General features: G+C 39.3%; 7 protein-coding genes across 11 annotated transcripts; 3 read left to right on the top strand and 4 right to left on the bottom strand.

Moving 5' to 3' along the window:
• The first annotated feature begins 56,582 nt into the window (after positions 1 to 56,582).
• LOC121942603 lies at positions 56,583 to 59,795 on the top strand. Its single transcript, XM_042485857.1, has 5 exons — positions 56,583 to 56,652; positions 56,790 to 57,197; positions 58,127 to 58,264; positions 58,429 to 58,490; positions 58,658 to 59,795. The coding sequence occupies exons 1-5, from the start codon at positions 56,616 to 56,618 to the stop codon at positions 58,712 to 58,714; spliced, it is 702 nt and encodes a 233-aa protein (XP_042341791.1). The 5' UTR covers positions 56,583 to 56,615; the 3' UTR covers positions 58,715 to 59,795.
• Positions 59,796 to 63,693: 3,898 nt separating this feature from the next.
• On the bottom strand, positions 63,694 to 77,158 carry stim2a (tromal interaction molecule 2a). The gene is made up of 12 exons (XM_042485663.1): positions 76,550 to 77,158; positions 73,193 to 73,323; positions 71,474 to 71,585; positions 71,203 to 71,314; positions 70,081 to 70,196; positions 68,380 to 68,557; positions 68,115 to 68,292; positions 67,801 to 67,962; positions 67,531 to 67,631; positions 67,192 to 67,439; positions 66,651 to 66,837; positions 63,694 to 66,477 (listed from the first exon to the last, which is right to left on the bottom strand). Exons 1-12 carry the CDS (start codon positions 76,671 to 76,673, stop codon positions 64,962 to 64,964), a joined length of 3,165 nt encoding a protein of 1,054 aa, XP_042341597.1. The 5' UTR covers positions 76,674 to 77,158; the 3' UTR covers positions 63,694 to 64,961.
• A 4,502-nt stretch (positions 77,159 to 81,660) lies between these two features.
• LOC121942246 (recombining binding protein suppressor of hairless-like) lies at positions 81,661 to 88,978 on the bottom strand. Its single transcript, XM_042485392.1, has 11 exons — positions 88,882 to 88,978; positions 87,686 to 87,718; positions 87,457 to 87,552; positions 87,176 to 87,341; positions 86,202 to 86,376; positions 85,919 to 86,056; positions 85,162 to 85,274; positions 84,851 to 84,991; positions 83,618 to 83,773; positions 83,364 to 83,467; positions 81,661 to 82,416 (listed from the first exon to the last, which is right to left on the bottom strand). Exons 1-11 carry the CDS (start codon positions 88,899 to 88,901, stop codon positions 82,074 to 82,076), a joined length of 1,485 nt encoding a protein of 494 aa, XP_042341326.1. The 5' UTR covers positions 88,902 to 88,978; the 3' UTR covers positions 81,661 to 82,073.
• A 2,223-nt stretch (positions 88,979 to 91,201) lies between these two features.
• Positions 91,202 to 104,559, bottom strand: hgsnat (heparan-alpha-glucosaminide N-acetyltransferase). Of its 3 annotated transcripts, none has more exons than XM_042484865.1 (18): positions 104,356 to 104,559; positions 103,415 to 103,530; positions 102,668 to 102,801; positions 101,552 to 101,667; positions 100,519 to 100,588; positions 100,105 to 100,174; positions 99,177 to 99,280; positions 98,788 to 98,864; positions 98,663 to 98,693; positions 97,534 to 97,694; positions 97,247 to 97,362; positions 97,006 to 97,127; positions 95,944 to 96,070; positions 95,650 to 95,736; positions 95,425 to 95,502; positions 95,220 to 95,290; positions 93,711 to 93,823; positions 91,202 to 92,308 (listed from the first exon to the last, which is right to left on the bottom strand). In XM_042484865.1, the coding sequence occupies exons 1-18, from the start codon at positions 104,522 to 104,524 to the stop codon at positions 92,127 to 92,129; spliced, it is 1,944 nt and encodes a 647-aa protein (XP_042340799.1). In that variant the 5' UTR covers positions 104,525 to 104,559; the 3' UTR covers positions 91,202 to 92,126. The 3 variants fall into 3 exon arrangements, with proteins under 3 accessions (XP_042340799.1, XP_042340800.1, XP_042340801.1); XM_042484866.1 differs by having other exon boundaries at positions 103,415 to 103,527; positions 104,356 to 104,548; XM_042484867.1 differs by lacking the exon at positions 104,356 to 104,559 and adding an exon at positions 103,838 to 103,962.
• An 822-nt stretch (positions 104,560 to 105,381) lies between these two features.
• LOC121941897 (dynactin subunit 6-like) lies at positions 105,382 to 107,617 on the top strand. The gene is made up of 7 exons (XM_042484871.1): positions 105,382 to 105,466; positions 105,687 to 105,751; positions 105,888 to 105,993; positions 106,128 to 106,213; positions 106,331 to 106,378; positions 106,482 to 106,624; positions 107,281 to 107,617. The coding sequence occupies exons 1-7, from the start codon at positions 105,438 to 105,440 to the stop codon at positions 107,371 to 107,373; spliced, it is 570 nt and encodes a 189-aa protein (XP_042340805.1). The 5' UTR covers positions 105,382 to 105,437; the 3' UTR covers positions 107,374 to 107,617.
• An 886-nt stretch (positions 107,618 to 108,503) lies between these two features.
• On the bottom strand, positions 108,504 to 125,662 carry gtf2e2 (general transcription factor IIE, polypeptide 2, beta). Of its 2 annotated transcripts, none has more exons than XM_042484869.1 (8): positions 125,460 to 125,662; positions 123,379 to 123,543; positions 114,988 to 115,070; positions 114,234 to 114,341; positions 112,426 to 112,608; positions 112,137 to 112,230; positions 110,550 to 110,665; positions 108,504 to 109,272 (listed from the first exon to the last, which is right to left on the bottom strand). In XM_042484869.1, the coding sequence occupies exons 2-8, from the start codon at positions 123,536 to 123,538 to the stop codon at positions 109,153 to 109,155; spliced, it is 864 nt and encodes a 287-aa protein (XP_042340803.1). In that variant the 5' UTR covers positions 123,539 to 123,543; positions 125,460 to 125,662; the 3' UTR covers positions 108,504 to 109,152. The 2 variants fall into 2 exon arrangements, with proteins under 2 accessions (XP_042340803.1, XP_042340804.1); XM_042484870.1 differs by having other exon boundaries at positions 123,379 to 123,539.
• smim18 (small integral membrane protein 18) lies at positions 116,266 to 121,398 on the top strand. 2 transcript variants are annotated; one of them, XM_042484873.1, is made up of 2 exons: positions 116,266 to 116,678; positions 120,276 to 121,398. In XM_042484873.1, exon 2 carries the CDS (start codon positions 120,281 to 120,283, stop codon positions 120,602 to 120,604), a length of 324 nt encoding a protein of 107 aa, XP_042340807.1. In that variant the 5' UTR covers positions 116,266 to 116,678; positions 120,276 to 120,280; the 3' UTR covers positions 120,605 to 121,398. The 2 variants fall into 2 exon arrangements, with proteins under 2 accessions (XP_042340807.1, XP_042340806.1); XM_042484872.1 differs by having other exon boundaries at positions 120,254 to 121,398.
• Positions 125,663 to 144,179: the final 18,517 nt, after the last annotated feature.

Genomic DNA, 144,179 nt, shown 5'->3' with positions numbered 1-144,179 from the left:
ACGCGAACACATTGATACCGACGTGCAAACACTCTTCCTGAGGCATGATTGAGTGCCGTTGGTCTTGTTAGTACCTTGTCATCACGGGAGAATGTAGTTAATTAAAAGTGCATGTGATGTTTATTAAGATTGCTTGCAAGACATCCGCCTGCTCTTCCTCAAACCCCTTTCTTAACTTCATTAGCTAAATCCAACACTCTCAGCTCCACAAGTCGATGATTGGCTTCCCACCAGCCGCGTGTCTGCACCCTTTTTACACAACCCGGCAAAAGTTTTTTATGAAATGTTGTTATTCTGATTACTTGAAATTGTGCATGAGTGCATCTTTGTGTGGGTTTGTGTGTGTCCCTGTGAGCAGCACACAGAGGCATGGGTTTGTGCGTCTGCATGTGTAAGTGTGAAGGTCCTTTGATTGAGGATGTCAAAGGTGGCTGCCCACGCAGCAATTAGAAGTGCTGGGAGAGTGTGTGAGTGTGTATGTATGTAATGGGATTGTGGATTCTCTGAAGGAGTTTTTAATAGAGGTGCAGAGACAGATGGCATGCATTCATTATGGCATGATAGGTTAACACATCTGAAAGGTTCCTCCTATCTTTCTATCCCTCTCAATCAAACTTTCTCCAGCCTTTCTTTTGTCGCCCTGTGCTCCAACGCTCGCGGACACAAAGCCTCAGCAATCAATTCATTCAGCTAAGACACAAGACCTGCAGGAGCTGCACGGGCATTGTATCATTTTCTCTTTTACTGGAAGGAAGCTCCATAATCAGATACTCTAGTATGGTGCGTATTCAACACAAAAAACACTCCACTTCAACACAGAAATAGGTTTCAGTTCTGAATGTATTCACTGCTTTGGAGAGGGATATCGCTTGCACAAGAGGAGCTGTGTAGAAGCTCCAATGAAGTCCGAAACCATAATACCTCAATCGGAGAGTTGAAATATTAAGACTACCATTTCACCGTGAAAAAAAATAAATAAAAAATATGGAAATTCCTGAAATATGTGAGATTTGGTCCATTCCCACCAGCCCGCCCGCCCCATGTGCTCCAATTTCCTTTCAGAAGAGATTGAAAAGTCTCTTAGAGTCCTCCGTCTCATTTCTACGCCTGTCAAAGATCTCTACGGTGAAAAAAAGGAGAAGAGTGCTAAGAAGGGTGCGTATAGATCAAACACTTTATAATGTAGCCCAATGAGGCTGGGAACTCCAAACGCCATTACCGGCAATGACACGCTGCCAAATCACCATCAGAACCCCCCTGTCAGCTTTTAAGGAAATAGACTTCTTTTTTTCTTCTTTTTTGGGGGACTTTTGACAGTTAAAGGAGGTGTGCTGAAAGAAAAGGAGACTGCTGAGAAATAAAATGATGGAGAAGAGAAAAAGAGAAAATGGGAGGAGTAGGCTCTAGATAGGATGAGAAGATGAGAGGTAATTGCCTCTATTATTGAAAAGAGGGGAAAGAGGAGAAAGGGAGGGTGAGGAGGGGGGTGTAGACGTGGAGGCAAGGTATTAAAGTCACACCATCCGGCTTTAAAAGGTCACCTGTGATGTCTATGCAGATGTGTCTATTATGAACACACAGCTGTACTATAAATGCCAGGCTGAAAAGTTTTTTGCTTGCTTCAGTGGTTTCGTCACCCAACAGATTCTCTCTCGCAACTCGTCAATATCCCCGCTTGGCCAGTGGCTCTACAGGTCAAACTGACACTCTAGGAACCCTTTAAGCATGAGTTTTGGATCAGGGATGCCGCGTCAATTTCTGTTTGTTACATGCATTATGGCTTTTAAAAATAAACTTCTGTTTTCACAAGAAACTGACAGTTTCTGCTCATTAGATGCATACATTCTCTTCAAAATAAACTTAGAACATGGGTAAAACAAACTTTATTTCAAAGTTTACTTCCTTAGGTTTGGGCATGGCAAGGTTTACGCAACAAAAGTATGTGGTTAAGCTCAGGCAACAAAAGCATGTAAAGTCTTTGTTTTTTGGTTACTGGCTTTGATTTAGGAAACAAGCACAAGTGGTTAGTTTTAGGTAACAAAAGTAAATGATAATAAGGTTAGGTTACAAAAATATGTGGTTACGTTTAGACTACGGAAGTACATGACTATGCTTAGACAGATAGTGGGTGGTTAGGTTTAGGCGACAAAAGCACATGGTTGGGTTTAGGGAACAAAAGTGCGGTATTTGGTTAGTTTAGGCAATGACAGAAAAAGTTTGTTTTTGTTTACTTGATTTAGGCAGAAAATGTACATGGTCAGGTTTAGGTTTCAAACGTGTGGTTATGTTTAGAGAAAAACATGGTTTAGCTTAGACTAACTAGATATATGTCATATGAGTTACAAGACATATTGTACATCACTAGCGTAGTATGCAACAGATACAAGCACACTCTGTTCTTATTTAAATAAGTTGATTGCCTTTTGGTTTGAAATGGGAAACCAACAGCAGCCTCCCAGTTTAAAGTCCAGATTTCTTTCTTTTCCCATCCATCTCTACTCCCACCTGCTCCATGCAGACTTTCTCACTTTTTATACAACAGACACTCAAAGTGTCAAAGAATGCCGCCACCCAGCGCGTCACATATCGCCTCTAAAGGTTGCCTCTGTGCATTGCCGTCTGATGTTGACGGCCTCTTACCAAGCATCAGTATTTAAGTTAGGAGAAAAATTGGGTTGCTTCAGCCCCTCTCTGTTCTATCATGGTGTACTCGCTATTTTTACAGCGTTCACACAGTCTGTATTTGTCAGATGTGAACCTGGTGTTATTGCCCTTGTAGCCTGAAAAAAAAATGCAATTTTCTCTTTAAATGGAGAGAACAAAAGTGAAATGAGCATCGGGCTAAGAGTTGCCTCTGACCTATCTGTATCTCTCTACTCTATCGGTCTTGTATCTCTGATACTGGAATGCATAAGTGGCTAACCTGTCTTCACCTCTGTCTTGCTTGTTCAGCTCCCTCCCCTCTCCTCTCCACTCCCCTCCTTTCACTCACAAAACCCAAAGGAGGTTTATCAGCACGTCTTTTCTTTATTTTCTTATCTGTCTTCACTCTGCGCTCCCTGTTAAGATCTTCCATGTTACGGTGCTTTTTTTCCCTCTTTTTGTTCAGAGTCATCAACATTTCTCCATCACCTTTTTCTAGTTTAGCTCAAAGAATTGGCATCGCTGTCGTCATTCATCCACCTCTCCCCTCTCTCATTGGCCTTATTCCTTCATGGCTATCCCTCTCCTTTCCTGTCCTCTTTCCCATCATATTACTCTGCATTTCATTCCTCCTTACATCTCTCTTTCTCTCTGTCCACTTCACCTCACCCCATCCTCTTAAATCCCCCATTTCCTTCTTAAATCTCTCCTTTCATCACTCATTTAGTCCCGCTCAAATCCCCCCTTTTCTCCCTCTGCTTCATCTCTCCCTCCAGCTCCACTATCCCTTCCAAACTTTGCCCTGCTTTTCCTCTCTTCTTTCTTCAGCCCCCCCCCCCCCCCCCCCCCCTTTATCTTCAGTCGCTCATACCCCCTCTCCGCTTTTCTCATCACCGCTTCCATGCCTTCCCCCACCAGCTCTCCCCTCGCTCCTGTTCCTCCCTCCCCTAGCTTTCACCTGCCGCTGTGCTGCCGCTGAGGCTGTCTGTGAGATAAGCAGCCCCAGTGTAGAGCCATCAGCTTCCTGACAAGATACAGCCCCACGTGTTCAGGCATGACCCCACAGCCAGGCAGCCCATTGAACTTGTCAGAGAGAAACTGGCGGCTCAGGGCACAAGATGGCTGCTGGCGGACAATGCGCGACTCGCAGAGGGGACCGTTTAAAGTATGAATTGTTGTTTAGACACACCGGAGAGGTTTGACCTTGTCCACCTCGAGCATGCTGTCAAGAGTTGTAGACTGGATAAGGTTGAACAGGGGGCAGACAGAGAAAGTCTTGGCCAGTGACAGAAGCACAAGCACCAAACTGGGTCGTACTAACGTGTATGTACACACGGACGAGAAAGAAAAATCACAAATTATGCTCTGTAAAAGGATATGACAGATAATAGCCCACAACCAGAGATACGACAAGGCTTACGTACAAAATAATCGTGCATACGTCTGGTATGAGAAAAAGTCATCATCATTCTCGCAGCGAGCACATCCACCCATACACAGTCACTCCTGAATACCTAATCAGCCGCCCACTTACAATCACGCACACGCACATACACGAGCGCACACCACAGTCCCTGTGGGCCTGATGGCGCTGCGTTTGTCTTGTAGTAGGGCCTGTGGCTCTTACCAATTAGCAGAGCAGAAGAGAGAGATTTAAAACATGATGACACCATGGTGTTTTTTGTCCCACGGGCCACCGAGGCCCCAAAAGCACAGATCACAAGTGATCAGATCACATCAAAGTGCTAACACAGGCCAGATGACACACACACACATACTGTACTTACCTCTACAAACACACACACACACACACACACACACACACACACACACACACACTTTGGAGTAGAGTGATGCACACAGCCATTGTACACGAGCAGTTGCAAGCGCCTGCACATAAAAGATGCCTGCACACAGATGAATTGACATGAGTTGATGTAGTATAATAGATCCTTAACAATTAATATCAAACAAAACCCAGATTGCATCAAGCTGAATCTTTCCAAAGACTTTGTGTTTGAAAGGAGAGAAATCATGGAGTGCAACTTCGCCTTATGAACATAAAGTCCTTTCTTTATTTTAATCACGCTCAATGAGCAAAGGTTCTCTTTGGAGTCAAAGGTCACGATGATTGCAAACAAGAGGGAAAAAATGTAAGGCACTCCAAGTCCTGAGAATAACAAAAAGCCTTTAATATTAAATGGCTGACGTCAATGTGTTCCTGCAGAAAGCCTTTGTCACTGTGTTTATGTGAAACAAACACAGACACTTAAGTAGCACAAAAGAACTACAGGTGTAAGTAGAATTGAATTTAATGAAGCCTACACAAAACATCAGACTCTAAAGGAGCTGTGATCAACATTCAGGACATGAACATAGCAGCTAACAACTACTTGCTATGAAAGACACTGTGGAGTATTGGCGTCCTAAGCAGAGAAGGAATTCACGCTCCTTCTATTTGTCTTGTAATCCAAACTTCTCTGTTCCTTGTCATGGTAGGCCAGTCCAGCCATGTGAGCATGTTAGTGCATGTGAGTCACGATGAGTGTCCCCTTGCTAATAACTGCTGCTTTGCACCAGTTTATATGGCAGTTACTGCTGATAATGCCATCCCAACCAAGTGGCAAATGCGTAAGTGCGAAAAAGTGCAGTTCCTATAACAGCCACTAGAAGCTGGCTTCAAAACAGAGAAAATCTGCATAGACACCCATGTTACAATGCCGAAATTTACAGCAGAAATAACCATGTTTAAAGCGCAAAACAGTTTTGGTCTCTATAGCTAATTTTGACATTCAGGACAACTGTACGGGATGTTTTTTTTTGTTTTCATTTTTTATAACTCACATTCATTCAGTACCGAAGTCAGTATATTTAAGGGCAGGGCTGCTTGAGTGACTAGCTGTCTGGGAGGCAATGCCACAGTACCACAGTCTATGAGACACATCCTCCCCATCACTGCTCCATCAAATATGTCTCTCAGGATAACTTTTGGCTCCAAATAAAAACAATACAACAAGACTGCCAAAATGCGTACTTAAGGTATTATAATGGCAGTCTACAAACCAATAGGTGATGTTACTGTTGGTATGTCCATCATTTATACACTTATGTTACTTTAGGTTGACACCATTAGCGCTATTTGTGCTGTTAGCACATTTAACCACTAGCAGCTGGTTCAGCCACCTCCATGTTGAGAACTGCATGCAGACACTGAATCATAGAAATGCTCTGAATGTTGTATACAGACTCTTTAACTAAGGAGAATACTGTTTTTCCCATTTCCAACAAAAAATTGAAGTGTTTGTTTTTTAAAGCATTACCTTAGCTCAGTGCTAAAACTATTGGTCTTGAGAAGACTTTCAATAGATCTCAATCTCGTCCTGACCTGACCAATTTTTACTGGCCCTGGGATTTTAGTTCAATCAAGTTTTAGTTCAAGACCGTAACTGCAGGGATATTGCTTAATAGCCTGTACAGAAATTCATCTCTGCAATGTCTTTGGATTACTTATCAAGAAATTTCTCATGGTGCACTTACACATACACATAGTATGAATGTAAGGAATGTGGATCTTTCGATTAATTTAAGAAGTGCCTATGGTTTGCATGCTCTACATTTTAAGTATAAAATGCTGTGTAGCACTTGCATTTGTCTGGTCTTGACTTGGTCTTAACCCCTCACACTCAGGTTTTCATCATGACTTGGGTCTCAATTTAGGTGCTCTTGACTACAATACTGCCATAACCTAAACTATGTGGCTATATCTGCAAGCAACAACAAACATCCCCTATTGAAATAGTAATTTTAGCCAAGAGCATGATGTTTCCCTAACCTTAACAAAGTACTTACATTAAACTAAACCACAATCTTTGTCTAAATCTAACCAAACATCAACCATAGGATTGTGACAATAATGTTGTCCTGTCGATAGAGACGTAGATCAGAAAGCGCTACCAAGTGACATTCCAAAAGACATGGAAAAACGATGGATTTGTTGTTGACCTCAAAGGACCTTTTACTTGAACTTCAACTATGACATCATGATAGAATAAAATGCAATAGTAGGAAGAATTTAAAGATTTTTTTTTTTAAAAAAAAAAGGAAAACCACAAATACAACAACCAACAAACTGTATTCTTTTTCTCCTTCTCTGCATTGTTCCCCTATGTATTGTTTTTTTGTTGTTGTTTTCTTTGTAAAGCGTCTTTCAGTATCCAGAAAAGTACAATATAAGTTCAATGTAATATCTTTATTAATACAAATTTAATATCACTCTAAAAGGAGAGGAGTTTTTTTTATCTGAGGGATCAAAGTGTAGATCACAAAATCAGCAACCTCTGACTCAGAGGGTTCAGTTTGAAGTGACTTAGTTAGTTGGAATGTATTTATTTATTTTTTAAATGAGATCTCAAATTCAATGTCACTGAGTTTTGTAACAAGGTGAAATCATTTGTACAACCATAATCCAAGTTTTCTTTTCTTTTGTGTGTGCGAAACTCCTAAATTAGAGAAAAGCAGATGTTTTATGCTACAAGTTCTTTGAGTACTTTTTTTTGTTTTGAACATGTTTGTTCCCTCTAAATAACAAGCATGTCTCTGTGGATATTTTTTGCTATTTTAAAAGTCATTAAGAAGATGGAAGAAGCTATTTTAGTGGTAATTAAAACATAAGTGAAAAAGCCATATAGCTGATCATCATGCCATGAAGTTGAGGTTAAAGGTTGGCATAATGTTTTTGTTTTTTTCCAGAGAAACATATTCTTGTGTGTGGTCGACAGCTGTGAGCAGAGTGATTATGTAGTTCTGTTGGGGATGCACATTTTCTCAGCATCTCTGCATATTTATCCTCATGGTGTTCTGAGATTTGTTAGGAACAAAAATACAAAAAAAAAGGCAGAAATGAACACACTTTTTTTGTGCTTGTGAATGCTCAGTCACTGTGGTATCTTATATTTATTCATGAATCCGTTTTGTCTGTTCTCTCCTTATTTATGTATTTAGATTACAAGAAACTGTAGAGGTGGCTATACAGCAGGAGTTCCCAAGACTCCCTTCTGCCGACTGTCCCGAAAGCTTTGTCAACAAATATGGACTGGGAATCCATCTCGATGTCTGCCCTCGCTGTGAGCAACAGCCTGCAGGAAGACTTTAGATTTAAAGAACGAGCTCCTCTCGCTGAGTTCAAAGTGGGTGCTACAACTATGAAAGATGATTCTATTGGGAGTTAAGGCTTTGAATTAGTTTCTGTCTGTATGGCATTTAGATTGTAATAACCCCCATCTCCCGCTCGCTCTGCTTTTCACACTCTTCCCAGCTTTCATCATTGCTGCATTTCTGTCTCGTCTTTCTGTTGTGCGGTTTTGCATCTGTGTGTCCTGATGCGTTCCCAGCTTGGCCTCCGTGGAAATACCCTGCTAAAATAAAGGCTACAGCTTTACATGGTGCGTGCCTGACCTTGTAAAGAGCACCATATGTGATCAGTTCACATGTTAAAGGGGTCCTGTTGAACTTGTGAACTGCTGTGTGAGTGTTTTGTGGGTGTGCGCCGGGGATTCTGTCGTGCTTGAAGGCAAAGTGCCCTGAGGGGGTCACAGTGAAACCACTCAGAGGGAGGATAAATAACCTCTATCCTCAGTCATTACCCCTGTGTTGTCTTTCCCTATCCCGATCTCCCTGTGATTCAGGAAGGAAGGCTTTCCATTCATCTATTTTTCATGCCTCTTGTGTAGTTTTCATCTGTGAAAAGGGTGCAGTCTAAGCTCTCTGCTTTCCTCCTCTCCCCTAAATATAAGACACCCTTAATATCATCCACAACCTGCAACCCTCCATCAACTCATCTCCCCTCTCTCTGCCTCAGGAGGGGTTGATGTAAGTGTGCGAGCGTGTAGTCCGCGCATTTTTGTGTGTTAAGAGTGCGTCCGAGCGTGTGTGTCTATGCAGGAAAAACAACTCATCTCCTTACTCATCTCCTCCCGGAACAAATGCTTCCTGAGTGAATTTTGCTTTCAGAGGCGCAATCTCCCCTCCAACAATAGTGCTCCCTTTTAAAGATACCAAGAACAACACACATGCACACACACTCACATACACACACATCCACATGAAATCTTCAGAACATAAACACCAACACTGGCCTTATGCTTGCCCTAGTTAAGAGGACATGATGTTCACTGCTCCTCAACGTGTATGAGGGGGGAAAAACATCGGTGTCATGTCAAGAATGACATTAGCAGAGCAGTGGAGTAGAAGGAGGGCAAGAAATGCAGGACATTGCGTGTGTGTGTGTGTGTGTGTGTGTGTGCGTGCGTGTGTGTGTGTGTGTGTGTGTGCGTGTAGTGGTGGTGGTGGTGGGGGTGTGTGTGAGACTTTTATGGGTGAGTGAGTTTGCTGGGTGTCTCTCTTTCAATGGAGATGACCATATGTGATCTGCTTGTGTGTGTGTGTGTGTGTGTGTGTGTGTGTGTGTGTGTGTGTGTGTGTGTGTGTGTGTGTGTGTGTGTGTGTGTGTGTGTGTGTGTGTGTGTGTGTGTGTAATATACAAACTACACCTAAATGCAATTTATAATTTATTGTTTTGCTTATTCTGTCCTATAAATATAATCAAATGACTATTAATAATTTAGTTTTGTTGAGAATGAATGTGTTTAAAACAGTGGTACAATGGTAGCATAGTGGACACATGACGCATCCAAGACCATTCAGCTCTTTGTTGCACGTTTGTCCTCATCACTTCCCCCTAATAGGACACGACGTGGAATTGAAAGGGAGGATGCTGTGCACGTGTGTGTGCATTTAACGTATGGGGAGTGTAGTTATGTTTGGGATGAGATGGAGAGGATGGAAGGGTGTGGGAGACGGTGTTTCAAATATAGAAAAGTTTCAAATATAGAAAAAAAATTTATCTTTCCAATACAGAAGTAACTCCTAAACTCATGTATTTGTCCTATGCAATAACTGTATATAAAGGTGGAAACGGACAAATATGAAGTAGTTATGATGTCCACAGTACTGAGGTCCCACCATCAGACCCAGTCGTGACCACACTGATTGCCACACCATCTGTCAATTATGAAGTCAAATCCCACTTTTTAAAGCATCAAATAACTAATTAAAAGTAAACTTGTCAGAAAAATGAACATTTGAACAAGCATCAATGTGATAAGCACTACCTAAAATGACAAAAAACATTTTGGGAAAAAAAAATGATTTGACTTGTATGTTTTAGTTTTGGCCCAACTTTCATCGGCTATCATGAAGGGGGAAGGGTTTATGACCTCTATTGCGGCCAGTCAGCAGGGGGTGATAGAGGTGTTTTGGCTCCACGTTTTGGGTACTGTAATATCAATCGGACAGTCAATGGTCCTATCCTACCTCAGACCTCCTATCTGATCCTCACTTAAAGGAAAAGTGTGTAAAGGCCCAGACACACCACACAGATGTCACAGAGCTAGCGGCAATTAAAGCCCCCTGCCGCCTCACATCACGTCACCTTGTTTTGGCCAAAAAGTTGCCTTTTGTGGTGTTAGTCTAGTTCTTTTTATCTCCATCACAACTGAATGTCACTCGTGGGGTGGATAATTGATCTGTTGATACCTTCACAGCTGATCAGGTCGATGGATGAGAGAAAATATTAGCAGATTTTTGTAGGTAAAAGAGAGTTTTTTAGGCTTAGAAGAATGAACAGTTTAGTTGTGCCATTTTTTGGCACCTTTGTTATATTTTAGAACATGTTCTATGACATTCTAACTTTGGATTTAGGAAATCCCTAAGGAAAGTAAGATAAGAAAGGATTTTTTTCCCAAATTGCACTTAGAAACATGTTTCTATAAATACCAAAAATCCTAAATGTCATCCTGAACTGAGATAAGACAGGATTTCATAAGTTCCTGTTATTCTTTCCTCTATCTCTATCAACGAAGAAAGAAAAACTTTTCTAAAAAAAACAACAATAATGCAGCATCACTCAATTTCATATAGAGACGGATTTATGAATTATGTGGCATGTCTGTTTACTTTATATTCATAGTCTTGTGTTTCCTTTATATCTTTGTCTTAATGTCATTTATGTCTAATGTTCTTCGCTTTGAATTGTCTTTTTGAAAGGTACTACACAAAACAGCCCTGATTTGCCTTATATGGATATAGATGGGTGTCAAATTAAGGGGAAAATCAGCATATAATGCAGTAAATTGTCAGGCCTCCCGCAAGCTGCCAAAACCAACTTGGCAAGATGTTCCCTCATTTGATTTTGATTGCAGTGGAGAGCACTGTCTAAATGTTGCTTAAAAATCCTCCACAGGTGTTTAATTGGGTTGAGATGTGGTGACTGCGGGCGAAAGCAGATGATTCACATCTGCATTTGTTATGCTTCTCCACTCATGTATTCAGGTTGTTCCTGAAATATGTTGCGTGTTTGCTAATTGAGCCATAGGTACAGGCTGAGAGCATTTGAATCTGTACATACTGTATATTATGCAAACTGCTTTCAACCATCACAGAGTAGTGGATCCTCCTATAAGCATCATCGACAAGGTGCCACCCCCAATGTTGTTTTGTTTTTTTATCTTCTTTTTTTGGACTTTCAAAAAACCCTACCATTAGAAAAGTGAAGTGGAGTGGAGTGTATGGTAAATGGTAAATGGACCTGCACTTTGTATAGTGCTTTTTATACTCGTTAGACCACTCAAAGTGCTTTCACACTATGAGTCCCATTTACCCATTCACACACACACTTCTATACACTGCTGGTGGAGGCTACTATGCAAGGTGTCACTTTCTACTCTTATTTTCTTACCATTCATACACATTTATTCACCAATGGAACAGCCATCAGCAGCAATTTGGGGTTCAGTATTTTGCCCAAGGATACCTCGGCAGGTTAAATGGAGGAGCAGGGGATCGAAACCCCTAACCTTTTAGACGACGACTATCTCGACCACCTGAGCCACAGCATTCAGGTGAGAGAAAATTAATAAAGCAAAAGCCACATATTGTATTGCACACATATTGTTCTTCAATTGTTTGTTATTATTATTATTGCCCAACCAACATTTCTATGTGGGGCCCATGTTAGTAGTATCATGCAGCAACACAGCTGGTCAGGTTTATGCAAGAAAAAGCGAGTGGTTAGGTTTTGGGAAAAAACGTCATGGTTTTAGCTCTACATTCACACGGGAAAGTAAACACAGGTGAAAGTCTGGGATTAGGTAGACCCATCCATCTCCTCTCACACCTGCCCTACACAGATTTCAAGCATTTCAACCAAACGCCATACACCGGCATATCAGCCGGCTGCAACAGGTTACATCAGATGGTGCTATCAACTGAGAATTGCGATAGGTAGAGACTGACCAAGCCTTGGGCTCATTCACCCACTTCAAAAACCTGTTTTTTTATTTAAAAAAAAAAAAAAAAACAACATATAAATAATGTTGACTTGCGTCTTCTTCTGCCTGTGGAGTTCTGCCATTCTGCCATTGTAACTTACATTCTCGTCAAAGGTGGAATTGCAATAAATACCTGCTTAAGATACTACTAATAGCAGGCAAGAAACCAATAACAAGGAAATGGCTCAACAGGGAGCCGCCGACAGTGGGAGAGTGGACAGCCACTGTGAAAAATATACATGAAATGGAGATGATGACCTTTTCTTTAAGACTGAATCGTAGTAAAGCTGAGAGGTATTGGTCGAAATGGCTTTTGTATGTAAACAAAAAAAACAGAGTAGAATAGTTTCTCTTTTTGCTTTCCATGTGGTTCTGTTTGTCCTCTCTGTGCTGTGTCAGAAGTTTTGATGGATTTGCCTTGGAGAGACTGCCCTCCTGGCAGGTTAGGCTGCTGAACTGCCCCCCCCCAATTACTTATCTATGAATTTCTGTGGCCCTATGTACTACAAGATGCAGTACTGTTGTGTGTATATTCATCTTTTTATTTTCCTGAGACATTCCCCTTGGCGACCTGAAAGTTCTGGTTTGTTGTGTTTCTGTAAAAACCTGAAACTTTGCACTTAAAAATAAAGTATATAAAAAAAAAAGGGGGAATTGCAGCTTGACTGACAGAAATAAAGCACAATTTTTCATTCTTTCACAGCGGTAAAAACGGCAGTAAAGTTTATCTCTTTGCAACTAACGTTACTGCTGCTCTTGACAGAACAGATAAACATAAAGTTACAACATCGAATGCTCTCAGTTCCAAAAACTACAAGGACAAGTGGTGAGTAAGGCAGTGACTGACAAAGCAGGGTTTTTTTTTGCCATATTTGCATTTTTGGTAAAGTGTGCACCAATATATAGGTCTGTGGTCTGCACAAGGTTGTGGCGTGCACATCTCTTGAAGTCTGCATGTAATTGCAGAACACATATCCCCAGGTATGGACTAGTAATAAAAAACAAACAATAAAAAGAACGGATGTGCAATACAGTGCAGGTTTCTGCCTTTTAATGTTTTTTTGGGGGAGTGACTACGAGGGGAAGCTTGCCTAGGCCATCAAATGTGCTAGGTCCGGCACTGCCATCACATGCATTTCTTTGCATAATATGGTTCAGTGTGTATGAGTGTCCATGATTTAGTGGATCTAACCCGCCTTCCTGCAGAGTCGGTCTGGTCATATTGCCATTGAGCCGGGCAAGATGCCCCAAAGGTCACGCCTTGTCTCTTCTTGTCAGTGCACGCAGGTAACATCATGTAATGTATCCCTCCACTCACTATTACCCCATGGCCTGGGTTTTTGGCACAACTTCTGACCGGTGTGTGCAGCAGTGCACGGGGCCATCCTCCCTCCTAATTGAATCATCGGAGTGCAAAAACAGGCATCAGACGGATTCATGTCAGACTTGCCCCTGAGCATCCAGCTAGCCAGTCAGCCAGCCAGCTAGGCAGGCAGGCATTCTCTGGTTATGCAGAGAAAGACAAGCACAGTGTGTGTGTGGATGCATTCCGTGTGCTGAGGGGCAGGGATGTGTGTGCGAGTCCGACGCTGTGCGCGTGTGCAGGATGTGTGTGCCGTGAGGCTCCAAAGAGAGCACTCTAATTTCCGTCTCAGAGGAAAGTGTGATTGAACACAAACCCTTTCGCCGGCGGGTCGAAGCAGTCACACGCTGCAACAACACAAGAGGAGATAAAAAAGGAGAAGTCTTATTTTGTCCTTTATTTTGCCTCCACTCTGTCTTTATACTGCCCTTTCTCAGTTTTTTTTTTCTCCTCTTTCATCTTTCATTTTCTCTTTTCTAATTGAATATCTTTTAGCCTTTGCTAGTATTTTCTTTCTTTTCTATTTCCATCAATTTGCAGTTAGGTGTAAAAGTAATATAGTGCGTTGAGAGGTTAAGCAAATTTACTGTATTTCAGAATACTTTCCTGTGAGAATTTAGGCTGCTGGGCATCCTAGTGTATCTGTGTGTGTGTGTGTGTGTGTGTGTGTGTGTGTGTGTGTGTGTGTGTGTGTGTGTGTGTGTGTGTGTCTTTTTGTGTGTGTGCGTGCGTGCATGTTGTGGGGCCATCTGGCCACGGACAGACCTGACTATGGATACAATCACAACAGATTAGAATGAGGTGGAGGGGAAAGCTCCTCTTCTCTCCTTCATTTAACTCGTCCCTCCTTGTCTCCCTCGCTTCATTTAACCTGCTCCACTTCTTCGCGTTCGTGTTTTGTGTGTGTGTGTGTGTGTGTGTGTGTGTGTGTGTGTGTGTGTGTGTGTTGGTGGTGCATGCGTGCACAGCAAGCGAGCGAGCATCTCGCGTGTGCCCGGGCATCTTACTGAAATGTCACTAAGTACATTTAACTCGTATTGGTCAGTAATTGAGAACAAGTCACCTATTGGCTGCTAATGGGACGCGTTTAGCTCGTGAGGTTGTGGTTGACATCATGGCTAACCTGCTGAATGTTAATCCCCACTGGGTCGGCATGAGGCTAACCCTGATGCTAACGAGTGTGAACACTCGGCTGATTAAAAAGATTAATAAGGCTAATGGGTGAGAAACGGCGTCAGTTTAGGCTGAAGCACTGAGACAAAACAGACATGAGGGGGCACACACAAAGGGAGGCACTGATAGTGAGAGGGAGTGTGTGTGTGTGTGTGTGTGTGTGTGTGTGTGTGTGTGTGTGTGTGTGTGTGTGTGTGTGTGTGTGTGTTTGGGCTCCCCTCATCTCTTCATCTGCTCAAGTCTGTTTGGCACTCATACACCATGAGTGGCTGTGACCCCAGTTTTGGCATGCCGTGAGAATAAGCTGTATGTGTGTGTGTGTGTGTGTGTGTGTGTGTGTGTGTGTGTGTGTGTGTGTAGATGCTTGCCTGTGCTTTAACGCCATGGTCCTATAGCTCTTTGTGTGTGTGTGTGTGTGTGTGTGTGTGTGTGTGTGTGTGTGTGTGTGTGTGGTTGTGATTGTATGTGTGTTCAGAACTGGCTCTGCGTGAAAGGAGCTAAGTGGGAGTCACCCGGAGAATGATTTTGGGCAATTTGTCTCATGTGTCTGCAGCTCCACGGTGACGTAGCTGCCGCAGAGCTCTTCTGTCCTCTTCTCCGGACCGCCGGGCGGGCGGGCCATGAGGACTGAATGTGTCTCACTGACAGACCGATTCCCCGTTGTTAAAATGTGTATTCACGAGATGAGGCGTGCAGTGCACTTGAGGCGAGATGAGAAAGCGCCACAAATTGACCTTGATGGGATGTCGTGGGGAGAGGAGTGGCTTTTGGCCCTTTTCTTTATCTTTCCCCCTGGAGTAGTGCTTGGCGCCGTTATACATTCCATTCTTCAAGTTTCATTCACTCCTGCCGCTGGATATTGTAATAATGTGCCCAAATGCTTTCAGCTGTTCTTATAGAATGAATTTCCTATTCATTTCTATAGCAACACCACCTCTTAAACATTTGTAACCTTAGTTACATGAAAATATGTATATTTAAATAACAGTTCAAGTGCTATGAATGATGCTGTAATAATTAATTTAATATAAGTGTTGAAATAACATAAAATACTTTGTGTTCTGTAACCAAGTTTAATCATTTATATGCAACTAATATGCAACAGCAACTACGTTCCCAAGATAACTTAGGGGCAATTTACACGGCAACAGCTCTTGCATGAAACATGAAACTTTTGTTGTGGTTTTGGCCTTTCATTCATCCAACAACGGCATTTTGGGGGCCTGAAAATGCAAAGTTTTGAAACCAGGTTCAGGGTGTAATGTTTTGAAAATGCAACCCTCTCTGTCGTCATGTTAACTGGCAATGCGCTGATCCTGTGAGAACGGTGATGTCACTGCTGCACTTCGCGCATGCACGATGTTCTTCTATGGAGTGTCATAACAAAGTTGCATCGTCAACTACTGGCCTGGCATGCATACCAAAGTGTTTTTGGTTGATTTTGCAGATCTGTGTACACAAGGATTTTTCTCACAATTTTATCATCAGACTTTTCTGATTTTAGGGCCATTCTCATCTAAATGTGGCCTAATGCCTTTACTAAGTTCTCTCATAACATTGAAAGGAAATGTTGTGAACGAACATATTTGGTAAGTCGCATAAATGTTGAGTCATTTGTATTGAGTCTTGTGATACAATGTCCACCTCTAGTGACTACAGCATCATTAAATTCACAACTGTGCACAATATGCAATGTTGCAGCCTTGGCCCTAATTTTACCCCCAAAAAAATGCAAATAAGAGAAACAAGGAATTGTAAAGTCATGTCAACAGAAGGAAAAGAAAGAAAGAACCACACATACATTATTGTTTGGTTAAGTTAGATTGAGGTTTTTTTTTCCTAGTTATTGAGTCAACCCTTTGTATTTGATATATATATATAAACAAGAAATGGTTTCAAGTTCAGTAACTTGGAATGCCATTGCCAAACCATGCACACAAAATTCAATGACACTTACCCACCTGGGAGTTACCTCAGGTGCATCAGAATCAAGCAGCATTCTCCTCTGCTTTGTGAGCAGTAAAATTCATCCATAGAACAACCTCCGCCTCAGAGCACTTAACTGAAGCGTCTATTAAGATTGCACGGATCTCGCAAGGACAAAGAACCGTTTTCTGAAGCACAGATAGTACGTTTTTCAAGCCACCTCAGACATATTGTATGCAGACCAAAAATGCAATTGTAAGGCAAACAAAAGGAGTTGTCCATAAAGACCTGCCTCAGAATAGTGGAAGATGAAAGCACAAGTGTTACTGATGTTGCCCAGCTGTGTGTTTGGCTCCGGTTGATGAAAGATTTGTTTGGATCAAAAAGTGCTTTGCGTGCTCCCATTCCTTGAAAAACCTAGAGGTGATGTTATTCTGACTATACTTAATGAGAAAAATAACGTTGGGTCAAGTCCCGAAACTGTGCACATGATGGCATCTCCAGCAAGCAGGGGAAACAGGAGGGACATGTAGACTACAAGAACTCATAAGACATCATAAAATAGGAAATCCACTCCTTTCAAAACCAAGAAATAATAATGTCTACAGTGCATGCCAGTGCAGGCAATTGATTGATTTTAATGCTATGACCAAATCAGGAGTTCATGTATGTGTTACAATATATTGTAACACATGTGTGTGTGTGTGTGTGTGTGTGTGTGTGTGTGTGTGTGTGTGTGTGTGTGTGTGTGTGTGTGTGTGTGTGTGCATGTGTGAGAAATGTGCGTGACTTTAGCCCAGTGGATTAAAAACTGAAATCTTGTTATTGTGAGCAGTGTTTTTTTTTCCCACAGAAATGTATTCTGAAAGACGGTTGTTCCAGTGGTAAATGTTTATTGAATTTTTTTTTATTTCCAGTTTATAAGAATTGTTTTCTTGGCGATAGAGAAATGAGCAAGCTGTCTATGTATTTGTTTGGTATGTTCATTTCTGAAGTGTCTCCTAGCAGACAGAGCTGCAGGGACGAGCTGTGGGAACGTCACTATAAGTCCACACTGATGCCTAGCCGTGCCAACATATCCATTTTGCCAGGGTCTTGAGTAGAGGGGAGCTAAGTAAAACAAACTATGATGTCAGGGGATATTGAGAAGACATGTCGATTAAGAAAAGTTTCAATAGCAGCCTCTGCCATGTCTATAGCACTCGCAAATGTTGTTATTACCCCTCATTAGTTCCATCACACAGCTTGACAATGCCTTTAATCCTGCCTGTGGCGCTGATTGGCTAATCGAGTCTCCCCACGGTGCACATTGTTATTTAGTTTAACGAAACTGCTCTTTCATGTCTCGGAGTCAGGCAAATCAGTAAACCTGAACTCAGTGGAGTGGGCGGATCCAAAAGTGTGGACCCATGCAAAAAAAGGATGAGCTACATTGTTAAAAAATATAATTACGGTATTGATTAGACTTCCCTCATATTTGTTGCTGCACGTACATTGAATTTTAATTTCGAAGCAGATTGCTTTGTGATCACATGAAGACATTAGCTTGTCAAGCATCCTGTTTTTGTTGATGTTCAAAAGTTTCTTAAATCCATCAAAGATGTTTAACCTTGCTGACGCTGACGTGGGTTTTCAGTAATTAGTCAATAATGACAGAAGACATGAAAGTGTACAGACTACTAGGGTGATATATAGAATACTAATTGTTTAGAGAAAAAAAATCCACCCACATGTGATTGACTTTAATTGGGGAGGAACAACCCATTTATGGCCAGATAGTTCCGCTTCAAAGGTTTCAGTTTCTAACAAACATTTTCCCTACAGGCTGTGTCTGTCTAAACTGTGCGTTCCCTTCCTGTACCTTTCACAGAGGGAGTTCTCCTATATCTGCATTTAGTCACATTTGTTTCATCTAAAAACCACAGAACCTGCACCGTGAGGATTTTTTTCTAGTCCACCTGCTTGGCTGATCAAAAAACATCATAGCACCAGTGTGGTACTCAGTGTAACTGCTGAAAGGAGCCACCATGATGAGGAAAGATGGGATCGGTTTAGTCATTATTTACTGTACACAAGATGCTTTTCTTGTTCAGCTATGTTGCACCAAATTCAACAGCACCTGAACTACCTTTATTTTATGTTACTGAGCAAATGCAAAGTCCTCAAGATAAGCATTTACCTCCTGATCTGCTGTATAAAGGGTGACAAATCCACTTTTTTACTCTCTGAAGAAGGCAACCTTTAGAGATGTGTTCCATTGTTTGCTCCACTCACACTATGAGGGTTAATTATACCTTTTTTTTTTTGTGGAGACTGCACCTATATGAGAAACTTTAGTTTGAATCTATGCTGATTTCTAGGGGTGAAGCTTGTTATGTTGATTATATTGCATTGTAAGAGGCTCCAGCTCTCTCCCTTCAGAGCCAACAGCTCTGAAACAATCAACCAAAACTGTGTGATTAAAGCTTCAGAAATTGCAGGGGGAGGTGTTGTATTGGATTGCATTGCATCGTACAGGTGTGCATTTTTCATGGCCAACTCCTCCAGATTAAATTGCTAAATACATTGTTTGTCCATGCCCCCCACAACGATTCATGAAAGGCATCATTTTGCGACAAATCACTGTTGAAAAGTTTTATGAAAATATATCAATCTTCTGTCACAATGCAATGGATAAGGTTTTGTTCAGCCCGTTTTTATTACACCGTCATTATATATTGCTGCTTATTGCTGCTTTGTCACTGATTTTGGTACAAAATACCAAGGCACCTTTCACTACGGTATGATACACTGCCAGGGGATGTTGGTTGGTAATGCAGCTTGATGGAACCTTTCATGGTATTATGATAAACCACAGGATGGCAACTAATGCAGCAATATGATACTCAGGTGGGGTCAGTTTACAGAACCTGACATGGCCATATGATACGCCACCAGACAGCATCAGGTTAAAATGCTGCCGGTAATGAAGACAGATAAATAGCAAAGGGGTCCCTTTAGGGCAGGCAGAAGGGATCGTGGATCGGTCCAACAAACCCCAGACTTTAACCCTAAACCCGGTGTTCGCTTCAGTTGCCTAAACCTAACCCACCGTACCTTTGTAGCAAAATCCTAACCATATGCTTTTGTTTATGTTCCAGCGTTGGTTGCCATGTGCTTTTGTTGCCTAAACATAACCACCCACTTTTGTAACCTAATCCTAACCATATGGTTTTGTTGAGATCCTGGCATGACATTTTGGTTGCATCTACCCAAACTTCAACAGCAGACACAGGAGGATATCTAGAGCCTAATATTTAGATGCAGAAGTCCACTGACAAAGCAGCAATATGTGACGACTTGGGATAATAACAAGTTATTTGATCAGAGTCAGTCAGAAAAATTACTGCTAGATTAAGGAGAGGCTCATGGTTTGGGTTAAATAAGCACTTTACTAAGGTCTGGGGACTCCCAACCGCATAATTACAATAACTAACATAACTAGCATGTGATTGAAGCAAAACTTCGTCAGTTTTTCAATGGGCAGGGAGCTCTGGGCAGTCATGGCGCGGGGAAAGCCGAACACCAGTCATTTTCGCACAATGGCTGCCCACAACATAATGACACAGCAAGATTCTCCTTTAAAGTTATGGTAATTATGGTTATGAAATTATCAAAGTCCTGCTCTATTAAAAAAAAAAAAAAAACAACACTGACTGTTTGATACAAGAAACAAATACTGGTCTCCTGTTTTAAAGTCTGATGTTTGTTGGCCCATCCATCCACCACAACCCCCCTTCTTCCTTTGCTCCTGTCAAAACAGACCTTTTTCAAAGCAGACGTTTTGGCATGTCACAGCAGTGAAAAGCAAAGGTGCAATTAATAACTCAAAAAATGACTGCATTCCATTTAGGTGAGCTTGCATCAGTGTCTTGGCCATGGCTTACCGTGACACTTGATGGAAATGAGTCACTGGTAATGGAATTCCTTCACCTTTGCTTTTTCTTAGTGTGACGGGTCAAAGTGTCTGTGAAAAAGATCTATTCAAACCTGTAGTAATTTTTAAGGCATTTGATTGTGAGGGTTTCATATTTGCTTCAACTGTCATTATATTCGCACAACACTAAATGAGACAGCTAATCTATTTAAAAAAATAATAATAATAATGATATAAACAAACAAACTCATATTACTCTGCCTACTCTTCTTCCTTGTACCACGTCAAATGGCCTTACTGCATATGAACGAAAACAACCAATCACAGCCTATCACAGCTGTCACTCATGTTAATGGAGGGCTCATGAACTCATGAATCTCCCACCACAAATGTTTTCAAAGGCATATTTTAGTGTACTGTTTTGTTGTAAAATGAGAAAAGAAATGCGGCCGGTGGGCAGTGCTTGATAATTGTGGTCGACTGTTATTAACATCGCAGCCGGGTCCCAAACTTTCTTATTTTACAGCTAAACTGCACACCAAAACGTGTGATAAATAGACAGTGTAATGACAGAATCTTGATGGATAGTTGATCAGTGTTTGACAGTCTGACCCACACATTCTCATCCCAATTCATCTCATGTTGCCACTTTGCAATGGACTTCTGCATCCACATCTTACACTCTAGGTATCCTTTCTGTGTATGCTGTTGAAGTTCCAGGATGTCGCTGCTGTGATGTCAATACAAGCACACAGTGGGATTACATTGCATGTGGGTATGTTTAGGCAACAAATATGCACAGTGACCAACACTGAAATGTCAACAAACACACATGCTGACAAAATGGCCATAGTTAAGGCGAAAGAGACAAATAGGTGTAAATATATAAACAACAAAACATCACATTCAGAAGGGAAGCAAACACTGGACACTCTCACATGAAAGTCCTGTGTTTGTATGATTCATCCACCGCCCCTCCCGCCCACACAATATTACAACATCTGTCAGCATTTAATAACACAGCGAACTGTTCTGTGCCGCTGCGTTCTCAGCTGATGCTGTCCAGTATAATATAATATGTATAATATGGACACAAAAGGTAGCTTTTGGCATCAGGTTCATATGCTCAAATCACTGCAAAAGTGGCAGTATTTCACAACTTCAGAATGAGAAAGAACTATCTGACTGCACATGAACCATGTTTGACATGATTGACAGCTGTTTTAGAGACTCCTTGGGTCTGATTTGTTGTTTTCTATGCATCACTTTAAATTCTAGTGAAAGTCATTGAAGGAAGTGGGATGAGGAGGAGAGACATGATTTTTCATGTACATCATGTACATCTTGAAGAATAAAGTTAAAGTTTCAAAAAACTGTCATTTTAACGCTTCAGACATCTCAGGGATCTTGTTTTTCATTCCACCACATTGTACAGCTGCATGTTATTATGTCCAACCCTGGTATTTAGCATGTCATACTAGCACAGAATATATTTCCTTCTGTGTTTTATAGGTGTGTAATCACATACGGTATGCAAATAGGACTTACAAAATTTGATATTGCACTGACATGTGGGTATATTTGTCACATTGTGAGTCATTAAATGTGTCTCTTGATCACAAATAATTTGAGAATGGTTTCAAGCCTTTAATTGAAAAGGTTAACATTTACTGTACATATCTGCTTGTGTTCATAATATTACAATAAGTGTTGCATGTCCATGGTCTGAATTACCTGTGTATTCACAAGACAAGTGAGACAGAGAGAGCACATGTTATCACAAAGTAGAAAACACAAAGTAAAGGCTGCAATCAAGCCTGCCCCTTTTTTCTGCCATAATGCGGCGAAAATCACTGTTATTTTTTTTTAACCACCCTGAAAAACTATTTTTCTTCTCGCACAAACAAATTTTCACTCAAATACAATTAATATACACCAGTGGCCATAGGGCTGCAAATAACACCATACAGTGCTAAATGGAGATGAGCACAGTGAGTCCACATAATAGATGCACTAAACAGGCAGTTTGCCTCTGATGGCCTCAATAAACGGCCACATCGCCATCTAGTGACACTAACAGGAAACGCAAACATGAAAGCTGGCATCTGAAGTTACATTAGCAGCTGCTGTAGTGCCGGATAGTGCTGACCTTGTGTGTGTCATTGGGGATATAAACATCCATTCAGGTATTCCACACACAGACGAGGTGTAGAAACAAATGCACATATCACACACGCGCACACACAGTCCACATATCCATATGAAAGAGAGTCCAAGCACAAAGAGAGGAATGCAGCTCTTGTTCACTTAAAGACAGGTACTCAAATGGTTCCTGCAGACTTGTGTAGCATATTGACAAATGCTCTGCACATGAGGTCAGGCATATTAAACACATACCATAAAGCCAAACTAGTGCTTTAACCCTTTGAAAGCTGGAGTGATATCAATTTTCTTGCACTTCTTTCAAACACCTTTCACAATATTTAAACCTTTGAACCCTGAGCGAATTGGTGGGATTCCTTTCAAAAAAACGTGAAGAAAGGCAGTGAGCAACATGGCTAGAAATTATGCAAAAATGTCCAGGGAAAATTATATTTAGAATTTTCACAATTATATATTTACAATTATGTTACAGAATTATAATTTCAACCATTTTTTTCCAATTCTTGTTTGCCTGTATTTTTTTCATGTTTTCTTTCTCTTTTTTTATTTTTTTTTTTTACAATTTATTTTCCTTTTTGTCTTTTTCGTTAATTATTTTCAGGTACTTTTCTTTTTTACTGATATCTTGCCCATTTTTTGGGTCATTTCTTCTTTTGTTGTTCATCGTTTTCTTCCCGTATTTTTGACTGACATCAAGCCTAGTTTCCCATGTTTGAAAGGATTTAATACCTTTGCTTCTTGATGAATGCCCCATCTTACATTTACAATCAGTTAAATACATTTAGGTTTCAAAGGTCTAGTGTGTAGATTTTAAGGGCATCTACTTGCACAAGTGATTGTTACCAACATGGCCCTACTATAACCCATGTGGGTCCACTGAAGTAAACCCTCCTTTACGGGCAATTGGCGTGGGGCCATTGTGGAACCTGTGGACAATCCCATAAGGTCCATTTTTCAGCACATTTGCTACCCACATGGGCCCCACATACAAATGTTGGGTAAGAGGAACTGTTGTTCTGTGAGCTTAGACTGAGTCATTTATAGTATCTAAATACTCATAGCCAAGAATCAACAAATCAAACACCGACTCTAGATCGCCATTTACTTTTCTCACCCGCAACCATAGACCTTCTACATGCCTGGCACCACGGATGTAGAAATACACCTGGATACAGCGTTGAAGGTGGGCCTTCATTCATTGCTTTGAATTGTTCAGTGGCTCATGAAGCCCAAAAATCCATGGTCACGCATTCTGGAGCCCATAGAGCAAGCTCACAAGAGACTTACAGTGGCCAAGTGCAGCCAAGCAGCTAACTTCCACCAGTCGAACGGCTAACCTCTAACTTTGCTAACTTGAGTGAGGGTAAAACCTTTAAGCTAACTTCGAATTGTGCAGCTCTTCTAGAATTTTGAAATCTTTTCGGACGAAACAGCTCAAACCCTAATAGGGACACGAGTTATTTTCAGGGTTTGTGACATCAGTTTATTTCAAATGTCAGTTCTGTGGTAAAAAGTATTTTTGGGCCCAGTGGCATCATGTGATGGACCCACACGGTGTAATTTCACTTTTGGTTACTATAAAATTGCCTCCAAAGCCCAGCAATGTTCATGGGGGCTTGCTTGACAGAAGAAAGCAGTTTCAGTTCTGAAAATTCACTGCTAGATGCCACAAAATTCTATGATACCTTACGAAAATTCACACACAACAGTTCGTATGAGATCTAACAAATTAGCGCTCCACAAATGACATTAGGTACATAATGTAAATTTGCGTAATTAAGTTGAAGTTGCATAGGTTATATTTGGGAAAGTAAAATTTTATATAGATTTAGGAAAAGAAACAAGGTGATAATGTACCTTAAAATAACTCAAGGTCCAGACAGTTCCGAACACCAATCTCGGGGGGAAAAGTCCCTTTTTTTTTCCTTCTTTAGTCCCGTCCACACATTGGTGACATGATTGTAGTCTTATCAAATATATGGGTTGCACACAAATTACTGGCTAATGATTACTTAAAATATACATACATACATAATTCATAAATATACATACATACAGTTCATGAGAACGGCCTGTTGTTTTACATCTGAAAATATGTGCCGTCTTTAACAATACACAGACAATACCATCTTTGTTACCTCTTCATTTATAAGGAAATCCCAGAGCTCCGTCCATAATATCTCTCCTCGTATGTACTCACACCAACGATGTCAGACTACAGCTTGTGCTCTCAGGACTCCCTGCTCTTTTCTGTTCCAAAGCTACGTATAGAGACTGACAAAAGATCTCTCGTGTGGGCGGCTCCATTTTCTTAGGGTGAACTGCAAAAAGATGTAATTACAGACTAGTGAACGTAAATGCTTTTAAACATAACCTCATAGACCTTTACTAATGACTGAAATGGGCAAGTGCTTTGTTCTATCTATATTTTTTAATTAAGCTTTTAATAAGGAAATTGTGCGCTTTTAATAATATTTTTTCCCCCACTTTTCCCTATTGATCGTCTCTTTGAAAATGTAGATTTATAATATGATTGTGCTTCCATTTGGTCCAACACCCTCTCAAATAATTAACTGCAGTCTCAGGGCACCTTCCTGGTTATATAAAGGTCAAATAAAATGAATAAATAAAGGGCACAATAATAAAGCCAACATCATTACACTGACAAGACAGTCATTCAGTCAGTAATGATTTGCATGTCTCAAACAAATGTTCATACTGCCCTGAAGGCCTGAATAAAGGGTTTCCTGTGTTGGAGTTGCAAAAGCAAATGCATACTGAACACACACAAACACACACACACACACACACACACACACACACACACACACACACACACACACACACACACACACACACACACACACACACACACAGTATAGCCCATGCACAGCCTAACAAGGTGGTGGGTGACCAAGCAATTGACGTCTGACAAGTGGATGGAAACAGTTGTGGTTTCTGCAGGCCCAGGCCCCTCCCTTGATGCTGCAGAGGGGCTTGAGCTGAAAACAGCAAAGCTGAAAATCCTCTGGATAACATCTGCACCGACTCGCATAGCAACAGTACTGTGAAAATAAATGCGCGCACACTTGCAGAAACACACAGCCAGACCCAGGCGCCAAAACAGGCACTGAGAAATATAAGCAGTTTTGAAAAGCTTCCTTTCCAGCCTGCCATGCATTTTAGCTGTGTTAATTTTTCAGCCCAGTTTAGTTCATTTTAATCAGCATCATCTAATAAGACTCCAGGCGCCGCTCTGTCACACACCATTTCTGTTTACCACTCTCCTTGGACTGTAGTTCCAGTCTCAGTTTTTGGAAATGTCTGCATGATAATACTTTAATATCTTACTGTAAGTAAAGGAACAGACAAAATTCCACATATTCATATATCTTCATTTTATATTGCCGTAAGCATGATGACAAAACTGTGATCATACTGTATAGGGGCTTTTTTTAGTGTCATTAACAGCTCTGACAGGCTGTGTCAGATCTGTCCACAGAGAGAAGTGAAGACAGAGCAATATTTCCTGCTGCGATGTAGCACTTGAGGATATTAAAACAAAGTTCCTTACATAAACGTAATAAACTCCAAGATTTTGACACACTCTCTGACAAAATTGAAATGCAACATCTGCTTGGACAAAATAGTGTCAGTGCCACAGAAGCAGCACGATGTCAGTGCAATCCACAGCCCAAGAGACAACCGACACAACAACACATATTAGCTGGAATTCATCTCCTCACAGCTCACGATCTGCCTTCTCATTTATTACTCTGCTTCATGGGTATTGTTTTTTGATTAAGTTGTTTACAATTGATATCTATGATTTTGCATTGATATATGATTGTTTCTTCATTGAACCTAAATATTAATTAATTACTTATATATTGTTTTGATGTTTTGGCAACTTGTTTCTTGGAGCTTGCATGCCAATAAAGCACTTTGAATTGAATTTATTGGATTGAAGGCGTTGTATTTACATTTTGGATATAGCTTCTAGGTTTGAACTACATTCAAAAGGTCTAATTTTAAATTTGCACAAAAAAAAGGAAAACACGTTTGGTTTCGGGTTCCCAGCAGAGTGATCTGTGCATTGTGTTTTAGAGATATTCTGAGGTTAAAACTGATCCCTCTTTTTTCAATGTCCTTTATTGCAGGGAGACCAGGTGTAAGCAAAAGTCAACTGCCAAGTCAGGAAGTACGCTGCCAAGTCCACTGCTTTGGACTTGGCAGCTTTGGTTTCCTGGTTCATAAAAGATATCTATGAAAATATTTTGGTATGTTTTCATGTCTATAACAGAATTGTTGATAGAACTGCAAAATATTGACAGTGTGAATCTATTTACCCAGTTGTCTATTGTGTTAACACAGAGCCTCATTAAAGGCATTTGTGTCTGGAGCGTGGCCAATAGTGTCATCTGTGCGTCCCAGTTTCGTGAGGCCTCAATGTTATGTCAGCAGACATATTTGAATCAAATGTGGATCACTGGATCAGAGTCTGCACTCTAATGGGGGTGTGGATTTAGAATTTAGTCAATCAAAAACAATTTTGGGAGGAAGGGAAGAAGGTGATCTGAATCCATACTCGCAGTGCAACACATGCTGCATCTCTATTGGCTGTTTATATACTAAGTGTTTTTGACATTTTTTTTTTTTTGGGGGGGGGGGGGGTTTGTGGTTTATGGTTTATGTTCACTGGCAGTGTTTTCTATGAAGTCTTAAAGGTGCAGTATGTGGTTCAGTATGTGGTTCACACCGATGCATGTCAGACCGAACCACCATCCCAGCACACTGGTAAGTGTGGTATGTTGTGACATATTGCCACTTTGTAGTGGACTTCTGCGTCTACATACTTTGCTCTAGGTATCCCTCCTGTCGGCTCTTTATATACCAGGATGCCGCTACAATGATGTCAACACAAGCACATGGTGGGATTATACTGCACTATGTTTGGGCAACAACAGCAAATGGCAACCAACGCTGGGATGACAGCAAATGCACATGCTGCCAAGGATGGTTAGGACCGGCCAAAGGAGGCACATGTTGAGGCGTAAAGAACCCCATCATATTCAGATGGGAATTGAACACCAGACTCCTGCATAAAAGTTTGGGGTTGGATGGACCAATCCACAGCCCCTCCCACCGGTCCTTTAAGGTCTTTCATGTTCATTATATTTACCAGCAGCGTTCCAACCTGACACTGTCCAACGGCATATCATGCGGCCGCAACAAGTCACCTCTGACGGCGATTCTCAACTGACACCAACCATCCACATATTAAACTGCCATGACAGGTGCTGTCTGGCCATCCGGGTGTGCAATGACATGTCATAACAGTGTGAAGAGTTCTGTCTGGCTGTGTTCTCAATTGACGACGTCCAGTGGCATATCATGCAGATGTGACAGATTCTGTCTGGCCATGTTTCCAACTGACACTGACCGTCCACTTATTATGCTACCACCGCAGTTGACGTCCAGCCATCTGGCCGTCAGGCCATCCGGCAGTGTGGTGCGGCTGTCCAGTACCATTCGGACGCAAAAGGGTGTTTTTGGCATTTGAAACTTACACCTAGACCAGTGCGAAAGTGGCAAAATACGATGACTTTGGAATGAGGAAAGACTATTCATGATGATGGGATGGCACCAATTAGATTTTAGGATTGGCTCAATTCCAGTACACACCCCTGCTCTAACCTGGAATTTTTCCACTCAAACTTCCGATTGAAGGTTAAAGCTTCAGGCAAAAGTTTGTCATTGTGGATGTTTCATTGAAAAATGGATTTGGTCCTTCCAGAGAAATAATTGTTACATCTTCAAAATTAATTTCAGAAGTGGAGTTAAAATCAATAATTAATTATTTCTGAAGCACCGTGTTTACCATTTGTGCTTAGCTAAATAGAGGAGGGAGGGGGAGCAGATCAAGTGTCTGAGATCGAGAAAGTGTCACAGTTTGTCAAACTGTGGCAGCAAGCTGACCTGGAAAAAAGTTAAAAGATTGAAATTTAAAAATAACTGACACCAAACCTGTGAGTCACACCCAACGGCTTATATCTGGTAAGTATTGTGCGTAAAAACAGCAATAAAAAACAACAAATAAAAAACAGTGCACTAGTAGCTGTACAGTATCACACCGTGAACTGTATACATCAATTCCAGCATGTGATTGCACATACAGTTCACAAGCAGCCGCTGTATCAGTGCATTACACTATGCTCCAGTGAAAAGACAAGTGCATTCAGTTACCACCATGAAACTTTGACACTTCATTGTTTCAGGCGTCTCACCTCGTCAAGCAGATATCCTCTGAAGTGATATGTGCTATCAGACATTGTGAAAGTGTAAAACAAACGTATTTTTCATACCATAGAGGGACAAAAATAATATTTGTCACTGAAATGATCCGTGATGTCATTTTTCTTGGAAGGAAAAAGTCTCTGTTAAAGAGGTTGTGGTTGTGGCAAATGTGCATTTAAGTTATTTTTTGGAACAGCCCATATACTACACGTTGTTTATTATAATTTATGTGTTATATAGCAATCAAGGAGGGCACATGTAACGTGAGATTACCACATGTCTATACAAAAACAGAATACAACCACAGAGGAAAATGTTCCGCTTGACTGGCCAATCACAATTTATACTTCCTTCAATGGAAAAATCTGGGTAGGGCATAACTGTGTGTATGATCTGTTTCGCTACCTTTTATCTCTCGGCCATCATCACACATGGGCGGTCTGCACATTCCTCTGCTCATGCTCTTAGGTAAGTGCTGTAATAAACATTTTTGGATGGTTTGATTGCAATTGCTGGGATTCATTTGCAGAATGAGACACATTTGCTTTTACACTGTTGTTGTGTTGAGCAGGTACTTTTAAGACTTTGAACATTTATCATTTTTCAATTGCGTTTATATTATAGGAGCTGTGTCTTGCAGTCATGATTCAGATTCTGAATCAGTGTTGGAGGTGACGGTCAGACCAGGAGACAACATCACTCTCTACTGTGACTGCAAACTATCAATTAAAGCATTCATAGTGTGGCACAGGAACTGCTCTCATGAGAACCAGCCATCTCTTGTCCTTAGATCAAGAACCCCCTCGGGGTCTCTCAGCAAAAATAATGATCCTCTAAAGATTTTCCCTCGTTTTCAATTTGTGAGAAACTATTCTTCTGAATCCTATGACCTGCTGATCATGAACATCACTGATTCTGAGGAAGGTCTCTACTACTGTGGAACTGAACAGACCAAGGTGGAAGAAGAGGAACACATTTATCAAAGAAGTATTTATATACATGGCAAGATCAAAACAAGGATCATATTTAGTAAGTATGCCGGTCTAGAAATATCTGTGCGGTTTCAGTAAATGTATCATTTGACTAAATGAACATCATACAGTTGAAAAATCTCATGAAATCTACAATACAACAGCACACATACACATTATCCTTTGTATTTGTTGTATGTGTGTGAAGATAATGTGCATTGAAAACCTTAAATCTGTTGTGAGATAGTGTCTAATGCTTTTTACAAATAATTCTTTCCAAATCTGAGACTGAATGTATTTGAAGTGTTATAAGTCTTCCTTAAATGCGCACCCAAAATTTTCCTTATTCATGTTTATTCAAACTACGTTTTTGAATGATTTTATCAGGAAATCTTAGAAACCCAGATCAAACGGGGTTAAAGGTTGCACATAATGATGGAAGGAGCTGAAAATCTGATAAGTCAAAGACATTATTCAAATAAGAATGGAAATTTCTTTTACGGCAATTCTGAAATGGGGCCAAAGTTGAACAAAGTCTGCAAATCAAGTAGTCGACACTGAGCATGGGGCTTGGCAGAGCAAAAAGTAATGCAAATACATTTCTGCACAATAAAAAAATTTACAGATTTTTTCTTTTTCTTGAGGTTCTTGAAAAACTATAACACTCATACATGCATACATGTAAAACTTAGTTCAGGCGAGTGGCAAACAAACATGTTTTCATGATCACGTTTTGGTGACTGTTTAATGAAGCTAATCGACACAACTTTTTTTAGATTCAGACTCCAGTGAGCCTCCACACCATGAGACCATGTGTTGGACGCTGCTGTTCTCTCTGTGTCCAGCTTGTGCTGTGTTCTCCTCTCTCCTCTCCTCTCTTCTGGTTTATCTCCTCTGTCAGAAAAAAGGTAATATACTGATTCTCTCACTGTTTCTGCAAAATTTTGGGGTGTATTATGCTGTAGTGATGTTATATTGATTTTTGCAGCCAAAGAACCTCGAGTTGATCAGCAAAGACATCACATGAGACCAAATCAGGTAGGTGTATCTGTAGAACACAATGAACAGTGTCTTTTTGGTATTTGGTACATGCTCATGATTCTAAACAACAAATGTTACATTTTAGGATGAAGATGTGTGTTATGCTACAGTGGAAATTCGTCAGGCTTCACAGAGACCAAAGAAGAAGAAAACTCCAAGTTCTGACTTCAGCACCTATTCTGCAATCAATACTTCTAGGACGTAAAGAGCCAAAAACAACAGAAGAAACATAATTATTTGTGTAGAGTTGATTAATGATGAATATTATAATTTATTTGCAGGGATAGACATAGCTTATTCTGTTATTCATCTTCCACATTTAAAGCTGAGCATCTTCATCTATGATGATATGCAGGTGAAATTTTGTGTGCATAAAATACTTTCTTTGGGGTTGTTATTTTTTTTTGTGCATTTTTTGAAAGTACGGTGGAAAGCGATGATGTTTTCCAAAAGTGGAAACTAAACTCAATTTTGAATTTCCTTTCAAGGCTTACAATAAATAAACAAATATAATACTAAAAATCCCAAGATGCAGTGCCTGTTTGTTGTTGTTGATTACAATTCAGCTTCAGATTCCTTTTTTTTGATTGAAATCGATCTGTAACATTTCATAACGACTGTGACGGCATCTTGTCTGTATCAAGATTGCTGTTTTCAAGCAATTTCCTGTTTTTATCTCAAGTTGGCCATCAGCCCCGACCCTTCTCCCGCAGAGTTTGATGCAACTCCAGGTATTTGTCGTGTTGGAGCTCTGTCTGCTACAGAAAATAAAACTCAACAATAATAATCTTGTTTTAAGGGCATGTCACGCAAAAGCCAAGATGGCTACGGTTTAACACAGTTTTCAAGAAGTTACTAGACAACGCAGAGGTGACAGTGAACTCAACCTCGAGCACATCATGTAGCACCTTGCAATCAGTCAGGCTCACAGGAAACTCAGAGGGACAAACAGTCCGTCTTATGGCCGCAGAGCTCAACGTGCAGACAGACTGAAGCTGCAGATTAGTGTAAGGCTCCACTGTCCACAGTTCACTGTGCATGCTGAGAGAAAGACACAAACACAAACCAGCAATGACAGAAAAGCTTCCGGTCTCATAGTGGATTATTATACATTATTGTGCCTATATAAATGACCAGATCAAGTATTTGCTTATTTTAGAATATTTTGTATTTGGGAGCACTTAAACACAGAGATAAAGGTGGGGGAATTCTGACGTTGCATTATATGAGCAGGTAGCCACAACAGCTCCAGGTGAAACTCTCCTGACCTCTAGTGGAAATGTTAAGAAATAAAAAGACCAAAAACAACACTTGATAGGGTGTCTGTCCCAAAAAGACCAAGCAAGATCACAATGTGCCATCATGATTAAAAGTTGATTCACTATAGCTACTGCAACTTGATTTCTTGATAACAGCATTCTTCTCAATGGACGATGCCCCACTCCTTCAAATGCAATGAAGGTAATGTTTCATCCATCTATCTTTTGTAACTGCTTATCATCTTAAGGGGTCAGTGTGTGGGATTTAGGGGAACGTATTGTATGTGGAAAATATTACCATAAGTATGTTTTCTCTATACCCAACTGATAATAAGAATAATTTTGTGTCTACTACCATAAATTGAGGCATCTATATCTACATATGGAGCGGGTCCTCATCTACGGAGATCGCCATGTTTCTACAGCAGCCTGAAACTGTCAAACCAAAAACTGGCTCTAAGTAGGGCCATTTGCATTTTCTTGTTGGTCACCATAGTTGGCAGTACCTCCACAATAAGCGCGTCTGAAAAACACTCATTTTTTTAAAAAGTGGAACTGCCTTTTTATATGTTTTTTCCCATTTCAAATCACAGCATCTTTTTATTTTGGAGAAGAAAAGAACTTCCGGTCAATCGAGCACCCCGTCAAAACCTCCTGCAATTCAGGATCTAAAGTGATCACAGAAAAGGGGGCTAGCACACATTAGCAGGGGCTGGACAAGCGGCCCATGTTCGACATGCCAAACATAGCAAAAGAAACACTTATTTATTAACTACTTCATTCAGTGTGTCTTAATCACCTGATGGGATTGTTTTTTTTTTTTTAAGGGGAAGAGATCTTTGCAGGTAATTCAGCAGTAAAAACCAATGACAATGAATACCGAAGGAATTCTAACCAGAAGTTTCAGCTGGCTGCGATCTGCAATCCTTACCACTAGATGTCACTAAATCCCCTAAAGTCTGACACACTCTGCAGGGGGCTAGAGCCAGCCCAGCTGACAATGAGCGAGAGGCGGGTTACACCCTGAACACCTCGACTATCACAAGGCTAATACGGACAACCAATCATATTCACATTCACACCAGGCACACCTAAGCGCAAATTTGGCGATGCAGTTGCAGCTATTGCAACTTCATGCTTGTTTTACTAAATATTTGATTTTATTTCACTTTACTATCAAAGCAAATTCTGATGGCGGCGTGCACAGATGCAGCTGCTATGCTCTCCCTGAAGTAACCACTGACTGTGCAATTGCTATTTATTTACTGCTGTTACAAGTTGAGTTTATATGTATGAGTTATTGGGTCAATCATTTTATCATTTCATTTTTATTTATTCCCTTTGCACCACTGAGAGGAATGGCACTTAAATGTTGATGTACAGCTGTTCAATGACAATAAAGGCATTCTATTCTATTCTGAAACTTGTTCTTTGTCCCCGGACGTCAACTGTTTCACGTAAATACAAAACAACATTTAACCAAACAACAAAACCATACTAAAACCCCTACAAATGACATCAGACATTACAAAAGTGGATGCAGTGTTCGACCCAGGTACACTGAGTCTACTTAGAACTCATACTCTGATTTAATAGGTCTACAGGTTGATGAACAAAAAAATCCCTTAACATGTTTAGTTGAGCCTGTGGGACTCGAAATCTTCCGTGCGATGGCAAAGCTGATATTCTTGCAATACCATAAGTGAGAGGGATTGGATATAATATGACCTGCCCAACACATTATATTATTAATGTCATGCAGACCTTTGCAAACCATGTCTCCACTGACATAGCAGAGGGAATTAATGACATACACTTAATCAGTTACAACAATTCAGCTGTTTTTAATTGGTTTAGATTGTTTTGGACTATCCACGCAGGTGTCCATTATAGATTTGCATAAAACTTAAGTGACATAAATATTTGAAATGTTAAAACAATTGCCAGATGACTTTGTTTCCATTGAGTGATTTTATGCAACTTCTCTCATGATGTTGCAACTGCTGCATCGTGCCCGAGGGAGCCAGTTCCTACCGACACTCTTCGTTGTATATTATGTGACCTATATAAACTGAAAGTGTTTCCATTGCTGTTTTGCAAAATATGGCATTTTTTAAAATCACTTGAAATACCACCTTATGCGAGCGTAAAACCTTTTTTGAGATAAATGGTAGTTTTCTCAAAATTGACGTGTTTCCATTAGGCATATTTTATACTCCCAATTCAAATTTGCGCAATTTGAGGGTTAATGGAAACAACCTACTGTTAGTGCGAAAACCACAGTATATATATGAATCATTCATGGGAAAACATATGTACTATGACTGAATTCTTTCCTTTATTCTTTCATTTTTCACAAAGTGTGAGGTGTTTTATTTTCTCTAACCATTTAAAAGACAATTTGAACAGTGATCAGATGTACACATTTATCTCCAGACAAAAACCTGTTTGTTATTGTTGATTACATTTGATCTTCAGGTTCACATTTTTGATTGAAATCGATCTGTAACATTTCATAATGGTTGCGATGATTGCAGCTCTGTAACAAGACACTGAAGCTGTTTTCAGACAATTTCCTGTTGTTATCTCAAGTTAGCCACCATCCCCCGTCTACCCCTCAGCAGTGGCCTGAAGTAAGCTTTACAGGAAACCCACAGTGACAAACAGCCCGTCATACCACTGCAGAGCTCAACATGCACACAGACTGAAACTACACATTAGCGGCCTGTTGGCCTGTTCAAGGTGTTGTTAGAACTGTGTTCAGTTTAGGAAAATGTTACAGCAAAAGTGCTCATGTGACAGGTAACTTCATGGCTCATTGGGAACAATGGTTACTTGTTGAGTTAGATGTTATTTAGCCATGTTTAACTACATTCAGGCCAAAGCTCTGCAGACACCTCAGCCACAGCAAAAGTACAGTTTATTTTGGAATCTACGTCACATCAGTGACCACATCCTAACTTTGTGAGATGAAATGAGGTCTTCGCTGGCTGCACAGTGCATGAATGTGATTTGCTCGCAGACAGATGCACAGTGTGGTTTCATACAAAGATACCACGGTCAGTGAGGTTATATTCTAGATATGCTGTTCATGAACATTCTCATATCTAAATAACATCTTGTGGCATCTATTGGATGGAAGTTTTTTGAATATCGCTACATATTTTATAAATGTATGTCATCTGTCACTGTCAATATTTGATATCTTAGATAGGCACCTACTGTACATCATTATCCAGTCCATGTACTTCTAGTATTTATTTCTTTGCAATATTTGTGTAGTTTACAACTCACAGAACATTTATATATGTTTTATTTTCATAGTTTGTCTACACTCTGCCAACCTAGTCCCTATAGGACCAAGTGCCAAAGCTGAGGTGACAGGTCGTTTTAAGTCGCTGTCCCCCTCACTATGGAAATCTCCACTAAAACCACATAAAAATTCCTCAAACCTGTCTGCATATGTAAAGGCCCTAAAAATCCACCTCTTCAGACTCACCTTCCCCATCTCACTGACCCTCACCCCCCACCACCACCCTTATGTTTTTATTCCTGAGTGGACTCAATTCAGTTTAAATCTTTCACTGTATTTTGTTGATTATAGAAAAGAATTGACTGCTTTGTTTTGTTTTGCTTCTTTGGATTTACATTTCGCTATGTAAATCGCCTTTGGGGACTCTGAAAAGCACTTTATAAATCTGATGTTATATATACATGTATATATATCTTGTCCCTTGTTATCCTTAGCTAGTCAAATCCCTTGTATGTGTTCAAATACTTGGTCAAAAAGTGATTCTAACAGATAATTAAATAAAATATATTTTTTAACTTATTCTGATATCCATATTTACTCAGACTTTTTAATCCAGTACTCATACTCATATACAATTTAGAAAAACTTGCAGTGAAGTTTTGTATATTGGAGCACATATGTACAAACATCTGAGAGAGAGAGAGAGAGAGAGAGAGAGAGAGAGAGAGAGAGAGAGAGAGAGAGAGAGAGAGGAGATGCTGATTGTGAACAGTGAACCACATCTCCTGCAGGTGAAACTCTCCTGCCCTCTAGTGGAGATATTCAGGAGTAAACCAAAAAAGACCAATGAAAATTTGGACTGAGAGCTGTCCAAATTGAATTACACATTACTATATCTCGGCATCACTTTTGCTACAGATGCAGTGAAACCCAAACCCCTGATGAAGCAAAGATCAAGGGCCAAAAAGATTCTGAAGGCCTTGACTGTAGCACTGTCTTTGTCTGGATTTACTATGCATACCAAGTACTTCACTTTGCATTTCTACTCTGAGAAATCATTTTGCATTTCTATACAGAGAAATCACAGGGGCCACGTTCCTGGTAAGCAGCGACAAAACAATCTGATTTGTGCCACAGCCAACATGAGCATGTGTTATCAATACTGAGGTTCATTCCAACAGAGGAAATGCAGTACAATTTGCAGCCTTAACAAACACTAGTACAACAACATCACTCTGAGGCACACCACTGAGCTACGTATATCCAAAACAACAATAAATTCAATTTGGACATTTGTAGCCTTTCAGTGCATTAATTACGAATAAACAAACAACCGCCCTCAGTGCAGCCTTACTAGAATTAAGCAGAAAAGAGGAGAAAACTCAGACAATTTAACAGAAGTGACCAACAATAAACAAAAACAAGCTCTTCACACCACGGCGGCTGCAACAAACATTGTTTAACCACTCAAATTAGATCACATGACAATTTACAATAGAATAAACCATCACCAAGGCAGCAGAGAGGTCATGCAAGCCTGACTGAAGTTTTAAGTTCCAAAGTAAATGTAGAATTCAAAGCTGGAGGATCCATCATGTTAGCATTCAGTGTCTGTCATGAGATTTAGAGCAGGTGGACTCAAATGCAGGAGATGGCAGACAACTGGAACTCAAACAGATAACTCTTTAATCCAGGTCGGCGCAGGGAAAAAGCAAAGACGAAAGTCACGTGACCAAAACAAGGATCCAACAAAGGTTGAACTGAGAACCAGGACTAAAACCAAACTAGACTGACAAGGGAATAAAGTGCAGGTGGACAGAAAATAGCAAAACTAAGCAAGGGCTAACAAGGTTAATACAAGGCAGGTGTGTAAATGAAATCCCACAACCAAGAAAACACAATCGTCTCAATAATAAGCCAACCAAGTGAAAACAAAGACAGACTAATGAAGGCATCTTAGGAGAGCCATAAACAGACACTTAGTCCAGTTTGCCCAAAAGTCTGACAGAATCAGGACACAGCAGACTGTGACAGTCTGTGCATTCCACGATCCATACTACCATACTATATAGTATTGCAGAAAAAATACACAGTATGTCACAATACATAGCATGTCAAATGCAGTATGCCAAAAATACCAGGCTGTTCTACCACATCCAGTTTGATTTTGCAATATGCAACCATGCCTTTCTTACCCACAATCCTCTGCACAGTAACAAATACCTCACATCTTGACAGTCGATTGACAGCTGACAAAAGCTGCAGTGACAGATGACGGCACTTTAAAGTGACTGATGACCAGTGGAGTAGTAATATTAGGAATATAAATTGTTTATGAGAACAAGATAACCATAGATTATCAACAACAGAAAATTAAGATATAAATGACAGAACAACAACAACAACAACAGTTGTAGGTTAATTCAATGCATATAAAATGCTACATTGCAAAGGAAAAACAGCAAAGCTCTCCTTGTTGATCTTTGTCTCTGCCAAGTTTGGCTCATGGCGATTTGTCTTATCTCCATGGTAACGGATACATGAGCAAGAGAGTCAAAGTCCAGGGTGCAGCCTTATGAAGAAGTAGTATGTCCCATTTGTGCATACTGCCTGCAAAAGTATATACTTTGTAAGAGCAGCTACAGTGTCTACTAAAAGAAAAAAGAATCAGTACAAAATACAAAAAACGCACCCAGGTCCTAAGCTAGTCACAGAACGCACCAGCTGCTCACGTCATCTAAGGAGTGTTTAATATGGTCCACTTAGCATGCTTACAGTGTGGTGCATTAAGTCAATTTATAATGTCCTTAATACTTTTTTTTTTTGAATTAATTCTTTGATACAGCCTTATAAAAAACCCAGCGTTTACCCATAATTTTGCCATGCTTAGTCCCATGGCTCTTTGTGCAGTTTCTGTATTTTTCACACATTTTGGTCATACACAATTGATAAAGGAACCTACCAGAATTAGTGAACACAGTCAAACTGGTCTGAAGTAAGCTGTGGTGTCGCTGTGTATGGAATGAGTGATCCTTTTTTTCTAACATACTGTGCAATGAAAGTTAAGGGATTCCAGTTAACTGTCACAATGCTATTAAAAGTGTAACTCTCAGAATGATACTTAACATACATCCACAAAACATGTTTTTTGGGGCTGGGATCGTATGCCGAGATCACTGCAAAAGTGAAAGTATGTGACGACTTCCGAAGGAAAATGGGCTAGGTCTGAAGTAACCGAAAAAATCTTCAAAAAGAGTGGTTGGAATAGTGTCAGAACTAGAGGAAGGGCACATTTGGGAGACAACAATTGTAAGTTCTTTCAATGGGATTAGACTAACGTAGCTCAAAAGAGAAACGCAGTCCACCGTCAAACCTTGGAGCACAGGAAGGCAAGAATTTAAATCCTACATCAGTGACCTTATCCACAAAGAATGATAGGACCATTTCACAGTTACCACTTGAAAGGACTGGTACATGTATAGGAGCAACATTCACAAATTGGTCTATTGTGCTTAACAAAGCTCAAGAGAGTTCTCACCTTTTTCACTTTCTTGTTCATGTGGAGAAAACAAACCTCAAATTAAGTGGTTTTCCACTTTCGCTCTACTTTTCTGCCCTCTCTTTCAAGACGCAGCATGCCATTGTTCATCAAATCAACCACTGATATGTGAGGTTAAGTTGTCAGCCAACTAGATACTGAGAGTGCAAGAAGAGGTTGGGAAATCGATGGATTAAGTGTCAGCATTAAAAAACATTAGAAAATGCACATTACAGTTATTTTTCTTAAGACATCTTAGACTATTCATCTGTTTTTGTAAATGGATAAATGTTTTCAGAATTGACTTGTTGTTAAAGGCTTTTATGCAGTGATTTTACTGGTCCGGCACACTTGCAATCAAATTGGGTTGAATGTGGACCATGAACTAACTTGTACACGTGACACCCATGAGAACTTAAGTTAGTGTCACACCAATAGCCAACAACCACAAAAAAAGATGTTCCATTCAATGAGCCAATCACAATGTACATTTTCTTTTAATGGAAAAGTCTTTGCAGGTCATGACATTCGTCAGTACGACCTGTTTCATTGTCTTTCAACACCAGGTCATCATCACACATGGACGGCTGCGTATTTTTATTATTATTATTATTATTATGTTATGCTCATGGCTAAGTTTTTTTTAATAATCTTATTGAGGACAAACATATTTTATTGATTCTTTTGTGTTAATAAATACATATATTCTTAGCATTGTTGTGGGAGCCGTAACCTAAATTTGATGTGGTGTAAAAAACACTTCTGCACTTACATTTTCAGTTTCTTTCTGTGTTTTTTTTTTCTTTTTTTCAGTTGTTTCCTGGCGTTATGATATGATATCTGGATCAATGATGGAGGTGACAGCCAGATCAGAGAACAACATCATTCACTTTTGTGACTGCAAATTACACATAGTACATTATTATACATTCTACATAGTGTGGTACATGAACAGGTCTCGTGAGAACCAGCCTTCTCTTGTCCTTAAATTAAATCACGGTTCATTGATGGTCACCACTAACGATGATAATCTCTGGAAGGTTTTCCCTTGTTTTAAATTTGTGACAAACTCCTCTGCATCCTATGACCTGCTGATCATGAACATCACTGATTCTGATGAGGGGCTCTACTACTGTGGAACTGAGCAGACCAAGGTGGATGATAAAGAATACCCTTCTTCTAGAAGTATTTACAGATATGGCAACATCCCAACAAGGATCATAGTCAGTAAGTGTGCTGATCTGAATTGTCTTTAAGGCTTGAAATATCCATGTGGTCTCAGTAAATATATCATCTGACAACACTATATAGCATGAAAATGTGCCCAGATATTGTGCACTTATAGCAATAATCAAAAAGATGAACCATGATGAAGTATACCATACAACAGCACACATAAAACTTATTCCGAATGCAATGACAATGTGCATCAACAACCCACAACCTTCTATAAATTAGTTTATAATGCTTTTTATTAATAATTCTTCCCAAATCTATGACTGCATGCAATGCTGTAAGTCATCCATTAATGTGCATCCAGATTTTCTTTATGCATTATTATAAAGTATATTAAGTATTTAGTGTATATTCTTTGTAGTACAAGTATGTTTTCATCGTAAGCTTTTGGATGATTTCATGTTTGAAATCTGAGAGAATAGGTATAGGATTAAAGGTTTCACCTATTGATGGAATAGGCTGAAAGTCTGATAAACCAAAGACATATTAAACCAAGAATGGATATTTCTTTAAAGGCAGTTCATTACCGTTTTTTTGTTAATGTGATTGCAACATAACAATTTGAAAACATAATGTACATATGGTCTGTAGAAACATAAAACGCCAATTCTTTTTCTGGCAGTTTGGTTGAAACTTCGACTGAAATTTATAATTTGAATTCAATGGTGTATTTGAATTCAGTAGTGTTTTTATTGTTGAGGTTTTTGTTCCTTGGGTTATGTAACAGCTATTACACTTATACCCACTAACATGTTTTCAATTTGACGTTTTGGTGACCTCGGAGTTTAATGAAGCTAATTGACAGAGCTTTTTTTAGATTCAGACTCCAGTGAGCCTCCACACCATGAGACTCCACCAGACTGTGGTGTGTGTTGGACGCTGCTGTTCTCTCTGTGTCCAGCTTGTGCTGTGTTCTCCTCTCTCCTCTCCTCTCTTCTGGTTTATCTCCTCTGTCAGAAAAAAGGTAATATACTGTTTGTCTCACTTTTCAAGCTCAACTTGTTGATATTAGGGTGCGCCATGCTGTAATGATGTTGCATTGATTTTTGCAGCTAAATAACCTCCAGATGATCAGCAAAGGCCCCAAACAAGACTGGATCAGGTAGGTGTAGCTGTAGAATATAATAAATAGTGGCATTTATTCCATACACAATCACAATTCTAGACAACAAATGTCCAATTTTAGGATGAAGATGTGTGTTACACTGCAGTGGAAATCCATCAGGCACCACAGAGAGCAAGGAAGAAGAAAACTTAAAGTTCTGACTTCAGCACCTATTCTGCCATCAATACTGCTATGTAAAGAGATGAATACAAACAAACATACATTTTAAGCTGAGCAACAGTCATAGTTATCTGCGACTGATATGTATGAAATATTCTAAGCATGAAACACAGTTGTTTTGTTGTTGTCCATTTGTTTGTTTTTTGAGGGTGAAAAGCATGATGTTTCCTTGAAGATGATACTAAATTCTATTTCTAATTTCCTTACGCAGCTTGTAAATGGAAAATAAAAACTTCCCTGTCTGTAGATCATGGTGTTCTTCTTTGCAAAGCTCTCAATGTTCAACTTCTCTTATCTTTGTAAATTTATGCAGTCATATCTGAAAAAATCAAAATAAAACACTGTAATCAGGACTTAGCTGTGATATAGATGTACCTCAAGGATCATCTCTGGGGCCCCTCCAGTTAACCTTTGACATCTTCCTACCGTATGTCATTAGTCTGACATTCAAATGCATGCCGATGACACCGTCATTTATGTACATGCAATAACCGATCAACAAGCTGCACCTAAGCTCACGGCAGTGATGGCCTTTGTCACACAGAAGCTTAATAACTCTCATATTCACTTAAATATAGGCCTTAAGAAAACAGTTTCTATATTCTTCACTAAGATGTCAAAAATAATCTTACACCTGATATTTATGTCACAGGCAAAAAGCTGACAGTGGTACCTGATTTCAAATATCTTGGTATAACATTTTACTCTCATCTGACATTTAAAAAAAGAAACACAAATTAAGATGATAACAAATGTAGTTAAGTTTAAATGTCAAATTTCCACCATATTAGAAACTGTCTAGCTACTAATGCAGCCACGCTATATGTCAGTTCCATTATCATGTTACATTTGTCACATAGTTTGACTATCTTGGCACAAGCCTCCTGTGCAACACTCAAACTTGTGCAGTCAGTATACCGCCAGACTCTTTGAGGTGCTAAACAGAAAGCCAAACAGCCATCAAATCGTACTTTACTGGGATGGAACTATCATATCAAATTAACGTAACTTGTTATTCTTTATGATTCTCCATGGCTTGCCCCCCACGTGTGTAACTACGTTCAAAATCTGAAGTGAGCTTTGATTTTACGATTTCTGTATTATTGTCCCTGTTTATACATTTTTTAGGTGCTGTTAAATGTGCTGCTTTATGTACAGTATGGCTGTACCTGTTTAAATGTGTATTGTGTGTTTTTTGTAGTTGTAATCACACCTATTCAGGGACTAAAAACTATAGTTTTTGGGAACATACAGTTGTATGCAGTTCAACATGAGAAAAGACTGAAGCTGAAGACTAGTGGCCTGCTGCAGGTGTTGTTAGAGTTAAATTTTAATTCAGAAATGGTTTCAGTTTATTGTAAAAACTACAAACAAAATTTTAAAGAAATCACTCACATGGCAGTCGTTCAGTTACATGTTATTTAGGTTTGTCTAACTAATATGAGGCTAAAGCTCTGCAGCCTCTTCAGCTACATTTAGAAATACATTTTATTTCTGAATCTACACTCACCGGCCACTTTATTAGGCACACCTGTCCAACTGCTCGTGAACGCAAATTTCTAATCAGCCAATCACATGGCAGTAACTCAATGCATTTAGGCATGTAGACATGGTCAGGACGATCTGCTGCAGTTCAAACCGAGCATCAGAATGGGGAAGAAAGGTGATTTAAGTGACTTTGAACGTGGCATGGTTGTTGGTGGTAGACGGGCTGGTCTGAGTATTTCAGAAACTGCTGATCTACTGGGATTTTCACGCACAACCATCTCTAGGGTTTACAGAGAATGGTCCAAAAAAGAGAAAATATCCAGTGAGCGGCAGTTCTGTGGGCGAAAATGCCTTGTTGATGCCAGAGGTCAGAGGAGAATGGCCAGACTGGTTCGAGCTGATAGAAAGGCAACAGTAACTCAAATAACCACTCGTTACAACCAAGGTTTGCAGAAGAGCATCTCTGAACGCACAACACGTTGAACCTTGAGGCAGGTGGGCTACAGCCGCAGAAGACCACACCAGGTGCCACTCCTGTCAGCTAAGAACAGGACTTTGGCCCCCTTAGTACCAATTGAGTATCGTTGCAACGCCACAGCCTACCTGAGTATTGTTGCTGACCATGTCCATCCCTTTATGACCACAGTGTACCCATCTTCTGATGGCTACTTCCAGCAGGATAACACACCATGTCATAAAGCTCGAATCATCTCAGACTGGTTTCTTGAACATGACAACGAGTTCACTGTACTCAAATGGCCTCCACAGTCACCAGATCTCAATCCAATAGAGCACCTTTGGGATGTGGTGTGCAGCCGACAAATCAACTGCGTGATGCTATCATGTCAATATGGACCAAACTCTCTGAGGACTGTTTCCAGTACCTTGTTGAATCTATGCCACGAAGGATTAAGGCAGTTCTGAAGGCCAAAGGAGGTCCAACCCGGTACAAGCAAGGTGTACCTAATAAAGTGGCCGGTGAGTGTATATCTGCATCTACATCATTTCGAGATCAAAGACATCTGCTCTGGTTGCTCTTAGCGTGCTTCATGTAGATATCTAGGGTTATGTAGGGTTAATCTCAAGATATGCTGTTCTTCTCATCTTGATAACACCTTGTGGTATTTTTATTATAAAATACTGTTCCATATCTTTTGGAACAAATCATCTGCTGCTGTTAATATTTCAGTCATGGATATGAGTATACATGCAAAGGCTGTACATAACATTATTTGTATAGGTTACAACTTATAGAACACTTGATTTGTATATGCAGGTTTTATTCCTGGGTAAAAGGACTGGTGAAGGTGGAGGAACAGTGTTAATACATCAGTTATTTGTGCCAAACAAAGCTCTAGTTTGTTTGTTTGTTTTGTTTTTTAACTTCAAATATATAAGTAGTTCTCACCTTGTTCACTTTCTTGTTAAAGGATAAAAGCATTTCCTTCAAGTGGAGATGATAAACCTCTAATTAGGGGTATCCCACCCACACTCCACTCTTTCCAAGTTGTCACATATCACCACTTGGTGGTGTGACAGTGGACTTCTGCATCTACATGTTACACTCTTGGTATCCCTCTGTGCCTGCTGTTGGCATTTCAGGATGCTGCTATTTTGATGTCAAAACATGCACATGGTGGGTTATGCTGGTTAAGTTTAGGCAATAAAAGCACATGGCACCAAAAGCACATGGCAACCAGCACTGAGACACCAACAAACGGTTAGGTTTAGCCAAAAGAGGAAAAAAAAAAACCATTACATTCAGGTGGGAAGTGAACACCGGAATTCCGCATGAAAGTCAGGGGTTTGCTGAACCCATCCTCCTTCCCTCACGCCCGCTCTATAGGGACCTTTGAGCTACTTATATTATGTCATTACGCACCATTTCAACCTGATTATGTCCAGTCAGTATGACACGGAGAAAACAGGTTTCGTCTGGCCGCCTTTTCCACTGACCTGGATGTCCGCATATCATGCTGCTGCAGCAGGTGCCATCCAGCCATCCGGTAACTCATAATAACTTTGCCAACAGCTCTGTCCGGCATTATATTCAGCTGATAACTTCAGCAGTGTACAGCAGTGTATCATACAGACACAAAAGCTGGCTTCTGGCGTGGGAATCTTACGCCAAAGGCACAGCAAATGTGGCGTCATTTGACGCCTCTCAGATAAGAACAAGCTCAAAAGCCATATTCTACTAATATCTGCAAAGACAGAGGTGAAGCTGTCAGCCAAGTAATAGCTTAGAGTGCAAGAAGAGGTGGGGGTTTGATGGATTGACTGTCGGCATTTACAAACAGTCATTATTTTAAAGTATATTTTAGATTTTAGTTTGGTGTGGTGCACCAATTACAATAAGCAGTAGACTGGCTGACTGTAGAAAAACGGAAGCATATCTTTTAAATATTTTTTCTTAAGATGCCCCAGGCTGTGTAGAATCCTTTTTAATGGATGAATGTCTTCAAAATGTACCTGTTGCTAAAGGTTAATGTGCAGTGGTTTTACTGGTCTCGGAAACTTGAGCACCCCTGAGACCTTCCCTTAGCTTCACCAACAGAATACAACCACAGAAGAAGATGTTCCATTCAGTGAGCAAATCATAACGTACATTTCCTTTAATGGAAAAGTCTCTGCAGATCATGACATCCGGCAGTAAGACCTGCTTCAGTGTATTTCAACACCAGGTCATCATCACACATGGACGGGCTGCGTATTTTTACCGTTACGCTCATGGGTACGTTTTTTTAGTAAACTTATTGAGGACTAACGTATTTTATTGTATTTTGATACTGAAAACATGCCTATATTCATAGCATTTTTGTCCTGAACAGTGAGTGGCATTTGGTGTGATGTGAAACACTCATCACATCAATTTATTGATTGATTCTTTTTTATTTTCTAGTTGCATCCTGCTGCTACAATTGGATCTCTGGATTAATGATGGAGGTGACGGTCAGACCAGGGGACAACATCACTCTCTACTGTGACTGCAAATTAACAACTGGAGAACTGATAGTGTGGTACAGAAACTGCTCTCATGAGAACCAGCCTTCTCTTGTCCTTAAATTAGAACGTGGTTCTTTAAAGATCACCCATGATGCTTATGATCTACTGAAGATTTTACCTCCTTTTCAATTTGTGAGAAACTATTCCTCTGCATCCTATGACCTGCTGATCATGAACATCACTGATTCTGATGAGGGGCTCTACTACTGTGGAACTGAAAAAGTCAAGGTGGAGGAAAAGAAATACATTACACACAGAAATATTTACAGATATGGCAACATCACAACAAGGATCATAGTCAGTAAGTATCCCAGTCTGAGTGTCTTAGTGTCTAAAACATCTATGTGGTTTCAGTGAATTTGTCATTTGACTGCATAAGCATCATGCTGTAAGAAAATGTGTCCAGATATTGTGCAGTCATATTAATGATCACAAAGGTGAAGTCTACCGTCCAGCAGCACACATAAACATGAAACATATACTGTATATGAGGATTATGAGCATCAACAATCAGCACTCTATTGTCAAATAGTATATAATGGTTTTTATGCATAATTCCTTCCAAATCTGAAATCTCATGTACCAGAAGTATTAAAAGTCATCCATAAATGTGTACCCAAGATTTTCTTTATGCATTTTTATGCACATCAGTTTTTTTGGATGATATTACCTTTGAGACAGCAAGATCAAACAGGGTTAAAGGATGCAGAATGATGAAAGGAGCTCAAAAACTACTATTAACTATTTAACAAGAGACTCAATTCAAGTGAGAATGGATATTTCTCTGAAGGCAATTCTGAAATGGGGCAAAAGTTTTGGGATTTTTTTTTGCTTTATCAAAACTCCCGAGCTCGGTCACTGACAGAAATGTTGGCATTGCACATTTCTGTAAATTTCAAAGATAGAACTTTTGCACATTTCATATGTCTCACATTAACTTTTATAAGGTAATGTAGTATGAAGGTTGACTTTGTTATATGAAAGAGGAGTGGATAGTGAGGGTACCTGCCAGCTGCAGCGACAGACCACTGTTTGTAACCACTGAACAACAAAACTGGCTGTTTTTTTAGGGAGTCATTGCTGTGTTTACCGCTGCTTTTTAGCAACCCAAATGGAGGTGTTTTTAGCAACCTGTTGCTGTTTTTCCATTAGATAGTGCCACGGAAAGCATTGCTTTTTCACTAAGACATTGCTTCATTTCCTGCTAAGATTGCAGCATGAGAAGTGTTTGTTTTTTTACTGAGATGTTGCTGCTTTTAAAGTGGAGACTGTTCCCCAAAAACCCAGATATTTCACACCAAAATGTGATTTTTTTTTGGCCCAAACATAACCACACATTATCCACAGGGTTGTTGAAGTGTAAAGTTTCAGTGTATCTGCTATAAAATTATGTGCACATGTAACCATATACATGTATACATGGTTTGTTCTACTGACATCAAAATTTAATGAAGCTAATCGACGACTTTGTTTTAGATTCGGACTCCAGTGAACCTCATGTCCATGAGACTCCCCCAGACTGTGGTATGTGTTGGACGCTGCTGTTCTCTCTGTGTCCAGCTTGTGCAGTCCTCTCCTCTCTCCTCTCCTCTCTTCTGGTTTATCACCTCTGTCACAAAAAAGGTAACTACTGTATATACTGCACTGTACTATGTCACGGTTTAAGCTCAATGTTAAGGTGTACCATTCTGTAGTGATGTTGTATTGATTTCTGCAGCTAAAGAAACTCCAGCTGATCAGCAAAGAGATCAAACGAGACTGAATGAGGTAGGTCTAACTGCAAGATGTAATGAAGAGTGGCATTAAGCCTGTGAACAATCACAACACTAAACAACTGTTACATTTTAGGATGAAGATGTGTGTTATGCTGCAGTGGAAATCCGTCAGGCCTCACACAGACCAAAGAAGAGGAACACCCAGAGTTCTGACTTCAGCACCTATTCTGCCATCAATACTTCTAGGATGTAGAGAGCCAAAGAAATGATGACTGCCACTGTCACTTATCCTTCACATGTAAAGCTAAGCAGTTGTTATGTTGTTTTGTTACTACAGACCAAGCCAAAGCGCTGCAGCTCTGTAGAAGTATATTACAGTTTATTTCAGAATGTACGTCCTATCAGTGACCACATCCTAACCTTGTGAGATCAGATGAGGTTTTCTCTGGCTGCACAGTGCATGAATGTTATTTGCTCACAGACAGATGCACAGTGTGGTTTCATGCACAGATACCACGGTCAGTGGGGTTGTACTAAAATAAGCTGTTCATCTATGCCCTCCTATCTGAATAACATCTTGTGGCATTGTTGGATTGATGAATATTATATATTGTTACTTACTTTTTCAATATGTGCATATCATCTGTCACTGTCAATATTCAAAAACAATGAGCTGAGAGATTCTATGAGCTGATGATGATTGCAAACCTTATGGACCAGATGATATTGAGCTGTAGAAAGTCTCACTGTGTACCAAACTGTTCACTTTCATATGAAAATACATGATGCTTTTGGTTCAAAGCACAGAAATAAACCACATTTCATTTCTCATTCAGACACAATGTACATAAATGATAAACATACGTCTCTTCTAATGTCTTACAGGGGAAAAAACAGTCTCTCTTATTAACTTATTAACTCTAATTAGACATTTCTGTCTTTGTTGATTTGTTTTTCACTCATAATTACACTTTCAGTTTTACACTTTTTAAACAAACAAGTAAAAGAAAATGCCTGAATAAAGCCAAAAATCAATGTGGCTATATGCTGCCAGGACCCCCTCTTTATGTGGTCTGAGCTATCGGATCTCAAGACGCATTGAGGACACATTTGTTGCATTCACACCTGTAGCTAGAACTGTCCACAAGAGATCCCAGTCACCCAGGATTCACATTAATATCAGGTGTAAACAGGGTTGATGAATTCACAAGTTTAAGACTTACTTCGCTGGTTTCTGGCTTTGAGAGCAGCTCATGCTTACAAATATTGCTTAAAATTTCCTAGGCTTGGGCACCCAGTGCCTCAGTGGATAGAGCGAGCACCCCATGTATAGAGGCTGTGTCCTCGCTGCAGCGGCCACGGGTTTCACTCCGGCGTCGGCCCTTTGCTGCATGTCATCCCCTCTCTCTCTCTCTCCCCCTTTCACACTTGTGCTGTCCTATCAATTGAAAGCAAAAACGCCCAAAAAAACAGATTTAAAAAAAATAAATAATGTCCTAGGCCATGGAAATGACTTATAGGAATAGTTTAACTATAGGAATAATAAATTTCGGTGGTGTTCCTTTTTAAGGAGAAGAGGTTTACCAGAGGGTCTAAAATGGGATAAAGACAGTATATCAGTATTTTATCTTAATATTTACAGCCGCTGTGCCATTGTCCAAAAAAATGTTCAAACCAACATTAGGTCTGCTTCAGTGAGTAGTTTAATTTAATGAACCTGTTTAATCTTTCCATTAAAACCATCACTTAGTGTCACACCAATAGAAGACAACCACAAAAAAAATGTTCCATTCAACTGGCCAATCACATCATACATTTCCTTTGATGGTAAAGTGTGTAAGTTGTGCTATCCGGTAGTGAGACTTGTTTCATTGTCTTTCAACAGCAGGTCATCGTCAACCATGGGTGGGCTGCGTAGTTTTCTGGTCATTCTCCTAGGTAATTTTAGTAAACTAATTGAGGATGAAGATATTTTATTGGTTATACTTGCATTTAACCTGCATTTAGTTTATTTTGAAATACTGTCATCACATTTCAGCTTGCTTCTTTGAATGTTTTTATGTTCCAGGAGTTGTTTCCTGCGGTCATGATCGGAGCTCTGCACCAGCTTTGGAGGTGACGGTCAGAGCAAGAGAGAACATCACTCTCTACTGTGACTGCAAATTAACAACTGGAGAACTGATAGTGTGGTACAGAAACTGCTCTCATGAGAACCAGCCTTCTCTTGTCCTCAAACTAAATCATGAAACATGGAGACAATCCACTTTCGCTGCAAATGTTCTGAATCCCCTTCCTGGTTTCCACTTTGTGAGAAACTATTCTTCTGACTCTTATGACCTGCTGATCATGAACATCACCAGTTCTGATGAGGGGCTCTACTACTGTGGAACTGAACAGAGACTATGGGAGAATAAAGAGCAAATTACTTCCAGATCTGTTCACCGATATGGCATCATGGCAACAAGGATCATATTCAGTAAGTATTCTGGTCTGAACTGTCTTTGTTTATTAGTTGAACTACATTACCATAAGTATGTGGAAACCCAAGTATTACACCCATCTATGATATCAAACAAATGATTCCCACACTATGGGAATAACTGTTAAAACAGCCTTTACTCTTTTGGGAAGTCTTTCAACAACATTTTGACACAGCAGCTCAAACAGCAATGGAAATGCAGTACCAGTACAAAACCCAAATGTCATGTACACTTGAACCGTTAACTGACACAACCTTGTGTTTATTCCAGACTCCAGCGAGCCTTACTGCCCGATTATTACAGCAGACTGTGGTGTGTGCTGGATGCTGCTGTTCTCTCTGTGTCCAGCCTTTGCTGTTCTCCCCTCTGTGCTCTCCTCTCTCCTGGTTTATCTCTACTGTCAGAAAACAGGTACTTGCTGTATTTGCCTTTTTTATGTCACCCAGTCCTTCATTCTTCACTTCAATGTATTACTTTGCTGACCAGAATATTCTATGTTTCTGTTCTTATACTGTAGTGTAATGATGATTTATTTATGTCTGCAGCTACAGGACCTAAAGTTGATATGAAAAGATGTGACACCAGACGCCAAACAAGAGTAAATAAGGTAATTTCTAGTAGTATGTTGTAGAATTCTTCCAATGTCTAGATCCTTTCATGGCAGACATTTTGAATAGTCAAAATAAAAGTGTAGCAAAAGCTTACTGGCATGCCAAAATGTACAGTAATTGAGTTGTTGTGGGTGTTTAAAGTAACATCTGTGCTTTACTTTAATAAAGCTTTGACCATGGGAAATAGTTGTTTTCATTTGTTAGTTTGCGCTCACAGGACAGATCATACACTTAACTTGCGCAATAAAAGGGATTAATATTGGAGTGACACTTAAGGTCGCCTAGTACTCTGTGTGCATCCTGCAGCAGCCCGGGATTTGATACCAACCTGTGGCCCTTTGCTGCATGTCATCCTCCTGCTCTCTGCCACCTTTCCTGTCCTCTAGCTTTCTCTAGCTTTCTGATAATAAAGGCCAAAAGCCCAAAAAATACTCTTTAAGAAGGTATTTAATTTTGCATCATAGTATTGCATAATTCATGCTAACACGTGTCGCTATGTATGTCAAATTGTAGGATGAGGATGTTTGTTACGTTGCAGTGAAAATACACGAGACATCACAGATGCCAAAGAAGAAGAAAGCCCAGAGTTCAGACTTCACCACCTATTCTGCAATCAATACTTGCAGGATATAAAAGGTCTAGCAATTTTGAAATTAATTTATTAGGGCTGATATTTCTGTAATTTAGTTTACTTTGCAAACATACATTATGAAAACCTGTGTGAAATATTATTATCATTATAGTTTTCAATTATTATTATTATTTCTTATGTTTAAAATGTGGTTACAATTTTGGATATTTATTTACATATTTTCCAATATACCACATATACTACTCTATATTTTATTTTTTGTTTTAACTTGTGTATGACTCAGCTGAGTTAATGACACATTTTAGGTCACTGTAACAGGTTGTGTTACGCTGGCTTCACCCTGGAACAAGGACATCTTAAGTTCTGCTTATCAAGCAAACATGTTTTTATGGTATCACGATCACATGATTTTAAAGAATGGGTACAAATCAGGAAGATAGAATCAAATGTCTGTTTTGACTGGTATGTGAAAAAGGAGCAGCCCCTATGAGAAGTTATACTACTATCCGTCAAATGTCCAACTCAGGTCTATGATTAAAGATCTTTACATTCCTTATGACTACGCCTCAGAGAAGTTTCATTTTGAGTTTTAAAGTACTGATCATAAGCTTGTATATAACAGCAAAAGAACCATTACACAACACAGTAAACAGCTTTATGTTGACATAATAGTGTTTTGAAGTTGTTTCAGCTCATACAGACTGTGGATGTGTGAACATAATTGATTTCCCAAAGAACAGCCAATGTGACGCATCATTTTAAATATTGCCGCTGCAAAGAATTGTGGGACAGAATTACCTCCTTTCCTTTGATAAAGGATGGTCCAGTGTATCCTATGCAAAAGGCAATTATGAAAGAAGCATTGAAGAACCTTTCCTTAATATAAGGAGAATTCGACTAGATGTTATCATGGCAGCCACTCAGAAACTTCTGGGTCATTTCACTCAGTTAGGAACCTTGCCAAGCAAAACCATAACCAATGTATCTCCCCTCAATGACTCTAGCACTCATGACATCACACAATATAACTACACTTTAAACTGACTCCACTAGTAAGTTACAGCACAATAAAGTGAGACAGTGAAGTTCATCTAAACCACATTCAGTCGCCCATGTGATCAACCCACAGGAAACCCACAGAGAAAAACTGCCCCTCATGCAGGCGGACTGACTTTGCAGAAGGTTTCATTGCATGGCTTCACTGTGTTCAAATAGCACCCTCTTAGCACAGAGCTAAGAGGATTTTAGGAAGAGCTTAGAGCTAAATAGAAAAAGCGATACAGTCTCGACATTTACATCATATTGAAGAGTTTCTGATTTCACAGTGAAGAAAGAGTTATCCCAGCACCATGGACATGACAAGATAAACTCTCAAGTTGTGAACCATTGTATTACTTGTACTTTCCATCAATGCCGATCAAAGCCGGAGCCGATAAATACCCCTGACTACTGCTAAGTCATTTGATGCGGGTGTGAATGTTGATTATTTAGGAGCTTTAGGTTGGCAACACTGTACACCAAAACTGAAAGTCCACGTACTTGACACAGATGCAACCCCTGTATCTTACCTCACCTTCCATGTGTACTAAACACTGAAGAAACAGAAGGAAAGGAAGGAAACAGAAACAGAAAGGAAACAGAAAGACAACCTAAACTACAGAACCAAATCTCAGCCAAGATCTGGTATGCACCTTGCTCTACCTTTGCTTGTTTTTGCTGACCTCCAGAAGTTTAAATTCTCGCCTTGCTAGAATCATGTATCATCACATCACTGTTGAGTGTGGTTACGAACGGTCCAGCGCTATGAAGCACCCCTTACATGAACAAATTGGTACTCATAAGTCCTTTATTCCTTCTGCTATCAGCCTGCTAAATGTTGACAGTAGTCTTTTTAAATGATGATGTTTTATTTTTGCAGTCACATGGTTGGTTTATTATTTGGTGTGTTTTCTTCACATGGTTGGGAGGCCAATACATACATTCTATGAATGTATTTGACTGATGTGCAATGCATCAGAACGTCTTTTTAATTCACCGCCTTATGTATTGAGGCATGTACATTTCGTATTTCCAATCTTTATAATTTATAATCATCAATCAATAATTTATTCTGCCCAGTCCTTGTGTGGGTCAGTATGCTTGGGACCATAATAGATGCCAGTGTGTATCTGGCCCATGTGTTGATCTCTCTAATGTACTACTATTACTGCTGAGTGCTGCTTGTTCTTGTCTGTGAGTTTGTGTTTGGTTTGGATAGATTATGAAACTGAATTGCCCTTTTGGGATAAATAAAGTTGTCTGAAGTCTGAAAGCACATTTCTGACCACATCCTTCAGTGATGCTGGGTGTGGTTTGAGGTCCAACTGAAACTTTCAACTAGAGTGCAGTGAAATACTACTTTTCAGCCCACCATTCACTGACTCTTTAAACACCAGACACAACAATGGTTTCCACAGACAGAAGCGCAGCTGCATTGTGTCTAACCTCTGCATGGCTGAAATGGGGAACTTCAGTGATGCATGTAGCCATTGGTTTCATTTTGGATGGCATTTGAGTCAAAAATATCAGATTCATATCATAGTACGTCAGAGACGACAGACTGGCTTTTCATAGACTGAGCAATGCACACTACAGAGGACAGAAGCCTTGATACCGCAGCTACAGGAAAACCACTTGCAGCTATCGGTATTAACTCAAGGCCTCTCATCACCCAAGAGAACACAAACAGCGGTTATCAGAGCCATTCACCACAGGGCCAAGAGCATGTCTACAAGCACTGAGGCGAATGAGAAACAGCACAAACGCAAGCTCTTAAAGCCTGCGGCTACCCAAAATTAGCACAACACTGAGATAAGAGCTTGTCGACCATCATGACTGTTCACACAAACATATGCCAAGCAAAGTAATACACACAGTCCAACACAGAATGAATTGAATAGACCTATACATCAGGTTGGGAAGATGAGACAACTGCTGAGCAAGAGCGTGGCCCAATGCAGGAGGGCCAGCTCCTCAGATCAATACTCACCAGTCTACACCTAAAGGACAAGAGTCATTCCCTTGAGGACAGAATGTATTCATACCTATTGGATAGTGAACAATTGTGGTTTGAAAGAGGAGTGGACGGTATCTTTATCAATCTGGAACAAAGGTTTTCCAACTAAGTGTATAGTGTTTAATAGAAGCTTTCCATCACAGCCAATATGAAAATGATGCATGGGGACATTTGACTCACAGCTGAATCAAAAAAAAGCAAAGACAAAAGAAATTTGTTAACATACCATTGTGTTCTTTTGTGAATGGTTTGTCCACACTTTATAAAAACACATTGCACAGAATTACAGGAAATTATTTTAACTGCTTTGAACTGTGGAAATGTGGTTGTTGTTATTGATTACAATTTGTGGCAGATTCTTTGTTTGTCTGTCTTGGTTGTCATTAAATGTCTTGTTTTCAAGCAATTTCCCGTTGTTTATTTGAAGTTTTCTGCCATATACAGTTTCATGTGTCAGTTGTATCGAGGCTAAAGAGTTCTAGCCTCAAAGTAATAAGGGTGTTCTATATGACACAAATAAGCCATAGCATACATTTTTATGCCATACAGCTTAGCATTAATATATATTCTTTTGTATTTGTTTCCCATATATTCAAAAATCAGCTGTTAACAGCAACGTCTTTTAGAAAAGCCAAAGGACAGATAAAAAGGGTGGAGACATGCTGAAGGTGTAAGCTTTGAGAAATCAAACTCACTAGCTCCTATTAAATCTGCCCTGACCTCTAGTGGAGTTGATAAGTAAAAACCCAAAAATACTATAAGAAAATGTTTTGACCCCAAGCTATCCCCAATAATCAAAAATAAATAATATTGTGCTATATTAAATTTCAATTCAGTCATTATGACTTTGTATCGGCCTGTAATTCAATGTGAGAGAAAGCCACATCCTTGGTGCAACAAATGACAAAGCCAGAGGACTTTTGGAGGTACTCACTCAGCACAAGTGATGGAATTTAAGTATTAAGTTTAATGGACTGGATTTTGGAAATTGTCAGCTAAACAAATAGAAACCAAAGGTTTATTTTTGATTTAACAATCCACAAAAAAATATTTTTTTTGCCAATTTTTTGCTTTTTTTTGTAATAGTTAGTCATGCTAGTGACAAGGCTCATAATGTCAGTCTGTCAGTTAGTCCACTACTTTGACTGAAATATCTCAACAACTATAACATTCATGGTGCCCTAAGGATGAGCCCTAATAACTTGGTGATTCCCTGACTGTTCCTTCAACACCACCAGCAAGTGTTTTTGACTTTTACTGAAATAGTTTATCAGTGTCAGTGTCAATGTCAAGTTTGTTTATATAGCACATATTAAACAACCGTAGTTGACCAAAGTGCTTATTTTAGCTGTGAGGTAGCTATTAAATGCCATGGAATTCAGTACAGATACAGTACCTATGGTGTCTTGAGGGTGGATTTTTATAACTTTAGTGATTTTATAACTTTTCTCAACATTTGGTTAAAATTTGTAGTTTTGCAAGAAATTGTTTCTGTACTATTGGATGGACTGCCATCATAGGCAGATAATGAAACAATGGGCCCCACAGATATATAAAAGGTCCCTCCATCTCTCCTACAGAGGGACAAGACACACAGACTTTGTGGTGCTTTCGCATCTCTGTTGTTGTTTTGTATCTTTGTAGTTGTTAGGCATCTTTTTGTGTGTCTTTTTGGTGTTGTTATTTTTGTCTCTTTGGTTCATTTAGGAGACTTGGGGGGTTATTTTGTATAATTTTTTAGTTGATTTTGTCAGGAAGGATGAAATAGAACTGGCTGCATAGTAACAATAACTTTCCGTTCGTTTAAATTCTAATAACGACAGTTATACAGTGGACTCTCTATTTAAAGTCTTTGGTCAGATTCTAAGACTACAAGGTGACACTCTGTACTGTATGAAACATGGATTTTATCCCATACTATTGTCTAATTGGAGGTTTGTCTACTTCTGCGAAATATGCATTAGAAACTCTGTGTCTTAAATAACCCTGACCTAGTATGTCCGTCAAAGGCACTACTGCAAGTATTGTGAAATATATCTATGAAGATGTCAACACCTCCAGAGCTCAGGGAGGAAACATGTAAACCACATAACATGACGCCATAGAAAAAAAACACAAAAGAAAATGTTCCACTTGACTGGCCGTTCAGCACGTTCATGCTTCCTTTCAGAGAAAAGTGCGCAGATTGCATCTGTGCAACTCTAGGCCATCGTCACACATGGACGGACTGCACATTTTTCTGCTCATGCTCTTAGGTAACAATTCTGATGACAAATTCGGATGATTTAATCAAACTTGTTATTATCTGTTTTGAGAATAATTTCCACATTCTCGTTGTCATTGTGTTGAGCAGGAACCCGCACCTGCTGTAATCTACTCTGTTGTATTCCAGGAGCTGTTTCTTGCACACATGATTCAGATTCTGGATCAGTGTTGGAGGTGACGGTCAGACCAGGAGACAACGTGGCTCTCTACTGTGACTGCCAATTAGTAGTTGGATTTCAAATAGTGTGGTACAGGAAGTGCTCTCATGAGAACCAGCCACCTCTGGCTCTTAAAATAATGAAGAACTCATTCATGACCATCATGGATGGCGATGACCCGCTAAGAATTTTACCTCGTTTTCATTTTGTGAGAAACTATTCTTCTGAATCCTATGACCTGACGATTATGAACATCACCCATTCGGATGAGGGCCTCTACTACTGTGGACTTGGGCGGAACATGTTGGATGATAGCGAATACATTGCATACAAATCTGTTAACAGAGATGGAAAAAGCACAACAAGGATCCTCGTCAGTAAGCATTTAGGCCTGACTTCTCTTTCTATGTTAATCTTCAGAATGCAATTGATTTAATATTTGACTAATCACGACTACACTGTACAAACTGTGCATTTTTTCTTTAATTCAAAAGTTTGTGAGTGATGGTGATGTTAAGTCCAGTGTACAAAATTGCTCATACTGTATGAGGAAAAGGGCCATAGCATGATAAACATGTTTTAAAGTTGAATCCATAGTTATGCAGGCACTATTCTTAAATTAAATACATGAAGTTACAAGAGATTCCTAACAATGTCAAAGAGACCTCTTGGCTTTGGAGAGTGTTTTTTTTTAAAGTGCAGCAATTTATCTTTGTATGAATTCTCAGTTTTTATGCATTCGAGCCTCCAACAGCAAAGACCAGAGGCATTATGCTTTCAGTGGTCTGTTCCATACCTAGCAATGCGATATCTCAAGAGCACCTTGAGGGAATTTCTTCAAATTTGGCACAAATATCCACTCGGAGTCAATGGTGAACAGGTTAGATTTTAGTGGTCATAGGTCAAAGGTCAATGTCACTGTCACTGTGACCTCCTCTGTCTCATTCTTTTGAACACAATAGAACAGCTCAAGGGGATTTCTACAAATTTAGCACAAATGTTTACTTTTACTAGAGAATAAACTCATAGGATTTTAAAGGTCAAAGATGTGGCCTGCTGCCAACATAAAATCACTCACCAATGATTCATGTTTTAACTAGAGATACTATTTTTATATTGGATAAACTTTAGGATGGAACTGAGCTGGAAAACAACTGTTAGTGAGGACTAAGATGAACGTAAAGCATTTTATTATCATACTGGTGATGCAGATTTTTTTTGTTTTACTGGCTGCAGAATTAAGGCAAACCAAAAAAAAAAAACAAGTAAAACTGCAATCCACATTTGTTTTTATTTATTTTACCAGATTCCAGCCCTGACTCCAGTGGGTACATCTACAACCCTGTGTTTGTTGAGCACTGGATGACGGTGTTTGCACCAGCCTTCACTATTCTCTCCTCTTTCGTCTCCTTTATTTTGGTTTATTGCTTCTGTCAGAAAACAGGTACCTACTGTTATCTCACAATTTTCTCTAGTTTTATTTCAAAACAAATGATCTTAACACTGTTATTTAAACAATTAGGGAACCTGCCATTATTGTACATCACCATATTTGCAAAGGTGTAGGTGGGTGCTACTTTGTAGTAATGCTGAATTCATTTTTTGCAGATAAAGAGCCTCAAATTCTCCAGAAAGGACTAGACACCAGGGGACTGACAAGATGGGATCAGGTAATTAACAGCAGGAATTTAGGAATTCCAACACAAGTCTTTATCTCACACTTTTAGCAGCTATCTCGTAGTCTTTGTCTTACTGTACTGCAGTCACAAATCTCAAGATATTTCTGCACAACAACTGAAGCTACATAATAAATAGCCAATGTCAATTTGTCTCCCAGGATGAAGATGTGTATTTGACACGAGTTGTGTTCTGGGCTACGGATGGACAAACATAAACAGTACAAGCACAACTGTTTTTATGCAAGCAGAGACTGAGACAGAGAATAGAATGAAATGAGTTTAAATCCAAAAGGTTCAAATTAAGGGTCCACAGTTTGAGATGTCATTTCTGCTTGTTTTTGCAGCCCTGTCGCCAGGAGAAAATGTTAGCACTGTATGTTTTTGTAAACCCTGGATATGTTACATTTGTACATGTTTACAGTGTACAGTGTATGTTTACATACACTGCATTAAAAAGATGGACAACATGATACCCCCTGAGAAGTGAAGCCAAAACATTTCGATCATCCCCGGTGACTGGCCGCATCATAGGTCATAAAGCTCCGCCCCCTCCATGTTAGCAGATTGGACATGGGCCAAATTAAAAACTCAAAGTACACATCAAAAAAATATTTCCTAAAGATGGTCTCTTTCATCTGAGGTAGCTCCTAAAACCCTGATGTACGTTCAGCGGCGTAAGTTAGTAACGTCAGGTTATTTTGATGAAGTACACATGCACACACAATTATGTGTATATATACAGTACCAGCCATGTGTTGGATTTTACAGTAGGTATGTTTTACCTCGGCTATTGTATTTGCAGAATACAGAGGTCAAAGAGAAAGTGACCAGAAGCATGGATGGTGCTGTGACAGTCAAAGTTCACAATCGTGAGAACAAGCACCTGAGAGCAGAGCAGCTGAATATTTCACTGTGAATATTTCACTCCACTGCTGAGATGACTGTGGACTTTTTCTGGCATTTTTAATACAACAACATCACGACAACTGCACTTCACGACATAAAGACATGAGATTTTAGAAAATAAGAGAGATGAAAGCTACAATACTTATGACCAAACAAAACAATGCCCCGAAAAAAACAGCAGCACGCCCACTGTTTACCCACAAAAGTACACACACACACAATGAAACAGGTGCTCAGCGGCAACCTGACTCCCAAAATGTAACAACCTTTAAAACAGGGCACGGCGGCCCGACAGATACCCCAAATCCGCTTGAAAAGACATTGAATGGTTCTGTCTCTGACTGGTTAGGCCTGCAACCGTAAACATGTAAATGGTCATCTGCTATGTTAGGAATATCTACCAGCCCAGCTAGCAATTTTTGGTTCTAAAAACATTCTGAGAATGTACAATGCAATGATTGAGTAATGTTTTCAACAGCAAGTTCTCTTAAGTTCCTTGAATGTTCTTTTTAAAGTTATGGTAGTATTCTCTATAAACATTTTAAAAAATGTTTACATTTCACATTACATTATATTTTCCTTTCTTTAAAAAAAAAAAAAAGCTTCTGTAATCTCAGGCCTCAATAACAAGTTCTGAATGTTGCTTTGAAAATGTTCTTCCTTTGTTCTCAGGTAACATTGTGGGAACATTTTATAAAATAGCTTTTTATGATCTATTACCTGTCAGCATCACCAAAACATCCTCAGAATGTTGCAGTTGTAACATTAGCCCAGGTCTTAGTCATTGTTTGAAATGTTAAAAGGTTATTTAAACATTAGATTAAAAGGTTTTCTTGAAACAGAATTGAAACTTGACATTAGTCAGTGTTGTGAAAACGTTCCCCTCCAGCTGGGTCGGCTATTAGATAGCTTTCCATAATAATTCATAGGCTAGCAATCCACCTAGTATTGACATTAATTTATTAGCAGCCCTTCGACTAAGCCTACATATTATTTGTATGCCTTGTCTTAAAATTTACATTTAAGGGAACAGCTAAACGTTACACTTGCATCGTTTATTAGTTAATAGTAATATGCCGCAAATGATTATACTTTTTGCTTTTTAATTTAATGATTTTTTTTTTTTACTCCGCCGACGCAAATAGGTCCACAACTTCTGGAAGTAATAGCTGTTGTCTTATAACACAAACTTTTTCATGCCTACTGGCGTGCCACTCTGTGATAGTTAGGTCTACGTGTTATGCGTGTTTCCAGTGAAATAGGAGTCTGTTAACTGTGGCAGACTTGTTGTATGTCGTGTGTCTCTTTTGAATTGCCTCACCTGCTCATTAACTGCAGTCTCCGCCATCTGTCGCTGCCTCACCCAGCTGAGGAAACAGTGGCTCCTGTTGCCAATGAAGGGAAAGAGTAGGTCAGCCTTACAGTTCCCTGTTGGGCGAACAGCCGTCAAACACCTCCTGCCGTGTTTTAAAGGGTCCTCCTCTCCGCGCATGTTCCTAACATAGTTGTGCGGAGTCTTGAAGCACCCCGTGGGGTTAGCAAGCTAGCTAAACTGAGGCAGCTAAGCTAAAAACAACAGCACGGCTAACGGCTCCACAAATCCGCAGAAAAGCCCTCACAGCAGGCTGATGAATGTTGATGAACGCCGCTGCCACCATTGTAACCCAGCGTCCTGGGTTCGCCTAACTGGACAACTAATAAAACAACAAACGGGACACGGCGAGATAGCTCCAACAGCAACCACCTTTAAGTTTCCTTGAAATTCCCACACATTCTTGAGTCCGAAAAGAGTACAAGTCCCCCGTCCACTACCTCCATTCCTGCCATAGGGCAACTCCTGAGGGACGCACGAGAGGCCTCCAGAACAATTAGACAACTACCGACCGCTAATGTAGGCCTAATTACCAGCTTTGAACAGCTGTAAAGCGGACTGATACATGAAGAGTTAAAAGTCTCACGGGCGTTGTATTGAATATCAGCAGTAATTAAAAGCGCTTTGCAGTAAGGGAATGCCTCTCGACCAATCAAATTGCTTGGTCGGAACTAGTGCACTAGAATAAACAGCTGGTAAATATAAATAACTGTTGTATGATGAGCAACAGCATACACTTTTAAATGATGCAGTGTAAGAGATGACTCTGACAGCTGCCGTCAAAGGGGCTGGTTGATGGTGCCAAGCTACAGACCACTGTTTGAGACAAACAACAAGCTGGTTAGTTTATAGCAATTCATCACTGTGTCCTCCAGCCACCTCTCTTTTTTAAGTGATGATTGTTTGTTTGTTTTTTTTTTACTGAGACATCACTACATTCTCAGTCAGGATCGTGCTGCCACAACCAGGTATTTTAGGCCAAAATGTGACCTATCTATAACAGAGTTAGCAAGCATATGATTTGGGGCCAATATTTTTTCATTCGCTTCTGTTGTTTCTAAATTACACAGCATGGATGGTTAAAGCACAGTTTATTCTGTGTTTATTCTCATAACATCTTGGTACAAAACATCCATGCAGTTCTAGCCAGCATATCGTCAGTGTTACACTTAAATTGGTCCCCGTAACAGCAAACTTGTATGAACAACAATCATGTTACAATAATTGTTAGTCTGACTGGATTTGAGTCTATGTACAACAGTAACAGTAATTTCAAGCAATGAGATGAGAGCATGCTGCTGTGTGGTCACATTTATTTTTTTAATAAATGAGAGCAGCACAGTTTCTGAACAACAGCACAAAGACCCACAGCATGTCAGTAGGAAAAAATTTGTTGACTCTTAATTATTTTGTCCCACAACCAACACTGGAAAGAATGATGCGTGTGAATGCCTTACTAACTGTTGGTGAAATCTGGTATCAGATCATTTGCTGCGTCTATTGTGAATTGATTGCTAAAACTGTGTTGTTAGTTTTAAAAAAAGCTACAAGACAATACAAGGTGCACAATGAAGTTAACCTCAACCACATTATGTAGTCCATGTGACCAGTGAAGTTTTACAGGAAACCCACAGTAACAAACAGCCCCTCATACACCTGCAGAGCTTAACATGCAGACAGACTGAAGCTGCATATCAGCTGCCTGCTGAAAGTGTTGGTAAATCAGTAAATTGCGTCTTAGATACTGAGAGCACAGATTGCTGCTGCCATTTTTCACAAGTTGCAGTTAAAGATCTTTTTTCATGCACTCATTAGATGTATTTCTTTCAATATGTGGTCACAGATTTTCACAGAATTCAAGTTTTTTTTTTCTCAAGATAATCCATCCACCACACTGGTGTGCCATATCAAGATGCTGATTAAACGTCATCAGTATGACACAGGTGTGGCCTTTCATTATCACAATGAAAGGCCACTCTAAAATGCAAGGTCTGATCACACAAAACAATGCCCCAGAAAGAAAGATTAAACAGATTTAATAATTAATTTATCTCTGTGTCGCTAAAACTTTTAAATAGTGCCAGATATTGGAAAAAAAAGAGTAAGGGATTTTTGGGGGTAGAGCAATTTTTCTTTGTTTTTATAATCATTGCTGATGTGTTTTAGAAGCCTGTGTTTTCTTTTGTATGTATGTACCTTTGTATGTATTTTTTTTTGTATGTGGAATATTGTCTTTATGGCTGCAACATAACAGACACATTTCCCACTCTGTGACACAATAAAGGTACCCTGGGATCTTAAATCAGTTCACTGGAATTAAAAAAAAAATGTTTTGGATTGTTGACCACACTTCTGACCTCTAGTGGAGATAATGAGTGAAAATAAATAAATAGATAAATGAAAAGAATTTTAAAAAGAGGCTACCAGAAGAGATTTTGCCCTGAGTTGTTCTCAACAGTTTTTTTCTGTCACTCATTTGGCGAAGTGTGCTAAATATTTAATTGTCATTTGAATGTATTGTATCATGCTGACAATAATAATAAACCCATTCTGTCAATGTTTAGGTTCTTTATTGTAGAACAGTGCACAATATTTCCAATGTTCACCTCTTTGTTTATTCCCTCTATCATCACTTATTAATAAATCATCAGATAAGCCTATGACATATTACATTCACATTACAGTTATCCAAGACAAGAAAGGGGAACAAGATTTATATATTCCTCAGACTTGAAGTGAACAAAAAAAAATCCAATGAGCAACTAACTTTCAAATCAATTAAAACTAATTTCTGATTTTTTAAAATTCAAATAAACCCACCTCCCTGTAAACAAGAAAATAAACATAAATAAAATAAACAATTTAAGCATTCAAAATATGCATGTAAATGCATTCATTAAAAAAAACCCACAGTGAGCAAGCAAACTATTCATAGGTCTTTATCAAATAAAAGCAACATTTTCAGCATTAAGTTAACATTTTCAATTCAGATCTGGGTTGTCCCCGGCCAATCCACAGGATCAGCATCAAGACAGATGCTTTTTAAAGTGGGTCAGTATTGGCTATGTTAAGGTTGATCCTTTTCCAAAAAGCAAACAATAAATTAAAAGTCGTCAGCAATTTTAATTATGGCCAATGTGCATCAGGGACCAATGCAATAATTTAAAAAAAAAAAACTCATTTTGTATTTAGTTCAGCGATATTTGCAGGGGAACCACACCTTGAAAGTGCAGATGTTGACTGAAAATGGCATTTGAACCTAACTACAAAAAAGTAACAACAACAAACAAACAACAAAACTGAGGCTGTCTAAACCTTGTCAAAGGCTTCCTGCACAAACAGTTTAGCACTAACACATCTCTTTCCGTTTGTATAACATTATTGGACGATCTATACAAAATATAATTCAAAAGCAATAAAAGGATTTATTTTTTGTTATAAAATGTATTATTCATTGCTGTAGACATATACAGCTGTCAAACATATTTAAGACCCCTGGTAATTTGTTCCTAAGTAAATCCTGAGTAGCAATAAATAGTAAAGACTAAAAAAGCAACAATCAAATGTGAAGAGATAAACATCCTTAGACATTATTTATTAAAAGTCTATATCTAAAAAGAATTATCTGCTTTATCAAGACTGTAACATTGGCATTTAATATTCTGGTAATCAAACCATTCTTAAACTGTCATCAAATACTGATTCAAACATTGCTAAATCTGGATTGATGCATGGAAATATGTTACACTATATTTTTCAAACTTAGATGCTCCGATTTCAAATGAATTATAAGAACGTGTAGAAAAACCAAACAGATATAGAATCCAGCTTTCATAATGACATCACTAAATAAAACAAAATGTTTGCATGGAAACAGAAGCATCCATTTTCTAATGCAGTAAATGCCTTAAATTGAGGTTTAAATTGAATTCAAGCATTGCCTCTGTTACACAGAAGAGCAGCATCAGTTTAAACATCATTTAATCTTTCAACTATAGGCAAAGCCTCAAAAAAATGCATCTAAAATCATATATGGTGTGAACCATATGTCTACATAAGACTTAATAAGAGAAAAGAAAAAAGCTTTCCTAGCAATAAATCTTCAATGAGATTGTGAAACTCCAATTTCTAATTCAATAAAATGTTAACAAATAGAAAAAAAGAAAAACTTTTTAAGCTGATCGTCAGAGTTTCTGAAGACCACTTTGAGGCTTTTCTGGAGATGTCTCATTTTTCTTTTTAAAAAGATTTTTTAACCTTAAGGATTTTTTGTTCTTTTCCTTATGCTTGTTCTTCTCATCTCCAGTCTCAGAGGGTAATGCAGGAGATGGGATGGAAGCCCTTGGTGGTGGCACTGGTGGCTCTGTCTCTGTTAGCAGTCTGCCCTGAGGCAGGTTGGGTGTTGAAGAAGAGAGGCTGGTTGGGGTAATGGCCATGGAGTTGCAGGACTTCTCAAGGATCCCATCATACACAAGCTGGCTCAGCGGGCCAGTGGAAAGGTCTGATGACGACTTCCATGGTACCTGGGAGGTTATCATAAGGTCTGGCTGTCCAATTCGACCTGTAGATGAACTTGATTCGGATGCTCCCAGCTCCTCCCTCAGTATTGATTGTTTAGGTATTTCCATTGGAACATCAACTCTATCCCTGGAGATTTTTCCTGTGGGAGTGTCTATGAAAGAGTCAGTGTCATCTCTTGGCACTATTGGTATCCTCCTTCTGAGAGAACCAGAAGACAACTCATGCTCTTCTCTCATTATCCTCCTACTTGTTGATGGTTCTAAACCATACTCTTGCTTCTCTGGAGAGGACGAGGCATCCATAAGTGCTTCAAATTTCTCTCTGGGTAGCATCTTTATGGAAGCAGTATCTGAACAATACTCCAGCTCATCTTTAGATATCTTTCTTGGTGGTGTTCTAGCTGCATCAACCATTTTGTCCTTTGCTGAAGCCCTCACAGAGGAATCAAGCTGGAATTCTCCTTTATTCCGTGGAAGCATTCTAGAGCCACTGTCAAAGGACGTTCCCAATGAATCTCTTGCAAACTTTCTGGATACTGAGTTATATGGACGTTCAACATCATCTCGTATCATCTTTCTTGAGGCACTGTCAATTGAAGCCCCCATCATATCTTTTGATATTTTCCTATATGCCACATCTGTTGTCTCCTCTAATTCATTCCAAAGAACCTTTCTTACATCCAGAGATATATCGCTTCTTTCTCTGTATACATTCCTCAAAGCAGTGTTCATCAAATCACCTTTTGTATCTCTCTCTACTTTCCTGATTGGAAATTCCGCTTCCAACTCATTAGAAAGCTCCTTTCTAACTTCAACATCCATGGGAACTTCACTCCTGTCTCTGGATATCTTCCTTGATGTAGCTTCAATCAAAGACTCATCTTTGGATATCTTCAAAGAAGGGGTTTCTGAAGAAGTATCCAACGCTGTGTCTTTTGCCATCTTTTTGCTGGAAACATCTAATGAAGCTTCAAGCTCTTCTAAAGACACTTTACGAACTGGAGATTCAACAACTGCTTCCACTTCTTTACTCAGAGGCTTTGTAATGGAGCCGTCTGAAAGCAGCTCAGTTTCATCATGACAGAGCTTTTGAGAAGTGTCAACAGTGGGACTAGGGAACATTTTGCTGTGAGGAGGTGAAGCCATATATTCTGAGTCTGAGTACGTCTCTTGTGAGTCTCTATTAGTGGGAGAAAAATGAAAAAGAATAAGTTAAAGAAAGGACAGGGGGAGGGGGAATAAAAAATTAAGCAAAGATTGTATCAACACAAGTGTTGCTGATACACAGTGGTGTAGAATGAGCAGTGTGTAAAAACAAATTAGCCTCCAAAAGTTATGGACAAGAAGACGTACTGTTTCTTTAGAGTTTTCAGGAAGAGCCCCTCTTCTTCACAAGGATATGGGGCTCGGATGGGGATAAGAAGATCTGGATCTGGGGAGATCATGGCAGCCGGTGGCTGAGTGATCACACCGTGACGACGTGACCGACATACGGTGGATCCCTGTGTCCGAGGAGAGCGCTTCAGTGTTGGAACTGGAACTGGAGGAAGGCCAAGATGAACCAGTCAGTGAAACTGATCCATAACAGAAGACAGCTGCGTAGCAATGAATATGTACTGACCTCAAAGCACGATTTATTCACACATCTTTGTAAACCCAGTGGCTAACAGGACAATAAATTCACACAATTTAACACTGACTACTAGCTCATAACTATCTGCAAACCATGCTACTTGGGAGGTTCATTCACAGGGTTCCTGTTTGTCATTTGTCTCACTAAACACGTTTGCTGAATTTGCAGCTTTGCCCTTCACCGTCACCTGATCTGAAGACTTTGTGGAAACTAATAATTATCCAAATAAAATATCAAAAAGTCATCATTCCTGTTATTTACCTTGCATCTGTGGTAAGATTGGAGACTCCTCTAACAGATCCTCTATAGATCCATGGATGGAGCTATGGCATGAACAAGATGGCTGGGACACTCTGGACAACCCCAGGGGAACTGAGTCTGAGTAGAGCTGAGCAGTGAGGTTTGATAGACCAGGGTTCCTAATGATGGGGAAGCCACAGATGCGCTCAATCTGCTGCCAGCGATGGAGGCGTTCCCGTAGACAGGCTGTTACTTCAGACAAGGCGTTCCTATGGGAGGTACAAAGACCTTTGTAACCTATGTTCTGCATTTATTGTTATAGACACAAACAAAACTTGCACTGGTACTTGTGTGACTTACTTTGCCTCCAGGATTTTGTGGTCAACTTGGTCTAGAGAGGAGCTGTGGGCGACATGGAGAGTCCCAAATACAGAACTCCTTTTTTTCTTGATTCTCTCTGCCTGCAAGGGAGTACAAGTGAAGGTAAATTGATAGGTATGTAGTTAAGTTTTAAAGAATTCTAAAAATGTAGATGTCCTTTACATATTTTGCATACACTTGTGTACATATCTCGTGCAGTTACTAAGAGCCGTGGGTTTTTCATGTGCGTCCCCGTTTTTCATGTGTTACCTCTTCCTTGGCGGTGGCAAGCTGTAGTTCTGCACTCTGCTTCTTGACATTATAGTACTGGACCTCTACCTCATGTGTCAATTGCAACCACAGCTGGAGACCCTCTGAGGCAGTCCAGCTAGCCATCATGTCCTTCTCCGCCTGCTTCAATGCTCCACGGACCTGAGGGGATGGCATCAGGCAATTGTCAAAGATTAGTACGTAAAAGAATTCTTTAAAACTGCAGTTAAGCCTACATTCTCTCCATCAAATCATTTCAACTATAACAAAAATGATAAGCATCTGGTGCAGCAGTTCTTTAGCTATGTTTCTACCTGCACTAGCTCTTCCTCCGCATATCGGAGGCGGCTGAGCTCGCTGACAGCTCCCTGCCTTAGCTCTTGCAGGCGGTAAGCCTCCTCCTGCGCCCCCATGATCTCATCCCTCATCTTCTCCTCCAGGCTCTGTTTCTCCTCTGCGACATTGCGTTTTTCTTCCTGTGCTCGCTCCAGTCTGAGAAAGCAAATTTTTTTTAGTGCAATCAAGCAAAACAAAGTCGATTCAGAAATGTTCACTAGACATTGATAGGGGAATACTCACTGTTCCTGCAGATCTATGAGGCTCTGTTCAGCCCTCTGCAGACTTTCTAAATCTTTCATCATCCTGGCTATGTGAAGTTTGCTGGCTTTGTTCTGGGCCTGGGCGAACCAGCAGCCTCCAACTCCCATTACCACTGACACAATAAGCAGCAGGTCCTTCATGTAGTTATGAGGGGGGCCTATGGTGGAATGGATGGTTGGTTTATGATAATTAGTGATGAACGTATCATAATCGCATCACAGGCGATGGGATAGTAAAGACTTGAGTGACACATTAAGTTAACAGCATGGAGAAAACCAATCATACCCTTAAAGATACTGCTAAACTAACAACTTTAATATTTCCATGGACACGTTTTAGTCCTCTGAAGCTGTAGTTGGTATATTTTATGAAAATATGTTTTTTGTCATATTTTTGAAACTTTACAATATCCTGACAGAAAAAGACAAATAATCTGTGAAAAAATAACAGCCCTCCTCCTCCTGCTAATGCTTCTAATTGCATTTGCAAGAATCCTCCACGCCTGAATGGAAACAGCTGATCAGGGCCTACACAGCTGTCAATCATGTCAATTACTGCTTTGAACTGCGGTCAAACTGCCAAACTAGGCAGCTTTGATCAAATATAAACCAAGACTTTGTTACGGCATTGTCTTTTTCTTCCTTAGGTATTTTAAGAATCATATTTCAGCGTTGTGTTTAGCTGTATAGGGCAAAATTTGACTGATGGGCAGTGCTTGGTTTTGTTTGACTGCTTACAACATGGTAGCCATGTCAAAAACTCACATTTTACAGCTAAACAGTACACTAAAACACGTTTCTGGAAACATTTGGGGCAAGAAAATGGCAATGGCAGTCCATAAGCAGTGACTGGCAGATGTGTTAGACTCTTTGGCTTTGATGGGTTGGTTTTTTATTCATAGTGGATTCTTGCATATGCCAACAGGAGCAGGAGACAGAGAAACATGATTTTTTTTCTCCTGTACAACTTTTGGGATATAGTTACACTCTCAGCAAATATGAAAAAAATATGTTTTTATAAAGTTGCTAACTGTAGATTTGAAACCCCTGCTCACAAATCCACACAGGTGTTTTCACTTTGTGTGCCTGGTTAAACGTCCCCTCAAGACTGCGTTTATGCAGTAGAAAAACCACAGCTGCTCCTAATGACGTTAACGATGGCTGTGTTCTATTCAAATGTCTCAGTTAGCCATGACGGTGTGACAGTGAGCCAGCATGCACAACACCAGGAACCAAAAGCCAAAGCAGTTAAATGGAATTCCCCACCACTGATTTTATTACTTTCACCTGTGCTTTTCCTACTGTGACACATACCAGTGTGCTTGTTGAGTACCATCACTCCCCTCTGCCATTGTGACTCCAAGGTGACAGCTGAGACAAAACCACTAACATTTTTTTTTTAATTTGGTAACATTTAAGTTGCCAGTTGATTAGCAAATTTAAGCAAAATTTGTGGACTGACTGTTCCATTAGTTCTTCCATTCCATCCATTTTTTTAACGGAAGAATTAAGAAATTACCAGAGCTTTCTTAGAGAATTAGTACAATAGAAGCATGACAGTAATTGTCTTTAAACACTGTAAAAGTCTGAGGAAACTGCAGAGTCGGTATGCAAGCTAAAGAGGCAAATAGGCTAAAGAGCCATAAGAGTAGGGAGAGGGAACTGTGTGAGGACTTCTTACGTGTAGGCGGTCCAAACAGGACAACATCCAGGGCTTTGATGTTTAGCTTCTGTTTGTCTCTCTGGTCCTGAACCCTCAGATGGCCACTCAGGAATGAAGGCTCATTGGCTGCAATCCTGCATACAGATGTCAGAGTTCAGTGTGTTATATTATGACTCTTGACAACTCTTTTTACAGTAACTTGCTTGGACAACAGTGCGCTGGAAACTGCTGCTGTGTCTGAAATTGGATACTTCTGTACTTACGCTGCTATTTTGAGTGCATTAGTGTATTGACACTGAGAAGTATGGCAAAATGTAGTGTACCTGAGTACCGGGATGGTGTGCTCAAAATGGTTAAAAAGTTGTGTGGAACATTGGACACTTGGATACAAAAGTATTTTTCACTACCAAGATAATCATACCATTGTCCAATGAAATTCATCAGTTTGTGTTAATTTGGGTTAATTATTAAATAATAATGCAAACGATATTGTAAATGCTGATGTGGATTATGAGATGATAAGCCCCGTGGGCACAGATATGCAAATGACCTCACCAACTCCCTCTACAGAGGAGCAATACATGAAGACTTTGCAGTAGTTTTGCCTCTTAATTAATTATTGTCTTGTGTGTCTTTATGCATCTTTTTGTGGTTTTGTATCTGTTTGCTGTGGGTTTGTGTCTCTTTGTGGTCTTTTGGGGGGATCATTTTGTGTCTCTTTGCATATCTTTGAGGGGGTTTGATTCTGTTTTGGTCATTTTTGTCCCTTTGTATACCTTTTGTATCTACTTGTGGTCATTTTGTGTCTCTTCCGGGGATCATTTGGTTTCTGTTTGTAGACATTATGTGTATCTTTGAGATCACTTTGTGTCTTTTCTGGTCGTTTTTGTCTCTGTAGTCATTTTGTGTCTCTTTGAGGTGATTTTGTCCCTTTTTTTCTTTGTATACATTTTGTTTGTTTGTTTGTTTGTTTATAGTCATTTTGTGTCTCTTTTAGGTCATTTGGAGTCAGTTTGTACTCATTTGTGTCTTTGCACACTGCTCAAATATGTTCATAGTGTATGCACTGTACTATGTATAAGTATCCAGTTTGAGACACAGCATCTAGCTGACTATGGCGTTGTCATTGATTATCCTCACCTGGGGAGTGTGTTTCCATTGACCTTAAAGTCCTTAAAGTTCCTCTCATACTGGGGCAACTCAACAAATTCCTTCAGCCAGCGAAGCACATCATCTTGAGTCCAATTATGCACTGAGAAGAGTAACAAGGAAAGATGAAAAAATAAGACAAAAAAAAGTAAAGCTGTATACAAATTCTCTCTCTCTCTCTTTTTCTCTCTCTCTCTCTCTCTCACACACACACACACACACACACACGCACACACACACACACACACACACACACACACACCTTCAGATGACTTCCAGCCCCTCCAGAGCTCCTCAACTGTGATGTGTTGGTCCTCTCTGTGCAGGTGGCTGTGTTTGTTGGTCTGCTGCTGCTTCATGTCCTCAATGATAAACTGCAAAGAATGTGAAAATAAGGCTTTTTTTTCAGGTGCAACTTTACAGAGCAAAGTTAGGGGTTCACCAAACACATATCTTTTACTAAGAACAACCTCCTCTGTCCAAAATAAGTTAGTTGAGTATTGCAGTGCTTTATGGACTTGGATTTCAATCTAGGAATAAGGAGTGGGTGTTTGGAGACTGTTTTTATTTAGAATGCATGCAAGAAGTATTGCGTGTATTGCAAACTCAAGTGTGTGTGCGTGCGCGTGCTGTCTTGGAATGTGTCCTTGGCTGTAAATGGAGGCTTCATATGATGGCGAGAGGAATGTTGGGGCTGTGGTCTGATGAGCCCACCCCGCACCCCCCTCCCTGGCCTCTCCATGGTAACGGCAACCCGAGCCCCTGGATACTGTATCGCTAAACTGCATTCTGGAGGGCAAAGGCATTCTAGAATTCTCATTTTACTACCAAAGTCACATATAACTAGAGACTCACATTCTCCTTGGACAAAATATTCATTCTTGACAACATTTTCATCATCTACGCAAAAAACAAAATCACCAAGTTGCACATGTGTACAAACAAACTTTTACATGCAGTGAATATGTATTTAAACACACATACTAAGTCATATGCAGAGATCATCTGTTTACATGACTGAATGAAAAATATGCCTTGTTTTTGGCACTATGTTGTGTTGAAAAAAGGTGCAATTTGTAGAGAAAGGAGTGCAAACTATGGGAAAAAAGGTGCAATTTGTAGAGAAAGGAGTGCAAATTATGGGAAAAAAGGTGCAATTTGTGGAGGAAAAATGGCAAATTGTGGGTGACAAGGTGCAATTTGTGGGTAAAGGGTGAAATTTTAAGAGAAAAAGTACAATATGTGGGAGGGAACGGTGCAATTTGTTAAGAAAGGTGTGCAGTTTGTGGAGAAAAAGGGTTTGAAAGGAAATTGGTACAAATTCTTGAGAAAAAAGTGTACTATTTGAGGGGGAAGAAGATGTAATTTTGGGGGGAAAAGGTGCAATTTGTGGAAAACAAGGTTCAATTTGAAGGGGAAAAAGGTGCAATTTGTGAAAAAAAGAGGTGCAATTTAATATGGGTCTGCAAAAGGCAACAAATAAATGCATCAACCTTTCCTTTACAACATCATTTTGGAAAATGTATAAGTTTATTTCACCATGAACATGTTTTTTTTCATGCAATTCAGAAATCGAAATAACTGAAGTTTGATCAACTTGAAAGATATTATTTGCAGAATGTATTACACCACTAAGGAAAGCAGTGTGTCTTTCAAATTTGTGTGCGACATCTATAACAAACTGGGTGAAGACAAAAAAAAGCAGGAGTCAGGAAACATTAAGAAGATTTATACTGTTAAGTGTGACCATGAAGGTCACAAGTGTTGCAGTATTCTATTAGTGCAAACCAATTTTGTCACAGAGCCAAAAGCAAAGTTATACCGTTGCTATCCTTGAAGTAGCATTTGACTCTCCCAGCAGCCAGGCCACCTGTTGTTGTACTGCTTTATCCTGTCTGTCTCTTGCAAGAACATACATGTACAGGGATTCATAACAGCTAAGGAACTGGGGTAAACATTTCGCAAAGAGAGAGCTTTGTACCTCCACACTCTCCTCCACCTCGATCCCTCCATCTTGGTCATCGTCCATCATCTGATGGATGCTCCGCAGGGCTTCCAGGCTGTAGCGATCCGCCTCGCTGATACATGGTGGATACACCACCATACAGGGGTCTAAGTCAGGAAAGCAAAGACATTTAAAAAATGATTATTTCACTAAACTCTTGAGATATAAAGACAGATCAACTAATATTCTCAGTACTGAGTGACTGATTAATTTAACTTGAATGCACAATGAATCATTCCGCTTTGTATGAGCAATTAAGATGAAGCATGCAGATTTACTTATTCATTCTTCTTTACTACTGTGCATCAGAGAAGTCTCGTCATCGAGATTTTAACAATAAAAAAGAAATCTACATAAGTCATTGTCCATAATTCCTCTTAAAACACAAAGATTGAGCCAGCCATTATTTATTGCATGTTTATCAAAAATTTAATTATGCAGTGTCTCCTGTTAGGCTAGTGGTTAAGACTTGTGCAATATGGAAGGGCACATAGAGACGTCAGTGTCACCACTGGGATTCTGGAGAGGGACATTACAATTACTCTGCTCCTTCAAATTAAAGCTGTGTGTTTTGTCTTTTTTTCAAGGAAAAAGGGCAACCAGCCTAACTGAAGAACAAGTTATAAAATGTGTAGATACATAACATATAAAAACAGGATTGTTGTAGAATTCAAAATGTATACCAATACCAGTAATACCAGTGTATACCAGTATTAGTCGGTGCACGTCAGATAGTAACATTAACTGTGAAATAAGAAATCAAAGTATATCAGTACGGGATTTCTTAACTCTCATATTGTAATAGTTTTGAACTAGCCTATATACTCCAATAGCATAATAGAATTCCTGAAATTCAGCTATGGCTTTTTGGCTTTAGTATGCCAACATAAGATTTTCAGGGGCCCCATGTGGCCACCCATATGAAAAAATTCTGGAGGCTCCACTGTGCACAACTCATGTTGTTAATTTGAAGAATTGAAGCATTAATAATAGCACGCAGATGCTACTGAACCCAAAGTTTTGTGTATTGCTGTTTGCATAAAAGCCTGTAGGTCATGGCTAGTAAAGCAGACTGCTACAGTTTGAACCACTGTGAACTGGCAACACATATTGCCAGTGACAACACAATAAAGTATGTTTGATTTAACCAAAACAGCTTCAACTGTTTTTAGCCATGAGTTTAAGGCTCAGTCCTTAACTCCAGCACAAAATTAGACAATGTGTTCCTGATGCACTGTACTTGGTCGCATTCTCTAGAGGATTCTCTAGAAAATTGGTCATAGCCAAAACAACTGTTGTAATTAGACTTCAAGTCGTACAGTGTGTTCAGGGCTTATGGGAACTCTAATACAGGAGAAGATGACAAACAGCGTTGCCGCCATACTGAGTCAGAGCCCATTTTTGTCTCTGTGACTGTGTCTTGATGCTCAAAGGAACGTAGGGGTCAAAGGTCTTCTAGTTAGACCCTCTATCAAAACCAGCAGCAGTAACATTAGCCGCTCTTTGCCCAGAATGCAAGGAAGAATAGAGCTATGGGGAAATAAAACTGACGTCTCGAGGAGGAAAAAAAAACTGTGTTCTCGAGTTAATCTCAGAACATTTCTGCAAAACATTGGCAGCAATGGTAGAAATAATAGAATCTTTTTCATATGGTGCAATCCCTTCTGCCCGTGTTCACTGCAAAGGTTTCTAAAGATGCAAAAACCCAAACTGAACATTAGGGGAGAGAATGGCTCAAAATGATCAGTTGTTAAGGACAGATGTGGGACGCTCTTTTCAAGATTATTAAATGGCATGTCGATGAATAATTAAAATTCTTGTCAATCTGGCATTTCACTTGAAATTCTCAGGATTTAAAGATGGGGACCTTTGAGGGTAACTACTTCTGTCAATGAAATGCACTTCTGCTCATTCCCACAGAGATATATACCAAAGTACTGAGCAAAGACATTGATCCATGGTTGTTGATGAAACTTGCATTTCTCAACAGTGAGGAGACCTCTTAGCTGAGTGGGCTATCACATATCAATGGTGTATGCAAAGCCTTCTGAAAAGAGAGTGTGTGTTATCTGTGTCCCTGTAGGACCTCCAGATGACCTGAGTTTAACTCACCAACAAATACTGGAAAAGTGTAGGAGAGTGCTTTCCCAAATGTCTTTTTGGCAGCATTTTTAAGCTTCGCAAAGATTAAAAGAACAAATTCTACCAACAGGTGTTCAGACAATGTGAGCTGTTCTCTCAAACTGAGCTGTCTGTGGAACAATCGCTACTGCTTTAAAGTGAAGCAGCTCACTCTATCGTTTAGAGTTACTTAAATGAACATGGCCTTAAAAAATGTTATCTGGTCAAATCAAAAAAAGAAACAAACAATTAATGCGTTCCAAAACACAAAAAAGGGATTTTTAAAAAAAATATATTTTATGTGCATGTTAATCTTGAGGAAAAAGGTTAAATATCTTGTGGGAACAAGGTATTATCCTGTGCTCACACGTTATTCATCTTATCAGGGAACAAATTATTACCTTGTGGGACAAAATATTATCTTGAGCACACATGTTAATTATCTTGTGGGAACTTATTATCATGTGCACAAGCTAATTATCTTGTGGGAACAATTATTTTGTGGGAACAAGTAATTAGTCTGTGCACACAAATTAATTATCTCAGGGGAACAAGTTATTATCTGCGCACATGTTAATTATATTATGGGAACATGTTAATTATTTTGTGGGACAAGATATCATCTTGAGCTCACAAGTTAATTATTTTGTGGGGTTATTAGTCTGTGCACACAAATTAATTATTATCAAGGAACAATTTAATATCTTGTATGCACATGTAAATGTTTTTGTGGGAACCAATAATTGACTTGTGCACACATGTGAATTACTTTGAGGGAACAAGTTCATTATGTTATACGAAAGTACTGATTATATTACGGGAATAAGTTAGCCTATTATCTTGTGTGCATGAAATAAAAATGAAAGATAAATTGTTTCCACAAGATAAGAACGTATTCACCAAAGATAATTCATTTGTGGCCAAAAGAAAAAAAGTAAAAATGAAAAATAACCTTTTGGAATTTGGGGGGCTCAATATAAATCAATGTAAAATATAAAGATTGTAGTTTTTTATCATTAAATGTATAGCAAACGGTCTGTCATCATCAGTAGTGACATGTGCAAACCAGATTTATGTCCTACCTATAAATAATTGTCCAGTTATTTGCAATGACAGGGCAGATCTGAATACAATGCAAAGACATTATCCAGCACAAGGCTAGAGAAACGATGTCAAACTTCCCTATCGGATGCAGTTCCTCCTGAGTTATACCTGTTGGGTCGAAACCCGCGCTCCCACTGTGGAAAGTGAATCCGTGGAGGTCCCCGGCGCCTTGCGCGGCCGCAAAGAGCGCGGCGGGGAAAACGAGGAGCAACAGAGGGGCCAGAGGCAGCATTTCAGATGGTATATAATCTCACTCAAAATATAGTATTAATTGCAAAAAAAAAAAAAAAAAAAAATCAAAAACACACAGAGTTATCCAAATAAAAGAGGGCTGTGCGTAAAAATACTCCAAAAATGGGTAATGGTATTCCAGTAAAAACAACAACAACAACAACAAAACGGACAGATAATGCGTTTATAAATCCATTCGTGGCCTAAAACAGAGTTTGGATAAACAAGTCCCGAGGCTCAGCCATCATTAATAACATCCAGGGTCAAAAAAAAAGATCTCACCAACTGTTTTTTAAGGGCGCGTGAAAACCCCTTTTTCCCCCTTTTTAAAAAATGTGCAAAGTACCCCAATAATCTCACTCAGGATGCACACAGCCCCTCTGCTCCTCGTGTGCAGTTGGAGTCCGCTTCGGTCTCTTTATGAGGCAGATAGTCGTACTTGGCCAGTTCTTCCCTGTCACCCCTTTCCCAAAAGAGACGTCGAGATGTGACGTCCTTACGCGGCACTGACTGCCTCTCCCCTCGTTCCACCTTTTCTCCGTCTCTCCCTCTCTCTCTCCCTTTCTCTCTCTCTAGCAACAGGGCCCCTGACACTTTATTATGTTTCCTAACAACCCCCAAACCTAGCACACACAAGGGTGTAGCACTGATCCAGTGACCTCAATTTGCAGTTTTTGGATAAGCCAAAAGAACCAGTTAGAATGCATCATACTGATGCGTAAAACCAACAGAAAAGTCCCATTAATCGATTTTTACCAGCCTTTCTGCTTTTTTAGCTTCACCTATGGGTGCAGGATCAATTAAAGCTCCTTAGACCTCCATATGGGAAGTGAGATCAAGACTATCATGCCAGGAGTAGTGAGTCATATGTCACGGCCGGGCTGTCTGGGTCTGACAGTCGTGATTCCTTGTTTGCAGATCTCCGAGCTATGTGAATTGACTTTGTCAATGTTTGCACACCTGTTCACGAGATCTCTAATAGTGTCTATATGTGGCTTGCGACTTATTCATCACGTTCAGGTGCACACAGTATATCTCTGAAAATTGTTGTTTGAAATGTCTAAGGGACACAAACAGACCACATGCACGCACACTCAGACAGTAACAAAGTGTCAGGTTTCATTCCAGCTATTCAGCTCCCTGTTTAAAAATAGTGAGGCAGCTTTGACCTCTACCCTGTGGAGCATGCCCAAGTGGCACATGTCCAATAAGACCTCTGGAGGATCTGAGTATAGAGTATATAATGCATTTTACATGATTCCATTGATGCTGATGAGAGAAAGGATGATAAAAACAAACAAAAAGACTGAAATACTCCACAACAACCGTGACAGTAATGACATGTGACATTCAACTTCAGCATTTTATTCATGACCTTTCATGGCAGATTGATTTACTTATGACAGAGTAATACAGGAGGATAAGGAGATGTCATACAGAAAAGAGCAGTGGCAAACAAAAGGAAGGATATGAGTAAAGAAACAAGAGCAGTGGAAATGCTCGTGAAGCTGCCAATGTGATGACGACATTGAGGTTGATTTCCCATGTTCCCTCACAGTACACCAAATGACAGTGCTAACTTCTATCACAGTGGGCCTTGTTTATAGTAGGCAGGTTTCCATTAACCCTCAATTTGGAAAAATTGAAATTGCCAGTACAATGCACGCCAAATTGGAAACACTTCAATTTTGAAAAAAAAAAAAGCCTACATGTGGGTAGTCCGATACATCGATATTTTGGTGAAGATTCTCAGTCAACCAGCTAAGTGCTATATCATACGCAAGTGAGCTTGCTTGAGTTTCTTGAAGATATTTCACCTCTCGTCTGGGAGGCTTCTTCAGTTTAAAATAACTGAATAACTGAACTAAAGAAGCGTCGCCAGTGAAAGCTGAAACATATCTTTAGTGTACTGAATGACAACTCAAAACCGTAGGCCTACAGTTCAAGATAAACTTTTCAAACGGCGTGATGTGACTGTTCTCTTGTTACTGTGATGCTGCTAAAACTGAGCTAAGTAAGCTATAACTATAACTATTAACTATACACAAACACCACATGTGAAGATCACAAGATAGCAGCCTTATTTTGACCGGCTGTTTTTTTTGCTCTGCTGTCAGTTATGAGTTGCCTTTATTTATAACTGATGACTGTAAATTGCGGTTGTATGGACACAACAGTAGAATGACATTTAAAGGACAAAATGCTGCCCCCCTGTTCGGCAGGACTTACATACTGTACCTTAAAGCAAAGTACTGACACCAAATTGATATAAAACCTCAAATCAAGACACGATGCATCAAACTGTATTCTGAGAGCATAAAAAACAAAAATAATGGAGACTGAACTGTTCAGGAGGTACCACAAAACTGCACCATTGCCAGAAAATAAATTGTTGGAATTGTACATTTCTGGAACCTAAAAACACGTTGCATTTGCACGTTTCATACGCATCATATTAATGTTTCTAAAGTGATGTAATATATACGCCGACTGTCATCTTAAGGTGGCACTCTGTCTCCAAGGGATCCAGAGTTTTTACTTAATATTTTTTTTTTCCTAGTTTATCTTCCTCTTTTTTTCTGTAAATAATGTAAAATTGTAGATATTTGATTTTGAGTATGTGGGTGTATACATATACATTAATTTAATTAGAGTATGAGTCAAATTACATTAATAGGGAAGCCGGTTAATTAAAAAATGACTTATGGAGAAGAGGCGGCATTAAATAAGTTTGTATTTCTTCTCACTCCTTTTCAAATATGTTAGCCAAGTCATCATTTCTTTTGCCTCCTGTTTTTATTTTTTTTACATGTTTGAAATAAATCAAATCAAATGAAAAGAAGGGGGGAGATTTTGGATGGCATGACACCTTGGTGAGACACCTGCCAAGCTGCAGACAGACAAACAAAACTAGGTGCTTTTTAGCAAAGTCACTGATGTTTCCAGGGGCTTTTTACGAACCAAAAGTGGGTGTTTTTTTGTGCAACTGACTGTTTTGTCCAGCAGGGATAGTGCCACGAAAAGGTACCTTTTCTTTCTTTTTTTTTCTTTTAACCAAGACTTTACAGCATTTCCAGTTGGGATTTTGCCCACAAATCAGGTTTATTATAAGCCAAACATCCTTTCCTAACATAGCACTGCACCGCAGCTGAATGAATGATCAGCTCGATATTAAGCGACTTCAGGAGTTCATAACGACTTGATCATTTGAATCTGCTGTGTTGAAGCAGGGAGAGATCTAAAACATGCAGGACAAGTGGTACTTGAGAGATCTGAGATACGCCGCGCTACATAATAATAGGCAAATGTAACAAATCAATGATTTGCAGACGTGTACAATGCCAACACTGTTGTGGTGATTGGTTTGCAAAAAAAGAGTTATCTGACTATCATTATAATTTCTCATCTGTGCAACCATAAACCTACTTCTTAGGCACGCTGAAAACACATACACACATTAAGCGATTCACATCATTGTCACGAAAACTGTCAGTCAGCTGGCCAACACGTTTACTTGAAACTCAATCCTGAAGCATGATACACAGAACAAACAAAAAGATAGAAATGAAGATAATTTGTGAGAAATATTAAGCAAACACTATGGGTAGTGGTTTTCAAGGCAATGATATAATTTCTGACTATTTAGTTAGTCAACATTTTTAGGTTAAACCTGCTGAACAAGGCCGACAGAGGCAGAACAAACCGTAACATCGCATGAGAACCGTAGCACCACCATAGCTGATTGTATTCAAATGAGTTCACCGTGTTTGCAGACATATTTGATGGATTCAGTAAGGCTCAGTTGCAGTGCCACACTGCTGCACTTACATGTATGTGGACTGTGAGGTCACTGCTATACAGGCTACAGTTGTTAAAGCTCTTCTTCCAAAACATAAACACAAAAGTAAACTAAAGGCCTCTCAAAAATTACTGTGCCATGTGCACAGATTGAATAAAAGGATATTAGTCTGACCCTCCTTCTATGCTTCTTGGTTTAGTGGTAATTAACATAAACTGTCATTTGTTTTAAAGGCTTCAACACTGTGGTAGAATGGTAAAGAGACTGATTAGATTTAGGTTTAAGCACTCTGGTACAAAAGAAAAAGCACTTATTACAAAAAACACAGGCCTTGGTCTCCCAAAATACATTGGTAGTGTATTAGAAATGATCCTAAACACACTACACTCATCAAAAATCTTTGATATAAAAAATTGTTGAGAGTATAAGGGACTTACCGGTTAAGCTCAGTGACCTAGAAGACTGAGACAAAACTCAAAAAGGAGTCAACAAACATGACAAATTCTATTTGGTAACAAAGGTGAACTTACTATGCAGTATCATACAAAAAAAAAAGTCAAAATGTACCTCGGCAAAAGTTTATAAAATATAATATGAATAAAATAATATAATAATATTCCTTGGTCCGTAAAAACTATGTTACTCTTACAACATTTTTTTTTCCCTTGCACACATCAGATGCTTTTCAGTAAAAGACGATCTCAGTAGAAAGAGAGCATCGTGAGAACGGCTTCCAAACCCACAGGAGAATAAAAAAAATGCCTCTTGTTGAATCAGGCTGCTGTGAGCATTAGATGGCAGATTTGTCTTCAACAATGTTATGATCCTTTGAGTGGACATGTCCACAACAAACCAGGAGAGGGAGCCAAAGAGTCTTCTGTTCTCCACAGTATTCTCTGTAACCCTTTAAACTCTGCAAATTAGATTTCTTTCAAAAACACGGGAAGAAGGCGATGAGCAACTTCAGCTGGAACTACCCAAACAATTTAAAGAAATTAAGAAAAAGGGAAAAAAAAGAAAATTACCTGAAAATAAAAAACAATAAAGTAAAAAAAGAAAATTACCTGAAAATAAAAAACAATAAAGTAAAAAAAGAAAACTAAATTAAAATAAATGACTTAAAAATAGCTAAAATGATAACTTAATAAATTATCATTGATCATAGATAATAAAATGAATTCTGTGAGATCGTTTCAAATATGTAATTGTGATAGTTATAAACATAGTTCTCTGGAAAAAAATTCCAAGCTTTTATAGAAATAATTTTCTAAATCTACTCATTTCCAGCGATTTGCAGGACATTACAAGTTGCTCATTGGCAATTTTCCCCAAGTTTTCAAACAAATCCAAAGCAATGTGCTGACATTTGTGAAAGGCATCTGAATGCAGCACATGAAAAGTGCTGTTGAGCCAGGTTTTAAAGGGTTAACCCCCCCCCCCCTTACGTCCTTTAGCATTCCCGATGATCACATTCGCTCTCTGATGAAGACTTCCAGAGTCTGTGTGCGATTCTTCACAGGTCCATGAGCCTCTTTGGCTCAAAAGTACATGCACACGTTTTCTCACTCAGTCCCACAAAGCGCACATATCAAATAAGTATCACTATGACTGCACCGACATGGTTGATGCCCCTGACGACATGCCCGAGTCACTGCTATTGTACGCACTGTGGCTGTCCCCGAGCCCGCCCAACGACGATGACGGTGAGGATGAAGATGCTGGTGATGACGAAGACGTGCTATGTGTCCGCAAAATGGCCCCAGCGGCACTGCAGTGGGGTCGGGGCCCCGGTTCAGGGGTGTAGGTGAAGGTGAGGGCGGTGGCGTAGATGACTCCATCGTTGCGGACCAGCGTGACGGGGACCTGAACCGGCTGTCTCACCCAGCGCCAGCCCTCCCTGAAGGCAGAAATGTCCGGCACCACGCACAGGATGCTCTCTCCACATCTGAGTGGACGGACGGATGATTTTTAAGTATTTGAGCCATCACACACTCACACCAGGCCCTGTTCTAGCCTGCTTTGAATGAGAGCTGAGAGATGCTGGCGGGCAATATGAGTTGTTCTTTAGGCTTGTACGCTAATCTGTTTCATGTTTTTATCCAAAGCTGTTTAAGAAACAATCTCAATTTTGTGCCCTTTTACGCACTATGACAGTGATAATCAATGTGCAGCCCACGGGCCAAATCTGCCCCCCCCAACACGGTGCCAGGTGGCTCCCCCAACCATTTTCTAAATGACAATAAAAATAAAGTTATTCACAATGGGAATTGTTTTGTACTTTTAGTATGTATATAAGGTGCTACAGTGCATAAAACAGCATCAAAATAGAGCTTGTTTATAAAAAAAAGTGACAGTGGAGGATCCCCAAAATCCGATCGAGGTCCCAACTAAAACCCTAATGTCCTAAAATCCTAGAAATATACTAAAATCCTAGAAATGTCTTAAAAGCCAAGGAATTTCCTAAAATCTTAGAAATGTCTTCAAATCTGAGGAATGTCCTGAAATCTGAGAAATGTCCTAAAATCCTAGGAATGTCCTAAAATCCTAAAAATGTCCTAAAACACTAGAAATGTCTTGAAACCCAAGAACTGTCCTAAAATCCTGGAAATGTCCTAAAATCCTAGGAATGTCATAAATCCTAGAAATGTCCTAAAATTCTACAAACGTCCTAAATCCTACAAATGTCCTAACATTCTAGTCCTAAAATGTCCTAAAATCCAAACACGTATACAAGTTGCTTCAGTGACAATAACTGCTAAAAGTGAGTTTTTTTGGAGCTGAAGATGCCTATGTTTAGCATTAGTGGGGCAAGTGGAGCATCTGGGGGAGCACTGCCCCCCCGTGCTCATGCCTAGAAGCGGCCTCAACTCACACACAGATTTAAACACTCACCTGTACATGGTGTCGGCCTCCACATCTCCAAACCAAACTCTGAGGTTAGGGGTGAAGTTCTGTCCCGTCAGCTCCAACATTGCCACGTCTCCTCCACCATTTAACTTGAAAAAGACACACACACAAAAAAGTTTTTTTAAAAACATCCAACAAGCTGAGTAACAAAAGAGGAAGCTGGTAACCAGAGTGGCACTCATGTTTGCTGATAAAACACATAACACGCATGTTTTCAACAGAAAAGGCTGCATGCATACCTGCAGACTTTCCACCACAGGGACAGGTGTGACCGGTGTGGGGACGGGGCCCATACCCTCATAAAAGGTGTACTCTGCCTTGTCAGTGCTGATGATAGTCCAGGAAGCCCCGTCGTTAACAATCTCCTTGTTAGTCTCTTTGGAGCACTGCGTGGCCTTGAGAAGATACAAAAAAAACCACAACAACATAAAATAAATTTTACTTCCCACTTTTATATCTAAAAAGGGGAAAAACACACTTGAGCAAGATATCATAGTGTCAGACAGAGCTTGGCAAAGACAAAGATTAGAGAGGGAAATAAGACTCTTCTCTCGCACTGGAATGCTCATTAAAACAAATGGGTAGACCTCTCCTGTGGGTACTTATTTCACACAAATACCTGCTGCAGGAAGACAGGTCAAAATTCTGCTGTCTACAGGCAGAAACAGCAGCACCATCCCAGCTCACAAAAAACACCACGACAGAAAGATCACAGAGGTAACATACTACGAGTTTGTAAGCTCTTACTTACCAGGAACAATTTCTCTATTTCTGCAAAACTAAATTTCATAAAATAAGTTACATTTTAAGCCTTTGTAACTAGAGCATATTGGCTTGATATCTTTCAAAAACATGAGAAGAACAACACAAGAAATGACCCAAAAATTAGCAAAGAAAATTACCTGAAAATTTATATCTTTAAAAAGCACAAAAAAAGAAAGTTAAAAAAACAAAACAAAACAAGGAAATGACCTGGAAATTCTTAAAAATATAATAATTCTGTAACATCACTATAATTATGTAATAATGATAATTATTTTTTCCCTTGCTTTCAAGGGAAAGCTGCTCTGTCTGTGCCCAGAGTGTGATACAATGCATAACAGCACAGCATATATATTCAAACAATGCTCATGAGGAACAGTCCAGATCCAAAAATAGATGATTGGTTCGTGTCAGCAAGATGTTTTGATCGTCACGGCCTGCCACAAATAAATGAATGTGCGGGAAACCATCTGTATCACTAATGAACAATTATTGAAAAGGCAATACAGAAAACGGACAGAAATACATGCTTTAATTTTGAGACTTTATAGGAAAGCTCAGATTTAAGAAATAAGATTCTATTTCCTATAAATATATATATCTTAATGAGTACTTTTTTCAACACAAAAAACTGGAACTGAGACTTTACAAGAGCCACGTTTAAGAAGCAAGATTAAAATCAAACAAAAAAAGTGTGTGTGATTGAGCACCTGAAACTGGATAATCCTCTCCTGTGAGAGACAGAGATACATTCTGTCTGTGTCTTTTAGGTAGAAGGCACACTTGTGAAGCTGGGACACTGGATCGTCTGCATCCATTAATGCTGTCTGCTTGTCCACTTTGCGAATGATCTGAGGAATTAAAGCACACACGCCCATCATAAACACACAGAAACAAATAATGTACAAAAACAAAGGTGTACAGTTACAGACACACCTAGGTGTACACCAATGTTTTGACTACTCACTCCCTCACAAACAACACACAACTGACATATGAAGCGACACAGACACATGCGTACCAGTCTGGGCAGGGCCATGCCAGTAACAGAACAGACCAATTTGACCGTTTGTCCATAGTGAATGTAGCCGTCTCTCACAGCAAACTCCTCTCCTTCAGACTCCTCATCGTCCACTAAACAAAACGACACAGAACACAAACATCACATAAATGCCGATAACGTCCTCTCTACCTTAACCCTTTGAAACCTGGCTCGACATCATTTTTCTTGTGCTGCATTGGTTTGCTTTGTTTTGAAAACATATGGGATAAAGAGTAATGAGCAACTTGAAACTGCAAATTGCAAGAAATTGGTAGCTTTGGAAAATAATTTTTTTTGAAAGATAGGGGAAAATATAGAAAGAAAACTATATTTATCACTACTGTCATTATATATTTAAAATTATTTTACAAAATTATCATTATTATTATTATTATTATTATTAAGCACTTTTTTCCAAGGCATTTACTTTTTTTGTTGTTTATGTTTTTTCGGCAGATTTTTAGGTATTTTTGTGCTTTTTACTTTTGTCTTTCTTTCTTTTTGCTAATTTTTAGGCCATTTTTTCATAAGGTGCTTAATGCCCTTTTCCCCATGTTTTTGAAAGAAATCAAGCCAATTTGTTCAGGTTTCAAAGGGTTAAAGTAGAGGCTCACAGTCAGTGTAAACAGACATGAAAAAAGGACAAACATCAATAAAAATGAATGAAATGACCAAAGAGAACAAAATTAAAATAGAGGGAAGGATTTTTTTTAATGAAACAGGAATAGGGACTTACAGAGGTGAATGTAGAAAGCTCCCCACTGTTGGGAGCTGGCAAGAAAGTTCCCCCCCTCCACATGAAGATACCGGGTACTGACCGTCTGGGAACGCAGGCGGTTAAATAACGCTACCTTAGTCCCTGAAGCGATACACACTGGGGAGGAAGAAAAAGAAAGGAAGAGAGATAAGTGTCAATGTGTGGTGAAACCTTACAGCTGTCTTTGCATCAATGTGTGTGTGTGTGTGTGTGTGTGTGTGTGTGTGTGTGTGTGCGTGTGTTGACACATCCTGTGACTCACAATCTGCATTTTTCAGGGACTGTTTCTTTTTGGAGGGCTTGGAGATGACCTTGATCCTCTTGCTGAGGAAGACTCCTATGTTGGCGCTGTTCCCGTACAACATCTTCACAGACAGCATGAAGTGTTTCCTTTTGTCCGAGTCGCTGATATACAGAGTCTTCGCTGTGCAGAAATGCTAATACAAGGAAAAAACACAGGTTAGGGGGTTTTGTGTATGTGTGCAGTTTTGTTAGTCCCCCTTTCACTTCCCTCTTGTCTCCTTCTGAGAGTTCATTCACCTTATTACAGGCAACCCAATCGCTCTGCAGACAACATGCGCTTTTCAAAATCACGCTTTAAAGAATATTACACCTTAATATGGTTTTCTACTTTTATTAAGTATGTTTTTTAACTAACATCAGTTCTATTCATAAATATCAAATATTCATTCATATTCAGAATATTAACCCTTTAAATGCCAGGTTTTTGTCATAAATTAATTATTTAATCATTTTGGAAATAGCATGCAGTTTCTCCATATGCCAAATATGGTAAAAATGATGTCTTCAGGAAAAAAAATAGTAAAAATTACAAATTCCAAGGCGAAAGCCCAGAATGACACCCAGAAATAATACAATGCATGTTTTTATGCTTTGATGGCTGTGGGATCAAAAATGTCAGTTTGAATGGGTTTCAATGGCACATTATTTGCACTTGTCTGAATGTAACAATTTAGTTTCCACAGTGTATTTTAGACTTATTGTAGCAGCTGAGCTGGATTAAACAAAAATACATAATCTTTCCAAAATGTATGCCCTATGTATGAACACAGCAAAAATGCTAAAAAAAAAAGAATGAAAAGCACATAAAACATGTTCCTATGGGTTAATAAAACCAAAGAAAATGCAAAACAAGTACTTTGTCGATTGCTAGAATGAGGGAATTATGAGCAGAGCGTGTGTTATTACTGTGTTGTTGTTTTTATGCCTACCAACCTTTCCCTCCAGATTGAGCTGCTGCATCTCCTGCTCACTGTTGCCTATCCCAATGAACGCACACGGCTGGGCCTCTTGCTCTGTGCAACCCTCCTTCTCCATATTCTCCAACTTCTTCTTCCAGCCACTGCCCAGCAGGTACACACATGGTGGAGGGCAAAAAAATCTAATGGACACAAGCAAAGGTTAAAAAACATTCAGTGAAGCTTTGAACGGCAGTGATTTCTCCATCAAACACACACAAACTCAAAGTATGCCGTGTTTAACAGTCCCGCACGAACCTTTTTTCATTGCCATATGACTTCTGTGCAACCTTTGCATGCAGTATGAGCACTGTTTGATCATCTTTGTCCTTCAAGTAATTCCTCATAGCCTCCCTGAAATGAAGACAAAAAAACATGCAGTGCTGACTGAACAAATTGTTCTCTACTGTAATCAAGTCCACCTCTACACTGATTTCAATGTGTTGAGTTGTTTGCACTGTAAAGTGGTGCCTGTGTGTATCTCTACCTTGTCAAACGCTGAGGTCGCTCGCCAAACTTCCTGCAAAACAAAAACAAGAGGGTGCGAGGCGTTTAAATGTGGTTTTAGTGCTGCAGAGATAAAAAACAAGCTTGACTGAAAGTGGGTGACCATGTGCACAATCTCAGTGACATCTGTAGTGCAGGAGCCCTTAGTATTACACTGTGTTAAGAATTCAGATAAAAGTGTAAGACTACATCATACATCGTAAAAGTTTTGCTTCTCTTTCTAGGCTTCTAGTATATATAATATACAGAGGACTGAACAGGAAACTGATTTTACTATTCTAGTGGGCTACCAAAGGTTTTCCTTTGTATTTGCAGTGTTAATTATTTATATAATTAAAAATCAATACCGTGCATCCATGCATTGATACAATTAAGCAATGCAAAATAAAACAATATATAAAATGCGATACCCCCCCGACCCCCAACTGGAATCACAAATATTATTTCTTGAGCCTGCCTGAGTGACTGGGGCTCCCTACACCATTAATACCCATATTCCTCAGTTTCTGGCTGATAGATGGTGTTTTTTAAGACAACATGCCTTCCAAACCAACTTGCCAGTTTGGGTGTTTTGAGAATATTTAAAATAAATATGCAACGAATGTCCTTCCCTGATCCAAAAAAAAATCAAAAACAAAACTCCCTTCCCAGAGCTTAAAAAAATTATTTAAAAGAACTGAAGTGATTCCCGCATTTTGCACAACCCCCGCCCCACTCCCATAAATACCGAACAGTCCCTTAACTTATCTAGAAGTGAAATAGTAACAATGTAGCAGTCTGCGTAGTTTGTTAAGATATTAACGTTACATTGTTGCTCTTCTCATTTTGTTGAATCAGAAAATAAATAGACACAGTCAGGAGAAGTAGCCTAGTTAATTCAAAATGCAAAACTGTTGGCTGACAAAAAGTTTTTGTAACAGTTTGAAACAGAGTCAATATCGTCATACGACAACTCCAATGGCAGAGAAACCAGACGATACAACGAAGAATAGTTGAGCACAACTGACCCCTCAGAAAGCCACAAAGTAGCTCTGTGTGGGGTGAGCTTACTGGGGCAAAGCCAACACTCATAACAGCCAAAAACGTCACCCAAAAACACTATTAACTGGCAACGGTTTACCACAAGAAAAAAAACTTTTTTCTAAATATCAATATGCTTTGAATTTCAGCACTTACCCCGTAACAACGGGCGCCATCTTCCAAATAACTCTCCCCCCTTGGAAAAAAAAAAGTCCAACAATCGCGAGATCCCTCCCCCGGCCCCCTCACCAAAGCCAACGGCACAACAGAAGAAGCAGACTGGAAGGAAAAGCAGGGGGAGAGAGAAGGGGGAGGTGTGACGGAGGAGAGGGGTGAGAGCAGGGGGCGGGAGTGGCGACGGGCAGAGGGCAGACGCCACAACAACAGGCGTGGGAAAGTTACAAAGTCGCGCGAGAACGCAAAAACTCTCACAATAGACACGAACGTAGACGGACCGATTGTATCGCGAGACGAATAGACACTCTCACAACTTAGCTTTTTTTTTTTCACAAGGCACCCACACTGTAACTCGATTCCCACGCCTTATTGAGCAATAAAGCGAACTACACCTCTCTACGCTGCAGAGCTGGAAACACAGCTTGAAGATTAATAAGTGTTACATGAATTGTAACACTTGGATCTATATGTTCTTATATAAATGCTTCACACGGCCTTTACCAGTTTTGTAGTTATTATTAGAGAAATATGCCCTTTGCTTTGATCCTTTAAAACCTGAGCAAACTGGCTTGATTTCTTAAAAAAACAAACAAACATGTGCAATTACCTGAAAAAAACAACAAAAAAATAAGTAAATAACTTTAAGGAAGTGCTAATTTTTGTAATATAATTTTAAACCTATAATTAATATAATTACAAACGTGTTTTTCTGTCAATTTCATTACTTTTTCTATAATATGTAATAATCCCTGAAGCTAATTTTCAGATTGTCTTCCTGTCACCTTTTACTATCTTATTATTTTTTTTTGCAGTTTGTGGGAAACTTCTTGCCAAGTCGCTCATTGTGTTTATTCATGTATTTTTGAAAGATATCAAACCAATTTTCTCTCATGCTTCAGAGGTTCACACTTGAGTTTTGGGTTTTTACCAGAACACATTCACATACTTTTATGTTCAAAATACACATTATTCATATACAGTCTGCAAGTATATCTGTATTCACCCACTTTGTATTTCCTGTCGTGTGTTGGAATGATTTGCAGCCCATTTTCAGGCTCACACTTGAGTTTTGGGTTTTTACCAGAACACATTCACATACTTTTATGTTCAAAATACACATTATTCATATACAGTCTGCAAGTATATCTGTATTCACCCCCTTCTAAAACATCCTGTTTTTTTCATAGACTGCAAATCATTCCAACACACGACAGGAAATACAAAGTGACCCATTTTTAATATTTAGGTTTAACCAGAAACAATGACCATTTTCAAAAATTCATACATTATTCCTGTGGTCCAAGTCCAAAAATATTAGTAAACATGAACAACTCTCCTAAAACCAAAAGCTTAAGTGCTAAAACTCAAATTTGTGTTGTCATAGGGTATGAGGTCTGGAGCTGCATCATAAAAAATGAATTAAATTGACAATAAACACTGACAGCAGCCAGGATAATGTTCTAAGTACATGGGTACATTGTCTGTTTCAGAACTGATAAAAACTACATTAAAGCTAATTTATAGTCATTAGCAACCTATAGTTGTGACATCACAAATTCACAGAAATCCTGACAGCATGTTGAAAGGCACAGTTTCTGAATATGGGCTGTGTGGGTTCATCTGTGAATTGAGTATTTTGATATTTTCACAGTATTTATATGGCACCTATTCCTCCTTTATATCAATAGTATATGGAAATCTGACTTTTCACAATATGGAACCTTTAAAGGTCTTAAAGGCTCATCAGAAAGAACATCACAATCAAACTCACCTTAAACTCAAGCAGAAATAATATTTTGGAATATGTTTTATTACATAAACTTATTTGCAAATGGTGAATATAAAAAATAAATGTATAAAACTTGATGGGGAAGAATGGATTACATCACCTTAGACAGTACTAGATGAACAGTTATTGCAATCTCTCTCTGTTATCTCTCACAGCATTCAGATATTCCACATTTTGAACATGATTTTGTAAAATGTGTTAATAAAAGCAAAAATTATATCAACTGCCAACTGATAAGAGGACATATTTATACATTATTATGGGGTAATGGCAATAACTTTATGATGAGAAATGACAACATTAAATATACATTTCTAAATCTCATAGTGAAACTACTGCACATGGGCAACAAAGAGTGTGATTGCTTTCTATGTGGACATGAAACATTTGACAAAATGTGAAAAATGGCAACTCGAAAATCTTTTGGCCAGAGGGCGATTATTTCTGCAAATGCCAACATAAAAGTGGGCACATGTAACATAAAAAAGTCAGTTCTGTTTTTTGAATACCTGATCAAAGAGATGAACTCATACCCATGCATGCATCTGCATGAGCCAAAATGCAAAGCAAGCAACCTCCAGTGGGTTTCCATAGTGATCTGACATGCCCTTCTTTACTTCCCCTCAGCAACTGGTAACATGCAGCAACAAACGTCACACCACTGGACACTTGTTGAGTGAGGGAGAAGAGGACTGCAAATGGAAAACACTGACCACTGAGTAACTATTAACTCCATATGCTTAACTTTCATATTTTAAAACCTATAACCTTTTTAAACCTATTTTCCCCTTGTTTGGATTTCATTTCCATCCTCCACTGTGCAGTGGATATTACGAGAGATCACAAAACATTCTAGGTAGCCCTTGCTCGTGAGGGTACATAATTTAACATCTCCCTCTGCTCCTGTCAGTCTCACTCCACCCACTTCAGTTTTCAGAGTAACGCAACAGTACTTGAGATGGCAGCAGGGATTCTCCCAAGGGGAAGTCAACAGGGGCTGGTTAAACCGCTAACTCAACGCCCTGCTTGTGTAGTCTGTGGTACAATATGAGGAATGAAAACCAGCATCTACAACACAGTCAAATAGCAGATTAACAACGTCAGTCTGCAGTCCTCAAATTCTCTTGCTGTTCTTGGACAACTTGTTCCTGAGTCAGTTCAGATATTTGGCAGGGGTCAGCTGCTTCATATCAGAGGATCTTTGGAAAAAACAGAGTCTTTGTATGGTCCTTTAAAGTAGTGACTGAAAATTAAAAAAGAAATTAAAAGAGAAAAAAATGTGCTGTTTGATAGAAGAACCCCACATATCTTCAGAGACAGAAAACCAACGTAGATGATTTTTTCCAAATGTTCTTCAGTTTTAACAGCAATTCTAATGTAAACAATTTCCTCTGGTATTGCTGTCCCAATGTCCTGTCATTTAGGAGCTCCGCTTCTAAATTTTCCAGAAAATCTTCTTTCTGTAGAGCAAGTAAGAGATGAGCACCCAGCAGGAAGTAGCCACGAGGTTCTGGGTGAGGTGCTCTGCGTGGGATTGGCTGTTGGCCATGCGCCAACGGAAGGGGAAGTAGTTCTCGAACACTTCATGGCCCACGTACACCAGGATGGAGTTCATACCTAATGGCACGCACACAAGGAAGAGTGAAAAGTGAATTTAAAATGAGTTTCTCTGTGCCCTTATAGTCAGAAGTGAGACACATTAGTGATTGTGTAGAATTAATAATCAGTACTAATATTAGCTACATCTCAACTAATACTTAACCTCAATATTCATATCAAAATAAATGAAGACACCTGAATAGTGCGAGTAATGGAAGGTTGAATTAAAGTTAAGAACAGTAAGTCAAGTGTCATATCATCAAGCTCAATAGATACAGTCGGGGGGGTTAGGGGTAGTTACAGTTAGGGAGCGTGGTGTAGGTACATATGAGACACTAGTACATTTATGAAGGATATGATTAATTATACTTATATTATCAGAACCTAAAGCCAATTGCACTACATTGTCATATACTAGCATGTTATAGTGAGTTCCATGCATGTTCTGAGACAGTATAGCAGCACTAACATTACTTAACACCAATTAGCATATGTTTTGACAATGTGCTGTAACGTTATCGTGTAGGGATTTGCAACCTCTTGAGGTCCTTGGAGGCTCACAAGTTTCTTACCCAAGTTTGGATAAAGCATTATATGCTTTTTTATTTTACCAGCAACAGCCCCGAAATAGCAATCTTCAAATTCCATTTAAATAAACAGTAATTCAACTGTGCATGGAGGCAGCTTATCTCCACATATAACTTGGTGAATTAAGGGTTTATTTCAACCATATTATAGCATTTTTATATATATATTTTTTCATAAATAGAATTTTTGATTGTTAAAACAGAGGGAAGGTGAACCAAGACGATTTCCCTGAGTTATATTTTGCTCCTGTCTTATTTGAATTACTCAAATTTTAGGATGATAAATTGACTGTTTTTTTAAAATGAAGTCTAGTGGGATTGGTCACAATATTGAGGTTTTCTCATTAAACAAAAATGTATTTACCCTTTAACAAAAAGGTCTATCCCTGAAGGGACCCTTTCAATAATCTTGTTAAACACTTAGAATAACATTCTGAGCCTGTCAGTGGCACTGAATAAATATCAGAAAGTGTGTCCTAAGCTGTTGTCCCTTTAGCCTCTGCAGATCTGCCCAGGTGTGCTGCATCACCTGCCAAGGTGCACTGCACCAGGCGGTAGAGGGACGTGCTTTAAAAACCTCTATTTAAAAACACTTGGGAAAACAGGGGTCAAAGTTTAAAATCTGGATTTTTACGTTTATTTGGCGCACAGAAAGCCACACAGCAATTCTTCCGCATGGTTGCGAATGCTTTGTTTTTCTCCCTTAGTGTAAAAGAATGTGACATTTGTTGGCATCCCCATAAAAAATCTACTGTATCTATGTTTAAAATGCTTATTGTTAAATTCTCGTGTTGATTCTGTGTGTACATCGTACAATACAGTTCAGTGCTCACCAGGGTAGTAGAAAGGTGCTCCAGACCACCACTTCTTCACATCCACTGTGTAGTAAACCAGCACTAGCAGCACGTATGCAAAACAGGCCAGTGTTGTCACATAGGACAGAGACCTAGAAGTGACATGATCAAACACATGCAGCAATGTTAGACATCCTACTGCAAATATTTATCAAGGATATCCCTGTGGGGTTGGGGATCTTTCATTTGTTTGAAGATTTTCTGTTTTCTCTTCTTGCATAACTTCAACATAAGACAACAGCACTATAAAATCCCTTTTATATGCAGCGGTTTGTGCTGCAGGTTAACAACTTCTGACTGTGCAGATGACTCACTGGCATGCATGGGTGATCACTTTGGCCTAGTTGCACTCTTCATTTTCTGGTAAAAAATGTTTTTTTTAGGATGAGGGAGGTAGCTGACTAGGAAGGAAACATAAATGTTGAAACCTGCTAAGAACTGAAATTTTGTGAGTTGTATTTAAGTATGACGTTGGAGAGGGAGTCCATATAGCATGTTTTTAAAACAGGAAAAAAGGGACTACAAAATTTGTCTGCTAAATTGTCATTGGCCCACCAAACCATAAACTAAAGCAGGCACAAGGAAAATATGTTACTCACCAGAACAAGTAAAAATATCAGAGACACAATAAAGTCCTGCAGCACTAAAGTAATACACCACATTTACACTAATACACCTTTATTTTGAAACTTCTTACACACCAGTGTTTTAGCACCATGTCAGAATTAAACTCCATTCATACCAACATGTCTGGAAACACATATCATATGACTTTTTACTTGTATTAGGCATGCACATGCTTATGTTAACAGAAATGTTTGTCTACTCTGTAGTTAGTTGCTTAGTTAAGAAAAAAAATACTATGGAGACGGCAAAAAGTAAGGGCAGAGATTTCTTTGCTTGGACCGACAAGGAAGTGGATCTGTTCATAAAAGTAGCACATGAGTATGAAGTGGTCATAAGATAAAAAGCTACTGCAAAGAAAATATGGCGACATATGAGAGTGGTATCGTCTGGAAGCAGACCTAGTTATGCAGACCTAGCTGTAATGTTTTGGCTTGACATGTTGTGACTGTTGAAATTCAGTCAGGAAGCAAGTGTGAGTCTCTGCAACACCGTTTTCAAACATCTCTGTTATCCCCCATCCAGACCAAGCCCGGGAACTGAAACAGGGTCAGAAGCACTTGCAAGGGTCTACATTTTCAGGGTTCCAAAATGCTAGATTAGTGTGAACGCTGGGCATAGATGTAAAAAAAAGTAATGCATGTTAAAAAGAAAATGTATTAGTGTGAATGTGTGAAAACGACCATCGAAACAAAGATATCAGATTTACACTACAATAATAAAAGCTGGAGACTTCTCTCGTAACCTTTTAGACTGCTGATTCCCTGCACTGACTTCCTCAAACATTCAGTCAACAGATAAAAAAAAGGAATTACTGAGCAAAACCACTTCTTCCATGTGAGAGTGCGTAAAAGCAAACTTTACCACAGGTTCTTGTTCACAGGAATGAAGCCCTGGTCTGTGGAGCACTTGGTCAGAACTGCTGAGATGACTCCCTGTGTGTTACAAGAGACTTTTTTTTATTCACTCAGGAAAGAAAAGTATCAGTGTTCTTGAAACTTGCAATGAATTGACACATGTGCACATATATTAAAGCATAAGATGTGACACAATAAGTCAACGTACTCACCAATAAGAGACCCCATATTAGACACCTTGACATTATACTTGTGGGGAGATCTCTGTAGTGTAAGATTATTTTTCCTGCCTGAGGACGATTAAAAATACAATAAAAACATTAAAATTTGATTCCATTCTGTTGTTCCTGTTAGCTATTTATTACTGACACCATAAATATGAATACAAGCAAGAAGCAAAAAAGTAAGAGAGAACCAAACAAATACACAACACAAACCTGCAATCCCAGAAAAGCCATGAGGATGGAGTTGATGCTGCCTAGAACACCTTCTGGATCGTACGGCATACGAGTTGCATAAATGACCTTTGTTCAAATGGAAACAGAAGTGGATTTTTGTAAATCAGTTTCGCCTTGCATCACAGGTAATGTCAGAATGTTTCGTGATAGAGTTTGTGTACGGGCCTTTCAGAAAGTGACCTGATATGTAAGCCCAAGCTCAACATCCCAAGTTATAAAAAGACTAAATATGTCTTCTCTTGGTATATTTGGGTTGTTTTGCTGATCACTAACCCGTGATGAAGGATTCTGGTAGATGTGGCTCTCTCCGAGCAGCCATCGGTCAATGTAACCGGCAGCACCACCGGTGCAGTTAGCATACAGGCCAAAGTCCCCGATTCCACCGGGACCCAGGTAGCCTCTGTGCAGAAGAGTCAGGGTAAATTAGTGTTTTCAAAGAGGGTATTGAGAGAAAGGTTAGGATTTCAAAATAAACACAGAAGTAAGGATAACATTTTGAAGGGGCAGGTCACCCCTTAATGTTTACATCTTGCGCTGTCATGACCCTGAGCAGCTCATTCATGAGTAGATGCAGTCTTTCTTCTGCACAGTGATATGGTTGGCAGGTGTAGTTTGGTTAAAAAAGAAAACACCTACAAAGATCTTCCTACAAGCTCTGTGAATTATCTTGAATCACAGGGTCATTATTTCTGGAAAGTTTTTCAAATGTATTTTTAGGTGCTTTGAGCACCACAAGCCGAGTGCAAACTAGTTCCATTATATTGGAAACAAAAAGACAAAAAGACAGACATCACTAAAGCTGATGTGTACAACACTCGGTAACTCACTTCAAATCAACATAGATTGATAAAAGCACTTCAAGTAAGAGGGAAAATGATCTGTTTTTAATTTAGGTATGAACTGTCCCTTTAAGGGTTTATTATCATTTAAACAGGTCTCTCTTGAGATGAGACCCTGTGTCTCAGTGGGATTACCTGTACAAATTAATGTTACATTTAAAAAAAAAATCTGATTTAAATCTTGATTCTGCTCCTTTTCTTTTTTTGTTCATTATTTTATCGATTCCTTTATGATACACTGTTTGCTTTGTAGCTGGCTGTGAAATGCTCTGAATATATTTCAACGACAGAAAATATCAGAGAATTTTGAATCAGCATGACCTGATAATCGGATGTGTAAAATGCAAAGGGAGTTCACCCTTTGCATTTTACACAAACACTGCAAAACACCAAAGACGCAAATACTTTTCAGAAGTGGAAAATCTTGACCTTTTTCTGGGCATTTCTCTTTTTACATGGATATAAAAGTACAAACAAGCTGCTTTGTTTTACTCACGTTGGGCAATCTGGAACAGGAAGAAGGAAAGTGAGGCATAGCCAGACAAGTTCTAAGAGAAGCACAAACAGCCAGGCTGGCCAGTACAGCAAGATGTCGAGGCAAGGGGACCACCAAGCATCCTAGAGAACACGGACACAACCCAATCTATATTTATATTCTTCCTAAAAATACATAACCATAAATGCTGACCACTAAAAAGAAAGTTGAAGAATGAGGGTAAATTGAAAATGTCACTGACCGTTGGAAGGATGTCAAGATTCCCTCTCGCCACCAACAGATCCAGACAGGATACAGCTAAGTATGACCAGGCCAGGCGCTGCAGCACACCAGGGATCCTCAAATTGTCCCAAGTCACTGTGGAGCAGACGAGGATTGAGTGTGACCACACATGCAGGCCGAAACACACAAGCAAACAAAGAAAGGAAGAAATGAGTCATTGTTTGGGAACAGTATCAAAGAACACAAAGTATTAATCATCTAAATGGTTTCCAATATTACAGTGAACATCAAGGAAGTTATATTTACACGGCCCCTGGCAGTAGTTTGGGTTGATGATGAAGACGCCGATGATGAAGAGCTGCAGGCTCCTCCACAAGACTTTCCTCAGCAGTGAGCGGCGGGTGGAGCCCGCGCGGAGCAGGGAGTTGATTGACAGCGCGATGGATGTGCCCATTATAAACACAAACCTGGGGAAGGAGAGAAACACTAATAGCCTTTTTACACACTCATGTGCTGGTTTGGCTTAGTTTGGTTTGATTTGGCATGTCAGCCAAGCACGGCAGGGATCTGCATTTGCATTAACACAGGGGAATCACGGTATCATGGTATACCAGGGTATTTAGAAATTCCAAAGAAATCACAGCAACTCCAGTACGGCTGAAAGCGGACATGAAACACACATGCTAGTTTCAGAGGGAGAAGGGTGCCCATCGGGGGTTGGCTAAGGTTAGCGAGACATCACCGCTACCTGTTTGGTCATGGTCAGGTGCCCTTTTGGCCTTACACCAGAGATGGTCCATCTCTGGCTCTGCTCAGCACGTTAACCCTTTGAAACCTGGATGGACATCTCTTTTCTTGTGCTGCATTCAGATGCATCTCACAAGTATTAAACGAAGCAAGTACCAAGTAAAGTAAATATATGTAAAATATAAAAAAGTAAATACGAACCTTGAGCAACTTGGGCAAGAAATGTCTCATAAATGGCAAGAAATAAGTAAATTTAGAAAATTCTATATATCTATTATTATCAGAATTACATATTTAAAAATATTTTACAGATTTTAGAATTTTACATTTTTACATTACAGTTTTTTGTTGTTTTGGTTTATTTCAGGGGTTTTATGTTTGTTTGGGGTGGGGGGTGGGGGGTTGTTCATTTTCAGGTAATTTTCTTGTATTTTTTTTTTTTACTAATTTCTCAATAATTTCTGGGTAATTTCATCTTAAGTTGCTCATTGCCTTCGTCCCATGTTTTTGAAAGGAATCAAAACCAGTTTGCCCAGGTTTAAAAGAGTTTAAACTGCAAATCGGCGCAGCATGTTTGACTGGGCAGAGCCAAAAGTGCTGGTGGAATAGGCTCATCACTGTGAGAAAATGGGTCACAAAGAGGAGTAAGGTGATAATGACGTAAGTTTTAAATTCCAATGAAGCTTACCAAGGAAAGACTAGATCTGCGACAGTGAGGCCTGTAAAGAGACAAAACGGAAAACACAGGCTTTAAAATCAACTACAACAACAAGGCAGGTTACAAAGGTGTGTGGAGAAGCAGCTGAGGCTCACCGTTCCAGCTTTCATGTCTGAAGAACCAGTATCGTCCCCCTCCGTAGTTCACAAACACCATAATGACTAAGGAGATCCTGGAAATAGAGAAAAAAAACTAAGATCGTACCAAACAAGACAAAGTTACATGGACAAATATGCTTCAAAGGATGCATCAAACAGCTAAATGGTTCACTTAATGAAGAAAAATCCCTCGAAACAACTTCAAGGGCACCAGATCCATGTTAATATCAGCCAGGGCTCATTAATGAGTCATAACTCCAGTGTCAGCTGCCAAAATGCCACACTGCAGTGAGAATCATATGATAGCATGTAACGACAGATCAGGCAATTCAGTAAATATCTTTCTTTAAGGAAGCTGAGCTGCAGGGGTGACGTGACGTCCGTACCCTCTGAATGTGTCCAGAGATCGCAGCCTCTTGCTGGGGCTGGGAGGAGGAGGGAGGATGTTGTCAGCAGCTAGTGACACCGTCCTGCCAGGGGAGCCCAGTTCCTGAAAGATGAAAGTTAGATATCAGCACAGTTCGATTGGAAGCATACACGCTTCATGAGTTACACATCGTGGTTAACACAATTCCCTTCAAGATTTGACAAACATGACTTTTTGTAAAGCTAGACACATACAGCCAGTGACAGATTTTATTTTTGTTTAAAAGTCCATTTAAAATCTCTTAAAACTCTGCACTATAACCTTTAGTGTTAAAGGGACAATTCATATTCACCGTTTATTCAAATTCATATTTTTCCTTCTGATCTGTAGCACTATGTATCAGTCTAGATTGTTTTGGTATGAGTTGCAGAATATTGGAGCTCACAACAAGATCTGTTGATTATCTTGAATAACTACGTCATGATCTCTGAAAATATGTTACTACTGAGTTATTCAAATTTTTTTTATTTTGTTTTTTTTTTTTTGGGGGGGGGGGGCACTTTGGGCACCGCAAGCTGAGTGCCAGTTCCATAATATTGGAGAGAAGGCAGACATCTCTACAGCTGATATCTCCAACACTCAGCAACTCGCACCAAAACTATCTAGACTGATAGAGAGCACTACAAGTAAGAGGGGAAAAAATGTAGTTTTGATTTTGGGGTGACACATCCTGCCTAACAAATTTAGTTGAGTTATAAAAAAAAAAACAAAAGAACAAACATTTTCTTTGTGTTGCATTTCTTCAGAGATTTCAGAAGAGCTTTTTCATGCAAATATAAACCACAAAGATATTTGGTTTCTCATTTTAGTAATAGTATCATCTTGGCTAAATAAGAACCTGCTATATAGGCTGTAGTTGGAAGAATATTCTCTACGCAAACACTCACAGTGTTGATGAGCCTCTCTGTCTCCATGGTGCCGCTGATTCTGAAGAGGATACCCTTCACTACATCGAGCCTGTACAAGAAGCAATCAACCAGTTTAGGAGTAATTCTGTAAAACACACAAGCTCGCAGTTCACACTCAAGACACAAGAATACAGCAGCAGGGGCTCTCTGTACCTGGCAGTAATCTTACAGAGTGATGTTCATGCCAAAGCACTGCAACAAATATCTCAACAAAACAATCTAGATCTAATGAAATGGTAATTTAATACATTATATATATATTATATGTACAACAGCTTAGAGTTTGTTTGTTTATATACACATGATGACTACGTAGATTTTCTAATCAATATGTAACTCATCACAGCTCTGCTTAGGTATTAAGTGAACAAATAGAGAACATATTTGCCTTACCCTAATATAGTTGCTCCAATGGCGGACGCCAACGCCATTCCAGAAAAGATGAGAAAAGCAACCAAGATCGCTGTGTGGAGAAATAGTGGAACAATATTTCAGTGTTACATGTTGTTTGTGCAGCATGGTTAGCATTGATATAGCATCAAAAGTGCCTGACAAAGGCTAACTGCCAAACTACAGTTTTGGTTAAAATTAACTTATGACTGAAATTAGACCTTTGGATATCTTATTCCGTCTTGTGACAAAATAATTTTGCCACAAGACGGAACAGAAAGGTTCACTTTTAGGACCAGGGAAATTTTAATTTTCTGGTTCAATCTTGTTCTGTTCTATTAAAACGAGTGTGTAAAATTGACAAACCAATATCCTGGGCGTACCACAGCAAAAGTATAGTTACTGTGCTCTGCCTTGGTTTCACAGAGATTTTGGATTCTATCGAGCAGAGAGTGAATTATGGTGTACGGTGAAACTGAGACTGAGGATGATGCAAACGACAAAATAATCAGTTACAAAGATGATGATGATGTCAAGAAATCCTAATTTAGGTCAAACCCGATGAAGTAAATATATTACAACAAAATAATACCTGAGAAATACTTAAGCTACTACTTTTAAAACAGCCCCCTGTAAATGAAACAAATACAAATGGAATCTGGTAAGAAAAGCAAACATTTTTCCTCATACTGACAAAGATGAGACACTTAAAACTGTAGTTACTGCACTTTGCCTTTGCATCACATATATAGTAGTTGAAGGTAATACATAAAGGTACAGTAGTAGTACTTTTTGGCATCATAGATCAAATAATTCATTGTGGGTTTCAGGCATAAAAATTACTGCATGAAAACCTATTTAATAGTTACAATGCTACTGTCTTTACCTATAATTCATATGGCTGGACAAAAACTTTGACACTATTTTTCTCAGTTTCAGTTTTAGCGCAGTTACTGTGGTTAGTCTTTGTAGGGCAGATAGCACTTGATACGTGTCCATGTCATACATGCTTATGAATTATGGGTCTGAGACTCACGTATGTAGCTGTTTACAGGGCCTGCGTCTGTCACTATGGAGCAGTTGACCACTGAGGAGTTCAGATTTTTCACCCACAGAGAGTAGTTCCCGTGCTCCCCAAAGTGGAATGGAACCCTGAAATTAAAAATGACATGCTATACAAGACAGCAAACCACTCAGACAGTCAAACCACATGGTCATTCAATTGATCTTTCAATCTATATGTGTATATAGGGCTGTGGGATATGAAACAAAAAAGGAATATAATTTGGCTACATCGTGATACATGACATACATTCCAATATTTTGAAATCTCCTCTACACTACTGTAGTGTATTAAAATATAAAATTATTAATTGAACTACATTTTATATAAAGCTAAAGTGAATGCTGTCATACACTGAAGTTAAATAAATCTTGTTATAATTAAATAAAACAAAACAGAAGCTCTGGTGCTTTTATTTTGAAGCACCGAGCTCATCTCGGGCTGGAAATGTTGATATTTTGGTTGTGGAGTTGATGTTTCCAGTCATAGTTAGATGTTAGCAGTGTACAGAAGATTAAACAGAAGATTAAACTGTGACAGCAGCACCTTTAAAAGTGGGGATTTACTCACTGTGAACTGGAAAAAACTTGCAGCTTACTGGGTCATGTATAAATAGCATGTGCAAGTTAATAAAATGTGCCAGAAATTTTGCTATCTATTAAATTTTGTCTAAATGCTTTTGTAAAAATGTACTATTGTAACATCGTTGATGGTTAGGTTATGAGTATTATTTTCAGGGTGTGCTAGAGCATCTAAACAGTGGAGTGGAGCTGTAAAGGATCTGTGAAGAACCTCAACTCTTCTATTCATTTATTCTTTCGGTGTATTATCATGTCCACGAAAGTGTACTGCAATATAAAATTATACCTTTAAACCCTAGAGGATTTTCAATCCCACAAAAAATGTTTATTTAGGTGAATATAAAAGTAAGAAATGTATTTGTAAAAAATGTTTGGGTCTGTTTATTGAAGCTATAAGAGACAGTTGTCACTGGTTGATAGAATAAGACTTCCCAAACAATATACAGCACTTTCTTAAAAATTCCCAATTTTTCCATTTGTAAAAACCTGTCTATGTCCCTAAACTTACGTGCAGAGCTCCAGGATGTCAGTGCTGTTGAGCTGTAGAGTGATTTCATGCTGTGTGCTCACAACAAAGTTTGCTGAACTGGGTTGACCAGGACTGGATCCTGCAGGTACATCACCTAACCTCTGATACAAACACTAGCACACAAAAAAACAAGAGATCCAGTCACCATCACCATCTGAAACATGTAATAATAATAATAATAATAATAATAAGAAGAAGAAAAGCAGGAACTCAGGGAAAAATAGAGTAAACATCAACAAGCGTGCCAAACAGAGAAATGCCAAGAAAAGTCAAACTACAAGGCAAGAACAAAATGCAAACGTAAAACGTAAACAATAATAATAAGAAATAAAAGTAACCAAATAAAAGTAATAAAAGTGATAAAACAGGAAGATCTCGAAAGGCAGTTATAGTGCTAAATTAATTACTTTCTTGAAAATTTAAGAATTAAAACAATACAAGAAAAAAATTATATAAGAAGACATCACATCAGTGGGGATAAAAAAAAGAAGATAAAGACAGCTGAATAAGAGATAGATCATCAAGTACATAAATTAAAACATGAAAAGATGATAAGAACAGATAAATTGAGTAAGAGCGGCAAAATAAATAGAGGAAGAGAGACAGTAAATACATAAATCAAGGTGAAATCACATAATAGCCAAAAGGTGAGTTTTACGAAATGGTTTATTCAAAAGATGTCACTGATTCTGCATAGCCACAGAATCAACTGGTGTGTGAGCCCACCTGATGGCATCGCTGTGACACCCAGGACACCACCACCCCAGTGTCCAGCTCATTGTTGACTGTCAGAATTGCCTCATCCATCTTCAGGTCTATGTGCTTTACAGGAGGGGAGCCTGCTGGAGTGAGAAATAGCAGCTCATTTTGTGCAGATCAAATCCATGTAAACACGCAGCATACAGTGCAGCTGACCACACCCAACCGTGAAGCCACTATTCACTATACAGATCATTATTTACATAATCAGACACAAACTGTGTTGACTATTGTACGGTTTAGAAGCAACGATACGTGCGTCAAATAATCCCTGCTTTCCCTGACTCCATGTTGACCCACATATTGCACAAGTCAGACACATCAGACAGTGAAGGCGTCGCTTTTTTAATGCTTTCAGATACGCTACAGTTGTGAAACTACCGCTCTTACCTCAAACATAGGGTTCACTGCTATCGTTATAGCCGAGTATAGATAGATGTGTAGCCAGAGGGGGAAAACTACCCTATTTCACTGAAGCTACAGTCAGCTAAGGTTGCTGCCTCGAAGTGAAGGCATGTGAGAGGGCTGAAGTTATGACTGCAGAGCCCCGTGGTCACATGCTGTATTAATCCGTAAACTACCCCCAGGAGGGAAGTTTAAACCACTGGAGCTCGTGCTTTGACTGTTAACTGTTTCTTTTAGTTAGTGCTGTTTTGCGCTAATTTACAGTTAGCCGCGAGATAACTGATTTTATGACCTAATAGGCAAATAATTTAACGACATTATCTAACGCGACAAACCGTCACTCGTTTATTGAAAGCCTTCACTGCTTCACTGCAATCAAGTTAAATATTAAAAGGCGTAAAACTGAAATAAACATTCAGTTATTAGCTACAGCTAACTAGCTAGCCACGAAGTACTACCTGCCACTCTCCAGTTTGGATATGTCAACAGTCCTGGATACTTACAGGCAGATATTTCGGCTGTCAGCGGTACAACGCAAACCGCTACGACCAAAGCACAGGCGGCGAGGGGAAACATGTATTTCTCACGTTGTGTCATGTCTTTTTTGCTTGCCTGTTTTACCCCTGCGACTGAAGATGTGTCTTTTGACTTTTTCAGCTTCCTTTTTGCCATGGCAGCAGCGGACACCACTTCCGACCCTTCCTTGTTTTCACATTGTAGTGGGAGCGACGAGGGCCAAAGTACATTATCGACGCCAGTGTTACCTGTTTGTCTTGTCGCCCTCAGCGCGTCACTGTCCAACTATGGCTCCAAGCCATAGACTGTATATAAAGCCCCATTTTCATCTTTTTATCTTTCTTATATGCGTTAAATCCACAGCAGCAGCTGGAGCAATTTGCGGAAATGTTGTATTTCCATGTTTATTTTTATTTTTTCGAGAAAACATGTTTATAAAACCTACATAAATAGATAGATATACTTTATTGATCTCAAAACTGAGAAACTGGGAAGTAACAGCGCCATACAGTAAGAACAAAGAGAATAAAGAGCAAACAATATTAATAGAATATAAAAGGAATACGCTTAAAAAACTAAAAATCAAGAGACTATACATATATACAATATGTATGTACATGATGGTTCTGGTGGAATTTCAAACAAATGCAAAATATGACCAAATAAAAAAAATCATTAATTCCCCAGTGCTTAAAAATATCTGACGTGCCTCCCTGGTTTTACACCGCCCAGTCCCCAACTCACTGGAGTACTGAGGTCCTAAAAGGGGATGCACTGTATCTGTTGCTATGGTAACGTGATACATCCATGATTTCAATCCATAAATTGAATAGTTTGCATCTGTATTTCAAAGTGGCTTTTCCTGATAATTTTTAAAGACGAGGAAAGTTTTTCAAATGAGCTTAACTTTTGCCAACTTCTTTATTTAACCTGATAAATATCACGTTATATCAGGAGAGCCATCTTTTGGCTTGTCGACTGACGCATGCGCATACCATGTGACGGCAAGGATTCCGAATCGATCATCGAGTGAATCGAGGGCGCCTCCCTTCGGACTTCAGCTATCACAATGGCAGATAAACAAAACGCTCAGAAAAGGTAAAAATAACGATAGTCCATTAATGACCTTTATTCGCTTTGCGAAATTGCTATAATAAGTAAAATTGGGACTAAATAGCAGCAATAAAACAACCATTCAGACAGTTTACACGACTAGAGCAATTCCTAGCTAGCAACATAATGTTAGCTAACATTGTCACCGGGTTTTTTTTTGTCTCATGTCCTCAATTAATGTTTTACTTTTCTTTTTTTTTTGCAGTGTGAAAATAGCCGCTGGAGCCGTAGTGTGTGTAGAAAGTGAAATAAGAGGAGATGTAACCATAGGTAAGACGTTTAGCTTCGTTTCTCTTACAAGTGCTGACTGGACAAAACTTGCATTTCTTTCATTTAAATTCGGATTAGACTCTCAACTAATGCTCCTGATTGAAATTAAAATTTTAAATTCTCTGTGTTTCTTAAGGTCCCAGGACGGTCGTGCACCCTAAAGCTCGCATTATCGCAGAAGCAGGACCCATCGTGATTGGAGAAGGCAATTTAATCGAGGAGCAAGCATTGATTATTAACGGGTAATTTAAGATAACTTGTAGTTACATGTTAGTCGTGCAAAATGTGTATTCTTTGCACAATTCTTGTATCTATGTTTTGAAATCGTCCATACCTGCATCATAATAATTTCATGTTTGTTTGATCTACCTCACAGTTACCCAGAAAACATCACACCTGAGTCTGAGGTGGAACCAAAGACGATGATCATCGGCATGAACAATGTATTTGAAGTTGGCTGTGGTATCCTTTTGACTTACCTGATCAGTCTTATCCTGTAGATCAAGTTATTTCATATTGTAACCATTTTATGAATCATTGTCATCAAAATTAAATTTTGCCTTAACTGACAACCAATAGTATCACAAGCCCTGAAAATTGGGGACAACAACGTGATTGAATCTAAAGGTTTGTTTGGCTTTGATTGTGTGGACAACTTGCAGCTGCACAGTAGGCACTCAGATCATTTATTTCCCTCGCTGTATGAAATACCCTCTGTTTTGTTTTCTAGCTGACGTTGGTAGAAATGTGATCCTCACCAGCGGCTGTATCATTGGAGCCTTCTGTCAGGTCAACACCTGCGAGGTCATACCTGAGAACACGGTCATCTACGGCTCTGGGTGTATGAGGCGGGTTCAGACGGAGAGACCGCAGGTACCACAGCTTTACAGTACATTTTGTTCTTGAAGGTGGAGCATTTAAATACAGGATGTCTTGGGTGAGACTGTTGGAGAGGTGCTGATTTAACAGAGCTCTGACAGGTCATTTTAAGAAATTTGCAACCAATTAATGTATTTAAAAAATAGGTTCAACAAAATGTGCACCCCGAAATAAACACATTTTTTAATATTTGCTGAGTTGGTGATATTTAAATATTGCTCTTTCAGTCAAAATGCTGCACATTGTTCCTCTCGTGCACAATCGGAAATTGAAGCTCAAACATGCAAGGCCCTGTTTTAATGGCCCTCTGCTTACTTAAAAAAAGAGTGTACAGTAACACTCACGCTGCAGGTTGCTTTAAGACTTTGCACATTACTGCATAAATCAGCATTCAAGGAAGAACAGCGGGACTCTGGGCACCATAAGTTAAACAAACTGTACCATAAGTTGTTACTGCATTGCGGCTTCTACTCTCCATTGGGTATTTTTCCCCATTGTCTACTTAACTTGTTCAGGCAAACGCTATAAATCATAGTATGTCAGATCTACTGTGGTCTTAAATAAAAAAGTGACACAGTTTGAAAGCATTATGAAACACACAGCTTATGTCCTCAGCTTATTATTCTGTTTCTGTTTTGTCATGTTTACAGCCCCAGACTCTGCAGCTTGACTTTCTGATGAAGATTCTGCCAAACTACCACCATCTGAAGAAAACTGTTAAAGTTGGCCACAGTGCAAGCTAAAGTATAGCTTTAAGCTTCTGCTTCTTAGGTTGGATTGTAAATGGCTAGCAAACCCATATTTATATAGATCTTTCTAGAAGAAAGCATGAATGTATATATAATATGTACCTAGCTTCAGCTACAGTTCTTTTTCTCACTAATTGCTAAATATTTTCTACTCTGACAGCTGATTAAGCTTTTCATCTTTATCTTGCTGTGCTGATGTGCCCTTTTCTATGATTAATTAAATAACCTCAAAACTGCTGATGGTGTGCACTGTATACTTTATGATCACAGTGGTTAACCAGAATTTCATCAGTAACAAACCCCTTTTTCTGGAGGGAATCGCTGAAACGAAGAATTGCGGCACCGTTTACCATGAAAAAACACAAGTAAATGCTTCTAGACACAACCAATCAGGAATCTGATCTAAAACCGGAGAGAAATTTACAATATTGGCAACCAAGCTTACATGTTTCCCTGACTTTAGCGTGTGGCTACATTTAGCAGTGCAGGCTTCAGGAGCAAATGACGAAAGAAATCTGCCATACTATGACCCCTTCAGGTTTTTTCCACCTTTTGGAAATGTTAACCTCCCCCCTCATTGTAAGATATACATATACATATATATAAAAGACATAAAATGTGGAAAAGTATAATAGGTCCCTTTTAACTCTTTGAAACCTGGAGTGACATCATTTTCATGTATTTAAACCTTTTACTTTTGTGCAAATTGGCTCTGTTTCTTTTAAAAACATGGGGAAAGAGGCAATTGGCGAATTGTTAAGAAATGTTCCACAAATTGCAAGATATTAGTGGATTTAGAGAAATACAAAAAAACAAAAGCTTGGAAAAAAGAAAAATGTTAGGGAAAATTATTATAACTATACATTTATTTAAACACTTTTCCCAGGTCATTTCCTTGATTTGTTTTTTGTTTGGGTTTTATTTTTACTTCTATTTTCTTTTTTTGTGAATTTTTAAGGTCATTTCTTCTAAAGTTTGTTTTGTGGTTCTTTCCATGTTTTTAAAAAAATTAAGGCAATTTTCTCAGTTTTCAAAGGGTTAACATAAGCATTTAAAAAGGTACCAAACAGATCTAATAGGATTGTTGTCACTGCAGTGCGTGTACATATAGTCACAAGGCCGTATCCTGTAACAGTGTAATTTATTAAAATAAGTTCCAAAAAAGTTTTTAACCACTATGTTATGGTGGTGAAAAGTAAAAGACTTTTAAATACTTAGAAAGTCCACGAGAAGTAATGTCCGAGATGTTTCATGCTGGATGAGAGACCTCACTGTGATGCACTGCACAACCCTAGCCTGTCGTCCGCTACTCCTGTTACAAGGATTGATCAGATAAGATGCTGCCCTTTAAAAGAAAAGCGTCCACACACACCTCTCTGTGAAATACTACATATGAAGAAAAACGTATTTACACACTTCAACCTCATTTACATTTTAACAGTACGACTGCAGCATCCCCTTAAGGATGGTGGTTTTGGTAAAAAGGGCATTCAGGGTCCTTAAATGGTCTCAGTACCTCTTTCCTCCAGTGTCCTTCAGTTATCACTGATCAGTAAACTAATGAAAAAGGATTCCACAACACAGTTGCTATTACAAGACCGCTGATCACTGAGAGGAGTGCAAAGAAAGGGAAAGAAGCTAGTTTTGAAATAGCACGACAGCCATGGAAAAGTCAGTGTTGTAGTGTGGCCAGGGTCTCCGTCTGCAGCCGGGTCTGATTTACAGATTCTCCATCACTCCTCCGAGGCCGAGAAGCAGCCGGGGGAAAGGAGCTCACTTCTTCACAGGAACGCCGTCTGAGTAGTCCTCCAGCACGCCTGCCAAATGGTTGTTGTGGGTCTTGAAGTGTCTCTTCCTCTGCCCGCCTTGCTTCTTCCGCTTTTGAACGGGTAACTGCAGGGAGCACACAGACACAATCAGCACCGCCGCTCTAAGATGCTTGATTAACAACATGCAAATGTCAACATTCAGTGTTACGTTGAAGCTTTTATTTCGAGTGAAATAAATGAGGGGAAAGTATAATTAACCCTTAGGGCCCGTTTTAATATTACACACACTCAGATCGCTCTGTGAACAAAATGCGCTTTTCAAAATCAAGTTTTAAAAAATATTTGACATCAATATTATTTTCTACTTTCCCTGACTTATTTTTATAACCAGCATCAGTACAAATCATAAAGATCAAATATTCATTAATTTTCAGAATTTTAGCCTTTTAAATGTTAGGCTTTTGTCATGATGTCACTATGTTTTCAGATGAAAAACAATAATTCTTATTATTTTCAACCTATTACACACTCCATAGATTATTATTTTTTGATTATCAGACTGGGATATGTCAATGATTAGCAGCAATATTGATTTTTATACATTATTGTTTATTGCACATTGTCAAAAACACTTACACTGCTCTGCACACAAATGTGCTTTTCAAAATCAAGCTTTAAAAAATGTTACACATTAATATTATTTTCTTCTTTCATTGAGTTTATTATTTTAAGTAACATTGGTCCAAATCATTAATATCAAGTATTCATTTAATTTTTTCAACTCTTCAAATGCCAGGTTTTTGTCATGATGTTTTTAGATTAAAAAAACATCACAAAAATATATTTTCAATATACACTATGCTAAGTAGATTTTTTTTTTTTTGATAATGACAGCCTGGGATTTGTTAATGATTTGCAGCAACATTGATTGTGATAGTGCACCTAGTGGAAATAGCATGTATTTTCTCCATATGCCAAATATGGTAATAAAATTATGTCATAAGGTAGAAAATAATAAAAATTCTAATTTCCAAGGCAAAAGCCCAGAATGACACCTAACAATAATAAAATGCATGTTTTTATGCTTTGATGGGGGATCAAAAACTGCAGTTTGAATGGGTTTCAAAGGCACATTATTTGCACTAAACAGTCTGAATGTAACAATTTCCGTTACAATAGTTTCCAAAGTGTATTTTAGACTTATTGTAGGAGCTGAAATTCCAAGATTAAACAAAAACACACAACCTTGCCAAAATGTTTGCCATATGCATGAACAAAGCCAAAATTATTTTAAAAAAATAAGAATAACAAACCCGTAAATTGTACCAAACAGTCCCAAAGGGTCAAATGTGGGAAGTCGGAATGAAAATTAAGCAGATGAGAGACTGGGGGGACACTGACCACTTTCTTTGGTCCTGTTTCTTGCATGGAGGAGATGCCTTGTTTCTTCAGGTACTCCTCAATCTTCTCTTCATCCATGGAATCAACTGGAACACTCCTCCATAATTTCTGAAATTCTGCAATTGATGAACAAGTTTTTGAGTTGAAAACACACTGACAGTACAGCTGGACTTCAGCAATATTACACTTGAGGGTGTGCTTTGCGTTAGTGATGCTTATAGACCGGCCACATTAATGTTGTGCCAATAACGACAGTAAAGCGCCCCCTTGAATGTAATATGCAATATAAAACAGTTATCGACAAAATCAAAGATATAATGAAAATATATTCATATTGTGGGGTATTTCACTCTTAAAATGAAAAGCATTTTTTGCAAGCCATACCTGGGTTTCAATGGAAATGCAACGGATCTGAGTAATAACTGAAAAATTATCAGTTACACATAAATACCCCCCCCACACACACACACACCCACACACACACACACACACACACACAGACTCAAATGTAATGTGACCTCGTTTACTACTCCAGCAAAAAGGCTGCCCCTTAGTAACAACCTGGCAACAGGGACGATTTTTGATGAGCAAACTTGAGCTAATGTTAATGCTTTATAGAGGCTGTGGGATTTTCCAAACTTAATGCTAACGAAAAACTGCCTTACTAGCTCAGTCTTGTTTTTACAAGAAATTTAGCTACTATATCCGTGCTACCCATATTTAAGATATACCGCTGTGTCTCTGACTCACAGGCACATTTCCAATGACAAGTAACCCCAGAATATTGTAAAATCCAAAAGTCAAAACTGATTGAAAAAAGAGAGATGCAATCAGTTCCAAAATTCATGTTTTTATCAAACAAGATATTGTGCTTCAGTCCATATTTATTGGCGTTTAGCCTTTCAAAAACAACATTTTTCGGTCGCAACACTGTTTGCACTCCTGCTTCCTGCACACAAACTAAGATATCTGCAAAACAATCAATTTGTATTGAAATTGTGGCCCTCTGGTTTTTGATTTGATTACATAATACATGTCTAGCTGATCAATCAGATTGCCTACTTGTTGTATAACCTCAAATATTTCATGATTGTGACCAAACGTACAAAAACACAAACCAAACTAAGCACGAGATTGGATGAAATGGACAAAATAAACACTGAAGTATGCTATCAACTCAAATCTTTGTCTATAAGAGGCTAAAGAGCCAACGTTTGGTGTATACCAAATGATAAGTTATTTATTATAAAACCTACAGCTGAAAAAATCTGGACAGAAGGCGGGTTTCCATTAACCCTCCAATTGCGTGAATTGGAATTGCGACTATAAAATTCGCCTAAAAAACACGTCAGTTAAAAAAAACAACTCTGATTTATTGTAAAAAGTTTTACACTTGCATAAGGTGGATCCACAATTTCTTTGTAAAATCATGGGATATCACCTCCCAGAAATCCTGTGACCGCTCCCACGTATAATGGGGCTTGCTCAATGATCTGTAATGGAAACTCACCTAGAGACGTAAGAGAGAGAGAGAGAGACAGAGCGAGTCATATCACAGTTGACTTGACAAAGCTGACTTATGCTCACCTTCATCTACCACAAACTGGCAGTGCTTGTCATTGTAGAACAGAATCTTCTTCTTATCTGGTTTTGTCACAAAGATGATTTGATCCCCCAATGCCTGTGAACACATAAGAGCTCATATTTTTGGTAATATGTGGTTGTTGTTTATCTTCAGTGTTCACTCATCATATAAAAGTTTAACAAACAATTGTGTATTCCTTCTGTAGGTGAACATTACGCACAGTGTGCATTAGGCAGCATCTAGGTAGCAGACATACCTGCTTTAGCATGGATGACATTGATTATGTGTTACCTTGATGGCCTTGGCTGAGTTGGGCAGCCCTTCCTCGACGTCATCCAGCAGCACTCCTCCCAGGCCCAGCTGGTCGTGTTTGTCCAGCAGCCTCAGTAAGGCTTTCTTGTCCTTCAGGTTGTACTTGGGTTTGAAGCCGTACATCCCATCCCGGACGTCAATTTTTGGGTTGTTGACCAAGGCCTGAGATTATTAAGAAGTGAAGTGGGTAGGTTAAGCAGTGGACCAGCTGGAAGATGTGAATACATATTTTAACAATTTTGTTGAACAAGTACGTTAATTTTTAATAATTTGCAAACGTTAAATAGTAATTTAGGCAATTTTGAACATGGACCCTATTTTCCCATGTTTTTGTGTCTAAGAACCTAAAAATCCCTCTTGGCTCATCTGTTCACTGTGCCAACAATCACCAAATTGGGTGTTATTTTTAAATAGATCACGTGAAAATATGCGAAAATTTCAAACACACTTAAATTACTGCTTTTTTAAACGGAGTCTGGTGGGTTTGGTGTTGCAAACCCAACTGGTTAAACAAGAAGGATCTTACCCTTTATCAAAAAGGTATATCTTGTAGGGATCTTTTCCATAATGTTGTCAGACAATTAACATAACAATCTGAGCCTGTCAGTGGCAAAAACAAGCACTTTCAGTGAATATAACTGACTGCATAAAAAAATGCCCTGAGTGGTTACACTGCAACTGATTTTGCTGCTACCAGCAGTAATCTCTCATGCTAAATACTGAATCCGTTTCAAAAATTGTTGCTCCCACTAGTCAGTTAAGTCCATTTTGCACTGCCTCTTCAAGGCAGGAATATTGCGCTGTTATGCGACGTCACCATTCTGTATATATGGTACAATCGCGGAATGGGAGGACAGAGTTGTCTCGCCTTTAGGCCACTACGAGAGGTAGTAACAGCACAGAAACAATGTCTGTATAAACAGGACAGCCAGCAGGACGGGATCATGGGCAGGATGGGTGTGACGTTTTGATGGCATGTTACGTGTGCGCGACCCACCTTGGAGATTTAAAAAGCAGCTAGTAGCAGTTAGCAGCTAACTCAAAGAAGAACAGCAGCTGTAAATGTCCGCAAATTGGCTGGCAAATTATCCTCTGAGCAGAAGACGAGATCAGCTGCCATATAACAGAAACAGTGAAGGATTGTTATTGCCATGTTATTAGGCCATTGCTATTGTTTGTGCTGCCGACATGTATGCTTAATGGCACACTAGATGCCAATACTGTTGTTTAAAACATAACACCTGTCATGCTTCTTTTGCTTCCACAATGCCGGCATGCTGTCTATTATCACACACTGGAATGGAATGTTGTGCAATAAATATAATATAATATAATACAGAATATAATAATATTCTGTGTAAAAAATGCAAAGGAGGCATACAGAACAGACTTCATGGTGGCCGTATAGTGCAACCTCTGTGTAAAATGGGCACAAAAACATAAGAAAATAGCGTACAAGTTGAAAAATACAGAAGTTACCCTTTAATAATTAATACTTTTTTTGCATAATTTCTTTAAAAATGACGAAGATCAATACTAAGTGTTTTGTGTTCACCTTCCAAAACCTGCACTCTTTAAGATGATTTACAGCTGGATGAGCTCTAATTTTTCAGTATCTTCAACATGGGATTGAATGCTGTATAGTGTGTACTATTAGCATCATCACCTAGCTTCTGCTCAGTGGGTGGCTACCTTCTTTTGCAACATACAGGATGTTGTAGTTGTGGCCATCAGCAGCCTACAGATGACTTTGAGGAAAAGTAAGGTAGTAAGAGACACAAACACACCTCAGTCATGAGCCACTGTTTCTGTTTCATGCTGATGTCAAGAAGTTTGGTCTCATCCAGAATCTCGTCTAGGGTCAGGAAGTGTGTATCACCATTCTGATGCCTCGTCTGTGAGTGAAGAACAGAAAAGCACATGGATGTAAAGAAAACACACATTTACAGTAAACAAAGTATAAATATTCCTGAGCTCTTATTTCAAAATGTAAGCAATTCAAAGCTCCCACCTTGACAGGGTTTTAGCCAAATGTCTACAGTGATTTTACGCCTTACATCCAACTGTCAGGGTATTTTACACAGTTTTAAACTGTGTATTCAACAGATGGCACCAAAAATGCACACATTCAAAGAAAATCTGTCAACTTGAGAGTGAGTTCTGGAGCGAGCGATGACTCAGACAGCTTGTGTGACAGGGCCTGGCTGCCTCTTTGCAGAGTCCCAGCATGACAAACAAGCTCTTAACATACCATAAGAAAGACTGGGGACCAAATGTTATGCAGTGAACACGACTGACTCACTGGGCTTACACAACACACAAGTCAAGCTTTTGATGGAGATGACGACATGTTTAAAATCTAGCAATTAAGTGGACGCCGCTGTGAGAGCTTAAAATAAATTTGAAAAGGAACAATGTCCAGAATGCTGCATCACGTCATTGTCTCACACAGTGCTCACTTGCAGAGGCAAAAATCATTAACAAGACAAATACAATCACCATTAAATTACAAGTGTTCCTTAAATGTCCCCGGAGGATTACCTTCATATAATTGACTATCTTGGCTAGGCAGCCAAACTTGTACCCAGAACTCGTCTTGATGTTAAAGTTGCCATTACTCGACTCTGTGGAGACAAAAAAGACAGAAAAGTTTAGCAAAAATATTTAAATGTATTTTTTTGTTTAGGCTGACACCAGTGAACTATATGGGCAGACAGAGAAGGCAAAAATGTTTGTGGTAAAACTGTTTAAAATAATAAAATGCAGAGCATATTTGTGGGCACATGTTTTTTCTCAACAGCGAGGTGGCTGAGCTCGATGCTAGCAGCTAACAATGCTAACTCCATAAACAGTGCTGCAGCAACAGTGCTGACAAAGCTAACTGTGTGAACGGGAAGCCAGAGAGTGGAGGCTACGCTCAACAGCTGTATGAGCACAGTGCAAAGTGATGCCAAAGTCAGTGGGATTCACACTTGCACTAACATGTATGCGCACCGGACTAGCTTCCCACAACAAACCACAATCTGGCCGAGATAACAACACACACACACACACACACACACACACACACACACACACACACACACACACACACCACACACACACACACACACACACACACACACACACACACACACACAGAGCATGACTTTATTCTCTGTTCAGGACGCCATTACGCCACAATATCTTTACAAAGCAAATAGTGGTTTGCTGCTATATCAATACAGAACTCTTATATCATGATTTGCACACAAGCTTGTGTTTTTTTAACAAAAACTAAATTACATCATTTCATTTCTCATTTCAATTCTGAAGTAGTCAAAAATACTTAAATTAAGCACCTTATCTGTGTAAAACATGGCATCAACCCAAAAACTGAAACTCATGAGACATGATTGATTACTGGAATGGCCATCATATACTTAAATTTTAAAGCTCTAAGCCCATTTACATTTAAAAATTTAAAATCTGAATAGGCGCCTAACCAAAACACAATGTTTATTACAGATTTTTGACTAGAGCAACTTGACACACTGTGCTGAGCTGAGTTCCAAATTGATCTTCAGGTTACCAGCTTGTACCATTTCTATGGGGCATATTGCAGTTGACCTGAAATGTCCCCCTAAGATCCCCTGCTCCCCCTATGGAAGACATGAATGGTCTATGGTACGGAATCGGGGGAGTAGAAAAGGTTAATGTAACAAAAAAATACTGTTAGGAATTGTATATGAGAGTAATCTGATGAGAATGATTTGAAGTGCAGCCAGCTGGTCCGACTCTCTGCTGGAGTCCAACATTGCTGCTCCCCCCTTGAGACTGTCTGAGGTCTGGACCCAGCACTCGCCAATCAAAGCTGAAAGCAGACACTGAATCATGAATGATTCATGGTGTGGGCGGGAGATTCTGCTGTTGAGAGCTGCACTGTGGGCAGGACACTGAAATTGTGACAGGCCGCTGAACGAATGGTGCAGAGGCAGGGCTAACAGAAAAGAGCCAATGATGGAGAGGAGCCCCGTGCCGTTCAGCCGAGACATGAAGAGCTGCAAGGAGTGGCGGAGGGAGCGAGCGAGTGCACGAGGCTGAGAGTGCGCGAGAGTGCTGGGCAGGAAAACAGGTCTTGGAGTGAACGCGGAGGAGGGAGAGAGAGGAAGACGGAGCGATAGGTGGAGCACCGAAGACAGGAGAGTGCATCTGTTGACTTGCATCTTCTAAAGACTGAGCCAAACACACAGGTGAGGCTGCATTATTTTTATATAGAATGGCATCATCAGCATAATATGTGCGTGTTGGACATCAACAGATCATAACAATCCACAGTGTGATTTTAAGTTATGGCTCTCACTGTGTAGCTATGAGGGTTTTTGGAGTGTAATCCAGCATCCACAGGCTAAATCATACATTTTTAAATGCACCAGATCTATTTATGCAGCCAAATCCTTCTGCAATAGAGAAATCTAAAATTGCAAATCACCATACCGAACCACTGTATTTATATTTAGAAAATGTAAATCACACTATAATAACAACTAAGCTAAGAGCTTTAGGTGGCAATTGCAATATTTAGGCCAAGACTGAGCAAACACGCAATGGATTAAATAAACATGGATTTGTCCGTCTGCACTCTTCCCACTAGAATACCAAACATCAGAAACTCTGTGTTTTTTTTTAGTTCTGGATGTGCACTTATAAGCATCCTGTCTGTGTTTGAGGAGGTGCATGACTCGGTGCAAACTGCAGCTCTTAAGACAAATCAATGAGGGACTGACAGCTGTGAGGAGCCAGCCAGGGGCATTAGGAGTGTGTTTAGTGAGAGGCAGCTGCTGTGTAGCCACCGAGAGCAATATATGTTTCTACAACACCTTTAAGAGCCTGGCTGGGGTGGGGCTCATTTTGGGGTCAGATAACAGATGCTGTAGGGAGCCAATCTGTTACTGTACATGTGACTGCTCTGACAAAAGAGAGGAGCAGAGAGACCATGGGGAGGAGGAGGAGGGGGCCGATACCAGGCGAGACAAATTAGTACAAAAAAAAAAGGTTGTTGTCATGGAAATGAAGTTGATATTATGAGCTGCGATAAGAGGATGAGGAGAGGTTGCAGAGTTAAGTTTCATCAACCGAGAGGAAAATACCACAAAACGCTTACCACATTCTGTCCACACTGTAAACAGATGTACTTAAGTCTGCTCCCATTAACCAATTACAAACCCACAACACATGTAGTTAACTGTCTGTGACTTCTTCATGTCACTATTTTCCTCCCTCACCCCGACTCAGCTTCAATCATACTGTCAAAGAGTTTTGGCCCTTGGGTGATTTCCTGTAGTGAAAATCTCTTGAAACACAATGAGTTCTATCATGTTACAGCATCAAGTTACACGGAAAACCAAATTACCACCACACAGGAGGCCTTCTTCTGTCTCTTAAGTGCACTTAAACACAGTCTCACATTCACAGGTCATACTTTACAGGCCAGAAACACGGAATGTATATAAAAATGGATGACAAATCTCCACTTTCTCCTACTTTACAATAATGAAGCCAAAATATCCTAAATATAGCTGCTGCCATCTTGCTCTGGTGACGTCTGTCTGTAGTGATCTCCAGCATACAGAGATCCCGCCTATAAACTTATCGGACCAATTGATGTGAGCACCTTGACTGGCACACACAGTTGTCAATCACAAAGTTTGGACACTGTGTAAAGCGTAAATAAAAACAGAATGCAATGATCTGTAAATTCTTTTGGACCTATATTCAACTGAACATAATACAGAAATAAGATTTTCAATGTTCAAACTGCTAAACTCTGTTTATTGCAAACACAAGTTAATGCCTGCAACACCTTCCAAGAAAGTTGAGACAGTTTACCACTGTATTTCATCTCCTTTTCTTTTAACAACACTCTTAACCGTTTGCAAACTGAGGACACTTATTGTTGAAATGAAAGTGAAATTTTACCATTCTTGCTTGACATACGACTTCAGTTAGAGGTCTCTGTCGTTGTATTTAGGACTTCATAATGGGCCACACATTTTCAATTTGAGACAGTTCTGGATTGCAGGCAGGCCAGTCTAGTACCTGCACACCATGAATCCATGCAACTGCAACATGTGCAGAATGTGTTTTGGTATTGTTTTGCTGAAATAAGCAGAGAGGTCCCTAAAAAAGACACTGTATGAATGGCAGCATGTGTCGCTCCAAAACCTGTATGCGCCTTGTAGCATTTACAGTGCCCTCAAAGATGTGTTTTCTTATCATAAAAACAAACTACCTGAACATACAGCAGATTGATAAGAACTATCTAAAGTGGTAGAAACAATATTTGGGAAAAAGATATTTGTAGATAGTATTTTGAAGTGTACTTTGATCTTTTAGTTTGTCCCTTGTTGCATCTGCCAACATGGAGGGAATGGGGTTTATAATGTTTTGTAGATGTTATAGATGTTTTGACTTCAATTTGGGGGGTCTGTCATGGCATCCATCTTTAAAAAAAAGTCTATGGGTAGAACAATAAGGATTGCCTGGATTACCCAAAGCAAATAAAAGTCAAATCAGGCTGGTAAATTTTGTCCACAGCTAATAATAGAAGTAGCGAAGGAGTGAACCATGTAGCTTCCTTCTCATTTCTGTACTGATTGGGCTCTCACAAAAAAATGGAAGCAAGTAAAGAAAAAATGTATAGCTCATGCACAAGCGAGTATTTCAATAATCCTGGTAACAGGAGTTTAGTTGAATGGAATTAGCAGATGTGGGCAAAATAAAGATTAAACATGAGCACTGAATTTGATATGACAACCGCTAATAAATAAAGCAATTTGTATCAGGGTCAGTAAAAATCTAATTGATTTCTGCCCCATTTGCCCCACTGGGCAAGTAAAAAAAGCAAACATCGACTCCTGCTCTAAGGCACAGCAAATCTATCCTGCATAGATAAAAGAGTGTGCTTTTACACACACAAAAAAAAGTCCAGCTGCAGTAAGAAGACTGTAGCGGAAAAAACTGTAACCGTACAGGATTAGCCTAGTGTAAGGAGCAGCACTTATGTCCCTCTTCTTCAATTCTGCGGTTCACTCAAGTAATCTGGGTCAGCTTCTTTGGTCTCACTATGTGATATAAAAAAAAAAAAATGTCTGTGGTTGCGTGTGTGCATATGTGTGTTTGGAGCATGTGTGTGCACATGTGTGAATGTGTGTGTGTGTGGGCAGAGATACTGGCACACTGTCCTCTGAGGATTTTAAAATGGTAGGCTGAAAATGTGAAAGGATAGCTGAGAAGAGACGAAATGGCCTGACGGTGCACATACTGCAGAACATCTTTTAACTTCATTACTAGATTGCAGATCCTTGACTTGGACATTCGTGTCAGGTGTTACGGCCAAAGACTTGCAAACAAAAGCGAAGATGCCACATTCCCCCTGTGCTGCCATCCTTTTGAACCAAGCTTTTAAGTCTATTTTTGTTCAGAGCAGATGGCCTCAGTTGGGTTTATGCTCTTTTGCAATATTACTTTTTGCTCTAATAACACACTGTCTTCTCGTTTAACTTACAATTATTGCTCCAGTGAGACTGGGTCCCTGTCAAATAGTGCATTAGCTGTGTAAAAGTGATAATGAGTTTCAAGCACATGATCTGTAGATTTATTTTTTTTAAACGTACTCCTACCACTTTAATTTTTTAATCACTCTCTCACCATGGAAACAAGTATTTTATAACCACTGTTCTCTAATTTGGTCTTGCTGTCACCACCTCGCAGCAAAAACACAGAACCACACACTGTCACAGACTTTAACAATGTGCCTTTCTCCCAGTTTTTTCGTCTCTTCAAACCAGAAATCATGGCCAACGTCACTGCCGCTATACACCCAAGCAATCTCCCGAGGCACCCAGAGGCCGTCCCGCTCTCCCATGTCTCCATGCAGGTCCAGGAGGTCTACCCTTTCCACGATGGCTGGAACGTGGCCTGCTTCATCATCCTCCTGCTCTTTATCCTCACCGTCGTGTCTCTGGCTGCCTTGGCCGTGCTTTACGAGCTGCTGGACTGTGGATGCTGTGCCAAAGGGAAGACGCATCACCAGCTACAGGAGGAGGGGCCGGGGAGCTGCGGCAAGCTCATGACCAGCATTTGCAAGGAGTCGGAATCTCGTACGGAGGTTGTATAGGAGCAGAACGATTTAAGAAATGGAAGAGTAGGAATTTGGGTTTCAGTTCTAAACTGGGTTGACCTGAGCGCTGACCGAGTTAGAAAAGAACTTCTAAAAAGCACCCGATAATGGTTCAATTGCTCGCGGTTGAGAGGATGCGGAGGGAAGAAACCAGATAAGGCAGCAGGACTATGTAAAAAAAGGAAGGGGGGCGGTTTGTCACTGATTTGGAGTTAGCTTTTCATTTCAGTTAGGAGAAAATCTTCACATATCTACATTCACCATCACTTAACACACAGGGCTGACCCTGAGAGCCATATTTCACACCAGAGACACTACCAGAAGAAAGACAGAGCACTTCAGTAGTCCAATCAGAATAAGAGGACTAGAAATAGTACTAGTGTGGCCATGAAAAACACAACTAAGACCCAATATCAGCTAGTTTAAAAAAAAAAGTATTTTTCTGCCCTGTGAGTACTGCACGCACCCATGAGCTGGCTGCAAATGAGCTTCAATGAGATGTGGTATAAAGTTGTATTCAGACAGAAAATGCTGTCCAAATCTAAAGACTGCAACATCCCAGTTTCCCAACAGGACCTGATGGACATCAAACAAATGAAGGAGCTTTGTTGGACAACACCGTTGCTTTGAATAAAGCCTGTGTTTCTGTGTTCTTTGGTAAATTGTATACCAGTGTTGTTGACATGTTTAGCATTGTAACATAATCTCATGACACTTGGTGGCTGCACAGTGATGTAATTTATCATGTCATTTTGAGCACAATGTATAGGCCTAACCCCAAAATGCCTAATAAATTGTCACTGAATTATGGACCAGCCTTTCTTTTCTGCTAAGAGAACACAAATATCAAGGGAAAGTGTTGCAGGATTATTAAGGTTGGCCTAAATTGTGGCTGCTGGGTAATTAAAGAAATGAACATGTGTTTGGTTGTTGTTAATACTTTGCAAACTTTCACTTCAGTTTTCCTTTACCAATTAATTTTCAAAATCTCGTCATAATATTTTACCCCATTTCCATTTTTTGGTTAGATGCTGGACATAAGGTTTGTAGTTAACACTAGCATAACACTTTAAAATTCCTTTGCTTTATTTTTATGACTAATTAACTTAAAACGTGTTCAGAAATTTGGTTATTATGTTCATATACTTTAGAATTTCTTTTAGATTATGTGGAAAACTTGGTTGGAACAAATCATCATGTATGGTTATCAACTTAAAAAGTTGTTTTTTACATCATTTATTAGGAATTTTCTGTTACCATAATTATGAACACAGGTCTTGATTACCAGTAAAAAATTTAATTGGTCCAACAGATGTCTCCACATTATTTAAAAGGAACTTTAAAGGTTATATACTTAATTACCATAATTATGAACACAGTTGATTCCTCATAAAATTATGTTACTGCAACTAACTTTTTCACATACTTTTAAATGAATTTTAACGTGTTGTGAGACTTTTAAGTTTTGTTCCATGACATAACATACATCAGTAAAGGCTTTTATTTTGCTAACAAGTGGAAACATAAAACTATGAACCATCATCATGCTGAACACAGCTTTACAGCCTCGTTGTGGTGGCAACGTTAGTCATGTGATTGTGGTACAGTTGGTTTATATCCTAATTTTAGCTTTTTACTTCCGATGATTGCATTTACGTTTGTTATTATCATAGTTACAGTTACCTACTCATGCTAGAGTAGGTACATTTATTAAACAAGCACAGTTTCTATTTCTGTACTCACTTATATGTGTGATTCAAACACAGCAGTGATCACTCTGCAGCGTTGGCTCTAATTAACGCACAAATGCATACCTCAGGTCTTTAGTGACCTGGGACTACACAACACAGTCACTCATTTAATTCCATTAACTTCTCAACTCCCTGGTAGTCCTTAACCTTTTTGTTTTTAACAATGTTCTCTCAATGTTCTCTTTTTTTCTTCCAAAATTTTTTTTTTCTCTTTTAAGTTTTTAGGGTCTCTCTCTAGATACAATAAGAGTGTTACATGTTTCATTCACATTAACTGGATGCAAGCGATAGCGGGTAATGTTGTGTTTAATCGCTTTGGCCTCACGATGCTGTCTCACTGTTAAATGCTAAAATACCAACTATTATAACAATCACACTGTCGGTGGTCTCTAAATTTGCTGCTCTGAGAAAATGAGTCCTAACCATATGGCATAAACATCTGCACCCCCACTGCTGTGTGAAGGAAATAAGGCCCCATTTGTTAAAACCCAATTCTGACACGTTTTCTTAGTTTACTAACATACAAAACGGTGATACATCCAAACAACACAATGTCTGTTTTGTAATATAAAATTAGATTTTTTTAAGCTCCTCTCAGTGTGATCTGATCATTTAGAGAGGTATGCAAGGGAGAGAGATCTCTCCCAAATAACAGCTGGTCAGAAGAATGAAACTGATACATTATTTTGGAGGAGCTACTCCCATTTTGAATAACATAAGTCAAAAGGGGTGGCTTGTACAGGGGCTCTTATGTTTGAGCTTGCTCTTAAAACTACAACCGCTAACTGCTGATATTGCCTTGGCCACTGTAGTTATATTAAAAGGCAATATCAGCTCTAAAAATGTGAATTGGTGCATCTTTACTCACACTTACAAGCACAGTGATGGGCACCAGGATCATGTGTTATCCATGTCAGCAGCACTATGCCTCCATCCCTACACAAGTCACTTTTAACACAAGGACAAAGCCATTTACTGTTGCATGCAAACACGTCAGGAATTACTGTCACAGTCACTTACCAGCGCTGTGTTTGGACCCAGAGGAACTCTCTTTGTCAGCCTTGGGCTTCTTCTTCTTGTGTGACCCAGAGTCGGAGGCAGCTGGTCTCTTCTCTACAGCCGGAGTGGACAGAGCTCTTTTCTTGAACAGCTCCCTCTCCCTCAGTAGAGCTGGATCCATCCTGGCTGACATAACACAAAATATGTCAGGATTTTAATAAGACAGACAAAGCAAGTGATCCATCAGAAATGACGGACTCTCTTCAAGCTGAGCCTTGACGTTAAGGTGGACAATTTATATCAACCTGGACTATAGAGAGCATCCTGTGTGGAAGAATCCCCACCTGGGACACAGCTCCAAGCAGGAGCTGGCTCTTACAAGAACCATCAGGACCACCCTCCCTAACCTGCAGAACATTAACATTAAACGATGCAGAACAAGAGCCAAGAGGACCAGGGCCACAGAGAGGACGAGGGAGAGTTTCTTTCCTCAGGCTGTACGACTGCTGAATGAGACTTAAGTGCCCCCTCACACAAACTAACACACATTTTTCTTCACATTGCATGTTTGAATTGTTTGCACTATTGTATATTACCTATTGTCTTGGTTTTAATTGGAACAGGTACATAACAGGAGCCGCGCAATTGTGTTTTTGTGTGGGCTGATACCGATACGATTTTAGTAGTTAATGAGACCAATAACCAATATTTAGAACCGATATGCATTTACAATAAAAATGCAAATCTTTCTGTCAATATTTAGAATATAAAAAACTCCCAAACAAAACTTTGTTTACATACCTCCATCAAATGTTCAATCAAAACTGTAACTTTCAACATCATATACAGAAAGATCCCTGCAATATCTTTTTTTATAAAGTCAAGTGAAAATTTAAATAAAAAATGAATAAATAAAAATAGTTCCCGAAGGTTTTACAAAGTAAAAGTTCCTATCATGCTGACACTTTCTTTGCACTTCTTAATTAATTCACTTTTATCAATGATCATTAAAATAAAATGCTGATACAGATAATCAACAAAATGCCAAATATTGGTTCCAATAATTGGCCAGGTCACTAATCTGTCGACCCCTAGTACATAAGCATTTTACTGCGCATTGTACTTGTATGCACACTTGTTTCAGAATTTGCAACATCTTCCATTATTTTCCATGTGCTATTGGTGCGTCTTGTTTTTTTTTTTTTAAATACTATTTATATTGTTCTTTTGCTTTATTTATCTTGCTGTTACAATGCAAATCTCCCCATTATGGGACTAATAAAGGATTATCTTGTCTTATCTCATCTTAAGCACAATAAAAACCTAAATAATAAAGGTTCGTACAGTTGGAAATGAACTTTTTTGTCCACCTGCCACTGCGGCGAGCAGATTCCAAAATCTACCAGCCACTCAACAGATCACTATTGTTTTTGTGGCAGGTAAATGAAGCAAATCTAGCAGCCAATTGCACATTTTACTAACATTTGGCTGGTGGCTGGTGGACAAAGAACTTTTTTTTTTTTTTTTTTTATAAAACAGGAGCATCTGACAGCCAATGAACCTAAGTTAGGCCTTTTAGGGGCACTATTGGTCAGAGGCTCCTGGACATTTTTCCTGTTTTAAAAATGCAGCCTTGACTGTAAAGATGTGATTTCCATGGCTGAGCTTTACCTTGATACCACGGTTGTAACTGTTTCCAGAAAACAGCAGCTAAACTGGGAAGAAATGTTATATGAACACGAATGTTTACCGGTCTTGCACCAACAAACGAGCCATAGAGAGGAAGAGGAACCCAGGTAAGGTCCCCAAAATGCAGCTTAACAGCTAAATTAGCAACCATTAGCATTTATTAGCTAGTTCATTTGCCAACCGGGTTAACGAACAAGTAACGTTGACAAGTTAGTCGGCTTTATTGTCAGTTAGCCCGGCGTTGCTGATTTATTGTAATAATGTAAAATAACAAAAGAGCCATAGCGTTGTCTACTCCATCAAACGTTAATCTATGATTTGAATATGTGGACAGAAAAAAAGCCAAACGTAACCACGCAGTCTGACACTTGGTTTGTTAGTTAGCCGTTAGCTTGTTCTCTTGCTGAGCATACCTGGCACTTTGTTCCTGCTCTCAGAGAAAGTGACGGTTTAGTCCAGGAGGACTGTCTAATTTCGGAGGATATCGAAGGGAGAAATGCTTCCTTTCGCAGTTCGCAGCTTTAACTTCTTCTTGCAACGAGAAGTTAACGTAAACTAACTAACTTCATACACAAAACATCTCGTTTTTTTCTCATGCTGCACTTCCGTTTCTCGTTCGATTTGTCGGGCATCGACAGCGAATCCTTGGATAACGTCATCACGTACGTATAATTCACAATTCAACAGAAAATAATAATAATATGGGAATTATATGAATCTTATACCAGTAGCCAATATTAGGGCAGTAAAAGCTATTTCTTGGACACAAAATATTAAAAAACAACAACATATGATCATATAAACTTCACCAATCGATTGTAAATGAATGGTAATGGTAAGAACCATTGGAAATATAATATGAAAAGGGAGGCATATTTTGAAGGAGCTCAGCACAGTTTCATGCGTTTTTGGTTCGTGGTTGATTATCACATCTCAGGAAATAGTCCGCACAAACCCTGGTTATTTCCAGGGAAAAGCACAAGGGCGCCACTTGGTGGTTTATTTGTACTACTACCGGAATTAGTGTCAATAGGCCTACAAGTACTGTATTTGAGTTTTAGAATTGACGTTTTCTTACCCCTTAAACGTTATATTGAAAACTTAGAAATGAAAATGAAGCACAGGCTAGGTTTTGATACTAAGTTACATCTCTGGCTTCCAAGAATAATCAGAAAAGATACTGTATATCTATACTATACTATACTAAAAAACATGACAGCAGCAATGCAGAACTTCATCATCTAAAGAGACAGTGTGCAAGATTTAGGGGGATTCAGTGGCATCTAGTGGTGAGGATTACATATTGCAAGATGAAACTTCTGGTTAGAATTCATTGTTAGTGTTCATTGTTCAGGATGTTGTTTGTTTGTTTGTTGTTTTTTTTTTTTTTACCATGAACCAAATAATCCATGGAGGTCTCCTCCTCTTCACAGCAAATGGACCCTGTGATTTAAACTGGTTATGGAAAGCACTCATTTGAAATCAGTGTTTCTCCAATGTTGTTTGACATGTCGGTGATGGGCCAGTAGCCTAGCACCTACTAATGTTTGCTTAACTTCTTTTTCTGATAACTTAAGATTTTTGGAGATTTTTAGTGGGAGCCAATATATCTGCAGAGGTCTCCTCCTCTCTAAAACGAACAGACTCTGTGATTTAAACTGGAAAAAACACTGAATAAGAAGTCTTCTCTTAAAAAAAAAAAAATCTGTGTTTTTCTAGCGGTGCAACATGGTGATCTTGCTAGATGAGGAACCATTCCCTGTGTAGATATAAATCTTCTAATGTTAAGAGTTTTTTTTAGGTGATTCTGCACTAAAGAAAACATAATTATTATTTTATATTCCATTTCTTACAATAGCCTATATCCCCCTGAATCCTACACACTGGACCTTTATCTGTGTTCATCCAAATATAGTAGAAAATATAAAATCCGCAGTTTTATTTTCTTCGTAGGCATTAATGTATGGATGCAAACCCTACAGGAGGTCAGATGTGAGACCTTTTGCTCTCCTACAGTGTATGCTGTATGTATTCTGTATGCTCATTGCTGTCCTCTGGCATTCTCTCAAAGAAATATAGTTCACTCCCTAAAGGAATTGACTATTATTATGTGATGTGCCTATAGTGCAACTTTGGCCGCGGCTGGGGCTATAATCTATTCTGCACATTGATCAATAAATATGATTCAGCTTTACTTGTCACTACTTGCTGCAGTCAGAGATGAGCCATATGGGAGGCTGGAGTTGGGGAAAGTTTAAAAAGGCCATAATGTCTGTCTGCACCACAGAGACGGCTCTTAGGAAACTGAGTCCATCAGTTCATCCAACTGGAGCTGGACTTTGCTGACTGAAGAGGGAAGGCAACCCCACCACTGGGTAATCAAGTGAGAGGAGAGGTGAGATAAGGCCGCAATATAACCGGGTCACCAAGGCAAATAGAGAGCTAAGCAGCCCGGAGCAGCGGAGCGTGGAATATAAGATACAGTGGAGCTGGACCGTGGCGCTCAGCTGAAACTATACGAGGGGCAATAGAGGGCATTTTCCCCAAATGAGTTATCAAGCCCTGCACATGCATAAGCTTTCACGCGTAGATTAATTGGCAAGGGATTTAACATAAAAGATGCTGCCTCATGTTATTCAGGCATTATGCAGGGACCTGTTTCCATGTGAAAGCTTCTTAGATATTAACATAAAGAAGCATTTTTTTTCCCACAGCTTTCTTTGTTGGTGCCATTGGCTTAATGTAAGAGGGTTTTCTTTGTGGAATCAATAGTTTTCTGAGGTGAGGTGCATCAAACCTTTGTTCAGTGGTATTTCTGCGTTGGAGCAGTAGGGGTGGCCAGATGAGGAAGCTGCTAATCTGAGGCAGGAATTTGATTATGCTGTTGAAGTATATAGTATAGCTAGTTAATGTAGAAATAGTAAAAGTAGAAATTAGTAAAATGTACAAATAATTAACTTTGAAAAATCGAAAAAAGCGTAAAAGGTGTAATAAATTTGTCACATAATTTAAAAAAAATCTCTGATTATATAAGGAGTTCTTCCCCATCTTTATTTTCCCTAGACATTTTTCCCCATTTAAAATGTTTTTTTCTTCTAAATCTATTAATTTCTTGTGGTTTGTGTGTGTGAAAATGATAAATTCCACAAAAATCTTTTTTTTAATGGTTTATATCTATACACATGATAAGTGTTTTATTGTTCTTAAAACAGGCTGGTTGTTCTTTTCCTCAAAGACAGAAATATACAGCCTTAATTTGATGAACTACATTGATTGTAAGGAATGAAAACACGCCTGCTTGAGTTTAAATAATGGATGTAGCTATTGTGGAATCACCCACTGGTTTGTGGACTCCTGTTTTGAAGCCTGGAGTTTAGCATTTTGGTTGCCATCTTAGTCTTTTGGAGCCAGAAGTGACAATATTCGTACAAGAGGTTGGAGCTGTGGAGCAGTGAGGGGTGAATCTGACTCACAGACTGCAATGACACATTTCAGTCTGTCACTCAATCAGCCCTGCCCTTAAATATGCATAACTTTGAGCCTTAATAAAATGTAAATGGCTGTCCTGCAGCTGTCCAGGTGTCCTGCCACTGTCCAGGTGTCCTGCCACTGTCCAGGTGTCCTGCAGCTGTCCAGGTGTCCTACATCACCTAACAAGGTGCATTGCTTGACGAGGTGCAGCTGGCCTGAGAAGGAGCTGATTCAGAGCTCCTGTTCCAGCAGCAGAAAAGAGAGGCATGTGGTGCTGAGATTAGTTGTCTTGTTTGCATATTTTGTTAATAAATCCCATGGATTTGATTGTTTTAAAGGTGTCTTAAGTGATTATTTTGGGTCAGTGGCGGAGTGTTTACCTCAAACAGCTGCAAATGAGTGGGGCGCAACAGAGACTAAAATCATTTTGTACCAGACTGCGAACATGTTTATTTCTGCTGTTAAATTGAACATTTCAACATGAGTGTGTGTGGGGATGTACTCTTTTGGAGCCTGCCTCTAGTGGCAGTTGTACAGGTTGGCCATGGTGTCAGCAAGTCGGTGGTCTGTCACATAAGGCTGTCTGTCACATTAAAGCTTCTGAAAACTTTGCGTCATATTTTAAATACATCTCTTTTACATTTCATTGAGTTTGTCACTCAAAACTCAGCTTCTCTATTTTTTTTGTTGTTGTTCTTTGTGTATTTTCTGTTTTATTTTTTCTATTCTCATACTGCTTTACCAAATCAATAAATAGATGTTTAAACTTTTTTTTAAAACCTAATTTCTGATTGATATGGGGAAGAGTGTGACATCACTCTTCCCAAATGAGCTCCACCAATTGCAAACCACTGAGAAAACATAGAAAAAGTGAAATAATCGTAAATTGTTTGAGTTCATGAAGGAACTCATTTCTGCTTGCAAAAAAAAAAAATCTCAAAGAGAAAAATGATTTTCAGGGCATTTTTAGAAATCTGAAGTACACTCTACAATTGCAAATAACTGGCATACCTACATATCTTACCAGTTGGTCAGCAATCTGCTAGTCTATAAACACACAAGTTTACCTGGGCTTTTGAGGACTTTATTTTGACATAATCAAGGACATTTCCTTTATAATTTGATGCAGAAAAGGCAAGAAATTGTTCAGAAAATGAATCATAAAGCAGGAAACTAAGTGTTTGATGCTATAATTTACTTGGAAGGACGACCAAACTATATGTTTCATATTTTGAAACAAAACCTGCGCACTTGCCATGAAGTATGGTGTGTAATTCAGAAAAAAGCAAAATAACAAATCACTCTGCTGAGAAAACACAATTTTTGATGGTAATGGTCACTCTAGCTGGTTTATCCATTGAAGTTCCTGTAAAACTGAAACCACATCAGTGTCCTTGAGTGTGGAGGAATAACAGTGTCAAGATGGGGAAGTATGAAAAGCAAAGGGCAGCATGGCCAGCTGGTGACCCACCCCGCTAAACCATCAAAGACCAGCAAGAACTGGGTCAGGACCATCTTTAGCCATATTCAGCCAGCTAAAACCAGCCAAAAGCAGCAGCAGCAAAAACTAATTTTTAGCTTTTTTTTCAGCAGGGCATTATTTTAAAAATGGTTTCTTGTCAGTCACACTTGCAGAAGCAAAATGTAGCACATAAATTGTATTATTAGCTACTCCATAGGGAGATGGGAATTTGAATAGAAGCATGTTTGCATATTTGTCCACATTAGTTGGATATTCTGGTCTAAACTCATCTTATCAGATGTCCTCCATCTGTTCATGTGCTTTCATATCAAAAGCTTGTGTCAATAATAATAAAAATAAAAAAATAATAAAAAATCAGCATGACCTCTGGTGTTTTGTGTGTGTGGGTGAGTGGACACAAGTCCTTGGTTGGAGCGTATTATTCCAAAATTTATGCTCAGCCCTCAGATAATAAATATTGCAACAAACTCTTTATGTGCAGGTACAGAGCAGGACATAAAAACAGACTGGCCCAACTTTCAGATGCTTGCGCGGATCATAGAACAAATTAGCATCTCCAAAACTCCCAATTAATGATTCAGCAGGCCAGTCAAAGAAGTGAGCCCACATGAATGATTAAATATGTGCTAACCTAATTTAGGGGCCTAATCCATAATGAATGAATTACACTGTTTAGTCATAGCAGAGAGAGAATGGAAAAGGGAAGGAGAAGATTTAGACATCAGAGAATAGCGAGACTTGTGAAGTGACAAACATGAATTATTCTGCTCCGGACGGCTCGGCCTCGACGATACTTGAGCTGCAGTCACTTTCAAGCCACAACCACCTGGGTGAGTCGAGGTGTAACCGCAGCCAATTACTGTCACTGTGGAGGGAACTGAATTAGATTCATTTTAGGAATTCAGTTTATTAATCTACAGAGGTTTATTGTTGTTTTTCACAGCTAAAATTGTGAGGGACGGTCATTTATTAGCTGGTGTGTGCAAGAGGAATGAGAAGGAGTTGGTGTATCATATACTACAGTAACAGAGAGAGCGAGAGAGTCAGCACTGTAATCTAGAGGTGAGGAGTAATATCAAAGACAAGGGACGAGTGAAATCCTGCAGCTGCAGCCAACCAGTGCAAATCCCTGTGGAGGAGAAAATCTCAAAGTGACAGCTTTCAATTACAACAGTATGAGGAAACGTGTGTGTGTGTGTGTGTGTGTGTGTGTGTGTGTGTGTGTGTGTACACGCTACCTGTCAGCACTTCTGGGCTTCACTGACAGTTCGGTGTCACAGCTTCTGAATTGAAAGTACCTCATGTACACACAAGACAGTCCACCTGTGCACTCACACACACATGCACACACACACACACGCAAGCATGCACACACTAGCACGTACACACACACACACACACACACACACACACACACACTGTTTCCCTTTCCTCTCCCTTTGCTTTCTCTCGGTCTTGTTCTCACATTTGTCTGCGCTGTATTCTCAGGTGTCTGGGTTGAACTGCTGTTGGACCTAAAACCAAAGAAAGCAGAGGCAGGTACAGCACACTGGAACTCGGTGTACTCCTGTGTGTTGTGTGTAGGTGGATGTAATCTATGCCCAGGAGTGTTTAAGAGTATGTCATGGACATAGGTTTTGCAGCTTTTACTATAGTTAAGTAATGCAAATGCTACAAGGTAACAAAATGTGAGCGAGAGGGACTAAGCTGCATTCATTTATTTGTTAGTTTATTCAACAGGGACACAATGAATAGGCCTATTGTTCAACAGAAAAAAAGAGATGCAACAGATGTACAGGGCATCTAGCTGAAGCTATATTTGCAGCGTCTACGTAGCCTTGTGAGCTCAATATTCTGTTTTGCTCTGCAAATCAGTCTGGATTCTCTGTTGCCCCCAACACTTTCCAGAAATTAAAATCCAAATAGGGACTGTGGTTGACAATGTAAGCAGCCAATCAGGGACTGAGTAGTTGATGACGTAACATACAGGCTACTGCATGCAAAATTGTAACAGTAATCTTGCAGCAACTAGCCTAACTCTAACGTTAGACTTAAACACAGTGATAATTGAAGTTTTTGCAGAAATAGTCAATAACAACAGTAAAACAAGAACAAAAGGATGCAATTGCCATTTATGAAATATGCTGGCAATGCTGGTGTAACGCGAAAACTTCACGGGGATTGTTGTCAACAAGGTACACTTCATATACAAGTGGTAAATATAAATAAATTGTATTTTTTTGACTATTACTGTCAGATAGAAAATATATTTGTGTAGTAGAGGAGCAGATGCAAATGCTAATGTCAGGATTTGACTGAAGACGTTGGCCTGTTGATGCAAGTTCTCCCGCTCACTAAAAATGTTTGGGGTCCAGACTGATACAGACAATGTTGAAACACAATGTTGAACTCACATTAGCAGGATGGTTTCACCAGGCTAGCATCTACAGCCATATCATCCCCGAAACCATGGGCATTTATCAGCTGCTATTATACTCTTCACTCTTCTGGCTGCAGGCTTTCCACAAGATTTTGGCACCTGGCTGTGAGGATTTGTTTCAATTCAGCAACAAGAGCATCAGTGAAGTCAGGCAGTGATGTTGGGTGATAAAGCCCGGCTCGTATTTGGTGTTTTACTTCATCTCAAAGGTGTCAGACCACTCAGGTTCTTCTCCTCCCAACTGTGATAATCATTTTGTTATGGACCTAACTGTGTGAAAAGTTGGCACTGTCATGTTGAAAAAGGAAGGAGCACACAGAGACACACACCTTTGCTACAAAATTGGAACAAACTATTGTCAAAAATGTCTATTGTGTCTCATATAATATTTTCTAAATACTGGGTCTTCAGCAGGGGGTGTGCTAACCCAAAGGGGCCCTTAGAGTTACAGCAGGGTAGCCGCCAAATTACTGCTTGATAATTTCATTAAAGTGTTAAGTGTTTTGTTTTTTCGAATTTGTTTTTCGAAAAATGCATCCAAAAACACACATGAACATGAATTCATCATATTATTAGCAAAGATAAACCGGCTTATTCATAAAACCTATTAATTTAAACTAAAGTAGACCACATTAAAGTAGTGTTTCACTGCTTGAAAGGTGGACTTCTAATAAAACTAGGCCGTCTGTGCAATGAAATTGGTGCTACATAACCAGAGAAAACAGAAAATGCACTGTGGCAATCACATTTGCTCAAGAAAAGAAAACTTTGTAGAAAACCTACAACTACCAGAATGCACTGCGCTGCACAAGACCAACAAATGCTAGGGAGTGGTTAGATGGAGGGAAGTTCATCCACACATACTACCCACATTGTTTTGAGACAAAGCTGTTAGAAAATTGGTCATGTTACCCTTTCATGATAGGCTAACTGTTAACCATTGAACACTGTGTTATCATTAATGCTAAGTCACTTTGCAGCACCTTTTTTTTTCAATGTGCAGCACCTACCCATAAGTGAAATATATTGGCAATTAGCTGTGTGAGCATATTCAGCACATTTTCATTCCAAGTCATCACATATTGCCGCTCTGCAGTGGACTTCTGCATCCACCTATCTAGGTGTCTATGTATCCTTTTGCGTCTGCTGTTGACATTCTGGAATACTGCTACCATGTTGTCAACAAATGCACGTGGAGGAATTACAATACAGGCACATGGCTCCCAACACTTGGATGTCAGAAAACACACATGCTGGCACAGGTAATTAGAATAAGGAGAAGGAGGCACTTGCTAAGGTGTAGAAAAAAAACATCACATTCAGACGGGACACGAACATCTGACTCTTATGTAAAAGTCCAGGGTTTGTTGGACCCATTCACCACCCTTGCGCTCCTTATATTTCATCGTTACCATCAGAGGTTCAACCTAATGCCGCTCTGCCACTTTCCATGCAGACGCAACAGGTTCCATCCAGCTGTATTATCAAGTGACGCCACCAGTGTGTATCATATGGATGTGGTAGGTGGTGTCCAGAGGTCCCCTTGGGAATAATAACACAGCAAACAAATTCTGCCACACTCTCACCTGATGCCGTCTAGTAGCATTTCATGTGTACCCTAAAGGTGGTTTTTGGCACTGCGATCTTATGCCACAAGCACTCTCTAAGCGGCAATATTTTAGGAGTTGGTGTAGAAGTAGGCGTGAGAACGGGCTGGATTATCTCAAGTGCAACTCCATTTTATGCAATATATGTAGGAAGGGGTCCCTGCTCTTCTTCTCTTTCCGCTAAGAGGTCCTTGAACTGAAAAATGGTTAAGACCCCTGGTCGTTGTATAATTAAAGCTCAAACCATTGAAAAGAACACAATGGTATGTGTCTTCATACTTTTGGCCACATGGTGTTTATTTTATTATGTTTAGCAAAACAGTTACTCTTGCTTATTTACATTAAGTGTTGGTATTAAAGTTGATTGAAGGTGCTATGTATTTTGTGAAAAATAATTATTATTAATCAGTGGTAATTAAAGATAATTTTTCAGTGACGCCTTGTAGTAGCAAACATTTTTACCTTGGAGAAAAGTGCTTGAGCAAATACTCCTTTACTGCAATGAGATAATTTTGAGTTATTTAGAGAGGAATATAATTCCAGTGACCACAAGGTGGCAGTAGGACAGCGTTATTTCCTGCTGCAGCCTGCCGAGTGACTCATCGAACCAGAGGAGCTGCAGCCTCTCAGACAGACAGAGAAGATGAAAAACAGCCAAACCTGCTGTATTGACCCCAGTCTCGAGCTGTAGCTCATCTGCTAACCTCCCTGAATGAAAAGCACACCGTGGTTGCAGAAGCATCCGGATTTCCTTGTTAAAAATAAATAGAGAAGATCATGGGACAAAGCATCTCTAATGGAGGAGGCGTAGAGGTCTGACATGCTGTCACGCTCAAAACCAGGCCAGCAGTATGTGGCTTTGTTCAGACACTTTCTAGCGTGCCCTTTCCTCAAACCTTGCATCAGAAAAATCAATGATCTGATTTTGACTGACTGCTGAGGAATGCGCTGGTCAAACCAGGCAATCCTTTGCTAAATCTGACAATTTAAAAGATGGAAGAGACGCCTCTTAAGGATTTTGAACAAGCTCACTTGCTGTGAGGTGGCTGGTGAGGCATCGTTATGTAAGACAGCACAGACACTCAAGGATGGGGCAGAGTTTTGTTGCTGAGGCAGTTTTCAACTATTCTGTACTTTGTAGCAGAAATAATGTCCCAGAATGAGTCTTATCGGCTTGTGAATGTGAGATGGCAAACAGCAAAAATGCATTATTCTGCTGTTTATGTAACTAGAGAAGGGGGATATTCATGAATATACAGCAAGGGTTAAAGGCTCTTCCTCCCTTTTCACTGTTTTCCTCTGAAACACATGCACACATGTTTATGTTACCATACTGGTGAGGACCTGACATCAGTGACTATATTAATTTCCAGTCTCATTCTCTGATGTCAGCCTTCATCAGTAAATGCCAAACAATAACTCTCAACCTATTCATGCGTGTCCGTGTGCATCTGTGCGTTGCTGCCCAGTCAGCAGCAGAAAATGTTTGCATTGTTCCATTCCTCTAAAGCAAGAATATGTTACATTTGTACTTTTCATCCAAAGCATGTTCATTTTTCTAAAATGGCATAGTATATGAGCTGATTTTGTCAGTGTGAGGTGGAGGGGATGGTGGATGGCTTGAAACATAAGACAGATGCCAAGCTGTAGTTAACTGTTCAAGGCCAACAAACAACACCAGTTGTTTTTATTCACCCTTTCCTGTGTTTTCACCGATCTTTGTGGCACCAAACCTGGGTGTTTTTTTCACGGATTGTGGAGTTTCCCAGCAGTATTTTTCACCAATCTTTCACCGAATTTTCACAGTTTTTTGTTGCACCAAACCTGGGTTTCTTTTCACTGACACATCATGGTGTTTCCCAGCAGCATTCGAACATCCAAACCTTGGTGTTTTCCCCTACTCTTGCACAGCATCCTCACCGGTGTTTTTTACCGACATATTACAGAGTTTTCCAGCAGCATTTAAGCCACAGAACCTTGATGTTTTTAGCTTACCATGTTTAAAGAATGTCTGAACATCAGATCCTTGGTGTTTTTACCCATCCCTCATCATGTTTCCCAGCGGTACTTGAGACACCGTACCTTAGTTTGACCTGTATTTGTTGCACCATACTTGGGTGTTTTTAACCAGCACACTGCAACCTTTCCAACCAGCGTTTAAGCCACCAAACCTGGGTGTTTTTCACTGGCACATCAAATGCAGTGTTTTTCACCCACACATCCCTGCTTTTCCACCGGCATTGGACTCACCAAACCTAGTGTTTTCCTCCCACACACTGCAACATCTCACATTGGCATTTTAGCCACAAAACCTGGATGTTTTTCACTGACACATTGCAGCATTTCCCAGTAGTGTTTGATCCATGGAACCTGGGTGTTTTTTACTTACTTGTAAACTTACTTACTGCTTTTCCAGCAGCTTTTTTTGCAAGTGAAACTGGTTTTTCCCCAACACAGCATAACATAACCCAGTGGCTTTTGTGTTCCCAAACTTGGGCCTTCTTCTGTATCTTTGTTTGTTTTAAATCCTTTTTTGGGCTTTTTATGCCTTTAGCGTGAAAGGGGGAGAGGCAGAGAGAAGGGATGACCTGCAGCTAAGGGCCGTGGGCTGAAATTGAACCTACTGCCACTGTGGCAAGGTAATAGCCTTTGTACATGGTGCGCCCACTCTACCAGTTGAGCTACTGGGCGCCCCAACTTGGGTGAGTTTACTGAAACATTATGGCATTCTCCAGCTGTGTTTCAGTCATAAAACGTAGGTGTTGTTCACCACCCCATCCTTGCTTTTGCAGAAACATACAATACAAACATTTTTTTCTGGTGACTGGGTTGTGTGTGCTGCTGCCAGATGCTGTATGTGTTAGTGTGCTGTGCGCTTGCGTGGGTGGCACCCAAGCACTACATGACAACCAGGTGAGACGAGTGTGTGCTGTCCAAAACCTGCAGGGGCAAGCTAATCCCGGTTCCTGATGTTAATCTGAGTATTGAGCTTCTGTACGGGTGGGCCATGCTGACACCTGATGGTTTGGAGGTCAAAGCTGTATGTGTGTGTGAGTGAATGATGCTCCTCTTGCCCTTTCCAAATGTCACAGAAGGGCCAGCTCCTGAGGAGCAGGCCCGTAATGTGGGCCCACACATTATATCTGTGTGTGTGTGTGTCATGATAATCTCCACTATTAAGCCCTTCAAACGCATCATTTCTTCTGATGTTTGTGTGTGCGTGCAGACAAGAAAGTGTGCACATTTGTTAGTGTGCGCAGTCTGTTTGTAACTTTCCGTTCTGCATCCCATTCTCTATTCTCTTATTGCATCTTTAATAATAGCCATCCGCAGTACAGTGCAGTTCACAAAAAAGTCTTCAAAACAACATCTGCTTACCACAAAATTTCAAAATGGATTTTTATATATTTTTTCCCAAGTGTTTTATAGTTAAGTCTTGATTTATATTCATGAACAACTCTCCTAAAGTTAGAAATAAGAAAGTCACAGCACTGTGCTGTCAGGCTTTCAAGTGTCACTTTCTTAAGTGAATGGAGGCCCACTTCTACTAATGCTGCCGTGTTACACTAACTAGATTTTTTAAGGAGTTGTGAAGCAGAAGTGGCCCTGCTATGAAAAATAATTGGTTCACACATGTATAAAAACAGTGCAGAATTCAACATGAACAATCCACCAGCCTGGCTCCGCTTCATGAATCCCCATTCACTCATATTTATTCTTACCCATGTGACTAATGTGGGTGAAAACAAAAACGAGCGCTCCGTGGTGCTGGATCCAGGCTAGCATTGTCCGCCTACAGTCTGTCACCAGTCGGTCCTAATCTATTCCTCACGGCATGAAAAACAATTAGCAGAGCCACAGTGTTTGCTTCAGAATTGTTGACCATCATTCCCAAAGAGATACAGAAAACGTATGTGTCAAGCAATGCTTTATGATGCTAATGTTTGTTTTGTTTTTTTTCATGGGGACTTTTCAGCAGCACATCATTTTTGCCAGCTGGGAGTGTGCAAAAACATAAGACAATGAACAACTGCAAACAGGCGATCTTTGATGTATTCCTTCTCTGCTCTTTTCACTGCTTGCGCCTCATTTTCAATTTCTTCCCTTGCTTTTTTTTTTTTTTTTTTGGTTTCTACACTTGAGATTGGGTTGTTTGTGTTAAAAACACTGATTAAGTTGTCCAGAATTACAGCTACATTACAAGATTAGTTTTCCCTCCCGTCACCACTCCAAAGTACAATTTATACTGCATTTTAACCAGAATAAAACAACAATTTAAGCTGCAAAGCACATCAAACTACATGTCTGCTGTTATGAAGCACCTGGGGTGTGTTTCTAAGCTTTAATTCTCAAAAACATTCTGGAAAAACAATTCAAATGCATTCATATTTCATTAGTACATTCTGATAAAAAGGTGCATATTTACAGCTTTTAGAGTCAAACTCGGCAGGGGTCCTGGGACTGGTGTTGGTGGTGATGGTAGGGGGTCGCACAAATAAAGCCAAAGTGCAGTCTATAAAGCAGTTTCTATGACAATCATAACGCGACGGGTTGTCTTACTCATGGGCAGAACCCATAATGATGGTGTCTGAATTCTGCAAAATACTGTCATTATTAGAGCAACAAACTCCCAACACAGTGCAACTGCTGCATTACTATTAGAAGGCACCACAACTTTTAGGTTTACCAAAGGATAAAATGATGTTTCATCATTAAAGAAACAGATACGGCACTAATGTATTATATGTAAGCTAAAAGCAGTGCAACTTTAAAGAAATGTTGGAATACATCTCTCACTAGTATTTCTTCAAAATATGGGGTGGTTAGAGGATAAGGCTTGTTTTTATTCTTCACTAACTGCACAAATAGACCAAAACTAGCAATGAATTGATCGTACTAAGAAGTGTGCCTTTGTAGCTAAAACCTGATACACTGTATATTACTCCTCCGCGGCCTACCACAATTAAAACATCTGCCACCTGCCCGTCACATATCGTATTTTCATTCTTGCAGTTGGATATTTATTTGGAGCCCTATTGGAATATAGATACCGTAGGGTTATTTATTGCACAAGACTCTCAGAGCATAGACACAGCAGTAGAACATCTGGCGCATTAAAAGTAACACTTAACAGTACATTGCACTAGGTCTAAAAGTTTGCAGCAGCCAGTCCTTTTTCATCCATTAATCTGATCAGCTCTGATCAGCTTTGTCAGCGCTGCCCTCACAGAGCCATAAAAACAACAGAAAAGATAAAAATGAAAACAAACAAAAATGTCATCAGCTACAGCCATACATAGATTCTAATTCTGTGGTAAACACTGATCTCATAGGGACACTTGGAAGGAACAAAGCAAACCTAAATGTTTTTTAGAAGCACTGCTAGCGACACACTAAACTGCACTGTTGCACTTGGTGATGTTCCTTTTTGATGAACATAGGCAGAGTAATTATTTTGACCCAATCCTACATACATAGACCTGCTGTAAGTTGTCCCGAACAAATATAGTCAAAAAACAGATGCTGTAGTAAAAAAAAAAAAAAATACATTTGTGACCCGTGTTTAAAAATGTACTTCTTCGGCAGAGACTATGTCTCCTAGAAATACCATAAATGTAGAATTCATTTGCAACAAAATGTTTAGGAGTAAACTTAAGACTAGCTGGATGCTGCTTTCTTGTAATATAATATGGAAATGTTACACCCCACCACCAACCCTAAAACCACCGCCGTAACACTTGCCCAAATTGCAGACTAGACAGAGCTGCATAATATAAGGCAAGATGTGTCAGACAAACTAGCTGGCTCATTCTCATTTCGAATTTGTCAAATACGACTGCTTTAGCAGTGCTTTCAGAGTAAGATCCAGAGGACAAAAGCCACCCTTTGCGTTTTCATGATATGCCACTGGATGGTGTCAGCTGAGAATGTGGCCAAACAAAACCATTTGCGGTGTTACTATGCGCAGGTGGAGGGCACCAGCTACAGTAGCATGACACATGGATGGCCGACATCAGTTATGAACGCATCCAGACAGAAACTGTCGTGTCTGCATGATATGCCACTGAACAGTGTCAGATTGAAATGCAGCGGGTAACAATGTAATATAAGGAGCACGTATGTGCGTATAAGGTGAACTTGAGGAGAAGTGAATGGATCCAACCAACACCAGATTATTATGTGGGAGTCAATTTACTTCCTGTCTGAATGTGATGTTTTTTTTACTACACTTTACCATTTGCCTCCTTCCCCTAATCCTATCCATCCATGCCAGCATTTGTTGACTTTCCAGCATTGGTGCATGTGCTTTTGTTGTGTAAACATAACCACAGGCAGCGTAGTCCCACCATGTACTTGTGTTGACATGATGGTAGCGACATCCATGAACATCAAAAACAGACACAGATTGATAGAAGAGCATAATATATAGACACTGAATTCCACTGCAAAACGGCAAAATGTGACGTCTTGGAATGAGAACATGTTGAAATAGCACCTACACACAGATTGCAATTTAATATGTTGTTACCGAATTCAAAGTGCTATATTACAGTCTTCTGCATTGTGGTTATCACACAAGTTGACATCGAGATGACAATTAAAAAAAACACCTATGTATTGTGCAGCTCTACTGCAGACCGGACTCACAAGTGTCTGGTGTCAAAGTTTGGAGCTTTGTGTACGCCCACCATCCAACCCAACCTCACAATATAATTGAGAAAGCAATTTAGTAATATATAAATGCAATCTCTAGGAGACTGGGTTGTCAGCTGGAATGAGTGGGCTTGGAGCTGAGTGCAGACAGGGCAGGGGAGTCGGCAAGTATTGAGAGGCTGACTAACACATTGTTGGTGTTTTTCTTTTCATTGAATTTGTTGACACTCAGAAAAAATATATAGAGAAAGACTACCCCTGTGTGTTATGTGACTCACCACTGAGGTATTTAATAAGGTGAGAATGATTGAATCATCCATGTCATATCATTACTTTATTCCTAATATTACTACATAGAGTACTGCTAATCACTTGCTAACGAAATGACAAAAATGGCATTGTTTCACTAAAGCCACTCATGTCCACTCATCTATTTCTGTTCTGGGCCGACTCACTCATGTTTTTGTGAATTCCTCTTGTGTTCTCAGATAGATCACTGGGGCTTTCCTGCACCACCAAGTAGACTGGATGTCGTGGGAACAGCAAGGGTCAGTTATTTGTGTATGTGCTGGCATGTGTATGCTTGTGTGTTTGTGTGTGTGTGTGTGTGTGCTGGATTTATTCAGGAATTCCCGTGATATCAGCTGGCAAACATTACTTTCCCAGCCTCTCTCATAATCCTCTCTCCTTTTCGTAAGTGTTTCCCGACCTAAATGGAAAACCAGTTAAATAAAATAAGTACAATCTGATACTCCATGTATTTTCCCTCTTATCATCTCCACTAATGAGACAAACAGGGTAGCTTAATAGGCTGTTTAGGCTGGACATTATGGATAATTTAAAGGACAACAGAAAAAGAAACAGATTTATATTCTATCCAGTATCTATTGGCTTGTTTAAATTATGTTCTGGAGTATAAAGGGTAACATTTTTACTGTCCCAATAGAAGAAAAAAGGTTTATCATATATATATCCTGAATTCATATCCTACCTGACATTCTCCCTTGGAATAAGCACTCACAGACAGAAGAATTTCAGCACACTTCCAGACCCTTTAGGAACCTAAACCCTAAAATCAGTACATTTTATCATTATCACAGCACTTGTGGATCACCACAAGTTTTGCCAAATATCAATTACAGACTGTTCTCATGCCTTGATCATGTAGTAACGCAACAAAATTTGTCTGAAACCCATGTAATCGGCAAGGCTACAATCACATCACCAATGCACTGGGAGGAGTAAAGAAGTGTGTAAAGAGCGAAAGTCAAAATCTCAGTGGTGTTTGTGTACCATGTGACACCAAGTAAACTTAAGCTATTTTAAAGTATGCTGTCACCATGTTTCTTTTTCTAAACCTAACCTGCAATACTTCACTTTCCTACACCAACCTACGCACATTACACATTACATGCCTAAACCTAACCTACGTAACTTTACGTAAAGTACATAACTTTATGTTAAGTGTATAATGTGAGGACACCCAATCATGTTTCTTTTCCAAAACCTAGCCTGTAAATTCACTTTACTAAACCAGACCTACATAACTTTCCTTGCCTAAATGTAACCCATCTAACTTTACATTAAGGATGTAACTTAACTTTAAGTATGCACTATGATTATGCTTAACCCTTTTTGCTTTTCTAAACCTAACCTATGCAACTTCACACAAATTTTACATTTAGTACCTAATGTGACAATGCCCAAACACGATTCTTTTCGCTAAACCTTACCTATGCTAATTAATTTTACCAAACCAACCTATGTAGCTTTTCTTCCCTAAACCATAACCTATGTAACTTTACATTAAGTACATAACTTTATGGTAAGTGCAACTTTATGTTAAGCATGCCCAACCATGTTTCTGTTAACCAACTTTTCTTGCCTAAATCATAACCTACGTGACTGTACATTAAGTACATACTGTGACCATGCCCTACCACAATTCTTTTCCTAAACTTTATCTATGTAAATTTACATTAAGTACCTGTCACCTACATTAACCTGACTTAACCATCCTGAACAACTTCCTTAAACCATTAAACCCAAGTAACTTTACAATAGGGCGGTGACTTCAGGTAAACATAACTTAATATTCAGTACCTACCGTGACAGTGTTTGTTAGGTACTAATTCCTTTGATATCATATGAGCCACTCTATGAGGAAAACACTGACAGTTAATTAAAGGCCTTGATTAAGTAATCTGTTGGATGTTGTAATCTGGAATATATGACAGGAAGGCTGAAATCTCTGCAACTGAGGCCTGGCATTCCTTCTGGAGGGACATTTTAAGCCACATAAATCAGAAGAACTGAAAAACAAATACTGTTGTCAAGGACAGCGCACTCTTCAATATTTTTGTCTCTGGAGGTCTCATGCTTTTTTTATAGGCCTCTGTTTGTTTCTATTCTCTATTGCCCTCTTGTTTGTTGTGAATCTGTCTCTTCGTCATAAATATTTTTTGACCACAAAATAAAAATTCATGCTCACTGTCCTTTTAAAACTGCATTAATTGATTTTCTTGGCCATTTGGGGGCAGCGAAACAAGCTGTAAACACAACATCTGACATTATCACCTTATAAAGTTGTTATGGCACCTTCACAACATTAGCATTCATTTGGAATTGTGTTTCTGTCCACCTGATGAATGTAAGTCCAATATGCACTCTGCTTTTAGGTGTTTCCACCAACGGCTGAGGAAAATATCTGGCACTTAAGGTTGCTAGAGAGCCAGAAATGTTCACCATCTCATCGTTAACTTTGCCTGTATCTCACTTGGTGTTTGGCAGGTAGTGTACAGTGGTTTTATAAAATCTTTTTTTATTTTTATTTTTATTTATTTATTTATTTATTTGCTGAAGACAGGTGCCTGCTGCTGCTGCTGCTGCTGCTGGAAAACACAAAAAGGGAGTTTGTGGGCTGGAAAGCTGAACAAATAGCTACAAGGAGTCAAAATGCTCCATGAATTCTGGGGTAAAATACAGATTTGGATGATAAATTATCTGTGAGTTTGTCACTGCAAGTGGCATCTATCACATTATACATTATAACTATCATTTGAGCAGCATATGATAAGGTGCCTGTGAGAAAATAAATGAAAAAAAGTATGTTTAAAATGTGTGAATTCAATTAATTCCTATGGTTTGATGTGATGTCATCATGTCAGGTCAAAGTGTAAGGGTTAGGGTGAGCTTATGGGTCAGCTGCACATAGCTGTTGAGAGAAGTTTGCATTAGTAGGAGCTAATCAATAATAGACAGGCTAAACAGGCTGAGGAAAACCAAATAATTGCCAGGACATTTGTTTTGGGGCTGCTTTTTAGCTCCATAAAACATCTTGGACTCGAGAGACTTCCACTTGGGGGGGGCACACCATTGGAATGGAATTTTATGGCAGACAATGATGAAATAGATAACAAGTGGATGTAACGTTATAATTTGCCCAGGGGACATGAATGGCTTTAGAGAGGAGACAACT

The sequence above is a fragment of the Plectropomus leopardus genome, chromosome 4 (genome assembly GCF_008729295.1).
Source record: "Plectropomus leopardus isolate mb chromosome 4, YSFRI_Pleo_2.0, whole genome shotgun sequence".
NCBI classification, from domain to species: domain Eukaryota; kingdom Metazoa; phylum Chordata; class Actinopteri; order Perciformes; family Serranidae; genus Plectropomus; species Plectropomus leopardus.
Note: the sequence above shows the minus strand (reverse complement) of the source record. Positions and strands in the feature narration are given on the sequence as shown.

What these genes read in the sequence shown, in the direction of transcription:
- hgsnat (XM_042484865.1), bottom strand. Translation starts at nt 104,524, where the DNA reads ATGGCAAAAAGGAAGCTGAAAAAGTCAAAAGACACATCTTCAGTCGCA. An exon ending in TCTCTGGACACATTCAGAGG is followed by an intron (nt 98,865 to 99,176) that starts GTACGGACGTCA and finishes CTCTATTTCCAG; the next exon opens with GATCTCCTTAGTCATTATGG. An exon ending in GCAGATCTAGTCTTTCCTTG is followed by an intron (nt 97,695 to 98,662) that starts GTAAGCTTCATT and finishes CTCCTTCCCCAG; the next exon opens with GTTTGTGTTTATAATGGGCA.
- LOC121942603 (XM_042485857.1), top strand. Translation starts at nt 56,616, where the DNA reads ATGGACGGACTGCACATTTTTCTGCTCATGCTCTTAG. An exon ending in CACAACAAGGATCCTCGTCA is followed by an intron (nt 57,198 to 58,126) that starts GTAAGCATTTAG and finishes TTATTTTACCAG; the next exon opens with ATTCCAGCCCTGACTCCAGT. An exon ending in TTGCTTCTGTCAGAAAACAG is followed by an intron (nt 58,265 to 58,428) that starts GTACCTACTGTT and finishes CATTTTTTGCAG; the next exon opens with ATAAAGAGCCTCAAATTCTC.
- smim18 (XM_042484873.1), top strand. Translation starts at nt 120,281, where the DNA reads ATGGCCAACGTCACTGCCGCTATACACCCAAGCAATCTCCCGAGGCAC.
- stim2a (XM_042485663.1), bottom strand. Translation starts at nt 76,673, where the DNA reads ATGCTGCCTCTGGCCCCTCTGTTGCTCCTCGTTTTCCCCGCCGCGCTC. An exon ending in AGGTGGAGGAGAGTGTGGAG is followed by an intron (nt 71,586 to 73,192) that starts GTACAAAGCTCT and finishes CATTCTTTGCAG; the next exon opens with TTTATCATTGAGGACATGAA. An exon ending in AATGGAAACACACTCCCCAG is followed by an intron (nt 70,197 to 71,202) that starts GTGAGGATAATC and finishes ATCTGTATGCAG; the next exon opens with GATTGCAGCCAATGAGCCTT.
- gtf2e2 (XM_042484869.1), bottom strand. Translation starts at nt 123,538, where the DNA reads ATGGATCCAGCTCTACTGAGGGAGAGGGAGCTGTTCAAGAAAAGAGCT. An exon ending in AACAGTGGCTCATGACTGAG is followed by an intron (nt 112,609 to 114,233) that starts GTGTGTTTGTGT and finishes TAATAATCTCAG; the next exon opens with GCCTTGGTCAACAACCCAAA. An exon ending in AAACAGGACCAAAGAAAGTG is followed by an intron (nt 109,273 to 110,549) that starts GTCAGTGTCCCC and finishes TGCTCCCTGCAG; the next exon opens with TTACCCGTTCAAAAGCGGAA.
- LOC121941897 (XM_042484871.1), top strand. Translation starts at nt 105,438, where the DNA reads ATGGCAGATAAACAAAACGCTCAGAAAAG. An exon ending in AAGAGGAGATGTAACCATAG is followed by an intron (nt 105,752 to 105,887) that starts GTAAGACGTTTA and finishes GTGTTTCTTAAG; the next exon opens with GTCCCAGGACGGTCGTGCAC. An exon ending in CAACGTGATTGAATCTAAAG is followed by an intron (nt 106,379 to 106,481) that starts GTTTGTTTGGCT and finishes TTTGTTTTCTAG; the next exon opens with CTGACGTTGGTAGAAATGTG.
- LOC121942246 (XM_042485392.1), bottom strand. Translation starts at nt 88,901, where the DNA reads ATGGCGCCCGTTGTTACGGG. An exon ending in GCATGGCCCTGCCCAGACTG is followed by an intron (nt 84,992 to 85,161) that starts GTACGCATGTGT and finishes TTAATTCCTCAG; the next exon opens with ATCATTCGCAAAGTGGACAA. An exon ending in GAGGCCGACACCATGTACAG is followed by an intron (nt 82,417 to 83,363) that starts GTGAGTGTTTAA and finishes CCGTCCACTCAG; the next exon opens with ATGTGGAGAGAGCATCCTGT.